This window comes from Carassius gibelio, chromosome A17 (genome assembly GCF_023724105.1).
Source record: "Carassius gibelio isolate Cgi1373 ecotype wild population from Czech Republic chromosome A17, carGib1.2-hapl.c, whole genome shotgun sequence".
NCBI classification, from domain to species: domain Eukaryota; kingdom Metazoa; phylum Chordata; class Actinopteri; order Cypriniformes; family Cyprinidae; genus Carassius; species Carassius gibelio.
Window position 1 is genome coordinate 25,580,395 of NC_068387.1, and position 105,915 is coordinate 25,686,309.

General features: G+C 32.3%; 3 protein-coding genes across 4 annotated transcripts in view; 1 reads left to right on the forward strand and 2 right to left on the reverse strand.

Annotated features, from left to right (window-relative positions):
* Positions 1–1,285, reverse strand: part of hao1 (hydroxyacid oxidase (glycolate oxidase) 1) — a 10,976-nt gene extending 9,691 nt beyond the window's left edge. The window contains exon 1 of one of the 2 annotated variants that reach the window (XR_008147440.1): positions 1,098–1,285. Coding sequence is in view for 1 of the 2 variants with exons in the window: in XM_052529874.1 (XP_052385834.1) it covers positions 1,098–1,234 (137 nt within the window). In the remaining variant the exon portion in view is untranslated. The remainder of the gene's footprint in view (positions 1–1,097) is intronic. The other variant, XM_052529874.1, reaches the window with a different exon arrangement.
* A 5,094-nt stretch (positions 1,286–6,379) lies between these two features.
* On the reverse strand, positions 6,380–13,257 carry tmx4 (thioredoxin-related transmembrane protein 4). Its single transcript, XM_052529876.1, has 8 exons — positions 13,068–13,257; positions 12,485–12,600; positions 11,205–11,250; positions 10,913–11,041; positions 10,753–10,798; positions 9,950–10,051; positions 9,431–9,491; positions 6,380–8,249 (listed from the first exon to the last, which is right to left on the reverse strand). The coding sequence occupies exons 1-8, from the start codon at positions 13,247–13,249 to the stop codon at positions 8,008–8,010; spliced, it is 924 nt and encodes a 307-aa protein (XP_052385836.1). The 5' UTR covers positions 13,250–13,257; the 3' UTR covers positions 6,380–8,007.
* A 5,384-nt stretch (positions 13,258–18,641) lies between these two features.
* Positions 18,642–85,307, forward strand: LOC128031818 (1-phosphatidylinositol 4,5-bisphosphate phosphodiesterase beta-1). Its single transcript, XM_052620279.1, has 32 exons — positions 18,642–19,000; positions 22,601–22,678; positions 29,795–29,863; positions 45,448–45,588; positions 45,694–45,773; positions 47,489–47,542; positions 47,620–47,695; positions 49,233–49,333; positions 50,449–50,615; positions 56,224–56,370; positions 59,207–59,364; positions 60,601–60,683; positions 61,842–61,926; positions 62,014–62,194; positions 64,533–64,609; positions 65,589–65,685; positions 65,764–65,848; positions 68,342–68,466; positions 68,583–68,737; positions 69,337–69,501; positions 69,575–69,674; positions 71,559–71,663; positions 72,671–72,786; positions 72,955–73,090; positions 73,185–73,238; positions 79,147–79,366; positions 79,452–79,632; positions 80,759–80,835; positions 80,922–81,011; positions 82,156–82,213; positions 82,294–82,380; positions 84,459–85,307. Exons 1-32 carry the CDS (start codon positions 18,902–18,904, stop codon positions 84,660–84,662), a joined length of 3,651 nt encoding a protein of 1,216 aa, XP_052476239.1. The 5' UTR covers positions 18,642–18,901; the 3' UTR covers positions 84,663–85,307.
* The last annotated feature ends 20,608 nt before the right edge of the window (positions 85,308–105,915 follow it).

Here is a 105,915-nt window from a genome sequence, read left to right on the forward strand (position 1 = left end):
TCATGACTGAGCACATCACAACCATGACTATATTTTTATTTATCTAATGATTTTGACATTTTATGTCAATTGTAACCTGTATCTCATTCTTATATCTATTATTTCATATTTGACTTAGTATGCCATAATTTTGACTTTTTGTGTCATAATTTGAACCACGTCTTCATTTCTCTCTCTCTTTTTTTTTGTCATAAGTATTACTTAGTATGTCATGATTTAGTTTTTTTTTTTGTTTTTTTTTTTTAGAAATTTGCCTTGAATTAAACCCTGTGAGATTTTGAATGTGATAATTAGCCCCTGTAAGAGATATTTGTTGCTATCAGGTAATAGTTGGCTCTTTTGCTCATACTTTTGTCTTGTCATTATGTTTTTCATTTAGCAGACACTTTCATTCCTGATCAAATTGTCTTACGCCTGGACAAACGTGTGCTTACGTGTTCAACGGAATCAGATCATCTTTGAACCTTTAACTCTTGGGTTAGAAGGCCAGATTTTTAACTACACTAAGACACACCACTCATTTTAGATGGTTAGAAACGTCATAGACCTCTTGGTATATATATATATATATATATATATATATATATATATATATATATATATATATATATATATATATATATATATATATATATATATATAAATTAGCAGTTTGATAGCACGTAATGTCAGATGCATGATTTGTAATTGAACTGTAATATAATTATCTTCGGTAGTATCCGAAGTAAAAAATAAAATAAAAAATGTCTAGAAGGAAACTGTACTTAGTTATAATGAAAATACTCTCTTTGCAAAACATCTTAATGTTTTAAAAATGTACTTTATTTTTTAATGCAAAATATAATTTCCTTTTTTTTTTTTGGAGGTAAGCTACACTAACATTTGTTATAGGATTTACTTTTGTAAAGGATTTTCAAGTAAATTTCACAAATACTAATAATAAAGCTGAAAATACACATTGCATTAAATGTGCAGTGGTCAACCCGACAGGTTTTTGTAAAGATTCACACTTACAGTATATGCCTTTCTTCATGTCTTCTCTGTAATGAAAGTTTTCAAATCAGAAGACGTTTATATGATGACGAACGGTCACATACCTGGCAAACGCTGCTACATTATCACGCAGAGTTTGCTGCTCGTCTGCTCCTGAGAAATAATAATCAAACACTGCCTTTGGTAAAAGTCTTTGAGCTTGACGCTCATAGTCACTGACACACACCAACGAGTCTGACATGTTTCCACTGATGAGACTCAGAGCTCTTCAGCCAGCTGGATTTCACCAGGATCAGAGACACACTGATCAATTATTAACTCTCTCAAGTTAACTTTCTGCATGCTTTCAACTAATGTTTATCCAGCATCGGACCCTTTGCCCCGTCACAGCTATAGGGGCTTCTGTCATTGATATGTGAACAGCCAACACAGAACTGAGTAAAAATCAATGCTGTCTGTACATAATGGTCAAGTAAGAGATTTAAATTAAAATGAACAATTTAATATGACAGGAACAATGTGTCATTGGGTAAAAATCAAAATAATTTTTTAGCATAAAGCAAATTATTAATTTATAATATTATAATGACATTATTTTCTTGATAATTTCATTATGGACATGCATCGGGATGTTTTACTTTTGAATTTGTTTGTATGTTTTGTTTGTATGAATTATTCACAAAGGTAATAATCATGCATCCAAATGTTTGTTTGTAAAAAAAGAAAGAAGAAGAAAAAAAAAAGGAATTTCTATCATGATGCAAATCTTGATGTAATTAATTTGACCAATTATTATATAATTTATTATTATTGTTAATACATATTTTAGATATTTTTATTTATTTATATATATTTTTTAAATTGAATTAATTAGGTTTAGGATTATGTAATGGGACTGATGAGTCTTGAGACGTGTGGATCCATGTGCAAGCTTTTATTACACAGTTATCGCTAGGGGAGGGATACGTGCAGAACAATCCTCGGCTGTGTGTGAAAGGACGTCCAATGCTTATAAACCGTGTTGGATAATTGTGCTATGTGTGTGTAATTAGTGGCAGCTGTGTGTGATTGTTATCAGGTGATTGTGATTGGTGGAATGAAGCATGGGAAATGTAGTCCAGGGTGTACTGAGAGTCTGTGTTGTGGATGATGATATATATATATTAGGTATATACAAACAGGGTAAATAATGTTTTGATGTTTTGATTTAAAAGATACTTAACTCTAAACATCAACGGAACTCTAACAAATAACAGTTTTTACAATAGTGCTCTCATTATAAATTTACCCTATATGACAGTAGATATTAATGTTCTGCATTTCTGTTTTGAGCTGCGCGCGCTGAAGATGACCAGTAGAGTGACGCATTTGATAGCATGTTTTTAATCAATAGGATTAAACTCATAATTTCATGTACAATACTCTTCGTTATTTATACAACATAACGTTAATATTAAGACTCATAGGCTATCTGCAAAAAATATATATATATATATATACATTTAAAGTGTCATAACTTTTTGTCACAGTTATGGCTTTTTACATCATAGAGTAGTTTCAACTTTTGTATTAGTTTTGTATTCGTTTCAATCATCATAATTATGACTTATAAACTTTTATATCATAATTATGATTAGTATGTCAATTTCAACTTTTTTGTCATAATTATGTATTCATGTTATAATGTCAACTTTTGTCTAATTTTTATCTCATTTTCATAGTCATGACTGAGCACATCACCACCATGACTATATTTTTATTTATCTAATAATTTTGACATTTTATGTCAATTGTAACCTGTATCTCATTCTTATATCTATCAAAAAAAAGCCTGAATGCAAATGAATGTGTCTGCGTGGCTCTGAATGAACTCATTTTGTGGACGCGTTCTTCACGAAACAATGTGCAGAAACACGGCAGCTAAACTCTACAAATTCACAGCGTTTTATTATAATGGTCTTCTCATCATAATAGTATTTATATAACAGTCCCAGTCATAGCTATTAATATTCTGCATTGTAGTTTGACTTGCTCTTGCTGCGCGCTGAAGCAACGCTAACTCACGACCAATTGATAAGTATTTTACGAGGTGGCTTATTCATACAAATTTGTACAACGATTTGTCTACGATATTTCTAAACCCCAGTGACGGTTAGGTTTATGGGCAGGGTTAGGTGTAGGTCATTCGTACAAATTCATACGAATTGTGCAACTCGTAAAATGCATACGATTTGGCAAAAATCGTATGAATTTGTACGAGTGTGGTCGTGAAAAATTTACGAATTCCCGTGACATCATGTTGGCTGAACCAAACACATTTCATATCAGATAAATAATATATCCACGATATATATACACCGGCTGAAATGTTTTGAAATCACTTGTACCCTACCTGTTCGAAAAAAATCCAGTCTCTGCCCGTGTCAGTTCGAGTCTTGGTATAAATCCCTGCCGCCAAGATGCTCTTCTGTCGGTCATGGATTATGGAAAGTGAAATATTAATCTATAGGGGTGGTAGCACTTAAAGTTTTTTATTTGAAGCTTCTTTATTTTCAGATTCTTATTCCCGGCTTTATCATAATAGGCTGCCTATTAACTTATTGGGAGAAAACCACAAGTTCTATGTGAATTCAGACTTTTGAGCGCTCACATATAGTCAGAATGGCATAATAATAACAGCCCGTGGATATTCGACTGTAGATTTATATATATATATATAGGAGTGGTATATGTTGCAGCCATACTTCTGACAGGTTTGAGATTCTCCCTTCTGCGAGTGTAAATCGTGGCAGTTTTTCTCCTTCAGCGTGTGTAGGATGTTGAGATGTGCGTCTCTTCTCAGCCTCCTCTGCAGCTTTACGTAACAGCATTACAGTGCTTCACAACAGCTGCTTACACCTCGACTTCAAGACTTACTACCAAACTTCATATCACTTTCACTGCACCTTCTCCTCAATGTAAAGATCCAAATGGCTTTTTTTTTAAGAAAATTAATACAATACAACATGCAATACTGTAGTCATTTTTTTATGTAGAAAGCAAAGATAAAGAAAGGATGGGAGTGTTTACTGTGTAAATACATAAGCCCCTGGAGGAAGGATTAAGGCAGATAAGTAAAATAAAAACAATGAAAAAAAGACAGTAGTTTTTGATTCATTTTGCTTATAGGATCAGTGGACTGGAGTGTAACATCTTTTTCCACTTAATCTATTAAAGGGATAGTTCACCCAAAAATCATAATTATGTCATTAATAACTCACCCCCATGTCGTTCCAAACATGTAAGGCCTCCTTTTATCTTCAGAACACAGTTTAAAATATTTTAGATTTAGTCGGAGAGCTCTCAGTCCCTCCATTGAAGCTGTGTGTACGGTCTACTGTCCATGTCCAGAAAGGTAAGAAAAACATCATCAAAGTAGTCCATGTGACATCAGAGGGTCAGTTAGAATTTGTTGAAGCATCGAAAATACATTTTGGTCCAGAAATAGCAAAAGTGACGACTTTATTCAGCATTGTCTTCTCTTCCGGGTCTGTGTGAGAGAGAGTTCAAATCACAGCAGTCTGGATATCCGGTTCGCAAACGAATCATTCAGTTCACCAAATCGAACTTAATCGTTTTAAAAGGTTTGCATCTCTAATACGCATTAATCCACAAATGACTTAAGCTGTTCACTTTTTTAATGTGGCTGACACTCCCTCTGAGTTCAAACAAACCAATATCCCGGAGTAATTCATTTACTCAAACAGTACACTGACTGAACTGCTGTGAACTGAAGATGAACACCGAGCCGAGCCAGATAACGAACAAAAGATTGCCTCTTTCACTATTTGTCGGACCGATGTTTTCTCGGATGCGCAAGTGTATGCAGAGTTTCTATTGGCTATAACAAGTGTTTGCAGCGCTGAGCAATGCAGTGCTGAAATTTGCATGCTCACGTTTCCTCTCATTATAACACATGAATTGTAGACATTGTAAAATATTAATTATGCATATATTCATTGTGTCAGAGATTTGTGTGATTGCGATGAATTGAGTGATTTCTTTAAAAAGGAGTAATCAGTAATGAGATTACATTTTCAGATTAACTTGCCCAACACTGCACTGAAATCCTTGAAAAATCCCCACAACAATAACACACAGTTTGACAACCAGTCTTGTTACAGTTTATATTTTTAATATCTAATAAACTAGTTTCTTGCATTTAAACACGCCTTTTGGAACAAACATTATTATCACAAAGTATCAATCATCCAGTTGTTTTTATGGAAAATAATAAATACTGCATTGGTAAACAATGCTACAGTTATTCTGTTGGATGTGCATTACTGTTCAAAAGTAATTTCTGTTTACCAAGCCAGCACTGATTTGATCCAAAATACAGTAAAACCGTAATATTATTACAATTTAAAATAATAATACAATCGTAAACAATTTTCAGCATCAGTCTTCAGTGTCACAAGATCTTCAGAAATCATTCAAATATGCTGATTTGGTGCTCAAGAAACATTTCTGGTTATTATCAATGTTGAAAACACTTGTGTACATTTTTTTTTTCTTTTCAGTATTCTGTGATTAATAGCAAGTTCAAAAGAACAACATTCATCTGAAATAGATACCATTTGTAACATTATACACTACCGTAAAAAAAAGTTTGGGGTAAGTATTTCTTTTTTGGGTGGAAATAAATATTTTTTATTCAGAAAGGATGTATTAAATTGATCAAAAGGGAAAGTGAATAAATGTAAAATGTTACAAAAGATTATTTTTTTTCAGGTAAATGCTGTTCTTTTTAACTTTCTACTCAATCCTGAAAACAATTTGTATAGCTGTTTTCAACATTGGTTTATGTCTTCACCTACTGGTTCCTCACCTGGAGAGCTGTTATCGATAAATGAATTGATTTTTGAGAATCTCCTAGACATGCCTGGACAAGACTTGATTCAATTCGAGCAATGCATAAGACAGATTTATACAATCACCTGCACGGAAATCGGCAGATTAAACCTATTCCTTGATTCAAGTGCAAAGTGATTATAAGGATTTGATTGTGCTTTATTGTACACTTTATGACTCGTTTTCTTTCTTTATTTATTTTTGTATATATTTACATAAATATATTTATGTACTTATTGCTGAAATGCAGATTTTTTTTTTTTTTTTTTTTTTTGAGAAAACAGCTCTTTAAAAAATATGTTTTATCATTAAAGAGGCAGATAGCTAAAGTGTAATAAAACGAACACTTAAAAGCATATTTTGGATGTTTTCTTTCCACTATTCTGAAAAATGTCAAAACAGCCAAAAATCTCAAAAATTACCAGTGCATGAAAAAATAATTTTGCTTGTTGTGCTTTTAAATGCTGACACGACAAACTAAAATCCAAAATGCTTCATATCAAACTGTTTAATGAACACAAACCCAACAGTTGTGAACAGCTTACACAATTTTAACAATATAACAATCTCTCACACAATACAATGACAATAGATGTTCAGCATATGATAAAGGACACAGAAACATTGAACAGATGTGCTGGTGTGTTTCCGTGCTGGTAAATCACTAACATTTATTTGCTACACAGAATTTAAACAGTCTGTCCAGAGTATAAAAATGAAAGGCAAATTTTAAAGACTGCACCGATTTTAATACCAAAGACGTTGTCAAAGTTAATCTTGCAATTTATGAATTAAATTTGCAATTACAGGGAATACATAACAAATCTACACTGTACAAAACAACATCTTCATATCATTGAGAAATATTTATCCTGAGACCTGGTAGGCAAAACATCTGTCTGATAATACGCTGTGTTTATGGAACTATGATTATGGACAGTTTGTGCAATTCAATACTATATGCATCGTGTGTGTGAAAGCTATAGTGCAAAAAATACTCCTTTCCTTCTGGAAACGGTCAGGACTGAGTTGTGGCGCAAGAATGTGAAACATGAACAAACGAGGAAGCGTTTATCAATACAGCAAATTAAGGAATTGTGGTAAAACAACCGTGTAATGCATGCATCTCATTAAACCTGTTAAGAGCATGGCTTTTATATTTCACACCAAAATAATAAGAAGTTTTAATAGGTTTTGCATTGCAACATTTTCATGACAATTAAGCACATTTCTTAAAAATTGTAATATTGTAACACACCAGTACCTTTTTTTTTTTTGAGTTCTGCAATTTTCGGTTCTTTATATTACTCGAACACAATATTTGTGTACTGCATTACAGTATAAAAAAAGTCAAGTCAAAAATAACAATTACACAATTAATAAAAAAGTGAAGAAAAAAAGATACATATTTTAATATTTAAATGCATTAATCACACCACTGTGTAGAGTTTGCAATAATTATGATTTTTGAAAGAAGACTCTTCTGCTCACCAAGCCAGTATTTATTTGATTAAAGATACACTAAAAGTAGTAATATTGTGAAAAATTATTAATATTTAAAATCGCTTATTTTCTATATGAATATATTTTAAAAGTAATGTATTCCTGTGATGCAAAGCTGAATTTTCAGCATCATTACTCCAGTCTTCAGTGTCACATGTACAGTATATGCACCATGTGATGCTGTATGTGCTTAATCAGCATCAACAATGTCAAAATGTAAAAAAAAAAAAAGAATAACCACTATTAATTATACATTAATAGGTTGCACTTTTCTTCTGATTTTAAAGTGAAATAAGAGCCTTTTTTAGATATTCATCCTAATACACTGTAAACATGGTATTTTTGCAACCTCAGCATTAAATTATTCTATTTATGCACATTCATATTTTTGGCATTTATAGAAAATATGAAACTGTCAATGTGTGGTATCTTTCAGCAAATAATTTAAGCAACTATTCTTAAAAACGAAACCGCAGGTAAAACGCGAGGAAAGCACTGAATGGGCAAACCACGTTCTGCATGTATGAAATCAGCAGAAATCATCTGATAGCTGGCGTTGCTTTGCATATCGTACAGATATGGCAGATTCCTCTTGTTTTGGTGGCAACTGCAGTGACTTTATGTTCCATCGGTAGTGTTCTTCTCCAGTGGTTTGCGTTTCCTCACTGAACTCTCTGCTGCCCCCTCTGGCGGAGGCTGGTCACTGCCAGCGGTGGCTCCATCGCTCATCGCTCCTTCCTCTTCGGTCGACTCGTCACCAGACACTCGCTCGCTCTCATTGTCCAGGTCAGATGCGTGTTTCTCCTCCGTCAGGATGTCCTCCACCTCTTCCTCTGAGACTTCCTCCTTCACAATCACAACTGCGCAGACAGAGATTTAAATGATTCATTTTATTAGGGAAGGTTCAATAACATCTCAAAGGTGTATCGACCAAGTAAAGTTGACCTGGGTAGAGTTATTAAACTACTCAAGTAAACTGTTATTAAAAAGTGAAACTGAAAATGAATCTGAAATAAAATGAAATATAGAAAAAAAATCAACACTTCAAATTTTTATTTAATTACCGTCATGTTCTAAACCACGCTCAAAATAAAAAGTTTAAAAATGTAGACAAACAAAATAACAAACTTTAAAAAAAAAATCTAATGGAAAATGGAAATATAACATTAAAAATAATTTTTAATATTAATAAACTATTATAGTATCTCAAAATAACACTGAAACTGGGCATTAAATATTCACAATATATTTGGAATGATTTCACTTAAGTTTTAAAATATAAACAACAAAATATTTTTAAATAATATTTATTTTTAAACAATAAAAACTATGCGTTTGAATGATGCATCTCTGAAAAATGATTTCTTGGTTTCCAGTATAAATATCTAAACATTATTAAATCTAGAAACATTAACTTGAGAATCAAAAGGACCAAGTCTTGAATTAAGTGAGTTTGAGTTTTTTTTTTTTTTTTCTTACACCATTGACAGATATTTTGTTCCTGTTTTAAACTTAAACTCATTACATTTTCATGTTTTTCAGAAAACAAGACTTCATATCTTATGTCATTTTACCTAATACCTAACTAAAAGTATCGTGATTTTTAAAAAATGTAGCTATTTATACTGGAAAATGGTAAAAGTACAGAAAATCTGTGTACTATATAAAATGAACAAATAGTAACATTTTATAATTAGATATAATTTGTTAACATTGTCAGCATGTTTTTTTCAAATCACTTATAAAACTTATTAATTGCAACATTTATATTTAATTAAAATCAAAAGTTAACAGTAACTGATCTGAGCTGACATGAACTAATGAAGAACAGTTATAATTTAATTAACAAAAGTATTGTCAATAAATACATGTTTTAACTAATGTTAATTGATGTGAACTTATCGTAGATTCATACCACAAATGGTGTGCAATATGCACTTTTTAAAACCGCATTATGCTACAATGAGATATTAAAAAGTCAAATTAAACCATTTAAACATAATTAGTGCAGGGTAAATGATAAGTGTGATTCGAATCTCACCTGTTTTTTCTCTGCGCTTGGGTCTGGACGGCCAAATGCAGTCAGCGATCAAAACCAGCATCTAATTGAGATATATTTACCATTAGACCGAATAATAATCCCAAACCCGTCAGCTGAAGTTCACTTTTGAAAGTTTGATCCACTACATGCGAGAGCCACCCACTGTATCCTCAAAAAGAGCCGCAGAATCGGCCAGTGTTACACAACTCACCGTTGTATAATGCAGGAACTTCTTTTTCAACATTTATTATGTAATTCCTTTTGGTGCAAGCCATCATGTATCAGTACAGTATGTGCGATCTGCTTCATAGAGCTCTCACATCAGATGAAGTCAAGTGCACTTTGTTGCTTCCCTTTTGGTAAATGTTCTTTTTAGATCTGTAGCACGGATGCTCCGTCCGCAGGAATATTAATGCATGAGGTACTTTCATGCAAAGACTAAAGCATTTAACTTTAGGTTTGAAGCATGAATAATACATAAACCCATCTAAACTCTGAAAATGTGGTTTTTAAACTCACCAGGCCGAGCATCAGTCCCATAAAGAGCGTAATGATGGCAAAAATCACATAAGAGCCCCAGGAAGGGATACCGAGAGTATTCGTCAGGTACGTGTGGATTTGCTGTGTTGAATGGACAGAACAGAGAAGTATTTAAAACAAATGGCAAGATTAAATTCAGACTTGACAGGTTTCTTCATTTGGTGAACGAATGCATGAATTACCCAAAAGAACGAAAGAGCATCAGTAACACATTACATTAGAAAATAGAAGAGTTATAAATGCTTTTGCAGTATTTTTCTTTATCAACTTATGTTGTTAGCTAATGTTGACAAACAGAACGCAATTTTAAAGTGTTATCAAATTGCTCTATGAATAAAGTGTATAGCTTTAGACATGGTAATTATAGAAAAGTTGACCCAAAAATTAAAATTTATCACATCAAAATCCAGCCACATATCTGTTTAGAGCGGTTTAAACGCAGTGCAGATTTCTCTCCCGATTCAACCAGATGATTTTTCACTGGAGGAAACGTTATTATGGACTTAAGCAATGGTTTGAAGTTAAAAAGATCTTCACGATGGATTTGTTGAGCTTTTGTCTTGTCCAGATGTTAACTGATTGACTGGAGTGCTGTGGATTATTGTGATGTTTTTATCAGCTGTTTGGACTCCCATTCTGACGGCACCCATTCACTGCAGAGCAAGTGATGCAATGCTACATTTCTCCAAATCCAAATCTCCAAATTTTCATTTTTGAGTCATCTATACTTTTTTTTATTTAAGACAATAATACTACAGAACAAATTGCTAAATATTTCTTACTCTGATCCACACGGAGAGACGAAAGAGATTAGCCATTCCTGACATTCTGTAAATGAATAAATGCAATTATATATCAAATGTATTCAATTCGAACAACTCATTTTATGCGAGGCAAACACATCAGCACTTTTTTTTTCCAGACAGAAAAGGTTGTATTTACAGAAGAGAGGATGGAGACCTCCATCCTGGCACCGGCTCAACCATTTCCCACTTCTTCTGCACAACATACGCCTGGATATCCTCAATAGTCCGTGATGAAACATATTTGCGGAAATTGCCATCTTTAGCACTGTGGATGAGATGTGTTTTTTTTTTTTTTTTTTTTTTTTTTGGTTTTATACTTTAAATGTGTGGCATTTTTAATAAATAAAAAAATAACCTAAAATAAAAATGTTAGTCCATTTTTGTTATAACACCTGAGGGAATATAAATTCAGTCATCTGAGGACTTACTGAAATATAGTCGGCAGTGTTGTAACCAGAAACCTCCCACTCAGACCTGCAGAACAAAAGAAGAGAGGATGGATATATTGATGCAGAAATGCAGATAGAAGAGCGAGCACATCCTATACTGGCCAAAGAAATCCCTTCGGCATGGGAAGGCGGTGAATGGTCTATAGCAGCACAGTAATAAGAGTAAAGCATGACAGCTTTCTGACAGTAAGAGGCGTTTTCTCGCCACCTGAGACTTCCACAGAAACGTACAGGAGAGACGTCATTCAAACCTCGCTGCAGGTGGAAGCACAAAACAACAGACTCCATTTCCACTGCATCATTAGCCGCTTAAATGCAATCTTTGCTTGCATTTGAAATGCAATTAGTGTTCAAAGGGAATCATCTAAACGGCTCTGGATACAATGGCTTTCATCTGCTTGTGATGTCACTCGCTGATAATAACTGCAGTAAGAATTCAAATTAGCGATCTGTTAAAGTGGGCTCCTTTAAAGTCCCACTGTAGTTCATTTGAGCCACATGACTAAACTTAAAGGGACTCTGTGTGCAAACAATCCAGCAGTGTTCAATGTAAATGCCAGATGCACTGCTGTAGATCAGGCCAGACGCAAACAAGGCCTTCACACTGATGATCGTATCATACGCATAGATTTCTTTTTAACGGCTTTGAATGTGGCTCATCCTGTTTTATGTAACTGTTGCACAATGTCAAGATGTTTTCGCACTGATGTCAGACTAATTGTACCCATCAAGTTCCAAATAAAATAAAAAATAAAAATCCAAAATTTTCCAAGTATTTAAATATAAAACTGTATTCCAAATAATCCAAGTATTTTATTCACTTTATAAAACAAGATCTATGTATTAACATTGTTATTTAAAATGTAATATACAAACCAATAAAAAAAATAACTATATTGTAATATTTTGTGGTATGAAAAATATTAATGATGATACTTATTAAGAACATATATACACATTTTCACACACACATATATATACACACATACATTAAATGCAATAAGTAATTGTAGTTTAAGTAGTAATAATAACAACAATAACATTTTTGTATTATATTTTAATTATATTTTATTAAGAATGTGTGTGTGTGTGTGTGTATACTGTACATATACACACACACACCTACAAATATATATATATATATAGAGAGAGAGAGAGAGAGAGAGAGAGAGGTGGAGAGATATACCTTTAAAGACATTAAATGATTCACATTTTAATTTCAAAACAGCATCATATACAGGAAGAAGCAATGGTCAAACCTGGTTGTTGTGTAACGTCAACCCTGCCCACTGATATTCCCAGACTTTCGCTTTGTCTTCCAAGGCTCTCCCAGTCTGTTTGTAAATGTTGGCAGGCCGGACACCACGGAGCATAACTGATAAAACACATGAAACAGATCGATTCATTTACATGCGAGCATAAATGCTGCATATCGTACTGTATGTGAATGTGGGTGTAACCCTAATGATGTGATCATGTCCACTGTAGGCCACTATTTACACAATAACATACACAATATATGTGCATATAGATTATTATTGCATACCATGACGATCTGATAAGATTTGCATGCATTTATATATACTATTGCAGCAAAAAAGAGATTTATAATCACTTCCGGTGAGAACTCGGCACACCCGTCACTGCACAACATTCTTTGTTATTGTTTTTATTTAGACACACTGTTACAGTATAAATTGCTACATTGTCGCAGCGCGCGGCTGATCAAAGCATCATCGAATCCCAGCGCTATTAATCTGACCATTCACATTTGAATCCTGCAGTGTATGGATCAGATCAGATCAGATCTAACACACACATCCACACACACACCGTACTCACAATTTGATCATCCATTCGCCGTGCAGAATGAGCGTCCAGTTCGCGTCGGCCACCGTCTGCACATTACTGGCGTCCGTCTGAGCGACGACTCGAGCCGCAAGCATCAGGAACACAGCACAGATCCAGCAGGAGCTTCTGCTGTGTTTCAGTGCCGCCATATTGCTGCTGCTGCAGGAGCACATGATTCAACACAAGCAGGAAATACAGCGGCGGCGCTTAAAGCTGAACTCGACAGATGTGAATACAGCACTTCTGCAGTTACACACACTGAATACTGCACACGTTATACTGGTAGCTTAATTTCATTTTACACACAATACATAAAAAAAGAAAATGCTTGTGTGTGTTAAACATTGTCAATAAATTTTGTAAATATATACAAAACATTATAATAATGAATATAATGAATGCAATATAATGAATAATGAACATTACTATATGTGTCTATTTTTATTTTATAACATATATTAAAATACATGTCGATGTTTGTTATATATATATGTATGTATGTATGTGTGTGTGTATATATATATATAATTTTTAATATTTAAAAAAAACTTGTTATTATTGCTATCACTGTGTGTATAGAAACAACAACAACAATAATATATATATATATATATATATATATATATATATATATATATATATATATATATATATATATATATATATATATATATATATATATATATACATGCATACACACATGCAGGAAATACAATAAGTAATTGTAGTATTAGTAGTAATTAACAAAAATGAATTTTAGTAATACATTTGTTGTGTCATATTTTAATTATATTTTATTAATTATGGTTGTGTGTTTGTGTGTATTTATATATATGAGCCGCACCAACAACGGAATGAGCACTTTAGCAATAATGACAACAAACTGTTAGAAAAAAAGGTTCATTGGGGTTCTATATAGAACCATATGGTTCTTTACTCAACTCCAAAGAACCTTTCATGCTAAAAAGGTTCTATAATGACAAGAAAGAACCCCTTTGGCACAAAGGGTTCATATCTTGAATTTTGTGATCATTCACATTTGAATACACCGAATAATGCAGTGAAAGAACACACTCAAAATGCACACGCGCACTAGTATGACTTCATCATGTAACTTTACATTAGCCTAGATGCATGCACTTTTTAGGTAGGCTACGATTTGTTTAGTTTTTGAATATACTTGATACTGTTAAAAGGCACATCATTAAAACAAAAAAAATACCAGTTCACATTTCACACCTAAACAAGCGTGGAAATCGTAATTATAACTGGCTGCTAAATTAGTTAAAAATGCCTATCCATATACAGCTATGATTCGCGAACCCCAAACTGACTCCAATGATTCGCGATCCCGCTATGAACTCCCGAACTGACTCAAATGATTCGCGAAACCGCTTCGAACTCCCGAACTGACTCAAATGATTCGCGATCCCGCTCCAACTCCCAAACTGGATTCAGATGACTCAAATGATTCGCGATCCCGCTACGAACTCCCGAACTGACTCAAATGATTCGCGAAACCGCTACGAACTCCCGAACTTACTCAAATGATTCGCGATCACGCTCCAACTCCCAAACTGGATTCAGATGACTCAAGTGATTCGCGATCCCGCTACGAACTCCCGAACTTATTCAAATGATTCGCGATCCCCAAATTGATTCAAATGATTCGCGATCCCGCTACGAACTCCCGAACTGATTCAAATGATTCGCGATCCCCAAATTGAATCAAATGATTCACGATCCCGCTCCGAACTCCCGAACTGATTCAAATGATTCGCGATCCCCAAATTGAATCAAATGATTCGCGATCCCGCTACGAACTCCAAAAATGACACAAATGATTCGCGAACCCGCTATGAACTCCCGAACTGACTCAAATGATTCGCGATCCCGCTACGAACTCCCGAAATGATTCAAATGATTCACGAACCCGCTCCGAACTCCCGAACTGACTCAAATGATTTGCGATCCCAATACACATAATGCTATAAAAGTGTGCACATTGAGAGAAATAAACAGCAGATGTTTATGTTAACAACTTCTTTAACTTGGGCAAACGCTGCTAATACATATACATTTGTTAATAAAGTAAATAAAATGAAAACATGAATGTTTTAATGCTACTGAATAAAAATAAACGATCCAATCGAAAGTCTCTGCTCATCATGACAGGACCTGGATCAGTGAGCTGCCTCTCGGCCCGATGACGTCACTTCCATGGAGGCATTGTTGCTCCCGTCCATTGACTCCGCCCCCACGTCAAAACAGTGCCACAAAGAGAGACGTGCAGAAAAGTGAAGCGCAAAGGAAAAATGGTATTGCAAGCTCAAACTAGACTGACGAGCAAAATAAAAGCAGCGTTGCAAATAAATTAATAGATATGACCATGGAAAATATATATTGCAAAATCATTGCTTTCGCGCTGTTTCATTTGTTTTGCAGTTCTTAATTTTTGTTTGCAAAAAGCAAATGTATTTTCCTCAATACTTTAAATAAAATGTTTTACATTTGTTTTTGTTTTTATTGTTTTTGTATATATTAAACAAGGTAAATCTTTCTGATTTATTAAAACAAAAAGTCACATACATGGATTTTTCTGGGCTAAGCCCCGGATCTCCACTCACCCTAGAACCACCCCTGGCAATAATAAACGGTTCAACAAATTTGGGTTGATGTTAATGTCTTTAGAAGACAACCAGACTCTCTGACCACACACTTAAAGTGGGGGCTTAATATGGTGACGTCCTGCCGATGGTCCGGATGATATCTGGAGGATAGGCTCGCAGTCGCTCCCAGCTGTCGACAGAACTCTGTACAAAACTTAGACACAAACTGGGGACCCCTGTCAGAAACCACATTCACCAGGTGGCCATGAATACGGAAAACTTACGTAGTTGACGAGTGCCTGAAAGACCACCGGGGAGTTTGAAAGATCAAACAGCATTACTAAATACTCAAAATGCCCCGTATGCTACCGAACTTGACCGGACAGCACAGACCACAGGGGAAACTCCCTGCACCATGACAGTATTTATGTATATATATATATATATATATATATATATATATATATATATATATATATATATATATATATATATATATATATATTTACAAATATTATTATTATTATTATTGTCAAAAAATGTATATAGAATATGTGTAAATATAAATATATTTAAAAACTTATAATTAAATGTATATTTAAATTAAAAAAACTAAAATAAATTCAATTCAATAAAAATAATAAAAAAATAAAATACATTTTATAATATAAAACACATATACAGCTTTATTATATTTTAATTGTTTTATTATAAATACAAATTATATATATATATATATATATTTATTTTTTTAAAAATTTTTTTAATATATGATATAGATACATTTTGATATTACATATTATTACAACTGTGTGTATATAGTCTTTAAAAAAAACAGTAGTCTCCGGAAGAAACCGTCTATTTTAGGGTTTGTTATCTAATCTGTCCCACACATTTTGAATTTAATTGTAGATTTTATGAAGGTTATTTCCATTATTTCTCATATATGTGTGCTCTGTTCAGGAACAGTCTTACATAACACATTACAGTATAACTCACAAAAACCTGCCAGCTTCATAAATAACACATAACAAGGATGAGCAGATCAGGTTTTGTCTTAATCGAAGATCATTTTGATATTTTGCTAAATAACACTTGATCACACTCTGACACTTACAGATCGATATATAACAGCCATATTAAAACAAAAATAATAATGGAAATAAAAATAGCTGTTTTTCTTTCTTGTGGGTTTCCCTGAAGTGGAACTGAAACTAAACGTGTGACTGTGCCTTATATAAACATTGATCTTATTGCTATCTCCCAATATTAGCATATTATAGTTCTAATTATCATCACTGGTCTGAATTAATATGGGTGAGGCCTAACTAAAAGATTCATGAACTAAACATAAATTACATTTCATTTTCTAGAAGCTAATTAGGCATGCACTATCGTTTTGCATTAGATAAATAAACTCATAGATTAGTTTGTACGAGATGAAAGATGAGGGGAAGATAATATATGAGATGCACGTTTGCATTCAGGGCTGAACTGTATAGGATTTAGATTCTCAGATGTGGGAGAGAAAAAGAAGACTCTGAAATGAGACATGCCAGTGCTGTCTTTGTCAGTCAATATTAGTGCATTAGTGTTTTAATGATCACCTTCTGCCTGAATTGGTCAATACTGGAAGCAGATTCTATCAGGGATTATTTTGTCCAGTTTGTTCAGTGTGCTTCTTTCTGCGCCGGTTACACAGTTTCAGCTTTCCTTCTGTGTATTTTAATGTTTCGATGTCTGTTTGCGCATAAAGCATGAATCATATTCTAGATTTGAGCTGTATTATGATTACATTACAAAATTAAAATGTTGTCAATAACAAATAGATATGTTATTGCTCTAGATTTCAATCACAGTAATGGCAATGATATTGTCCGCGTAATTTATTTAAACAAATACTACCATGATGTATACATTCTTATTTTTAAAAGTTTATTTCAAGTTTTTTAAATTTTGCAAAAAAACAAACAAACCCTGAATGCTAATAAATATGTTTTTTTTTTTCATTCTTTATAAATGTATTTATAAAATATATTTTCTTGTAATTTCCTTCTGCAGCATATTGTTATTGTTCATTTAAAATGTCACTTGTAATTTATTTTATTTGTAATTTAACAAAGTTTTTTGCTGTTCCCCCCACATTTTAGTCACATAACAATAAGTTAATAAAAGGTAACAGACACTTAATTGTCATGAGAAATTGTCACAGTGCAAAAATAAAAAATGTAATGACAATAAAAATAGTCTTTTTTTGCTGTCTTTAAGTATTTGTAAAATATATTATTATTATTGTTATTATCAATATTGTACCAAAAGAGAAAAACAGTTAAATGTCATGAAAAAAAAAAATCTCAATGTCAATAAAAATAGGCTTTTCCTTCTTTATTTATATATGTATTAATTATATTTGTATTATTATTATTTACGACTGTATTGTGCATTTAAACTGAGTAATTTGTAATTTTATTTATTTGTCATTTATAATATTTTTTTAACATTTTAATTAACATGCATTATAATAGGTTACTAAAAGGGAAAATTCCTTATTGTCATGAAAAATTGCCACAATGCAAAAATGATTAATTATGTGTGTGTGTGTGTGTGTGTGTGTGTGTATAATATATATATATATATAAACGTAAAAAAATAATGATCGTTTTTCATTTAATTTCCTTCTGCAACATAATTGAGCTTTTAAACCTTGATTTACTTGTAATTATTGTAAAAGATGAAATGATGATGCTGATTTCTAAAGATGGCAAAAATCCCCACGAGTGTCCTGCATGCATTCTCTTTGCAGAGGTGTTATGAAATGTTTAATTGTGCCGGTTGCTCCTGCAGGGGAGGGATGCGATGCGCACTAGGAGGCGCTGAATCTCAGTGCGCACATGAGTCAATGTGCGGAGGACTCTCTCTCTCTCTCTCTCTCTCTCTCTCCATCATTTATGATCGCTCTTTCTCTCTGCAGCTCATTTGCTCCGCGTCTTCGATCACTTCTTTCGTTCTCAATCACAGATCGTTCAGTCCAATCAGACAGCATGCGTTTAACGCGTCCGCGCGCCAAGCGCTTCTAAATGACCATCCGTGCGCGTAAAGCGTTTCCATTCACAACAACTGTTCCGCGCTCCGCTTTTGCTTCTTCCCGGAGAAGAAAAAGAGAGACTCTTGTTTTTTTTTTCCCCCGCTGCTTTGGCTGTAAATGTTGAAGCTTGAATGGCTGGAGCTCAACCTGGCGTTCATGCGCTTCAGCTCAAGCGGCTGCGCGTGTCCGAGAGTCTGAAGCGAGGCAGCAGATTTATGAAATGGGATGAGGTAAGTCACCAGCATCAGTCTGTGTGTGTGTGTGTTTGACGTCTTCAAGTCAGAGAATGAGTGCATATGATGCCTCTGCGGTGAATGCGGTTTGTTGCATTGTTTGTTCGCCCAACATCGAACCAGCAAACGGCGCAGACCCTCTCAATCAGCTCCCCATTGATCTTTCCTGAGGTTAGATAAGGTTTGATAGAGGAAGGCGAGTTCTCAAGTCCATCACAGACGAGTGTCAGAGTCTGCAGAGCCTCAAGAGAATGACATCAGGCTACTTTGTGTGCAGTAATGTCTCACTTCATCAACCTGTCACTAGAAACCTGACTGCACTAATGCAACAAGCTCTCCTGAGATTCCTCACTACACTATGGGTCGAAACCTTTAAAAACACGCGTGCAGTGGTGTGTCGCATTATATAGCGCGTGCTGCATGAGCATTGATGGAGTGCTGAGGATCTCACACACATTCACCTGTTGGATGAGAGAGTTTTCTGCAAGAAAAACTCACTGAAGCTACAGATGGAGCAATGTAAAGATAAGATTCTATAACATAAGTGTCTAATATTTTCTGTATTTCAAAGCATATACATTTTTTTTATTCGTTTCTGCTATTGCAGATGCTTTATTTTGTTTATACTAAATCTTAGAACTGCTTCGAATGAATCATTTGAGAATTGCTGGACATTAAATGCATAAAAAAAAAAAATATATTGCATGCATGAAATCCAATTGTAGGAGACTCCCAAAACTAAATAGGAAGGATTTTGATGCGGTTTTGTAAATGATCCAAGTAAAGCATTAGTTGTTGTTTGTAAAATCAGTACTTTTGTCTGTTTTGCAATGCTCTAAGGTGAAGTATAAAAGCCATTCTTGGTAATTTTTAATCATTAATTTTAGAAACTGATGCTATTCTGTCCCAAAAAGCTACCAGAGATTTTAAGAAGTGAGGCGTTTCATTGAATATTTATCATATTCTCTGTAATAATACATTTAGTGGTTGAACAATGTTTTATAATGTCCAATTCTTGTTCTTTATACTTTTAGTTTACACAAATCTTGAATAATTGGTTACATCATTAATAAAAAAATCAACTGTAATTCAACTAATAAGAGATTTTGAGATTCTGTTCTAGTAAAACATTTGTTGATGTTGGTAGCAACAGTACTTTGGCCTGTTATGTAATGCTCTAAAAATAATAAAGAATGGCTTTTATATTTAGATTTATTCATACAGGCTACATTCATGTCCAAAAAATAAAATAAAAATAATAATAATAAAAAGCTGTACATTAAAGTCTTATATAATTAAAAAAAAAATAATTATTTGAAACTTTTCTTTTTCCATAAAAAATTATAAAAAAGCTTGTTCATTATTTTAGTGTAACTAAGTCTGATACCCCTTTTTTTTACATTTAAAAAACAAATAAAATAAAAAAATAAAATAAATAAATTCTAGCATTTTGTTTAATTTAAACACTTTTTTAATGCACATTATCCAGAATAAAACATTTGTTGATGTTATTAATATCAGTACTTTTGTCTATTATGTAAAGCTCTAAAGCTAAATACATTAATTTTAGAAACTTCTTATGAATTCTGATTAAAACATGTTTTAGGTAGTACACTTAAGTCAAATTCCATTTCCAGAATTATTTCCTCATTTAAAACATTGTTTATCACACATTTTAGATACCATTTATCTAGCATGCTCTACTTTTTTTTCTAATTTAAACACATTTTCGTTATAAATTAACAACATCCTAAGAACAATTCACACAATTAACATGGATTTTAAAATGTACTGCAGTTGAACAAAACCTGATGATCATGTTCTCCAGAATGATTTGAGATGTTATAAGGAAGAAGAAACCAGTGTCTGTGCCTCTGATTGAATGATATGTCCAAGAATCTGAAATATTGTTTTAAGTTTTAACATTTTAAAGTTTAAAAGGAGACAGAACCCCGTCTTTTCAATGTGTTCGTGCTCTTTAAAGAGCTGTTATCTCTAAGTAAATGCAGTAGGTGTGAGTATTCTGGAGGAGTCTGCCTGCCATCAGCACAATAATGCCGTGCAGCTTTACATGAGCTTATGCTGAAAATGTTGACGTTTAAAAGCTTTTCTCTGCAAATAAAATGGGAAATGTTGGCCTGTTGCTATGGCAACTTTCATGCTTTAAATTCCTCGTCTTTCTTGTCTGCCTTACATTAGCGAAGACACAAGTTGGATGTGCAGTTAGAATGTGGGCAGACCCACGTAAGAGCCGAAATAACACAATCAATTACAGATCTCAGACCTCAGCAGATCCCTAGTCTTTTCAAATGTTCTGTGACTTAAATTTAGTGACTTCCACCGGTGGGAAATTATTACCAGCCAGCGTGAATCACACAGATATAGAACGCTTATGCAACGTCTGAGTCAAACCTCAAATTTCGGTTCGTCCCGAGACCGTATCGAGAAACATGTTTTCAAGTGGATTGCCACAGAAATCCCAAGTGTTTTTCTTGTGCGAGGCAAGATTAGTCTTTACCTCCCTCTGAAACATGACGTGGGCTTACAGAAGACTTTGATTCTGCTGTGCTTTTTATTCTGAGCGCTTAAAATAACTGCTACAGTTAACTGTGCAGACCATATGATATCAAAATCAGACCTTTAGCCACTGTTATTTTAGTATTTACTATTAGCTTTGGTTAATGTTTAGAATTTTATTTTTAGTTATTTTGTGGTGTTTTTGTCATTTGTATAAATTTGTTTTATATATATATTTGTTTATTTTAGTTTTTTTTATTTATTTAGTCATTTTAGTACTTCAACCTAAACTACATTAAAATGAAATATATATATATATGTGATTTTTATTGCAATTAAGGTTGTTCTAAATAATAATAATAATAATAATAATAATAATAATAATAATTATTATTATTATTATTATTATTATTATTAATATTATTAATGAATTTTATGGATTATATTCTGCCATATATTATATTAAAATTTGACTTTTTTATTTTATTCCATCTGTTTGCTCTAAGCCACTGTTATTTAAGTATATACTATTAGCTTAATATTTTGAATTGGTTTTATTTCTTTGTTATTTTAAGTAACTTTGTTGTGAGTTTTTGCCATTTTATTATTCCATATACAATAAATAAAATAAAACTTGATGAAAATGAGAAATATTTTATTTAATATATTTATTTTATATTTTATTTTATTTCTCTTAACATTTTGATTTATTTGTTTGTTTGTTTAATGATTTTAGTTAATTATAATTATAATAAACCTGCTCTATATGCTAGTGTAAAAGGAAACTTTCAGCTGATATATGCATTTAAAATGCATTGTGGTACAGACCAAACATAATGACATCTTGGATTTAGATATTGTCCAAAATTGTTATCTAACAACAGCAAGTGTTTCCCATTTATTTACTTTAGTACTTCAAATTAAACTAAATGGATATAAAAAAAAAATATTGCCTTTGCAACAAGTAGAAATAAAACAAGTTTTACTGTAAAGCATATTGTGAATATGTTGTCCATAGCCATTTTTATATTATTTCTGCTGTGTGTTTATACTTAAATATATCATTTTATTTCTGCTCAGGATTCTTCTACAGTGACTCCAGTGACGTTACGAGTCGATCCTCAGGGATACTTCCTGTACTGGACGGATCAGAATAAGGTACAATTCTCAAACCAGAATGCAGTTTTATTGAAGCTTGTGATTATTTGGTTTTTGTTTTTTCACAAGTGCTTCTTAGATTTGTGTGCAATTTTTGCTGAACCTTTCAATTCAAGTTTCAATTCAAGTTTATTTGTATAGCGCTTTTTACGATAAAAATCATTGCAAAGCAACTAAAACTGAACCATGCATGGTAGTGTTATTGTAGTATTATCAACATACCACCTTAGTATTCATTAGTGTTTAGTTTTTATTTTTATATACCGATATTAGGGAGCAAAAAAATGTATTGCTACCGATATATCGGCCAATATTCTTTATATGTAGCCTATTTTATAGTACAGTATAGTTAAAAGTTTGGACACACCTCCCATTCATGTGTCTAAACTTTTAACTGGTACTATATATAGAATACAGTATATAGCTTACATAAACAGAATATATATATATATATATACATAACCATTTTTAAACATTGATAACACAAATGTGGTGTTCAACACTTATAATAATGTTCCAAACATAGGCCTATGCAGTGGAGGCAGGGTATTTAACAATTTAACAATACACTTTATTATTCAAAATGAGTCTGACATCAGTGCACTTAACAGTAAACTTTACTTCACTTATTATAAATAACTTAGCAGAAATATATAAAAATTTATATAACTTGAATTAAGAAATTAAACAAGGTAACTGTGTAGGGCAAGCAAGCATCAGGGGCAGGTTTATGCAGGAAGCACAGCTTTTCCAAATGTAAACATCTAAAATTAATAAACAATAATAATTAATAAAAATAAAAATAAATCACAAACTCTGTGTTGTGTATTTTATGGTAATCAAGTGAACATGCAGTACATTCGTATTATTATTATATTTTTTTTTTGCAGTTTAATAGCCTATTCACAAACCAAATATGCTGACAAAGTGTCTGCGCTACAACAGATGCAACAAATCGACCACTGAAAATAATTTAAACTTCGTGTCAGCACGTCATAAATAGAACAAGGCATCAGTTTACTGCACCTAAGTGTGGTGTGGTGCGACAAAATACAATAGACCGATGTGATAAGCATGAGTTCTGGGCCTCTACACCAGCTAAACACCAGCATTGACTGAGTGTCCGCGATCGTCTCCGGTGGCTGTAACACAGCCTTTAATGCGCCGCAGACGGCTGTCTCTAACATCGCTGAATCTACTGTTAAAAATGAGCCATCCATTCATCATATCGTCATGCAAAACTAAGAATTAAAATCATTGTAATGTGGCGATCAAATAGGTGCGGGTGGGTGGCGGGCAGATAATTTGAAGCAGCGTACTCGTTTAAAGTTTGAGCTCATCTGCACATTTGTACAACAGTGACCTGGGTCACCAATAAAAAACAATGGAGCGCACTCTGCTGGACAAACTAAGTAATTACACCATTCAGATGCATTTAATCTGCGTTATATGTTTTGTTAAAGAAAATTCATATCGGCGGCATATCTGCGGCACATTCGCCGATACCGATATATCGGCTAAATGATATATCGGTTGAGCTCTTGTTTTTTCATATGTCTCTGTAAAATTGTATATATTTTATTTGATTTAAGTCATATAAATTAACATTAAATAAAATGTTTATTTATATATTTATTTTATTTTATTTTTGTTAGAAAGTTTTAGTTATTTTGTTGTGTTTTTGTTGTTTTTATTGTCTATTTAGGTTTTATTTTTTATTTTTATTTCTTTATTTAGTATTTAAACGAAATAAACATTAGAAATTTTGTAATTGCAACTAATTGCAAATAAATATTTCTCTAATACATTTTTAATATTCCATTTTATTTAATTTAACATTTCATTTATTTCAATTAACCTACCTTTTTTAACGTAGTTTTAGTTTTTGTTAACGGTAACAACACTGGTCTTTGGGTTTTCTTAAGGGCTAGACCAACCTGCCAATGACATAGAAATTATTTTAACATTAAATATCACACACGTCACACTTAAGCTTCAGCATCCTGATCACTAAAACAATACATTATAAATATACATCTCATCAGAATGAAACAGTTTGTTTTATCTTGTGTGGTGTCACTTTCCAAAGTCTGTCCGGAGGGAATGAGGTTGAGTCTTTATGTCCAGATGGAGCACCGACAGCCAAATGCTCACATCGCCTCAGAGCCTGGCTCAGAGAAATGTCCCCCTTTAAATGAGTGATTTTCATCCAAGTATAGATGATTTTTCATTTTAAGTGTTCCAGAGTCTGTCCTTCACTTTTTTGCATTTCCATTAACAATTTTAACATAAAAATAAAGCCATACTGTTCAGTGTTGATCTTAACTGAGGTACCTGGAGCTGCTGAGCTGATAAACACCATCTAATAGATGGTGCTCAATAGTAATTGTGTTGAAATGATCTGATGGAGTTAAGTGTGGGTGAAGAGAACAGGATGTCACGTTGTATTAAAAGCATACAGCATTGCAGAACAGGATGCCAGACAATGACATGAATCACAAGAATCACAAGCACGTTTGGTAAGATAACATCAGTTCATTCTGCCGTTCTGTGTCAGAAAGCACAGTCGTTCCTTATTATTTAAAATTTAGGCCACTGAGCTGATAAAACCAGAAAATTAAGTGCTCACTTGCCGTGAAAATGAATTGGAGTAAAAGAATGTTGAAAAATACTTTGCACTTGTTCATTTCATTTTATATTAATTCACCTCTTTTGATGAACCTAAAATGTCTTTTATATATTTTCAGACATAATTATATGCATGTTACTGGTCTTAAATATTGTTTAAATTTTTTTATTAAAATTTTTTTTCAAGGGCTAAACTGGGCGAGGAAAAACAAATATTACTTGTAAATTTCATAAATATTTGCAAAGGTATGGCAAGTTACATACTGAATTAAACGTAAATAAAATTTTGAAGTTGAAGTTTTGAGCAGTGTTATTTTAGTATCATTGAGATAATGTTAAGTATTTTAATCTGTTTTTATTTTGAATATTTTCCGTTAGGGTTAGGGTCATTTCCTATTTTAGGTAATGTTTTAATAATTTTGTTGTGTTTCTTTTCTATGAGAAATGTTGCCTTGCAACTATCAGATCAATATTAACATTTTATTTTATTGAACAATTATTTTAATGGTTTAAGATCTGTGTGTCTATCTATCTGTCTGTCTGTCTACTGTATCTAATCTTCTAATGTAATGTTTTTTTATTTGTTTAATTAATTAATTAATTTATTTGTTTGTTTGTCTAAGACAATTATTGATTTTTCAAATTTAGTTGTTATTTTCAAATGTATTTATTTTTCTTATTCATTTAGACATTCATTTGACTTTTATTCAAGTTTAGAGGTACAGGTTGTAGGACCTGCCACTAGAGGGCGCACCGTCAAAACAATAACAATCGCGTGGTTTGATGACGCTAAGAAGGAGCGTGGAATGATGGGATTTGTTGTTTTCTACCCAACTGCTGACGGCCATCAATCAGACGATTTGAAAAAGATTACCACTTGTGTACATTCAAACACAATAATTGGGCATACATAGCAAACGCGAGTTCAACGATTTGCGCGAGTAGATTACATACAAAGTCAAACATGCAAATATCTTAGAAATTGTACCTTTAAATGTGACCTGGACATGAGTGTGAACTCAGCAGGAAGTGAGGTCATATGAGTTGAATGTGGATTTGGCAGCATATAACACCCTCTGCTCTCCTCTTGCCCTTTTATATAAGAGAATCCATTATGATTCAGTCGAGTGCAAGTGTATTGCAGCAAACTTTAGCATGTCATTACTCATGTCAGTTTGTGAAAGCAGCAGTGAGTAACATCAGAATAGTATTTGTCTGAGTGACTCAGTCTTCAGATTCTAGATGGTATTGAACGAAATATTGCTAATTGTGAAAAGCTCACAGGACACTTGAAATACATAGATATTGATATTGGCTGAAACAAAAATATTTCCAAATCACATTTTACCTCAAAATATAATGGAAAAAAATTATATATATAAAATACTTTGCACTTGTTCATTTCATTTTATATTAATTCACCTCTTTTGATGAACCTAAAATGTCTTTTATATATTTTCAGACATAATTATATATGAAATCAAACTGCCCCTGTCCACTTTCTTAATGCATGTTACTGGTCTTAAATATTTTTAAAAACTTTTTATTTTTATTCTTTTCAAGAGCTAAACTGGGCGAGTAAAAACAAATATTGCTAGTAAATTTCAGAAATATTTGCGAAGTTATGGCAATACAGTTTTAACAAAGATGAATAAAACAAACACTACCATGCATTTTTTTTTTTACTTTACTTTTTGTATTTTTTCACATTATATATTGATGTGCCCATTTTAGCCCATTTTAAGACCACCAGTATTTTATTTCATGATGATATATATATATATTTTTTTTCATATATATATGAAAAGTTTGGATGTAAAATGTGCTTAATTGTCACACAATTGAAAATAATATCATCATGAAGTAAAATACTGGTGGTCTTAAAATGGGCTAAAATGGGCACATCAATATATAATGTGAAAAAATACAAGAAGTAAAGTAAAAAAAAAAATGCATGGTAGTGTTCGTTTTATTCATCTTTGTTAAAACTGTATTAGTTTTGTGTATGTGTGTGTGTGTGTGTGTGTGTGTGTGTGCAATCTAGTATAATAATATAATAAATATAATATAATACAATTTTAATGGCCCTTAGATGGGACTTTTTTTATATATATATATAAAATATAGTTTATTATCTTTTCTTGGTTTCACCCGGTTTATATATATATATATATATATATATATATATATATATATATATATATATATATATATATATATATATATATATATATATATATACAGTATAACAATCTACATGCCAGTCAATGAAAGCAATGAAAGTAAACCTGACAGTTTTTCATGTCCATAATATAATTCCAGAACGGACGCCTCTGGCCAGTAGTAGTATAATAGCATATTGTATTGTTATGCAAACCAAGCATGCATTTGAATCAATACATGAGTTTCTATATTTAGCAGCACTGCAGGCCAGATTGTCACCACTGAGAGTCGAGCAAATCATGACAGTCACTTACAACCGGCTCCATTATTGAATATAGTAGCAGGTTTGTGAGATTTCAGTGGATGGAGAGTCAACAGAGTGTGGTTTGCTCTGCTGAACTTACAGATATTTGATCATGTAATCTCAATGGATTTTCAGCGCGTGCAGAAGCAGGAGTCTGAGCTCGCTGGCGACGTCTTCTGCAAGCTGATTTCAAGGGTGCCTGGTGCCTGTCTTCAATTTGCTTTAGCCCAACTCCCCATCATAGACCACCTCCATCCTCTGTTGCCATGGTGCTGGTAAAGCTCCCGCCACCATACGCGGATTTTCATAGATGAACCAGCTGAGTGAGAGATGCTTTCATTATTCAGATAGCCTTGGCACACACTTGAAATTATCATAAATATTAGATTAGTCATAAAACGGGGAAACTATATTGAAAAAACAGCAACTGCATTGCATTGCATCATAATTGCATGCATGCAGGGACCTTCCATGTGTTCGGAAAATGCACAAATTTACATTTGCAATTTTTCGTCAATGTCATTTCTGCATGTTTTTATTTCACAGTTAGTAAATGTGAGATGAGTTGAGAATGACCTCGTGGCCAAGTGAATATTAGAGGAGACGTGTTTCTCGTCCTGTGTTAGTGTTTTAGTGTCAAAGCCCAAAAATGACATCCTGGGTGTCTTTGTATATTCTCCTGCAGTCTGCTGTCCTCCTGTGTTCACTGAAGTGTGTCACGCACACAGAAACGTGTCTGTGATGGCTGGGGATTGCAACCCATCAATTTACAAAAGGACTGTAGTGTTGGGTCTGAAACCACCTTGTAGAGTCCGTGATGAGTCCTAGTCCTTAGCCAGTTGAGTCATGTTACACATGATGTGGATTTATCTGTATGAAAAATTATTGAGTCCAAAATTTCCGTGTTCATGTCAAGTTCCAAGTTTATTCATCATTGCAGTCTGAGTCTAACCACCCAAACTCTTAAGGCCAATAATTTACAATAATGCACAGTAACACAGAGATATAAGATACAGTATATAATATCTTTGTGTGTGTATTGGTATAGATATTTAAACACATTTAATTCTTCAAGTTATGCCAATAGGTGGCAAGAAGGGACAGTCAATTCAATTTGTTTAAAACACGGATTCATTCAGGAGTCAGTGAATCATTCATTCAACCGATTCATTCAAACATACTGATTAATTCAGGAAAAAAAGAAAAGAAAGAGCTGTTCTTATGAGTGAGTCATTGAATTGTTCACTCAAATGACTCGCTGGATCATCCCGAAACAAAACACCATACAGGTGTATTCTCTGTCTACTAACTATTGTCATTGATGGAACACAAAACAGACTTTAACTGGTGATAGTGTGGTTAAAATGTAAGTTAATAGATATTAACTTCTTGTTTATGGAAGTGATTGCGGAAGTGTTGCAAGCGCGCTGTTTGTGAGACTCATATTCGTAAACGACAGCACTCTTGCTCACGTGATATTGCTTAAATATGGCTTGGCTTATAGTTAAACAATGCAGTTATGTATCCATTAGTTACTATGAGCTTATAAATCAGCACGTTCAGGTTTTACCGTCATACAAATTACGTTCTATTTTTACCTTCCAATCATTGCTGTGTTGCATAAATGAGAATAAGGAGCCAATGCATCTTTGTTTTGTTCCAGTTCAGTTGTAGCTCGGTCATGCCAGCAGAATGCCGTCAGCTTTGGTTTCTGCTGCAGCTGTCAGAAATCATATCCATCAGCATGTCCATTACACACTGCAGACGCAAATAACGCGGCGCTCTGGCCCTGCATCATTTCCTTACCAGTGTATCTAACGAGAGTCTTTCGTTGAGTCTTTGATCTAAACCTGCGCGCGTGAGTTAGTCACTACGTTTCATGTCTGTTTAATTATTTATTCTTGATTTTTCCATGTCAACTTTTATGTCTTTTGTGCTATTTAACCTTATATTGATTCAGTTCAACAGCATTAAATTGTTCTTGTGAGCTGTGGCCTAAAACATGCCCCTCCCTCTTTCAGGAAACAGATCTTTTGGACATCACCTACATCAAAGATGCAAGAACGGGGAAATGCACCAAAACGCCAAAGGTAAGACTGGTGTATTCAGTGCATCCTGCTATTATCACCCAAATCTGCTAGCCAATGCTAGTTCCAACATGCTAATTTATAATAAGAAAAGGAAAGTTCACCCACAACGTATCCACCTTGTTTTTAACATGAAGAACGGGCATGGCATTTATGAAACATTTTTAGAAGAAGGCCTACCAAAGATTATGCTACTTAATATTTCAAACTTGTATTATCGTATCATTTTAATGTATTGTCATAATTATAAACAATGGTTTTTACCGTTTTTCTTCTAGCATTTGGATAACGTTTTGCAAGGTGCTATCAAACTTTATAAACATATGTTCTTTCAGTATCATTAACAGAAAGTTTGTTCAACATTAAAATCATTATTTATATATTGTTCATGGAATGTTTTTTTGAAACGTTTTAGTTGAACGTTTGGCTAACATTTTTTAAATGTTACTTCTTGTTTCGGAATGTTCAGAGAACATTCAAAGTAGTGTTTCCATAATGTGTGCAACATCTTAATGGAATATTCCCTTAACATTCGCATAACCAAGAATTTTTGTATTTTATTTATTTATTTTTTTACATTTTGAATGTTAGTGATCTTAATGGGAACGTTAGCAAAACATTCTTAGAACATGTTTTTGTTAGCTGGGACACATTCGTGTACCTTAGTCTTTTTGTCCTTCAGAAATCAAATACTTTAATGTTTTGGTTCATCTGCAGAGTTGGTAGGTTGAAGTCATTTTTGAGATGCCTGTGGACTAAATGAATGAGAAAATACTGGAAAAGATGGACGTCACCATTGGAGATGGTCTCCTCCATTTGCTCGCATCAGTTTATAATCACGTCCTTGTGTAAAGGAGGTTTAGCCATTACTACGGCAGCGTGCTCTGTTTCCCAGGCCCTATATAGGTTAATAGCTCTTGTGGGTGATAAGCATCTCTCTTTGAGGGTAATGGTCTGTGCAATCTGGTGTGGAATGGCCACAGGCAGACAGACATCTGCACCCACGCTATATCTGGACCGCGCCAGGCTAAATATGGAGCCCGTGGGCTGCGGGTCTCCCAGGTGAACTCTTTCCTGACACTCACGGGTGTTATTTGTGTCTGTGAAATGAGAGAACGAAACGCACAAATTTAGTGAAGAGTCGTGTCATGTTACACCACAGCGGATGTCAACAGTGCGTCTGTTGAGCTTATGCTGTGGATTCATTGATTTCAGTGTGGTTGGTGCATCAGAAGGACGTGGAGGAAAAAGCCAGGGGTCTAGATGTGGTTTCCAGTTTCATTGGCTTGAATTTTATATTAATAGATACTGATTTCATCCCAAAATTATACACAAAAACGTATAATATAGTGTAATTTTTATTATAAACTTGCTAAATATAATTATATATAATTATATATATTGCATTATTATTTTTTTTTATAAAAAAAAGCTTTTTTTTCGTGGGATCTTTGTGACTTAGAATTTAACATTACGTTTTTTATGCATAATTATATATATATATACATATATATATATATATATATATATATATATATATATATATATATATATATATATATATATATATATATAAATAATGTATGCAATTTAATAAAACATTTAAAATTAATTATTATATGTTATTAACTTTATTTCATGTTTTTAAATAGTGTTTGTTGGACCATTGGAATGTTTGACATTTTAACATTCGCTTCCAAGCACTTTACCTGTTGTTTGCTGTATCTGGTTACTCTGATGAAGAGTTTATATGAGTTATAACTCGTTCGTTTCTTTACATCTTCTTGTACTGCGGTGGTCTGAGTGAATACTGCAGTCTCTCTCTCTGTTCTTGCACTGTGATATAAAGCATCTCCTCGGAGCGAGTGTGTCATGATTGAGAGGGATTCTGGGAAACGCGGTGTGCTGGTGTCAAAGGCAGCTGAATAAATCTTGTAGCAGCGCGTTTATATGAGGGCATCCACGAGCCACAACAAACCGTCCATCCACCCGAGGATGTAGAGGTCGAAGCCGTTTCCACAGACTGAGAATGAGGCGCTGTACGAGTGTGAGAGATGATCGATTGAACCACTCAGCACACGTGAAGCTGCTGGAGAAATGCTGTTCAAAAATAAACTCTCATCGGTGGCTTTTTTGGATAAATATTTGGTTGTTTTTGGTAGGGCTTAGTGATATTGAATTTTGAGTTTAAATTGCGTTTTTGAGTTTATATTAAATGTACTTGAATGATCCAATATTGTGAATCACCATGATCATGATTCATATAGGCCTTTTTTATGCATATATGGTGGTGATTTCAGAAAAATATGTACTTTAAATATCAGATATTTATAAGTGCTTTTATATTTACAAGTATAGAATTACCACTTGGGATTACTTTACACTTATTTATATATGCAATGATACATGTTTATGTTTGTAATAATATTAGATTTTGACTTATTAATTTAGTTATTATTTTATAATTTTTTATTTATTTTTTAATATTACATTTTGGTAAAATATAATACATAATTATTACATATTATTATTATTATTATTATTATTATTATTATTATTATTATTACAAATTAAATAAAGATTGTTAGTAAATGTATATATATATATATATATATATATATATATATATATATATATATATATATATATATATATATATATATATATATATATATAAATATATTTTATGTACAAGTGTTTATTTATAACAAGTTATTAAGTAAAATTTGGTAGTATAGACTTAGGGTTATTGAATTTCTAATAGATGTGAAATTTTATTATTAATAATAATAATAATAATTATAATAATAATTATAGTGGGATTGAATGAATTATAATAGATTTATAACTATATTATGTAAGTAAATGTATATATTTAAATACATTTACTTGGATTTATCACAGGTAAAAAATTAAATTAAATTAAATTGTTTCTTGCATTGACAAATCATCATATAATAATGATTTCTGAAGATCATGTGACACTGAAGACTGTAATAAATTATATTTGAAAATATATATTTACATAGAAAACAGTTATTTTTAATTGTAATATTTCCAACCCAATCTCACGGCAATTCGTACATATTTTACAAGGTGGCTTATTCGTACGAATTCGTACGGCCACACTCGTACAATTTCATACGATTTTTGCCAAATCGTACGTATTTTACGAGTTGCACAATTCGTATGAATTTGTACGAATGACCTACACCTAACCCTTCCCCTAAACCTAACCGTTAGACGAATCGTATAAAATCGTACAAGTGAGGTCGTACAAATTCGTACGAATAAGCCACCTCGTAAAATACGTATAAATTGGTCGTGAGATAGCGTTGAATATTTCACAACATTACTGTTTTTATTGCGTCTTTAATCAAGTAAATGCAACCTTGGAGGACAGTAGAGACTCTTTTATCTATCTGTTTTCTTTTCTTTACTTTTATGGCAAATCATCAAACTCTACTCTAATTTTCTCTTTTGTTCGTCCCAGAGTAGCAGGTTACTTCCAATTGCAAGCTGTTTAGCTAACTTTTTTATTAAGAAAGAAATGTGAGTGTTTTTAATCACTAGTGTGCTGAGACCATCAACAATATCCTGCTGCTTTTGTTTGCAATTGTTTTTTTTTATGTGAGCCATTAAAGATGTTTTTGTTAATTGAAAAGAAGAAAGATGCCATTGATTTGCTGTGCGCTTGTAAAACAGACAGAAGAGAGCGGAGGAACTGCTCATCTTTCAGGAGTTTTTCCCTTGTTTGCCAGATCTTGGCTTCTCGTTAAATCACTCGTTAGAGAACAGTAGCATACTGTTAATTACTCCATTGAAAAATGGAGAAGATAAAGAGACGGTTATGTTATAAATGTATATGATTCATATTAAAACCAATCACAATGTCTGCAGTAGTGGGTCATCGGTTGAAAAGCAGCCAGAGCTTTGCTAATGGCGCTAAACTATTCTTAAATAGTTCAATTAAAAATAAATATTCTGTAATTTATTTATACGTCGCAATATAGTTGTATAAATTATTATTATTATTATTATTATTATTATTATTATTATTGTTATTATTATTATTATTATTATTATTATTATCATTATTATTATTATTATTACTATTATTATTAATTATTAGTATTATACATTTTAATAAATGTATATACATGTATTATTATTTGTATTATTATTATTATTATTAAATATAATTATTAATATTGCAAATTAAAAGTATTTTATTAAATGTAAATATTAATCAAACATTTAATGATAAACATAAAATGATTAAATGTTAAGATGTATATTTATAAATATAGACTTAAAATTTAGGATTATTGAAATTGTGTAATATACTGATGCTTATTATTAGTATTATTATTGTTAAATACTTTACTAAATTTAAAGACATTTATTATTGTTATTATTTGCAAATTCAAAATAATATGTAAGTAAATGTATATATTAAAAATATGTCTAGTGTTAAATTATAAAAAAAAATACTGTATAATATTTACACAGACTTATTGCTTAGGATTATTATTATTATTATTATTATTATTAATAAATCAAACGTCTCTCAATATATATTTAAACATTTTATATTATATTTATGTTTCATATTAATTATAGTAATATAGAAATTATTTGTAGTTCAAAGTAAGTGTTTCTATATAAAATTAATAAATATTATGTGTAATTATTATATAGACTTCTGACTCAGAATCATAATTTTCTAATAGTACTCATATTTATTTATATTATGATTATTATTAATTATAATAAAGTATTGTCATTTGATATAAATGTATAATAATAATTATTATTATTATTGCCAATGTTATTATAAATTCAATATTAAGTCATACATCTGTGTTTAGAAATGGTATACATTTGGTTGAGGCCAGCTGGAGTTATTTAGTGATTTGAGTTGATTTTGCGTCCTTCACTGATTTCTTCGCTGCATTGGATTGTCAGTGGATGCATTTGCTCTTACCTGAGTCTTTTCCATGCAACTGCATATATTTTGAGTTAGACTTAAGATCGCGGCCCTTTTTTTCTTTGAGCATTGAGCCGTTGAAGCGTGCAGCAGACAGAATTAGAGTCCTTCTGCCGCAGCTTCCACCCACTCGGAAGTATGACTGTTGCTCATTCGTGGGGTCAGTGAGTTGAACTTTCATGCACAAGTCATCCAGGAGCGAGATGTTTTCTGAAGCTGAGAATCAAACATGAGCGATGGAAGAATAATATCTGTTTTTAAGTACTTGTTGGTTCGGTACTGAAGTGTAAGACGTGATTGTTTATACTGTGTAGATTCTTATTAGTTTGTAAAGGCACATCAATCAGAGCATTATAGGCCGATAGCCTTAAAGCTTAACGCTGACAGCAAACGAGAGAGTATTGTAAAATGTAATGTAAAAATCTAGTTTTTGATGTTGTTTTTCCGCACTGTTGCAGTATGTGGTCATAGCTCTGTTTTCAGGAGTTTCCCTGTTTAATTACAAGGTGTCAGAATCACTCAATTATGGAAGTTCTAAGCGGCCATGCATTATATATTTTTTTCTTTTTGTTTTCTCATTATAACGACTTAATTTTCTCATTATCTCGACATAACAAAGGTCGTTTTCTCGTTATAACGACTTAATTTTCTCATTATCTCGACATAATCAAGTTCGTTTTCTCATTATAATGACTTAATTCTTTCATTTTCTCGACATAACAAAGGTCGTTTTCTCGTTATAACGACTTAATTTTCTCATTATCTCGACATAACGAAGTTCGTTTTCTCATTACAATGACTTAATTTTTTCGTTTTCTCGACATAACGAAGTTCATTTTCTCGTTATAACGACTTAGTTTTCTCTAAGAAGTTACAAAACTGCGCCAGCAGGTGGCACTATAGACCTGAATATAACTGATGGGGTGTTGTATACTATCCACTTTACTGTACGCGGACCTTCTTTGTGATCGCTACAATTTGTGCAGTCTTGTTCATCACTGACATTGAATTAATTCATAAATGTTAAATGCTTGAATCAATATGAATATTTTGTGTATTAAGTTCCTGCTAGATGCATGAGTTTCACCAACGCGTTCTGTGTCATAAAATAACTGCTTATCAAAACCAAGGTTGACGTCACTGTATTCTGTTTATCTACAGTAGGACGGGATTTAACGATGTAGGCTGATGTGCTTCTTTTCCTTATTACTAATCTTTATTGTTAACCATATTGATGAGAAATGTGATGTATATGTAAAATCCATAGGCTAATTTAATTCAGTTTTTTTCTATAATGTTGTAATCGTTGTTTTTCTACACACACACACACACTACACGTACACATGAACGCTCTTTTCAAACAGAAGCTTGTTACACACATGATATCTGCCACATCATATAATGACTACTACAAATTATGAATAATTTTATTTCAAATAAAGGGAAAATGAAAAGTGAGTTTAATCCAAGTAGCTCTAATGGCGCGGTGTTGCCATTTAAACATGTTAATTACAAAAACAAAACGTTCGTTGTACTGTCTCTGGAAAAATCAACAGTGATTGATCAGCCTTTATTTATGTTCAGTATTGTAGACGTTATTACCTAGGCGAAGCTAAATTTGCTGAAATATAGGCTACAGTAAGAGCACCTGCATGGTTGTCCATCAGATTCGTTACTATAGCAACAGTAAAACTGTCATGTCGTTATAACGAGAAAACAAACTTTCGTTATGTCATGATAACGAGAAAAATAAGTCGTTATAGCGAGAAAACGAACTTCGTTATGTCGAGATAACGAGAAAAATAAGTCGTTATAACGAGAAAACTAACTTCGTTATGTCGAGATAACGAGAAAATTAAGTCGTTATAACGAGAAAACAAAAAGGAAAAAAATTATAATGCATGACTACTTAAAACTTCCGTACTCAATAAAGGTTTTCTACAAAACAATACTTGCCTGCTGGTTTAATACTGTATGACACCTGATTATTTCTTACTTGTGTTACTGCAACTTTAGTTTAAGCAACATTTATTCATTGAGCATTTGCTATTGTCCGAAGTCAAGTATGAATGAGGTTTTCATTTTATTAACTCAGCATTTTTCCAAAGCAAAATAAATAACCAGTATTAGCATTACCTCATCACGACAGCAGTACGTGTCTGAACTCCAGATCTAACACATCTCGCTTGTTTTAATTGCTTATTAGTGACATGAAAAGGCTTCGCTCGGCGCCAGGCTGACTCTCATTGTCCTTCAGGTCGTTCTCTCGTCTTTGGTGGTTGAAAGCGATCCAGTGAGCTCAAAGCAAGGGATTCTGGTCAGAGCAGATGCGCCGTGGCCCTTCACTTTGATATGACATGGTTCGGTTAGATTCGGCTCCCAAAAGCAGCGGGGTCTTGATGCATGTTACCATAGAAACTCTGGTGGGAAGGCTCCCTGTGTGTGACTGGAGCCAAAGGCACTGGAGCTAATGAGGTTGTGAGAAAGGGCATCCAACATGGCGAGGAGCCTCGCGGAGGACAAGGTGACAACAATGACAACAGCGGCTCTCCAGCGTGCCCGCGGCCCAGAGACGCTGACTCATCTGATCTAAAACCTCCTCCTCAACAGCTCTGCCATCGTCAGAGTGAATATGCATTTCACTGCATTCTTTCCAAGCCCAAAGAGAGAAAGTGTTGGTGATTATCACAGATGTAGGTGGACCGACGACGCTCTTGTTGAGAAACCTTGTTTGCTAGAGAAAGCCTCGGTGAATTGGACAAACACACCTAGTTTGGGATTTCTGGTTGCACCATTTTTTTTTGATAAATATAGTAATTGTAAAAAAAAAAATGTTTTGCATGAGTGTGTAAAAAGCACCAGGTTTGCAGTTCTTCAGTGTCAGGCTGCGTATTTTGTCAAAAAAAAATATAAAATTTAAGTTTTAATTTAGCCAAAAAATGAAACCAAATATACAGTTTATTTAATTATCAGTTAATGACATTTATTTAATAATCAACACTCAAATACAAACTGAGTTGCATATAAACATTTAAATTGCACATGCAAGTTTATTTAATAATCGATGTATTAATCACATTTATTAAAAAATCAATGCAGTTGTGTTTCCACTAAAAGTTTGTTGTTGAAATATGAACATTTCAATGGTGACTTTAATAAAAACAAGCTTTCATGACATATTCATTCAAACATACATTAAATAAATAATGCAACAACCTAAGTTCTCAAATAAGTAATTAAGTTACTAATAAGTTACTCATAATATATATATATATATATATATATATATATATATATATATATATATATATATATATATATATATATATATATATATATATATATACTGTGTGTATATATATATATATATATATATATATATATATACTGTGTGTATGTATATATATATATATATATATATATATATATATATATATATATATATATATATATGTTTTATATATTACTATATATTATTAGAGAAAATAGAAAGCAGCTGGCAAATCTAGGAGGTGTTGGGATGATGTCAGTGTTTTTTGTGATTATGCTGCAGAAAGCAATGGTTTTTCAGTCAGGAATATAGTTTATTACAGGCAGAGCTGGATTCCTGAAGACAGAGAGAGAAACGAACAGAGGTCTCCGTGCACAGGAGAGCTGTAATATATGCAGGTGTGCAGATAAATCTAAATCCAATTTATTTTCCTCTCAGCAGGACCTTTCATTTTTCCGGCATCCTGCAGAGGAAACAAAACTAGATTTGCATGAAACATGCACATGTGAGAGAATTCCAGACTTCACATGAGGATACAGTCTCTCTCTCTCTGTGTGTGTTTGTGTGTGTGTGTATATATAGTACAATATTTGTATAGTACAAAATTATTTTTTACAGCAAATTTATTGTTTTATTTCATATTTTTATTAAATGAAAATCATGATAAAACTCATTATTAATATTTTAGTCATGTTGAATGGATCAAAAACATTGTGAATATATTACATATAAAAAAAATAAAAACTATTATTATTATTTAGAATCCAACTGTATTTCCACGTGACAATATGTTTTATCATACTGTACCATTTTTTACAATAAATTTCACATTTTATTATATTGTTATTGATTTATATATAGTATTGAAGTATTTTAACAAAATATTTATATTTATTTTTCTATATATTTATTATATTAAAATTTATTGATGAACCTAATAAAATTCATTATTATTATTATTATTATTATTATTATTATTATTATTATTATTATTATTATTATTATTATTATTTTCTAGCTATTATACAAATCAAAATCAGTGTAAATTAAATTTCAATTGGAAATATATATATATATATATATTTACCTTTTTAAATTCACTTTATGCTCATAGAATGCGATTCTTGATATTTTGAGGAAAATTAAGAAATTTAGATGTAAAAATTTGTATTGTAAATTTAAAGTTGTCCTATAAAATTCAAAAGTACATATAGTTTCTTTTAAGGTATATTTTAAAAGTACAATAGTATTAAATTTTTTTTACAAAATAATTGTATTTTTATTTAATAATAATAAAGAATAAGAATAAAACTCTAAAAAAATAATAATTATTATTAATATTTTCTACTAATAATGAATGGCTCAAAAACAGTAAATGAAAACTTAAGTGGAATGATTATATATATATATATATATATAATATGTATGTATGTATGTATGTATATATTCTAGTCATTCTAGAATGGTTAATTCTTTCTAAATAGATCTATTCAAATGATAATTTTTCAAATCCCAGCATTTCTGCAAAAAAAAAAAAAAAAAACACCCTTGCATTGTGATGCTGAATTTTTACGTTAAAAAGCATCATTAAAATGTACTGTAAAAGATAATACATGCATTATGTTTAGTGCACATGTGATGAATGAATGAAAATAATCATGCAGTAAGCATAGGCTATTTCCAGGCTTGGTCTTTTTTTAGTGCGGATCTCACACCCATCTGTCCGGCTGACACAGAACTCCCCTTTTAAAGAGTCAATTTAATATTCAATAACTGCATGTATTATTCATGTGCTATTCAGAGCTGGTGTCTGCAGTACACACAGTGGCTTTCACTTATGAACCTGTGTCGTCTGTCATGCTGTCGGAGGAAAGCACTTTAAATAAAAGTCTAACAGTATTCTGGCTGCAGGGGCCCCGGGGCCAAACCAGTCATGAGTTATGAGGAATACGAGAAGATCCTGCTGCAAACAGAGCTGGAACGAGTCTCTTCACTGCAGAACATCACTGGAACATGCACAGACAATATTAGAATAAATTTGTTTTATTGTTACAAATATTTTTATTTCTTTAACCTTTTTTTAATGATTAAACTTTTAAAATAGAGGAAATATCAATATTGTAATTTTGCAGTTATAATTTAAATAAAAAACAAGTTTATATAATTAGTATACTTTATTTTACAGTGATATTTAAAATAGTAATGTGTCGTATTTTTTATTTTTATTTTTTTTATTTTATATTTCTGTAATATTTTATTAAATATATTTGTGTTTAATATATTTATTCTATTTTATATAATGTATTTATTATTAATAATAATAATAATAATAGCCAAATGTATATATTTATATATATTATTTTTCTTATAGTTTTTATTTTACAGTAACATATTGCATTAATAATATCTCTTATTGAGTTGTAGTTTTTATTTATTTATTAGTATTTTAATTTTGTGCATTGTTTATTTTAGACATTAACAAAATTAATATGATATAATAATAATAATAATAATAATAATAATAATAATAATAATAATAATAATAGTTGAATTGATGATATTATATTATTTGTTTTTATTTTACAGATCAATATTAGATTATTAATATATATTTTGTTTTTATTAATATTTCATTGTTTTTTTAATTAGTATAAATGAATCATAATTTCTCTGTGATCTTCTGGTCTGTAGATCCTTCGGTGAACATCTATGGGATTTTTTCTCGTCTGTTTTATGATCTAACAGCTGAAAATCGTGCATTAATGAGCACTTATTGACTTGAACAACACCACTAACAGAAATATACAAGCACGTTCTTGATGTTCAGCATTTAAATGTGTTTACAGAAATATATGGTGTGTTTAATAATGTTTTTAATCTTTTTATAGTGTCATTGGCGTCTTCCTCAGAGCAGCTGTTCAGCTGAATCATGATGATTTAAGATCCAATTTAATCACCAAGATTTACATAATTTACAAATGCAGATTCTGTAGGAGAGTAAGTGCATGCAAATTAAGCTTATATTTCACCCCAAAATTTAAATGAGCTGAAAATGTGTTCACCCTCAGGCCATCAAGGACATACAGCAGATTTAGATTTTTCAATTTTTGGAGAAAATGCATCACTGTCTGACCCCTGGATGCTCAGCAATGAATGGGTGCCGTCAGAATGAGAGTCTTGATAAATAGCTGATAAAAACATCACAAATAATCCACAGCACTCAAATCCATCAGTTATTGTCTTGAGAAGTGACGTTTCTATACTACTTGTGGATTATTGTGATGTTTTTTTATCAGCTGTTTGGACTCTCATTCTGACGGCACCCATCCACTGAAGAGCATCCATTGATGAGACACTGATGCAATGCTACATTTCTCCAAATCTGATGAAGAAACAAACTCATCTACATCTCGGATGACCTGAGGTTGAGTAAATGTTCAGCGATTTTTTTGGGTGAACTATTCCTACACCTAATTCTGATTATATTTAAAAAAAAAAATTGTCTTCATACTCAAAGATGTCCAATAAAATATTACATTACAGAAGTAAAAGTGGTTGCAAATGGCATCGTAATTACAGTATTTATGCTTTCGGGGGAAATAAAAGGAAACGGATTCATCGATGTATTCTGGGTGTGATGGTCTATTCAGTGTTTACACATCTTTCTGATTGAATGAAATATTAAAGAGCATCATTTAGCAATGGATCTAAATGCTAGTTTGATCAATCATCTGGTGCCTCAAGTAGCATGAAGACAAGTGAAGCCATTGAAACGCCACTGAAATGAGCGAAGGCTTCCGGATCTCTGATGCATGTAGACTCTGTAATCTCCTGCTTTTCCTCTGGGAGTGTTGTTTCTTGAGTGACATCCGGAACTGATAAAACATTCGACTGTTCCTGATGAAAAACCACCGGGTGTTTTTCTTTTCCCATTTGTTGTTAGAGACGTGTTCATGTGCACTCGTCCTCATGCAAACATCCAGAAGTGTTCAGTGATTTCACGCTTGATTATTTTTGTTCAATTTGTCGGAAATTGGGATTTATACGTCTTCTGAAAGCTGAATAAATCATCTCTCCATTGATGTATGGTTTGTTAGGAGGACAATATCTGGCTGAGATACAACTAAGAATTTAAAAAGCAATTAGCAATGCATATATTATGAATCGAAATTTACGTTTAGATATATTTACGGTAGAAAATGTACAAGCTATCTTCATGGAACATGATCTTTACTTAATATCCTAATGATTTTTGCCATACAATAAAAATATATAGCATATATTAGTATATTTTTGGTATATTTAAAAAAGAGACCATTGTAAAATCTCAGTCAGGAAGTTATTTCAGTAAAAGCAAAATGAATTAAATGAATTAATTAATGTTTTTTTAATATATATCTATATCTATTATATTTGTTTGTTTGATGGTTTATTTAGTTTTTTTTTTTTTAGATTTACTTACATATTTATTTGAATATTAATTTCATTTTTCTAATCGTTTTATATTATAAAAAAAGTTTATGAAATGAACTTATAAAGTTTTAATGTAAAATCTTGGTCTTGAAGCAATTTCAATAAAAGCTAAAATTATGAAGAATGAATAGCAAATTGAATTTGCTTACACACACACACACACACACACACACACACACACACTCACACACACTCACACACACACTCACGCACACACTCACTCACACACACGCACTCACACACGCACACACACACACGCACGCACTCACACACACACACACGCACGGATGCACACACGCCCGCACACTCACTCACACACACGCCCGCACGCACACTCACTCACACACACACACTCACACACATGCACACTCACACACACACACGCACTCACACACACGCACGCACGCCCTCACTCACACACAAACACACACTCACACACACACATACTCACTCACACACACACACTCACAAGCACTCACACACACGCACGCACACACTCACACACACACACACGCACGGATGCACACACGCCCGCACACACACTCACTCACACACACATGCACACTCACTCACACACACACACGCACGGATGCACACACGCCCGCACGCACACTCACTCACACACACATGCACACTCACTCACACACACACACGCACTCACACACACGCACGCACGCACTCACACACACACACTCATACGCACACTCACACGCACGCACTCACACACACACACTCACACGCACACTGTTACGACCCTATTTAGGGACCAACATAAGAAAGCCATTCTAAAGGCAACAAACACCACAGTGGCCAGGGCAAAAGTTTAAGTTTTAATCCACAGGTAAAATTAATAACCAAAAATAGGAAAACAGCAAAAGTGTATAACAAACGAATCCTAAATAAGGACTGGTGAGCTAACTCATCTAAACTACCACTAACTCAAGAGTCAAGGAAACTTCCTATCTCCCGAGGAAGAAATCAAACAGCAAAAGTCTTCCGGGTCAGCTCACTTACTCATGCTTTCTATGTACACTGTGGTAACTAAACAGTCAGTCTCTCACCAGCCTTAAACAAAAAAGAATGCGAAACAAGACTAAACACAAAACAGAGTTCCCAGGGCAAGTCTCCATTGAAGTGCCAGCAGCTCTTAAATAGGTAGAGGCTTCAGGTGTTTGTAATGGTCTCCGCCCACATCCAATTAGCAGCTGCACTCAGGAAAGGAAAGAGAGAAAGAGCAGGGGCTCGTAACACACACTCACTCACACACTCACTCACACACACACACACACACACACACACACACACACACACACACACACATATATCTTGTTATATTTTTTTAAGTTTGTTAAAAATGTCGATGTGCTCTTTGCTCGCTCGTTGTCAATCATCCAGCTGTTTTTCAGGCTTGATTATATTTGTTAAAGCACTGGTTCTGCTGTGTCGAGGATGGCTCTCACAGATCAGCGCTTGATTGGAGTGTCGCTGCGTTGGCTTTAATTAGCCGCCGACGGCTGAGAGACAAACACACACCTGTTGCACAGCTGCATGAGCTTCCGAGAGAAACACTTGTGGAACGAATAAAAGATCTGCTCCAAAACCAGAGAGGCTTCCTCCCGATGAACACTTTCAGCTACAGACGCAAAAGCTCTTTTGGCTGAAAATCAGCTCCACATTGCAGCTCATTCTGGCCAACAAACACCCACTCAGACAGGAACAGAGCATCTGACCGACATCCAGGTCTACAAGAAACAATTAGCATGGGCATATGCATTTCATATTTCATCTTTGATTATTTGTGTATGTAAAAAATAAAAATAAAAAGTATCCAATGTAAAAACTGGGTGTTGACGTAATTTCAATAAAAGCAAAATTGAGGTAGAATTTATTAAATTTTTTTATTTACTTTACAGGGAAACAACTGAAAAATTTATAGAATTGCATGCTTCATTCATGCATTTATACACACATAATTGCAATATATTTTTCTATCTATTTATAAGTTTATTTTCGTTTTTTACATTCTAAAGTCATTTTAATAATAATAATTATATATATATATTTTTTTTTCTGTATATCCATCTATCCATGTATATTTATTTATATGAATACATTTCATTTTTCGCATTTTTTTAAGTGAGTCATGTAATATTAATAAAAGTAACATTTAATGAATTAATTACTGTGTTTGTTTATTTTAGATGAAATCAACAGAGTTAAAATTTCAGCACAAATTAGCTAAAATTGTATGTTATTTATTTAATACATTACATTTCAAATTGAAATGCTGGTCCTGAAGTAATTTCAATAAGTGCAAAAAATATGTTTCTTTTGTATGACATAAAAACGTTATGTCCGGTGTGGGTATTAGATTACCATATTTTCCGGACTATAAATTGCACTTTTTTTCATAGTTTGGCTAATCCTGCGACTTATAGTCAGGTGCGACTTATTTATCAAAATTAATTTGACATGAACCAAGAGAAATAAACCAAAAGAAAACATTACCGTCTCCAGCCGCCAGAGGGCGCTCTATGCTGCTCAGTTCTCCTGTAGTCTACACTCATAGAGCGCCCTCTGGCGGCTGGAGACGGTAATGCTTTCTCTTGGTTCTTGGTTGTAAATAAATGAGACCTATATATGATTTTTTCCTCGTCATGACGTATTTTTGGACTGATGCGACTTATACTCAGGTGTCCGAAAAATACTGTAGATGCATTAGATGTTGTTTCTCCATCAGCAGCAGCAGGTGTTTCTCGCCGGAAGACATCGTAGCAGTCTTAAAGAGGCTTTACAGGCTTATTCTGCCATTTTTTATGGCGGCGCGGCTTCATTATTGTGCTTTTCCCTCAGGAAGCTAAGCTGCGGGAGCTGCTGGATGTGGGGAATCTGGTGGGACGGATAGAGAACCGGATGCTGACGGTGGTGACGGGACACGACATGGTCAACATCCAGTACCTCAACTTCATGGCCTTCCAAGAAGACGTGGCCAAGGTGTTTTACTGCCTCTGAACATTTCAGCATGATATCTCTTGTGCAGCATGAATCCTGACCTGAATTGTTTTAATAAAAATGCCTTTTTTTGTGTTTGTGCTAAAGGAGTGGGCAGATGAGCTCTTCAGTCTGGCGTCGAACCTGCTCGCTCAAAACATGGACCGAGAGTCCTCTCTGGAGAAAGCGTGAGTACCTGATGACGAATATATCTGCCTGTTTCCATCATCACATTTTTTTATTTTAGTTTAAGAGTCATTGTCAGGAAGCAGAACCAGATTTTAAAAGAATGTAACACTTCACTGAAAGTCTTGTGTAATGTATAATGCATTGCAGGGGATTCATAATGCACTGTATTTTATAATGCGTTTTATAATAATTATAACCAAAGTTAAAATGCATTATATGAAGGTTTGTTTGTCATGTGTTTTAATGCATTGGATTTAATAAAGGTGTAACGGTAACACTTTAGAATAAGGTTCCATTAGTTAATGTTAGTTAATGTATTAATTAACATGAACTAAGCAAGAACAATCCTTCTACAGCATTTATAAGTCTTAGTTCATGTTAATTTCAACATTTACTAATGCATTATTTAAATCAAAAGTTGTGCTTGTTAACATTAGTTAATGCACTGTGAATTACCATGAACTAACAATGAATAACTGTATTTTCATTAACTAACATTAAGAAAGATGAATAAATACAGCAATAAATGTATTATTCATTGTTTGTTCATGTTAATTAATACATTAACTAACATTAACTAATGGAACCTTATTCTAAAGTGTTACCGGTGTAACAATTAAAAAATATATATTACAATGTATTATAACTGATCATACAATGCATTACAAGGCATACATTAAAACTACATCTATAATGCATTATATATAAAAGCTTTAATTAAAGGATTACAGAATTAGCTTGTATCAATTAATTAATATTATTCATAAATTATTATAATTAATATTCTTTAATTCATTCATTGGTACTTTAATTTTTTATATTTATTTATTGATTGATTTATTAGTTTTTTTTTTTTTTTTTTTTGTGAACTAACACTTTAAAGCAGGCCATTTAATTTTAATTGGAAAATAATTGGTGTTAATTTTAATAAAATACAAATTTAGATTTTGTTTGTGTGATTGTCTGTTTATAATCTTTTATATGTTTTTATCTTTTATCTGTGCATTTTAAACAAATTTTCTGAAATAATTATGAATATTGAAATATTAATCAATCAGTAAATTAACATATAAGTATTATTATTTTTTTATTTAGTTTTGATTTATTTGTTTGTTTTTGGATGATGAGTAACATTTGTGTTCAGTGTAAAATCTGTGTCCCCAAGTAACTTTGAATTGTATTTAGTTAGTTAGTATATACTTTTTAAAATCTAATTATATATTTTTTATATTAATATCAAATTATTTTTCATGTTTGTTATCTTTTAATTAATTTATTTATTTATTCATTCATTGTTTGAATCCAATCATCTGTTTTTTTTTTTTTTTAATTTGATCAATTTTTTCATTATTTTATTTTATTTAGGTTTTTCCAATTGTAATCCATATTTATTTATCTATTTATGCATTTATTTTTATATGTGTACTTTTTGTTTATTTTATACTGATTTTTAGTTTTTAATCTGTTTATTCGTCCAAATTTTCACTTTGTGTGTATTTCTTATCTATTTATTTTAAATAAAAATTTCATATATTTTTTTTTTTTATCAATTTATGTCTATATCTATTTATCCATTTATTTAATGATTTGTGTACTGGTGATGAATAGGAATAAATATAGTGTGTACATATCTATATTGATATATCTGTATCTATAACACAATCAGTAAGTGTTTCCTGAGAATGACTGATGTAGTTTGTTTTTTTATCACCAGCTTCACGAGACTCAAGCTGCAGACGAATCAAGACGGTCGAATCCCAGTGAAAAAGTAAGACGTCCTCCGTCTCATGATGAAGCAGAACGTGATCAGATCTGAATCGTCCTCGTGTTTCTGTCTCTCTGCAGCTTCTTCCGCTTGTTCTCGACGGACCGGAAGCGTGTGGAGACGGCGCTGGAGAGCTGCAATCTTCCGGCCGGACGGGTGAGCATATGTTCGGCTAATCGCTCCAGAATCCCGCTGGCAGACAGGAACACCTCATGTTTCCACAGGAAGTCAATTTGTGGGCTTTACCCAAATCGTGTGCTGTCGGCACGCCGCTTGATAAACGACATCTCACGTTTATACTTCCAGAATCGAAGGGAGTCTGTTTGTTTGCCTCATCGTATTGTAAAGGTTGAACATTGAACACATCTCAAAATCAATAACGTTAAAAGACCTCAGGAGGAAATAAAAAAGTGCTTAACTAATCAGAAATATGGTATTATTCTCACATTTATTTATTAATTTTTCATTTATTTATTCTTTCAATTTTCTATTATTTATCTTTTATTTATGTGTTTGTTTTTCTGTTACTTTTTGAAAATAATTTACGCATATATTTATTTATTCATTGTTTTTCATCTATTTATTTGTTTTTATTTGTATCTATTTTTTTTATTTGTCTATTATTTATTATTATATTTTTTAATTTATTTATTCATTCATACATTGTTTGTAACTATTCATCTGTTTTTTATTTGTTTATTTTATCAATTTTGTTTATTATTTTATTTTATTTCGTTTTTTTTCCCATTTTAATCCATATTTATTTATCTATTTTTTTTTACCTGTATCTATTTATTAGTTTTTTTATTTGTCTATTATTTATTTATTTATTATTATATTTTTAATTAATTAATGTATTTATTTATTCATACATTATTTGTATCTATTCATCTGTTTTTTATTTGTTTATTTTATCAATTTTGTTTTAATATTTTATTTTATTTTACTTGTATCTATTTATTCATTTTTTATTTGTCTATTATTTATTTATTATTATATTTTTAATTAATTGATTAATTTATTTATTCATACATTGTATCTATTCATCAGTTTTTTAATTTTTTTTTTATTTATCATTTTGTTTTATTATTTTGTTTTATTTAGTTTTTCCTATTTTAATCCTTATTTATTTATCTATTTATTTATTTTTACGTGTACTTTTTTGTTTATTTTATACAGATTTTTAGTTTTTAATCTGTTCATTTATTTGTCCAATTTTTCACTCTATTTATTTATTTATACTTCTTTGTTTTAGCTGTTTATCTGTTTTTTTTTACTCCCAGGATCAAGGGGAGTCTATTTGTTTGCTTAATCATTTTACAGCAAATCTAAAGGTTGAACGTTGAACACCGGGAGATTTTCTAAATCCATGATGTTAAAATGGTTACAGTATGTGTACTTACAGTGTACTTACCCAAGGAAATAGAGGGTAGTGTAAGGAAACTATAATTACATTTACATTACATTTGTTCATTTAGCAGACGCTTTTATCCATGAGGACAGTGGAAGCAATCAAAGAGAGCCATGATATATAAGTGCTATACTAACTTACTGCATGGGGTAAGGTTAGATTTAGGGGTAGGTTCAGGGATTATTACCAAATTGTTGTATTTATGATAGGTAAATAGTCAAATAAAAGGTAAAATAAAATGTTACACGTAATGTGATGGTCTGTTCTTGTTCGTCTCTGCAGAACGACTCCATTCCTCTGGAGGATTTGACACCTGATGTTTACAAATCGTTCATCAACAACCTCTGCCCACGATCTGAGATTAACCAAATATTTGCTGATCTGTAAGTCTTTATAAAGCCATTTTCAGCTGATGCTGTTGCTAAGAATGCCTTCAATAAGAGAACATTTTATACTTTATGCATTTAATTATGCAATATTTTTATCTATTTATGTGTTTTTAAGATTTATTTGTTTTTTATTTATTTCGTTATTTTTCTATTTTTTAAATGGATTCATCTGTTATAATTTTAATTATTTTAGTATATTTTTTGAATCAGGTTTTATTTATTTAAACAATTACATATTTGTCTGTTTTCATTCATGTATTTATTTGTCTAATTGAAAAAAATACATTAATTTATTTATATTTTATTTATTTATACATTTATTTATATTTTATTTATTTATACATTTATTTATCGGTTTATTATTTTTAATTTATTTATACATTGTTTTTATTGTTTATATGTTTTTTTTTTATCTATTAATTTATTTGACAAATTTAATGTGAAAGTTTATTTCATCCATTTGTTACATTTACATTTTTTTATTTAGCTTTTTTTTCAGTTTTTTTATTTCTATTTATTATTTTAATTCGGAATATTTTAATGTTAATTGTAATGTTATTTATTTATAAATAGGTTTCTTAATTCAGTTTTTATATATTTATTTATGTCAAAAAAAAATTTTGTTGATATTTATTTGTTTATCTTTTGTTTACGTATACTTTTATGTTAATTTTAGAGTTTTATATATTTTTTATTGTTTGTATGCATTTATTTAATTTTATTATATTATCCATAATTTGTTTTCTACTTTTTTATTATTCATTTTAATGTATGCATGTTTGTGTATATATGTATATATGTGTGTGTGTGTGTGTGTGTGTGTGTGTGTGTGTTTATAACTACTTATATATAGTAGTTAATGATGCCTTGAAGTCATATTGGAATGATATTTATGAGACGAGTGCACATGAGCGCATTGAAGTATTGTAATTAGTTGGGGGCGTAACAGTTTAAAAAATCCTGATGAAAGATAATTGTATTGATCATAACAGAGGAAAAAAGAAAGTCATTGTGTAATTAGCATGCTGGGATGCTAGCTGCTCATCTCTGTGTTATGATTATCGCTGTAAACCGTATGCTCTTTCCTGTATCTCTGTTCCTCTCTCCAGCGGCGTGAAGAGCAGAAACTATCTGACGGTGGATCAGATGACAGACTTCATCAACAACAAGCAGCGAGACCCGCGTCTGAACGAGATCCTGTACCCGCCGCTCAAGCCCGAACAAACCCAGCTGCTCATGGAGAAATATGAGCCCAACCCAGCCATGATTCAGAAAGGTCTGTGCCAGATAAACGCCTGAAATTGATCAAAGCAGGCATTTTTCACTCGCTATCGCTCTCAAGCACGTATGCTGTCATTTTCTTCCACTGAGCACAACAGAAGCTCTTTCCCTGCTTTATAGTTCGGCCGAATGATTAAGAGTGTTAAGTAATTAATAGGAAACAAAATGGAATATATTATTGTTGTCATGATACTTTCACAATAAAAATACATTAAGTAGTTAATCTAGAATTATATTCATCTTAACAATCAGAATAGCTGAAAAATTTGGCCCAAATCATATTTTATGTATCAGTATGTGTATAAAATAACAGCACTACTAACAATAATATTAATAAAAATATAAAAACATTAAATTATTAAATTATTATAAACTACATTATTATTATTATAATTATAATAATAATAATAATAATAATAATAATAATTATTATTATTATTATTATTATTATTATTATGATGATGATTATTATTATTATTATTATAATACTATTCCACAATAAAATAAAACAATAAAATAAAAGATTTATAATAATTATTATTATTATTATTATTATTATTATTATTAATATTATATAAATGTTATTAGTAAGTATAATAATAATAATAATAATAATAATAATAATAATAATTATTATTATTATTATTATTATTATTATTATACTTACTAATAACATTTATATAATAATAATAATAATAATAATAATAATAATAATAATAATAATAATTATTATTATTATTATTATTATTATTATTATTATTATTATTATACTTATAACATTTATATAATATTAATAAAACAGGAATAAATACTAATTATTATTATTATTGTTATTAAAAATATTATATTATTATTGTTATAATACTAAAAATCAAACATTTAAGAAATTATAATATTATTAATAATAATTTTTATAATTAACAATACAACTGTAAAATTCTGGTGCTAATTATTATGCCTTAATTTCTTCATTTCCAAGCATTAATCCATCAAGCTTTTATTTTGGTTGAAAACTGCATGAAGCCCTTAACATTCTCCATTTTTGGATTACAACGCTGCAATATTGATTTTATTGAGTTCATAGTGAATAAAATAACACCATTACAGTATTTCAAATAGCTCACTCACAATATTGCAAATCTTCTAAAGTCATGTGACGCTTTGTGTGAAAAACAGACCCAAATTTAGTCATAATGAATGAAAAATCTATCCCTTTGCTACAGCTTTCAAATACAGCATGACCGAAGACCGCGAGTGTTTGTCCATCAATCGCTGATAGACAGCTCCATGTAAATGTTAATTGCTGATAATTACGTGGGAGGGTTTTGCCTTGCATTCCCATGAGGTGTTGCATTTATATAAGAGCAGAAGACATCAGGTCTTTGTAATCGAGCACCGTCTGGTCCTGTCACCATGCTAATATCAAATCTAATCCCTCATTAGTTTTTTCCGCTTATTGATTGACAGCCACATTAAAACACTGATGGATTTGTGTATGTTGATGTTCTCGGTTGCTTTAAACGGCAAAAACCACGGAATATAACCAGGAAAGATCTTGTTATAAATCCCATCTCTATTAAATGCCTGTTGCCATCGATATACTAATATCAAAATAAAAAACCTTACAGAAACATCAGTCACATTTTGAATTTTTGGCATGAAAGATTAATAATTAGGTCTGAAACATTGTTGCATTGTTCCTACGGCTCAGTGGTAGAGCATTGTGCTAGCAGCGTAAGGTTGTGGGTTCAATTCCCAGGGAACTAACATACTGGTAAAAAAATTAAAAATATGGCCTGAATGCACTGTAAGTCGCTTTGGCTAAAACTGTCTGATAAATGTAAATGTCGTCTTGTTTACGTCCTTCGAAGGAGGTTTGCTGTCTGTCAGCGAATCAGCACACAGTATCATGAATATTAATTAGATTGTGACTTTCGGCATAACAGATTTTTTTAAGTATGCATTGTATTTTTATGTGTTTTATAGGCTACATTTATACATAGTTATAACATTTTTATATTATTAGTATTTATTTGTTATTTTATTATATACTTTATATTAGTATGTAAGTATCTTTTAGGAAATTTATATTAATTATTACAATTATATGAATTATATGTATATTAATTTACTAAAAGATACTTACATACTAATATAAAGTATATAATAAAATAAAAAAATAAATGTTTTTTGTTTGAAAAGAAACGGACAAAGCACCGAGCCCTGTGGGGCCCCCGTACTGCAGACCACCATATCAGACACACAGTTCTGTGGCCTCACATAATGTGGTCTATCCGTGATTGTATACTCATATACAGGGCCGTTGCTAGTGGTGTGAAAGGTGGTGACGATTATAGGGGCCCACGGCTGAGGGGGGCCCCCTGGTGATTTTGGCCGACTGCCTCAGACCAACATAAGAAGACGCTCTTGCGCGTCGTCATGAAAGATTATCAATTGCACGAGTTTTAAGTCTTGAAAATGTAAACATTTAAAACAGTACATTCAAACATAAGACGCAGAACAACTCAACAGAGTTTGCACGCCGAGTTCGTTGCGCACACGGAGAGCTAGGCAAACACCAGACCGAGCTCTTCTGCGCTTCATCCCGTGCCTGAACGAACAAATATTCCTTACCAGTTTAAACATACAAACACAAAAATACACTGTTAAAAAGACACATACATAAAAAAAAACTTGTCATTGTGTGTATCCTCTCAAAAATGGTCGGTTATGTCTTAAGTAAAAGTAAACAGTTGAGAAAGAAATCAGATCTGTATCATATTGGATGTATTATCTCTTAAATTGACAGCACCTAATTTACTAGCTGCTGTCAGTGTCCTTAATGTCAATCCAATAAATGAAATGGGAGAAAATCATTTACTTCTCTTTACGGAATTACTTTGAAGTTTTAACAAGAATTCATCTTAAATAATCTTTAATTTATACAGTGAAGACTATGCAATGCTATTTACATTTGATTAGTCCGTTTCTGTACCTGGACACCTACAACCTTGAAAAAACGTTGTGCTACGGCCCTGCTCATATACTAATTCATTCTAGACCGAAACGTATACATTTTTATTGTTTAATGCAATTAAATATTGATTATTTAACTATTTTGTCACGGATGCTGTGCTATAAGGAGGTACATGATGCAGGAGTAGGCAAATAACAGTCTTTTAATTATAATCCACAAAGCAAACAAGGACTCGAGCTGGGGTAGCACAACATGAAGATCAAAATAATAGCCGACAAAGGACCAGTGGAAAAAAAAAACAGAACTTGAGTACTAGAAACTTAATTGGGAGAACTGAAACAGGTGTGGAGCTAATTAATCAAAAACCATGGAAACGAACAAGGCAGGGGAAAGGAAACAGAAAATTAAACCAAAACAGATCATACATGTGACACATTTTTGTGCAATATATGTTTTATGCTTATACATTTTAAATCAAAAGAATACTAACCTTTTTTATTTAGGGTTAGGGTTAGGGTTAGGTATAGTAGTATACTATGCCCTAAACTGAGAAATATAGATATAAATAGCTTAATTTGATTAAAGATTAATTAAACAAACATTCTTGTGCAGTATGTACTTTTATACAATGCAAATCTACCGCATAAGGATCCATTTCCGTTAGGATGTGGCCTTAGAAGGCAGACAGCGAGGAAGTGCACTTGTGTGAGTCTGAGTTTTTCTTATTCTGTGGAAAGAAAACAAAACGTCCATAACATTCTGCATCGTTTCATTACCATAGCAACAATAACTCACGAGATGCGGTCCGACACTGCGGTGGAGCCGGTGTATTTATATCTCTCAGAGCACAAGGCTCCACGGGCAAACCGGAGATCAGGTCACTGGATGATAATAAGCGGGCGGCCGTTAGTGATTGACAGGTGATTGATCAGGCACATTGAGTCCAGAGGGGCCAGCAATGGACATAGATGAGGATGATCATGGGGCTCTTTAGCTGGCGGTTCTAGCATGACACCTTGCTGTCACGCAGATTAGCGACTCTGTTTTCTCAGTCCGATCTCAGAGACAGGCAGAGGACAGGCGAACACCCACACGAGACCCAGCAGACACACGAGATGCTGATATTTGTATGGTATTGATCATAGGTCTGGAAGAACAACAGGGTTGTAAATGCGGGAATGGTTTGCGTTAGCAGGATTATATTGTGCATTGTCCGATTCTCAATAAACGCTGGTGACGAGGTGCTTATTTTTTGTATTTTAAATGGTGGTCTTTTTTTTAACCTTCCAAAGCCGGACATATAAAATAATAATGATGACAAAAAAAAAAAAAAAAAAATGTAATGGAAGAGTCTAATGAAACTTTGGGTAAAATATAAAAATACATCTTAGAAAACGGTATTACTGTTTTTTGTTGAGCATATTTCATACATTTTTTTTTTGCATGTCAAATATAATACCATGCATCTTGTTGTTTGAACCCAGCTTTTGGTCAAATATGGACTAACCCAACTATTGGGTAACAATTTTACATTACATTTTTTACCCATAAGTTGGGTTAGTCCATATTTGACCCAAAGTTGGGTTGCACCAACCCAACATGTTTTAAAACTGTTTATACTTTAAGGCAGTTACATGAAACGGTTGATTGGTTGGTCTGACTAGTTGCAAAACCCTCTGGAATCTTCAAATTAGACCTGTCTGAACTGGCCTGAAAACCAGCAGGATGCAGGACCGTGACAGCAAATGCAATCCTGTTCTTTCCTTCTCTGTTTAACTCGACAGGACAATTGCTGAATTTCAGCAGTGTGTGGTAATTGTAGTCTTTAAAATCCATTTGACTCCCCTTTCGCGACAGCAAGGTGCTTTGTGTTATTTCGGTGTGTGCAAATCAGAGGCTGTTTGCTCTGGAGATCCCCATTGCATTTGCTCTGACACACGTCATCCAGCCTTCGCCGTACCGTCCTGCAACCAGAAAGAGGGCCACGGTTAATTACCTCCGGAGCTCTGCAAAGAACAAGTTTAATTAATGTAAACTGCTGGTGAGAATGAGTCACGGGGGACGCTCGTCCCCGAGTGGCTTCCCTTCAGCCACGAGTGCTGTTTAGGGAGCGCTGATCTCCAGCTTGAGTTTAATTTGAAGTCTGTTTGCAATCGCAGTGCTAATTTACTCGACGTGGTGAGTTGTTACTTTAGGTGCAAAAGAGAGAAAAAGAGTGAGAATATTCAGAGGTGAGCGTGCATATTAATGCTTTTATTTTTTTCGCAAGAACACATTGATTTGATCGAAAGTGGCCCTTAAGACATTTATAATGTTTTTTTTTTTTTTTTTTTTTTTTTTTTTTTATAAATTATGTTCTTTTGAACTTTCTGTTCATTAAAGTATCCTGAAAAAGAAAATGCATGAAATTGTAATGGTCTGAAATGTAATGATGCGGAAAATTCTGATTTGATCACATAAATAAATGAAGTTTGAACAGATATTCACATAGAAAACAGCTATTTTGAATAGTAATAAGATAGGAGGTAGCTGGGTTGTGAATGCAGTTTTGCAGTTTAAAAGTCCTGAAATGTCTTCTCTACTGAAATGTGCTGCATGCACCTTCTTTGTCTTAATTGTGTAACAGGGCAGATCTCAGTGGAGGGCTTCGCCAGGTATCTGATCAGTGAGGAGAACAGCGTCATTCCTCCAGAAAAACTGGACCTGAGTGAAGACATGACCTTCCCTCTTTCTCAGTACTTCATCAACTCCTCCCACAACACTTACCTCACAGGTACCACAACACACACACACACACATACACACACACACACACACACAAACATACACTTGTCTGAATGCACATTTCATTACATAGTGTATCATGATAATGCATTTTTATAGCATCTTATAGCGGCTTAAATTGCTTCACAGAGTTTATATACTTTTATAAAGAAGACAACCACAACAATATAAAACAACATAAATGACAACAAAAGAGCAAATAAATATATATAAACCTGTTGTAATATATTTATATATATATATATATATATATATATATATATATATATAATGTTTTATTATGTTTTCCCTTTCATTAGCTGCAGTTTTGATAATTTTATTGATGTTTTAGTCAATTCTATTCTTAATTATTTTTTTACAATTGTTTATTTTTATTCATTTTTATTTCAGGATTAGTCATTTTAGTACAGCAAGTTAATCTAAAAGAAAATTTGAAACTGTATCTCTGTAATTAACTAATAAAATACTTTTTTTATATTATTATTATTAATAATATTGTATAATTTTTTATACCAGTGTTCTTTAGTATCATTATTATGATATACACATATATTATATATATATATATATATATATATATATATATATATATATATATATATATATATATATATATATATATATATATATATATATATATATATATTCTCTGTTTTCAGGTTAATAAGCTAAAGTTATAGTTATTTTTATTTGTTTTTATTTCGTTTTTATTAGACTTTTAAAATGTGTTTTTATTAATAATAGTAATTTTACCAGATCAAGTTAATCTAAATTTTAAATGTTATTCTTAAGTCATAAATTATATCGTTTTTTTTTTTTTTTTTTTTTTTTTTTGTGAAATATCACTTAAATATCCCTTTACATTTCTCAAGATGCATAATGTTGCAAAGTCCCAAAGTAGACTAAATGCCTAAAACTGAAATGATCTACAAAAAAAAAAGCTCAAATGAAGGTTGTATTATTATCAGTTTGCATAAAACTGCTGAAAAAAAGAAGGATGCATCATAAGAGGAATCTGTGTTGCTTTACGAGCATTATAGTAATAATAATTCCACATCTGACGATGCATTAGTGCATTTACATTTGTGTTCTTCTCAAAATCTACTTACAACAAAGTGCATTACATCATCTAAGAGCAATTATCAAGAGAGGGAGCTGAGAACACACCGCAGAAACCAAGAAGAAATGAATTATGATGCAATTATGGTCAGTGTACTGCTAATGTACCAATCTAAGACAAAGTGCATAGCTGCAGAAGTTTATACTTAACCGCTTCATGCTACAATTGGTGTTCTTAAAGGAACGGCACGTCCTTAAATAAAACTTCTGTCTCAATTTTTCAGCTTCATGTCCTTCCAAGCCGATATGTTTTTTTTTTTTTTTTTCTAAAACACATAAGGAGAATTCTGTCAAGCTCAATAAAGGGCAAAAACATAAAAGTATCATAAAGCAGTCAATACTATCAAAGCTTGGAATACTAGTAGTTTTTTTTTCTGGGAATTCCTCAGAATTCAGTTTAAATCTCACAATTGTAAAAAAAAAATTCTCTAAATTCTGTTTTATATCTAGAGTATTTTACTTTTTCTCAGAATTCATAGTTTACGTCTTGCAATTCTGACTTTTACGACTTTTTTCTCTAAATTCTGACTTTTATTCTCACATTTTATCTCGTGTTTATATAGCACTTTTCAGACTTTTTTCTCAGAATTGTGAATTTATAAAGTCAGAATTGTGAGATAAAAAGTCTCAATTATATTTTTTATATTATTACCGTATTTTATTATTTTTCTTATTCTTTTATATCGTACTGTTATTATATCATATATTTTTTGTTAAGTTAACATCTCATAATTCCTAAATGTATCTTTTTTTTTTTTTTGATTCTATAGTCAGTTTACATTTTGGAATTTTGACTTTTTTGGAATTCTAAATTTACTTCTCACAATGCTGAATTTTGAGTTTAAATCTCACAATTCTATATTCATTTTTCTTTTTTTTATTCTGTGTTTTCACCTTGCAATATTTTTATTTATTTATTATATTTTTATATATTATATTAAAATAATTACATTTATGGGCAAATGAAATAGATTGCCTAAAATGACAATTATTTACATTTTTGATAATTATTTCTTGATAAATAAATGAATAAATAAATGAGGAAACAAATTAACAAATTACATAGATCACCCATACGTGACAGTTAATTTATTTGTTTATATTTTTTAATGATATATAAAAAATACTTACTCATTTATATTTATGCACAAATGAAGTAACTACTTAAATTGACAATTTTATATTTTTTTATCTATATATATATATATATATATATATATATATATATATATATATATATATAAAAAATCTTATAATTCATAATAAATAATATATTTTTTAATAATTAAATAATAAATAATTTTTTATAGTTTATATTGCACAGAGTTTTCGTCTCAGAATTACATATAATTTAAATTAGCAATTCTGAGTTTATATAATTGAAATTGTGAGATTGAGATTAGATTAGATTACATTTTATTGTCATTGCACATGCAAGGTTAAAGGCAACAAAATGCAGTTAGCATCTAACCAGAAGTGCAATAAGCAGTAAGTACAGAATATGCAATGTCTACAATATGTTACAAATGTACAATAAATATACAGATAAGGCAGTGTACATTTTTTATCCCGTAGTGGAAGCAAGCTTTTATAACACACAGCTTCTTTATTTGCTTGAGTGCACATCAGTTTGCGCGTGCATTATGTGAGCGTTCACTGAGAGTGTGCGTGTGTGTGTGTGTGTGTGTGTGTGTGTGTGTTGTCAGCGGGTCAGCTGGCGGGGAGCTCCTCTGTAGAGATGTACCGTCAGACGCTGTTGTCTGGATGTCGCTGTGTGGAGCTGGACTGCTGGAAGGGACGCACGGCGGAGGAGGAACCCGTCATCACACACGGCTTCACCATGACCTCAGAGATCTCCTTCAAGGTGACCCACAGCACTCCACCACACCAGAGCTAGCTTTCATCAGCGCTCACAGTCAAGTAGTGCTTAACCCCGAGCTATTTACTGCTTTTGGAGACGTTTCCAGAAAAAAATCAGTCATTTTTTCACTGTCTGATACACAGTCGCAAACAAAACCAGAGCCCTGTGAGTGCTTGTTTAATTTGATCAAAGTCTATAAATTGTAAAATAAATATTCATCTGAATTCTTTATTTTATATTTTGTATTTCATTACGCTTTCAGCTTCCGTTAAAAGTTTAGTACATTTAATTTATGTCTATTCTGCAGAATTCCCCAAACATTTCCACCTGAACCAGTGAAGATTTTATTATATTTTACTTTATTCTGTATGTTGTTCTTTGTTTTATATTAATGAAATGTATTATATTTTATTATGCTTCCAGCTTCCAATAAGAGTTCCAATTAGCGCAATGTAATTATTAATATATATATATATATATATATATATATATATATATATATATTAAATATTGTATAAAAACAATATATATATATATATATATATATATATATATATAAACATAAAATTAAATTAAATTCTGCAATATATATACTGTATGTATATATATATATATATATATATATATATATATATATATATATATATATTTATTTATTTATTTATTTATTTATTTATTTTATTTTATTTTTTTAATTCAATATTTAATTGCAGCTTCTAATAAGAGTTTAGTACATTTAAGGCTGCATTTATCTGATCACAAATACTTTCAAAACAGTAATATTTAAAAAAATTAGTACTGTTTAAAAAGCTGTTTTCTATGTGAGTATCTTTTAAAGTATAATTTATTTCTGTGATGCTCCGCTGTATTTTCAGCATCATTCCTCCAGTCTTCAGTGTCACATGATCTTCAGAAATCATTATAATATGCTGGTTTACTGCTCAATTATTAATAATAAATTAAAATTAAAATCAATATTTTTCTTGTTTAGCCACTTTTGACCGGTAGTGAATAGTCTAATTTATATAATAAATGAAAACCTAATTAATGCACATTGTATTCATTATCAAGTGTAATAAATAACACAATAATTTAAAAAAAAAGCTGTGAATTTAGTATTATAAATGCATAAAAAAATAAAATAAACTATATAAATAGAGCTATTACATTTTGACATATTGAAATATTTCATGATAGAAAAATGATTTAAATTCAGCTGAATCTGTGGTTATTTTCCAGGAGGTGATCGAAGCCATCGCAGACTGTGCGTTTAAGACGTCTCCGTTCCCCATCATCCTCTCCTTCGAGAATCACGTGGACTCGTAAGTGTCGGCTCCTCACAGTGATGGCAACGAGGAGTGGTTAGAAGCGTCTCTGAGATGCATCATTTGTTTTCACTCATCATCGTCTTCTTGTGAGATGTCAGACGCGCTAAGCACTAGCACTAGCGCTAGCATCATCAGAGATGACATGAGATGAGCATGCACTTCAGTAACATCACAGAACGAGATGCATGTGAACGTCGTAAGGGGATAATTTTCAAATCATTTTAATAGTTATTTGATTTCAGCTTCCAGAGTTTAAGACATTTTATTCATTACCATATTGCATATTTACAAAAAATCCCCTAAATTAGCGAATATTTAATTGTATGTCATTTAATTTTAGATTATTTTATTATATATTTTTGATTATATTCATGTTTATTTTTTTTTTATTATTATTTTAATAAAAATAATAATTATTATTATTATGCTTTCAGCTTTCAACAAGAGTTTAGTAGATTTTATAATAGATTCATCTATAGTTTTATTTTTTATTTCATTATTTTTTTTTATTTTTAGATTTTATTTCATCATGCAGAAAGCATCCAATAAACCTTTAGGAAATTTTATTTATTGCCATATTTACATCTTTTCTGCAGAATTCTACAAAACTTCCCCATTAATCAGAAAATCTAATTAAATTAATTTTTTATTTTATTTTTTTTTTTATTTTTTGCTTTATTTCATTTATTTATTTTTTATTATGCTTTCAGCTTCTAATAAGTTTTCAATACATTATGTTTATTACCATATATAAATACACTATGCGGAATTCTACAAAATCTACCAGCAAATAAATCAGCAAAGATTAATTTTATTTTATTATTATTTTTTATTAATTAATTTATTTATTTATTTATTTATTTTTATTTTATTTTATTATATAAAAAAATTATTATAATTTTTTTAAATTGTATTTTATTTTATTTTATTTTATTATGGTTTCAGCTTCCAGTATGATTTTACTACATTTTATCTATTGCTATATTTAAATCTGTTCTGCTGAATTCTACAAAAATCTCCCTCTAAATCAGTGATTTAATAAAAGGTCTGCAGATGTAATTTTTGTCTGATGCAAATGTTTCATGCATTAATGTTGTTCTGCGTTGTAAGTGCAATGATGGCAGCTCTAATTCAGTTTCTTTTGCATCACAGCCCCAAACAGCAAGCCAAAATGGCAGAATATTGCCGATCCATCTTCGGGGACGCTCTTTTGACTGAGACTCTGGAGAAATATCCTGTAAGTATATCTCTCCCACATGCATTGGTGCTCTTTTAGCGACCGCGTGCGTCCAGTTCTCTCATGACAGATTCTGCTGTGTTTCAGCTCGAGTCCGGCGTTCCTCTGCCAAGTCCTCAAGAGCTCATTGGAAAGATCCTCATCAAGAACAAGAAATCTCACCCCAAACCCTCGGATGGCAGCACGAAGAAGAAGCTGTCCGAGCAGGCGTCCAACAGCGACTCGTCCAGTGTCTTTGAGCCGTCTTCACCCATCGCTGGACCCGCAGGTATTATAACAGAGCTCACATTTCCCTCTGAGAGCTGCATGATTGAGTCAGCCTCTGCTAAATTAAATCATATTTAAATCAGTTCATTTAAGTGTCTCTTATTTTAAATATTGATTAAAATATTTTATTTTATTTTATTTTATTTAAAAATATACAAAACATAGTGCTGCCATTGTTAGCATTTATTAATTGTAAATAAAATATAATACATTTCATTTTTTAGAAATTAGTAATTGTAAATATGCAATATAATACATTAAAATATTTTTGTAATAAAATATAAATGCGTATTAATTTGTTGGAAAGTTGTGAATATACAAGTTATGACACGTTGAAAATTAAATTAGTAAATTATAAATACACAATATAATTTAATAAAATAAAAACTGTAAATTGTATAATATAATATAATTACTAGACTTTATAAAGCATAATATATTATAAAATAATAATAAAATATTTTATTGTCAATATACAGTAAATGAAAAAACAATAATTTAAGTTAGTATTAGTAAAAAAATAAATATACTATAATTATAAAATATAATATTATATAATATAACAATATAATTCAAGTGTAATTTGAAAATTGTGAAATAAATATGATTTAAATTGTTATGCATTTATCAATTGTAAATATACAATATATGATCAATTAAAAATAAAATTGCAAATTTGCTAAATTTTAAATGTACAATATTATATAGTAAATTAAAATTACATTTCTAATTTGTAAATAAACAATATAGTATGTAATAAATGTATCTATATTATATAATAAATTAAAATATCTTATTTATTAAATAAATATCTTAAATGAAGATTACACTTCTAAATGGTAAATCTGCAATATACAGTATTAAAACTAATTTCCAATAAATAAATCCCAGTATAAATTTCCAATATATAAACTTGTGAGCCAAGTTAGTTTGGTTAAACTCACTCTCTTCTAGTTATTTTCTAGACATGCAACTTAAATGCATTGGGAGTAAAAATACAGACAAAATTGTAACTTTGATCCAAGTGCACTTTTTATTTTGTCATTGATATCTGACATTTGTCGAAAGCAGCAGTGGTTTCCAGAGTGCATTGAAATCTTTCAGAAGTGCTGTAATGGGGATTGTGCTCATGTCTATCTTTAGCAAGTCGAAAGAAAGCGCGATTGCAGAGCAGAAGCAGACGGCATGAACTCAGTCCGCCGGTCTGTACGTGTTTGTCACAGCATGCTGACATTTGAGCCTGTGTTTGTGTGGGACGTGTGATGGATGCGAGGGCTCGCTCTCAAAGATTGAGTCCAGACTGCACTGACGCAGAAAGCAGATGTTGAACAGCTGGATCCACCTGTAACACCACAGAGACTTTCTCATGATTCATGACTGCTGTGAAGAGAAGAGCGCACTTCTCAGGAAATCAGTGCAGATACTTCCTGAATCAAATAGATTTCATTTATTCTTTATCTGATGACTCTATTAATAGATAAATAAATAAATAAAATGTAATTTATTATAAATAATATATATAAAAAAATATATATTTGTGTATATTTTTGATAATTATTTCATGGTAAATAAATGAATAAATAAATGAGGAAACAAATGAACAAATGAAATAGATCACCCATACGTGACAGTTAATTTATTTGTTTATATTTTTTAATGATATATGAAAAAATACTTACTAATTTATATATATATATATATAATGATAGATAATGTATTCACAAATAATTTATTGGTATGTGCAAATGAAATAAATCCACCAACAAATACCAATTATGTAATTTATTGATTTTTTTTCAAGATAAATAAATATTTTATTAAACAATTTATGTTTATTAATATAATTAAATGGAGCATCCATTAATGCCAATTATCTTATTTATTTATTGATACTTGTTCAATTATAGATGAATAAAATATATAGCCTGCCCTATATATATATATATATATATATATATATATATATATATATATATATATATATATATATATATATATATATATGCAAAAATCCATTAAGGACATTTATTATTACATTTACATTTATATTTATGTATTTATGTATCCATGTATACATATATATATAGTCACAAATATGAAACAGACCAACCATGAGTGACATTTTTTTTTCATAATTTTTATAATTTGTTTAGAGATACATAAATAATGGAATAAATACTTTACATGTATGCAGAAATGAAATGGATCACCCCTTACATAAATGAGTGTTTTTGATTGTTAGGTGTGTGTTGTTGTGAGGTTTGAGATTGAATCATATCTTGAGAAACTCCACACTTGATTTGACTGAAGTCTGATCTGATGCTGTTGTTGTGCTTCAGCGCCTGCAGAGGTGGAGGCTGAGGATGATGAAGATGAAGATGATGATGATGATGACTGTAAGAAGTCCATGGACGAGGTCAGTAAGAGTTTACGCTTTTATATTATAGTATTGATTCATATTTTGAATGAGCTTTGATTTGTATATATTCAGTTTTCATTTAACTTGAAACTTTGTTAGGTGCTTTAGTGTTTTCCCTCCGTATAGCTTGAATTTAATTTATTTTATTTTAGTTCATTTGAGTACTTTTAGTACTTAAACCTGTTTTATTTCAGGTAAATGCCAAAGCAACATTTCTAATAATTTTTTTTTTAAATGTTATAGCTTTAATCTATTTTAAATTCAGTTTTAGTTTTAGTAATTATAGTGCTTCAACATAAACTTATTTATTTCAGTTATTTACAAAGGTAACATTTCTGTTATTTTGTTTTATTGTTTATATTATTATTTTTTACATTTTATGTTTCTATATAGCTTTAATTTATTTCTATTTCAGGTTTATTAATTTTAGTACTTCAACTTAAACTTGTTTCAATTTATAATTTCTTTTTTTTTAGCTTTAATTTATTTTTATATCAGATTTAGCAATTTTAATATTTCATCATTACCTTTTTATTTCAGTTAATTACTAGTGCAACATTTAAAAAAATGTAATGTAAATCATTTTTTTTATTCAATTTATTATTTATATATAGCTTTAATTTATTTTTATTTCAGTTTTAGTTTTTTAGTAATTTTAGCACTTTCTTATTAAACTTATAATTATTTTTTTTTTAAATTAAAATATGTATATATAGTTTTATTTCTATTTTAACTTTAGTCATTTTACTTTCTAATTTTTTAGGTTTCAGTTTTTCATCTAAAATTTATATTTATTAGTTTCTGAAACAGATGAATTGCTCATGTTCAGGTTATCAGCAGAAGCTGTTTTAACTCTTGTGTAATTTGTTTCAGTATAGCACAAAATAAGGCTTAAAAAGGTTTCTCAACAAAAGATGAGAGCAGGAGCTTGAGAAATCAGATCTTCAGAAGTCGATCTCTCTGTGATGTTTTCCAGGGAACAGCGGGATGTGAAGCCTTTGCCACTGAAGAAATGTCCACGCTGGTCAACTACATCCAGCCGACCAAGTTCCACTCGTTTGAGATTTCCAAGAGTAAGTGTGACTGCATACAGCTGGTGAAGTCTGGGCTGGTGTGAAGATCTCATTAAAGCTAGATTTGTCTGCTCTCAGAAAGCAAACGCAGTTATCAGATGTCGTCGTTCGTGGAGACCAAAGCGCTGGAGCATCTCACCAAGACACCGGTGGACTTCGTCGAGCATCCTTCAAAACAGCCCAAATATCTGACCAGACACTGACCAGGACAACAGCATCTATTATTATTATTGAGAAATCAGAAAGTGGTGCATCTGGTCTATTTCTAAGTCTTTATTGATTTATATATATATATATATATTAGGGGTGTAACGATACGCGTATTCGTATTGAACCGTTCGGTACGACGCTTTCGGTTCGGTACGCGGTACGCATTATGTATACCGAACGGTTCGTTGGAGTAATTAATTATATTTGAAAAAAAAAAAAAAAGAGAGAGAGAGAAATATAATGATATGCGTTCAACAAGGTAGCCCAATAACCCAAACAACGTAACAGGCAACGCCCCTGACACTCCCGAAGAAGAAAAAAACACCATCTTATATGTTTATGTTAGGCTACTCAGCAGGCGCTCGCTCACTCAGTACGCGCTGAAGGCTCGTTGCAAAATAGCCAATGCGTTTAACAGACTAGAAATGAGAAGATCCTCCAATAACCAACAGGTCTGGTGTTTGGGTGCACTTTGGATTCCCTTTAAGCTATAATGGTGATGGCAAGAGAGTGGTGGATAAAAAAAACAACGGTATGTCGCATCTGCAACATGACAGGGTACACCAGCGGGAATAAAAAAAAAAAAAAAAAAAACACCAGCGGGAATATCTGGGATATATGCGTCAGTACTATCTGGGAAAAGACGAAAAAAAGGAGAAACATGCACGCAGCAAACTATCCCTGCAGCATTTAGAAACTATAGCTTACAGGGAATCCAACCCAAACACCAGACCTGTTGGTTATTTTAGGATCTTATATTTCTGGTCTGTTAAAGGCATTCGACATTTTGCAACGAGCCTTCAGCGCGTGCTGAGTGAGCGAGTGCCTTAGGGGCCGTTCACATATCGTGCCTAAAAACGCATGGAAAACGCTAAGCGCGTCTTTCTCCTCCTTTCCAAAGCGCTCGGGCAGAAGCGCTCATGAGGCGTCTGTCTTTGCTAAGCAACAATGACGTGCTCTCTCCATGAGACGCGGAAATTTCAGCGAAGGATAAATGGATTTGCAGCTCTAAAAATCGCTTGCAGTAGCTCTGCTACTAAATTTATTTCAAAATTGCAATCCATATACAACTATGATCAGCTGATCCTTCATCTTGGCTGAGCTCTCAACGTTGTTACGGGAAAGGATGAAGCTGATTGGTTAGTTCTTGTCACATGACCCGCGGTGCGCTTGCGGCATTCTGAAAAGTTGAGATGTTTTTACATTTTGCTGTATCTAAAACGTATCGAACCGAACCGAACCGAACCGTGACATCAGTGTATCGTATCGAACCGAACCGTGAATTTTGTGAACCGTTACACCCCTAATATATATATATATATATATATATATATATATAGTTGTTGTTTTTTATATGATGATGATGTACAATATATATATATATATATATATATATATATATATATATATATATATATATATATATATATATATATATATCTTTGATGCCCAGGTTGTTGTTTTTTTTGGTCCTAGAAAAAATCATATATAAAATGATAAAATGTATCATTTAAATGTAGGTCTTTATTTTGGTTTATTTTGGTTTAGGTGTAAATTTTGATTCCAAAATAGTTTTTTTGTCGAAGAAAAATACTATAAACATGATATAATGAATCATTTAAATTTATATGTTCAGTTAAGATGCCCAAATTTGATTTTGATTCCCATTATTTCAGTTAATTATCAGTGCAACGTTTATAATTTCTATTTTTCTTTTTGTTTTTTATTTATTTAAAATTGAAATATAGCTTTAATTTATTATTATAGTTTTAGTTTTAGTAATTTTAGCACTTAATTTTCTGATTAAACTTATAGAATTTATAATTAAAATGTAAATGTTACATTTTGATGCCCAAATTTTATTTAGTTCAAATAAAAAAACACTGCCCAAATAATACAATTTTTCATTTAATTATTTCATTTTGATGGCTAAATATTTTTTTTTCTTATTACTGAAAAAATATATAAAATATATAAAAAGTTTATCCATTTAATTTATGTTCAATTTTGATGCCCAAATTAGTTTTTGTTGCAGAAAACACCATAAAATTATATTATTATATTTGAAATGTTTATGTTCAATTAGTTGACCATCTTTACAGAAAATATGATTATTCTTATTTGATATTTTTATTATTATTTCTAGTTAATTGTGGATTTTTTTTTTTTACATTTAATTTAATTACATTTTATTTTAACACTAGGATAATAATTGATTAATTTTATTATTATTATTATTATTTTTTTTTTTTTGGAAAAGTATATTAAAATAATTCTAAAATAAAGAAAAAAACTTTCTTTATGAAAAATATAATCCCCTTACTGTTTTGTCAGGTGATGTTCTGGTGATGATCACACATGCATGTTCTGGTTGTGACGGAGGTGTATTATTTGTTGATGTATCTGTGTAATTGGTTACGACGCTCCCTTAACCGTGTGCATGTAGATACAACAAGTTTCAGCTGAGCAGGATTTATCCCAAAGGAACGCGTGTGGATTCCTCCAACTACATGCCACAGGTCTTCTGGAACGCCGGCTGTCAGCTCGTGGCACTCAACTTTCAGACCATCGGTGAGAGACCGTGAGCAATGAAGACGCTTCGGGACAGGCTTATGAAAATATGACTTAACTGTAATATGAAATCTTCAATGTAATCTGATTTAATAGCTGTTGTTTTTTACTCTCAGATCTGTCCATGCAGCTGAACCTCGGCATGTACGAGTACAACGGGAAGAGCGGCTACAGACTCAAACCAGAGTTCATGAGACGACCGGACAAGAACTTCGACCCCTTCACAGAAAGCACCGTGGACGGCATCGTAGCCAACACCTTATCAGTGAAGGTTAGGGGTGTTACAGCTCGATCTCTTCAAAACCATATATGTGTGTCCCTTGAGCACAAAAAGCAGTCTGAAGACTCTGGGGGATATTTGTAGCAATAGACAAAAATACATTGCATGGGTCAAAATTATCGATTTTTCTTCTATGCCAAAAATCATTAGGATATGAATTAAAGATCATGTTCCATGAAGATATTATGTACATTTTCTACTGTACTGTTTTAATTTTTGATTAGTAATATGCATTGCTAAGAATTCATTCGGACAAATTTAAGGATGATTTTCTCAATATTTTGATTTTTTTTTGTTGTATCTCAGCCAAATATTGTCCGATCCTAACAAACAATAATCAACGGAAAGATTATTTATTCAGTTTTCAGATGATGTATAAATATCTATTTAAAAAAAAATTACACTTAAGACACTTACACTTAAGTTTTGTGGTCCAGGGTCCCAAATTAGATTTTACACTGTAAAAATGGTTTAATTTAGCTATTACTTAAAGAATATACTTCCCTTCTTTTTGTTAGTAACAAGCTGTAGTATAATTCTGATCGGTTGTGTATAGTGTCAGGCGTATTTATATTTCGTTATCTCTTCAGATCATATCAGGACAGTTTCTGACTGATAAGAAGGTGGGTGTTTATGTGGAGATTGACATGTTTGGACTCCCCGTTGACACCAGACGAAAAGCTTTCAAAACAAAGACGTCCCAGAGCAACGCCATCAACCCTGTGTGGGACGACGAGCCCATCGTCTTTAAAAAGGTACGGCTGTTTTCAGTGTCCTGTCAGACTTTCGGAGAGCTTGAGATCAATAACGGTGTTGTTTCTGGGTCAGGTGGTGTTGCCCACGCTGGCGTCTCTCAGGATAGCTGTGTATGAAGAGGGCGGGAAGTTCATCGGCCATCGCATCCTCCCCGTCTCTTCCATCCGTCCGGGTCAGAATCAGAAACTCTCAATTCAGTCTGTTTTCAGAAACGATGATGATGTCATCACAGTATTTGCATACTGAAACACGATTGGTCTTTTCTTTCTTTCATTCATTACATACATTTCATACATTAAAGGCTCCATGCCTTTAAACAGCAAAGATAGTGTTGCAGTCTTAACAGTCACTGCATTTCATTTCTACAGAATAAACCAGGGCTGAATTTAATTTAATTTAATTTAATTTAATTTAATTTAATTTAATTTAATTTAATTTAATTTAATTTAATTTAATTTTTATTTTTATTTTTATTTTAAATTTAATTTTAATTAAGTTGAATGGAATTGAATAGAATTGAATTGAATCGAATCGAATTGAATGGAAGTGAGTTGAATTTAATTGAATGTGATTTAATCGAATCAAATCGAATCTAATTGAACCAAATGGAATCAATTTTTGATCGAATCAAATCGAATTGAATTGAATGGAACTGAATTTAATTAAGTTGAATGGAATTGAATGTGATTGAATCAAATCGAATCAAATCGAATTGATTTGAGTTGAATGGAATGGAATGGAATGGAATGGAATGGAATCGAATCGAATGGAATGAAATGGAATTTAATTGAATTGTTAAACATTTTTGACTTTGAAGTAGAACACAGTATTCAAAACCTTCTCCACAACGGTTAAAATATGACAAAGCTGCTTGTTTTCAAACTTTAGTTATTACAAGAATATGGGAGTAATGAATTATAATTCAGATATAGTTTTACTTTTTATTGTTTTGTATTGTAATGAGTGATATAAAAAATTATTATTTTTTTTATTTATTTAATGTATTTTTTTGTTTTCATTTAATTTAGTGTTATTTTAGATAGTTTTAATATTTGAATAATAATAATACATTTGACAGCATGAAGATTTTTATTTTAGTGTGTTGTGATATGGGGTATGTAAAATATTATTTCAGTTTATGTTTTGATGTTATGTTTTTTTAGCATTTAATTTAGAGTTAGATTATTTCGATATTTCAGTAATTTATTCTTAATAATAATAAGGAATTTTAGCATTTAATGCAGAGGCAAATATGATTTCAGTTTATAATTGTGTGTGTTTTTTAAGATTACAGTTAGATTATTTGTATATATTAATAATAATTTATTAGTAATAGTAGTAGTATTAATAGTAACAACATTTTGCAATATGAAAAAAAAAACCTTATATATTTCTCATTTTCTTTTATTGCATTGTATTGTAAGGGGGAAATAAATTATCGTTTCATTTGAAATTTAAATGTTATGTTGTTATGTTCAATTTGTTGGCCATCTTTTACAGAAATATGATTATTTATATTTGAAATTTTAAATGTACATTCTAAATAAATAATATAATTTAAAGGAAATATACATATATATATATATTTTTTTTTTTTTCAGTGAGATGACAAGTCAAGATCTCTAATGTCATGTATTGTTTTTTTTTTTTGTTAATTTTGGATTTTTAATTTTATTTAATTTTATTTAATTTAATTGCTAGAGGCAAATATGATTTCATTTTTTTTAAGATTACAGTTACATTATTTTTTGATATTAATAATAATTTATTATTATTATTATTAGTAGTAGTATTAAAATTTTGCAATATTGTAAGGGGGGTAATACAATATAATCTCAGTTTAAATTTAAATGTCGTTTTTTTAGCATTTTATTTTAGAATAGAGTTTAAATTATTTTAGTTTATTAATAACAATTTATTATAATTTTTATTCTGCAACATAAAAATAACATTGCATTGTATTTCATTGTACTGCATTGTATTATTATAAGACGTTTTGTGACCTGAAATGCAGATTTTTATTTTATTGCAACATAATTTTGTCCTATTCTCGCAGGTTATCGTTACATCGGTTTGAGAAATGAAAAGAACCAAGCTCTAACTCTTCCTGCTATATTTGTGTATATCGAGGTGAAGGACTACGTTCCCGATACGTTCGCCGGTAAGAAACTCATTACTATCTGAAACGGCTTCATTTGTTCTTTCTGTGCCGCTGTCAAAAAGCACTTAAAGTACCATAGTATTACTGTGAAATAACCTCAGAGTGCCATGTCAATACCACGGTGACTATGAGTGAATCTCAGGCTACTTTGCATTATTTACATGTGACAAATACTTATTTTGGTGTGAATTATGACTTTTGTGAGGAACGTTTCCATCCGTGTCCCAGCGGCTCTCATTGGTCCTGAATCTATGAGACGAGGGACTCTGGGATGGATTGACGTCTCCAGTACCCAGAATGCACCTGTTGGTGTTGTGCTTTAGTTAAAAGGTGTTAGACCACAGAGGAAAGACAGCACTGACCTCCTCAGCAGCGTTTCACGCGTTTGTTTGGACTGAGAGGATTCCCAACACAATCACGTCTGGACTATAGGGACAAAAAAAATAAAAAAATAAAAATTAAAAAAGATATTTGTAATATGTTATTTAAATAATTATTTTGAAAGTTTTTGAATAGTTTTAAAGTTGCAAAATATTGTAGAAAAAATTATAATTGTTAACTAAAATGTTGATGTCACATATAAAATATAATATAATATTAAAAAATGTCTTTGACAATTATTATGGATGTTTTTAAAGTTGCAAAATATTGTGTGAAAGTTAAAATTTCTTACAAAAGAATTTTCATTTTTAGGTAAATTAAATGTCAATGATACATAAAATCAAATATTATATTTTTTTATATTTTGGGCTATTATTTTTGATGTTTTTAAACAGTTGCAAAAGTTGCAAAATATTGTAGAAGAAATGATTATTGTTAACTAAAATGCAGATGTCACATAATTTTTAAAAAAAAAACTATAAAAAAAAACAACATTATTTTGGACGTTTTTAAAGTTGCAAAATATTGTGAGAAAGTCAAATTAATTGGTAAGTAAATTAAAATGCAAATTTTATCTAAAATCAAATAGAATATATTTTTGAATTTGTTGTTTCTGTGCTGATCAGATGTCATCGAAGCGCTGTCCAACCCCATCAGATACGTCAACCTGATGGAGCAGAGATCCAAACAGCTGGCGGCGCTCACTTTAGAGGAAGGAGAAGAAGAGAAAGACACCAGAGAGGTAGAGATAGTAGATCAGATTGCACTGGCACTAATTACTCCATCTGAACTCTAATCACATTCCTCACTACTAATGAATTCATCTGCTTATGAAAGAAGTGACTGTAATGAAGCAGCCTGAGTTTGAACAGCACTGGAGGATTTGATGATGACGTTCCTTGTTCTTCAGGCGGATCCATGTGTTGAAAACCCTTCGGAGGTTAAAAGCGAACCCAAACCCGTCCCGGTTGAGAACGGATTGAGTCACACACCCAGCACCGCTCCCAAACCTGCGTCCCACATCAACACACAGCCGCAGTCCACAGGTCAGAGCTTCACAAGACAGGAGAGAAACAATGAGGAGTTTTATTGTATATGCATGAATGGTAACTGATGAGATCTTATCCCGTTATGATTCAGGCTCGACCAAACCAGCGGCAAAGACTGAGGATCTGATCCATAGCGTCCTCACCGGTCAGTGATCGACTGTTAAACAGAGCCAATGGCTTTTTATTTACTCCAGACTTTGAGTTTTCAATCAGTGATATTGGATTTTGAAATAACTTGCCATGGTTTGTTTATTCTGTTATTTTATATTATATTATAATAATATATCATTAAATACAATTTATATTATTATTAGTAGTAGTAGTAGTAGTAGTAGTATTTAATGATACACATTTAGACAAATAATAATGAATGAACAAACCATGACAACAAAGTTATTTCAAATATAATAATAATAATAATAATAATAATAATAATATCCAATTAAAATCATAATAATAAAATACATTAAAATAAAAAAGAAATAATACATTTTCTATAAATATATACAGACAAAAAAGAGGCTAAAACAAACCATGGCAGGTTATTTAACAAATTATTATATTATATTATATTATATTTGCATATATATAATATTATTTTGTTTTATATTAAACGGTTATATACAAAGTTAATTGTTAGTTTGTTGTTGTTTTAAAATGAATTATAATAATATAAAATATTTTGATATGAATAAAATAATATATATATAAATATATTAAAATATACAATAATACAACAGTATAATTACTTTGTGTTTCTGTACTATGGCAGGTTAATTAAAAATATAAAATATTATATTATACTTTATTTATATATATATATAATTGTTGATAAAATATTGTTTATGTTATTATATTAAGTGTGTATATATATATATATATATATATATATATATTTATTAAATGAATATATGTTTCTGTAAACGTATACAAAAAACATCTGACAGGTTATTTTAAATAAAATGTAAATATATTAACATACAAAATAATACAGAAATGTAATAAATTTGTTTTTCTGTACACATATACAGGAAAAAAATAATAAATGCAAAAAATAATAATAATAATGTTACGGCCAGCACTCAGGCCGCAACAAAACGGAGACCAGACGCGTCACGGCATATTAAACATTTATTTAAATGCCAGAAAACAAACATTAACATAATCCAAATAACGGAAAGTCTCAGGGTCGGGCAAAACACTCAGCACGGCGTGCAGCGACAAACTCCATCACGGAGACAAAACGCCCAACTGCCTTCACGAGAAGTCTTCCACATATTTCACTCCACAATCCAACAAGTGTCAGGTGTGTAGCCACGCCCCCTCCAGACGGCACCTAAAACACAAACACACATACACTCACATACACACACACACGGCTAGGCGGAGACGTCACACCCCCCCCTTAAAAAAAAACCCAATTCCATAACAAAAAAAATACAGCAAAACATAAATCCAAACACAAGACATTGAAAATATCAAGATCACAATAATAAAGAACTTCTGACCCACTAACCCTTTACCTCATCTACCCAACATCTTCATCGCCAGCAATCCGGATCCTGGAAGCAATTTAAGGTGATAAAGAATATAGTAGGAAGCAAAAGAAAAGTAGGCAGCATCCTCATCAACAATTATAAATCCGCATCAAACGTACGGGACAACGCATCAGCCATGACGTTATCAACCCCTCTGATGTGTTGAATGTTTAAATTGTATGGTTGTAGAAATAAAACCCACCGCATCAAACGCTGACTCGGACTTTGCAATGAATGCAGAAATGTCAAAGGATTATGATCAGAGTATACCAGCACCAGTATACCAGGAGTAGTAATTATATAATCCTGTTCCGAAACTCTCCGTACTACGGTATAAGGACCAGAAAATTTAGCACAAAATGGAGATCTGGGGTAAGGCAGCAACATTAATACTTGATCGCCCGGACTAAAAACAGGACATTCCGTATGGCGATCAAACAGTCTTTTCATTTTAATTTGAGCCTTCCCAAGACGTTTCTGCGCTTTCTGTCCTGCAAGAAACAAATGCCTCCGGAACCCACTAACATAGTCTGACATTTTTTTAGGTGGTTCCTCACCCTTCAACTCATCTTGTAAAACTGTAAGTGGTCCCCGCACCGTGTGACCAAACACTAATTCGTTTGGACTAAAACCCAAACTCTCCTGTGTTACCTCCCTAGCAGCGAGCATTAGCCAAGGCAGCCCATCCTCCCAATCCCGATTTAGTTCAACACAATATGCGCGCAACAGCGACTTCAGAGACTGGTGGAAACGCTCCAATGCCCCTTGACTCTGAGGATGTCGTGCACTTGACTGGTTATGCTTCACCCCAAGCTGCCTCAAGACCTCCGCAAACATTCCAGACATAAAATTGGTCCCTCGATCGCTCTGAACAATCCTGGGTATTCCAAAAATAGAAATGAAATGCGTCAAAGCTTTAACGACAGCTTTAGTGGTGATCTTACGCAAGGGATATGCCGCGGGATATCGAGTTGTTTGGCACATAACTGTAAGCAAATACGAGTTACCCGATTTAGACGGAGGCAACGGTCCCACACAGTCAATCATTATGTGTTCGAAAGGTTGACTTGTTACCGATATCGGACACAACGGCACAGGTTTTAAAACCTGATTGGGTTTACCAACCATCTGGCAAGTGTGGCAAGTTTTAATAAATGTTGCTACATCCTTTTTAAGAAGAGGCCAATAATATTGCAACAAAATACGGTGATAAGTCTTTTTCACGCCCAAATGGCCTGCAACATCCCCATGGGCAGCCCTTAATACCACCTCCTTAAACTGATCCGGCACCACTACCTGAATTATTGCCTTACTGCCTAAATCCTCACTTTGATGACTCCATTTCCTCAACAGCAACTCCTCCTGAACAAAGTAGCCGGTTGCCACGCTCTCCACCTCCTCAGGGCACACTGCAACAGCAAACAAAGGTTTTAAAACGGTATCATTCTGCTGTGCAGCTACCAACTCACTACGAGTAATAGGAGAAATCCCGGCTAACCCAGGCACCTCAACTTTTTGCACCTCTACACGATCAGGTAAGCTACGACTCATTGAACGGGTTACGGCACAGGACACAAACTCCTCAGGGAAATCACATCTCAATTCATCAGTTTGTCCTTTCAATGGAGTACACGAAACTACCGGTGGAGGAACAACATCTCTCCACACTCGCCCCCCTGCCAAGTTGTTTCCCAAAATCACAGAAACGCCTTTAACAGGTAACGACGGACGCACTCCAACAGTTACCTCTCCCTCCACCAAGTCAGATTTTAAATAAACTCTGTGCAAAGGAACAGACAACGTCTGCAGCCCTATCCCCCTGATCAATACATTTTTCTCCGCACTTGAGGCAGCAGAAAAAGGTAGAATCGACTCTAAAATAAATGATTCCGATGACCCAGTATCCCTCAAGATCTTAATTGGTACCTTGTCAATACCATCAGTTAATGACACAAAACCGTCTGTAATGAATGGAGCATAATTCAAATGAGGATCAACCTTTAGAGCTTTTGATTCAATTACAAAATCAGAGAACACCGGCTGTTTTTTAGACGTAGATACAGTGTCTACCAATAATGTGGGAACAAAATTGGTCTTTTTACCTCGTGACCTCAGTTTGCCTGCCAACACTGGACACTCATTTTTCCAGTGTCCATTGTTAAAGCAATAATGGCAAACATTATCATCAGTTTTCCCCCGCACAGAATTAACAGACCTCTGAGCAGGAGGCACAACATCAAATTTCCGTGAGCGTTGCTGAGACAAATTATCTCTATAACTAACACTACCACCTGCATGTGCATTAGCAAACCCACTCCTATGAGTTAAAGTGAATTCATCCGCTAATACAGCGGCTTCAGCAACCGTGCCGGGCTTATTTTCATTGATATAAGTAGCAATGTTATCAGTGACAATATTTCTAAACTGCTCCAACAAAATCAAATCTCGCAACTCCTCAAAAGTACTCACATTTGATGCAGCGCACCACCGATCAAAATTTGCAGTCAGCTCTCTCCCCACTTCAACATGAGTCTGACGTTCTCCTCTTCGCCAACTCCTAAAACGCTGACGGTACGCTTCTGGAACCAACTCATACACCCTCAGAATAGTAGACTTAACCTTGTCATAGTCTTTTCGATCTTCCACCGTAAGCGCCATATAGGCCTCTTGTGCTCTACCGGTAATTACACTTTGAAGCATCACTACTCGATCAGCAATAGGCCAGTTACGTTCCTCCGCAATACTCTCAAACAACGAGAAAAAAACATTGGGATCACGTTCATTAAACTTAGGAAGCAATTTTAAATTCCCTACCACATCAAATGAACGCGATACTCTTTCCTGTGATGGTACACCTTCAAATGACATTTTACCTTCACCGATTAATTTTAACCGCTGCACTTGCAACTCAAAATCTCGCGACAGCTTCTCAGATTCCAGCTGTTGCGAATGTTTGAGCTGCAATAAGTCCATTTCGCGTTTTTTAAGCAAATCGTCCATTTTCAACCTTTCCAATTCAAGTTCACGTTCCTTAACTACATTAGCCATCTCTCGACTATGCATTTGCTGCATCTTAAGGATCTCTTTTTTCTGTTCAAAAGATAAACCTGAAAAAAGGTCCACCGATTCCTTGGACTCCTCAATAACCTCTTCATTCGCAAAGGACAAAATTTCTCCCTCACTCAACTTTACCTTCAAAACGGTTTTTAACTCATTCTTTTTTAACCGTTTATCCACATCTCCAATACCATAATGTTCCACAAGTTCCCACAATTGTCCTTTAGAAAGCCCATTTAACAAAGCCTCCGACGGAGATTTAATAAAGCTTTCGATGGATGCCATATTTCTAATCCAAAAGTTACTAATTCACAAATTCATAGGTAAATAAAATTTTGCATTTTTTTTTTCTTCTAAAGTGATCAAAAACGGATGAACATTCATTCACGCATTCCCCTTCCTAAGTACCACCAACCCCTATATTTCTAAACCTAATCTTCATGCAACTCCCCAGAGCCGAGCGCCTTTAAACACTAAAATACCGCTGGTAGTAAACTAAGCAATTCTGCCCAATTCTCAAACCACGGCAGTGTACTCAGCCCAGGAGTCTGCACAAAAATAACAAACTAAAATAACAAACCAACACTAAACGTCGCTAAAGCCTAACAGGGGAATGAATGAAATCATCCTGTCATCTATCACCCACATCAAACACTTGACTTACCCATGAACAATGTGAACAAACTGTTTCGTTGCCTTCTCACGTCCGTCTCCCGCAAAATTTCCCAAAATTATTCAAACGAAAATCATAAGAAACTACAAGTGACTAACGCATTGGTTTGGACGAGCCCCCATCTGTTACGGCCAGCACTCAGGCCGTAACAAAACGGAGACCAGACGCGTCACGGCATATTAAACATTTATTTAAATGCCAGAAAACAAACATTAACATAATCCAAATAACGGAAAGTCTCAGGGTCGGGCAGAACACTCAGCACGGCGTGCAGCGACAAACTCCATCACGGAGACAAAACGCCCAACTGCCTTCACGAGAAGTCTTCCACATATTTCACTCCACAATCCAACAAGTGTCAGGTGTGTAGCCACGCCCCCTCCAGACGGCACCTAAAACACAAACACACATACACGCACACACACACACACACGGCTAGGCGGAGACGTCACAAATAAATACAGAAACAAATAAAAACGTAAATAACCCAGTCAAGTGTCCAATGAAAAATGAAGTCTCTACCTTGAGAGAAGCTACATTTTGCTTATTTTATGTTATAAAAAAAAAACAATAAAAAAAAAACCACACAAGCAGCCGCAGGTGAGATTTTATTATGTAGCCGTTGAGTTTCAATCATTTTGCATGCGCTATAAATTAAGACATTTCTGATGTACAGCTTCAGAAAATCCATCGACATGATCTTCAGAAAAGCTTCACAAAATATGGAGGGCGTGATATTAAAAAAGCTGATTTTACAGTCGTTGAAGTCTCTGTTTCTGCTTCAGAGATGGAGGCACAAACCGTGGAGGAGCTGAAACAGCAGAAGGGCTTCGTCCGAGAGCAGAGACGACATTATAAAGAGATGAAGGACCTGGTGAAGAAACACCACAAGAAGACCACCGAGATGATCAAGGAGCACACGGCCAAATACAACGAGATCCAGCACGATTTCCTGCGCAAACGAGCCGTCCTGCTGAAGTCTGCCAAACGAGACGGTAAGAAGAGGTAGGTAGAGTCCGGTCCAGTCACTGTTTCTGAAGTGAGAAACATCGGGAGAATGAACATCTCGGGGACTGGTGTGTCTCGGCAGGTGTTTGTCGTCCAGTCCTGAACACGGACCCTCATTCTTCGAGCAGGAACTGGTCAGTCTGGATCAGGACAGCGGACAGAAACTGTCCGAACTCAAAGAACAGCAGCAGCAGCAGCTGCTCAGTCTGCGTCAGGAGCAGTATTACAGCGAGAAATATCTGAAGAAAGAGCACATCAAACAGGTCAGATCAGAGACGGGACATGCTGCTAAATACAGTGTGTGTGTGTGTGATATTACAAATATACAGAAAATAATCAAACCATGGCAATGATAATTGGTTTTATATCACACGTACAATAAATAATTATAAAAAAATATATAAAAGTCATTAGAACGAGTAAACGACTTTCGTTATGTCGAGATAACGAGAAAATTAAGTCGCTATAACGAGAAAATTACTTTCGTAATGTCGAGATAACGAGAAAATTAAGTCGTTATAACGAGAAAACTACTTTCGTTATGTCGAGATAACGAGAAAATTAAGTCGCTATAATGAGAAAATGACTTTCGTTATATCGAGATAACGAGAAAATTAAGTCGTTATAACGAGAAAACGACTTTCGTTATGTCGAGATAACGAGAAAATTAAGTTGCTATAACGAGAAAAAGACTTTCGTTATGTCTAGATAACGAGAAAATTAAGTCGTTATAACGAGAAAACAACTTTCGTTATGTCGAGATAACGAGGAAATTAAGTCGTTATAACGAGAAAACAACTTTCGTTATATCACGATAACGAGGAAATTAAGTTGTTATAATGAGAAAACGACTTTCGTCATGTTGAGATAATGAGAAAGTTAAGTCGCTATAACGAGAAAACAACTTTCATTATGTCGAGATAACGAGAAAATTAAGTCGCTGTAACGAGAAAATTACTTTCGTTATGTCGAGATAACGAGAAAATTAAGACGTTATAACGAGAAAACAACTTTCGTTATGTCGAGATAACGAGAAAATTAAGTGCCTATAATGAGAAAACGACTTTCGTTATGTCGAGATAATGAGAAAATTATGTCGTTATAACGAGAAAATGACTTTCGTTATGTCGAGCTAACGAGAAAATTAAGTCGCTATAACGAGAAAATTACTTTCGTTATGTTGAGATAACAAGAAAATTTTATCGTTATAACGAGAAAACAAGAAGGAAAAAAAAGAATAATGCATGGCCGCTTAGAACTTTCGTAAGAAGCTGTATTTTGCTAATTATATGTTTGAAATCAGATCTAAATAATCTCTGATATCCAGCTTTAGAAACCTTTTAGTGTTTGGTTTCACTGCGAGCTGTTCTCTCTGTGCTGTGTCTGCAGGTGATCGAGAAGCTGACGGTCATCGCTGAGGAGACTCAGAGCAACCAAACCAAGAAAATCAAGGAGCTGTGTGAGAAGTGAGTCCGTCACGAATATCACGGGCTTCTTTAATAATTCATAAGGTCATGTCGAGTCACCCTCGCTGTCCCGTCTGTGTTTACAGAGAAAAGAAAGAGCTGAAGAAGAAGATGGACAAGAAGAGACAAGAGAAGATGAGTGAAGCCAAATCCAAGGAGAAACACCTGACAGAAGAGTAAGACTTCATCTGCTCATCAAACAGACACTTGTTGTGTGTCTAAACTTAGGTTTTGGTTTTAGACGAGTGAAATAAAACATCTTTAACAATATTTACAGTAAGTTTTTTAGGTTTCATTCAATTTTAGGTTTCATTCAGATTATCTCATAATGGGAATTTGAAGCATATTTGGTCTATAAATAATATTAAAATACTTTGTTCAACTACGTTTTATAATTATATTAATTGGTAATGCAAATAATATTAATATTAATATATTTAAAAAAATAAAAAATATTACGTTATACATTATTAATATATTACATGTAACAGTAAATTAACAAATGAAAATGCATGTAACAATAAATTAACAAAAGAAAATTTATATCATATATTTTAATCAAATTTTAAATACTAATCTAAAACCACACACATTTGCATATATATAATATACTATAATATTATTTTATTTTATTTGAAATGACCTGTCATTTTTTAATTTGTTCTATTATTTTCTGTATATGTGTACAAAAATATTAATTAATTATATATTATTGTTATTTTCTCTATACTTCATATGTATTATAATAAAAACATGAACAAATATGTGTATTATCTATTAATATAAATTAATCATATAAAATAGTCATTGTTCTAATAACTAATAATCTTCTATATATACATATTTATATATAGATAGATAGATAGATAGATAGATAGATAGATAGATAGATAGCTAATTCAAATAATAATAAATAATATGTAATTAATATATTATATGTAACAATAATTAACATTATCTAAGAATGTTAATATAGTTTTTTTCTCTATAATGTGTGTAATTTTACAAAAACATTAATACAATACACACTATTTATATTATATAATATATTAATTTAAGATAATCAGACTAACGTGAGAGAGAGAGAGAGAGAGAGAGAGAGAGAAATAGATAGAGCGAGAGAGGGAGATATATATATATATATATATATAGAGAGAGAGAGAGAGAGAGAGAGAGAGAGATTAATCTTTTCAGGTTATTTTTTATGAATGTTCTGGGAGGCAATTAAAGAAAGGGAATGTTCTGGATTTTGACTGACTCTTTATAAAACTGTCCTCCAGATGGCAGTGAAACACTGTTAACGCTGTGTCTGTGTTTCAGGGAGAAGCTGGAGATCAACAGGTCGTATGTGAACGAGGTGGTGCACCACATCAAGAGGGTGAGAGACTTTCTCATCATCAAAAATCAGAGCAAATATGACTCTTCAGCCTTCACAGCGTCTGTCTTTTCTCTCACTAGCTGGAAGACGCTCAGACTAAGAGACAGGAGAAGCTTGTAGAAACCCACAAGAGCGTCCTGCAGCAGATATTAGATGAGAAACCCAAAGTAAGTTTGACTACAATAACAAACTATCAGCACAGGCCGGATCTCTATCTGTCAGCACAGCTGGAGCACAGCGGGTGATTATGATCACTGTTATTGTTATATGAGCACAACTCATCTAGTAAAGCCAGGCGGGATGCTTTCTAGGAAGTTTGACAGATGAGATTCGGAGGTTGTTGCATCATGACACTGTAGATCAATACATTTTATAAAACCATCATCACTGAGCCAGCATGCTTTGTAACTTTAACCCTTTAAAACCTGACATACTGTACACTCTCAGAAAAAAAAAAGGTACAAAAGCTGTCCCTGGGGCGGTATCTTTTTAAAAAGTACACCTTTTAATATGTCTTAATATATGTCTTTAATAGGCACTAATATGTACACTTTAGATACTAATATGTACCTTTAAGATACCAATATGGACTCTTTAGGTAAAGATGTGCCTTTTGAAAAGGTACCGCTCCAGTGACAGCTTTTGTACCTTTTTTTTCTGAACGATGGCAGACTGTTCATTCAGGACTGACCCTTAAAATATTAAACACTTAACACTTTACATATTTCATAAGCTGTCAGGAGTATTTAAATATCTCAGCTCCTGCTCTCCTGGAGAACTTCTCTCGGGTCATATAACACATTTTTAGAGTCGATCTTAAATACAGAAACAGAGGAAATGTGTTTTCAGCGTTCAGCAGTACAGCTCTAATTCCCAATCACATGTGAAAACTGTCTTGGATGCTGTTTTCTGATTGGTTTATGAGCTGAATCATGTTGCATGAAGTCAAGACTCCCTTCCTGTAAGCCCTGAGCTTTGTAAATGATGTGCCTTTGTGTTTCTTACTCAGATTCAGTGTTTTATGTGAATAGCAGGAATGATGGTGAAATCTCTACATTAATGTGTTTTGTTGTCATTCGTGAGCACTTTTGCAATGATGATGTTTGCAGGTGACTTATTATTGTTATTTTTGTTCTTTCAAATTTGAAGTCCTCTAGTAATGTACATCTAGGATTTTATTTTTATTTTTTGATTTTCCCCTTTCTCCATCTCTATCACTTTTTTCATTGACATTTCCAACTTTTATTACACACACACACACACACACACACACACACACATAAAATTTATTTTATATTTATAATAAATGTAAGATTATTATTGAATGACATTTAAATTTATTATTATTTGTTTTTTAGGACCATTTTCCTCTCGCTAACTCTTACAATTCTTAAAAATATTGTTATTTGCTTTTAACATATATTTTTATAACTTTTTTTTTTTTTTTTTTATTCTTCTTGAAATACTCTAATAATGTTAGGCCTTTTTTACATCCGGTTTATTTTACATTTATAATTTACATTACATTTTATTATTTATTTATTATTTATTTAATTAAATTTAAACTAATCTTTTTTTTTTTCAGGACTATTTTCCACCCTCTAACATTTATTAAAAATATTGTTATTTGCTTTTTACATATAGTTTAACAACTTTTATTATTTATTTGTTTTTTTGTTTTTTTTCTTCTTCTTGAAGTACTCTGATAATTCAATTATTTGTCTTTTTTTTCACCTGATTTATTTTACAAGTATAATACATTTATTATTTAAGTATTATTTAATTAAATAAATAAATAAATAAATAAATTCAGGACCATTTACCATCCTCTCAGTCACTAAAGTTAAACAGTTTTATTTATTTTATGTTTAGTTTATCTTTCACTGAAGTCCTCCAATAATGTTTTTTTTTTTTGTTTTTTGTTTTTTGCCAAAAACGGATAATTTTTTTCACCCTCTGTGGGACTCTATTTACTTTTTTCAGAGACTTTTCTCCATTTTATTATTTGTGCATGTCTTATTGTTAGTTAACCTCCTAATTACCTGACTGTGACTGGACAGATGAAGTTTCACTGATGTGTAAATGTGGCCATTAAAGATTGAAACGAAACATTTTTTGCAGTTGAGTTTCAATAAATGCTCATTTTGGACCAAAATATGAAATATTTAGATTTTGAACGTTGCACTAAAGGTAATTTTTGATTCCCTGTAGACTTGACCTGTAATGTTATGACCTGTGTTTGCAGCTCCAGAGCGACCTGGATCAGGAATACCAGGACAAATTCCGGCGGCTTCCTCTGGAGATCCAGGAGTTTGTGCAGGAAAGCACCAAGAGAAAGACTGAGGACGGAGAGCCGGAGGTTCTTCGCTCTTCTTCCTCCACGCTGGAGAAACTCATGACGAAGGGAGCACAGTCTGAAGACGACACAGAGGAGGAGAAGAAAGACTGATGTCAGAAACCTCCAAACACTCTCATGTCCTTCATCAACATATTAGAGATTAGTAAGACTTGTGTTGACTCCAGCAGACGAAGAGAGTTTGTGCTTCAGAAACACGGCTTCATGTCGCTGGGAGTTATACATTTGTTTTAAGTTGTTGTTTTTTACTTGACTGGATGCACACTAAGATTTAAATCTGAATTATTTCTAGTGTACTGTTGATGTGCTTCTCATAATAATGAGTAAAAACGAGTTTTAATGGAAGAGAACGCACTGCATGGAGAAACTGTAGCCGTCAGTCGTCTTTATCAGATGAATCTCACAAAAATCTTCTGGTCAGTTAAACCCAAACAACAATCTGGGTCATATTTCACTCCAAAAATACGATTGCTTAGAGAAAAAGCAGACTGCTTTTAAGACCATTGAGCTTTTTGCATTTTTAAATCGTAAACCCTAAAAAAAAAGCTAAATATATTTTTAAGCTAAATAGAAATTCCTTTTTTCTTTTGAAATTATTATTATTTTATTTTTTTTGCACCAATAGTGGACAAAAGATTTTTTTCCAGACCATTTTTCACCCTCTCTCTGAAATTTGTATTTACACATTTATTATTTATTTATGTTTAATTATTATGCACACATTGACCTCTTATAATGTTAGCCGATTATATATATATATATATATATATATATATATATATATATATATATATATATATATATATATATATATATATATATATATTGATTTTGGGAATTTAAGTCCTATTTTTTTTTTATATATATATTTTTTTGTTTTTTTTTGTTTTTGTTTTTTTAATAGACTTTGAGAATTTACGTATGTTTCATTTTTATTTACATGAAATTTTCGAATAATGTTAGCCAATTATTATTTTTTTTTTTAAATCTGGTTCACATTTCACGTATAAAATATAATAATAATAATTTAAAAAAAAAAACATTTTAAGTGTAATTAACTATATTTCACCCTTACTTGTTTTTTAATTTTTTTAAGCAAATTTTCAAATTCAAATATTTTTTTTTGGGTTGAATTCTCACCAGGTTTGTGAGATTCAGTCTTCCGGACGTGAGAGTTTCTGAAAGGTTGCTGGTTTATTTGCACTGAAACGGATGATGACTCTCTGATTCATCTTCTTGCTGCTGTTGGTTTGGTTTGATTGCGAGTGCTTGACTTGTGCTGTGGAAACGACAGGTGATTTTCCACCTGTCCTGATGTACTTTAGAAAGAGACTCTGTCCCACACTGACCTGGAGCAGCTTCAGGGATGCATGCTTACAGTCAGCGGGCCGCTTGTACTTCTACACATCTGTAAATGTCAGCAACATAGCTCGTGTTGTACTGTGATGAACTATTATCAACTTGTGACGGTGTGTTTCAACTTATAAGCGTTATTTATTTCCAAACCCATAACAGACACCGTTAGGTTGTTCTAAAAAAATATATAATAATAACTGCATATGTTTTATTGCAACTGACCATTACAGTTCCTCCCAGTTTCTTTTTAGGAGGTTTTATGAAACTGTTTGAATTCTTTCTTTTGTTACTACAGTTTAGCATCAGTAGGTCACTGTAATGACTGAGTGAATCTCATGAAAACACGTCCAGCTCACAATTCACCCCAAAAACTGTTTTCCCTCAAATTCCAGGCATACTGTAATAGTGTTTATAACAGAATCAATTAAAAGGCCGTGCAACATCATGATCCATATCTCATTTATTATTATTTACATTACAGTAATAGCAATTTGTCTTTATTTTCTTTATGCAAAATGGAATTTCTTATTTATTTCTGGTTTGGGGGAAATATGACCTGAACATGTCGTTGTTGGATTTTGTGTGTGGAATTTTGTTTCCATCATGAAATAAAAAAGGTCCTTGCAATTGTTGTCTCACAATTCTGAAAACCTTTGTGTAATTCTGAAAACATCTGCAAGAATTGCAAGATATAAACTCAAAACTGTGATATATGCCGTATTTTCCGGACTATAAGTCACACTTTTTTTCATAGTTTGGCTGGTCCTGCGACTTACAGTCAGGTGCGACTTATTTATCAAAATTAATTTGACATGAACCGAGAGAAAACATTACCGTCTCCAGCCTCCAGAGGGCGCTCTATGCTGCTCAGTTCTCCTGTAGTCTACACTGAAGACATAGAGCGCCCTCTCGTGGCTGGAGACGGTAATTTTTTCTCTTGGTTCTTGGTTCTAAATAAATGCGACTTATATATGTTTTTTCCTCGTCATGACGTATTTTTGGACTCATCCGACTTATACTCAGGTGCGACTTATAGTCCGAAAAATACGGTAAACAGAATTGTGAAAAAGTCATAACAGTGAGTTATAAAATTAAAATCTCACTTTTTTTCTTGCAATTCCGAGTTTATTTTACATAATTCCGAGTTTGCATCTTGCAATTCATTTTTTTTACACTTAATAAAAATATGTTTTAATTGCAACTTTGCAACTAATTGCAGTTCTCCTTTCTTTTTCTCAGAATTGCGAGTTTTTACATTATCTCAGAATTTAGAATTTTTATCTCAGAATTGTTTATGTATATATATATATATATATATATCCCATGGCGGAAACAGCCTTCCATATAAATGAGATTCACCTCAGTCATTAATAAATATAGTAATGCAGATGAAGGAAAATAAATGAATTAATAAAAAACTGAAAAAAAGAATGGATATGCACTTTGTATTTCCCGAGGTATTATCATCATTATGCAATCTTTCTACATAAGTCAGAAAGCATGTAATATCTCCTTTTTAAAACTTTAATTCGTTCAGTTTTGGAGGGATGCTTTTAAGGATTTTTATGCCGAGTGGAATTTGATTGTTAATTATTTTCTACTTCATGCCATAATTAGTGATTTCATCCAGCACTTTGATTAGCTGTTATTTCTACTTGCTAGATTTTAATTTACCGATTTTTACTTTTTTATTTTTTTTAATCTACTCTTGTTGAATTAGTTCTGTATTTAAAGTTACACCAAGTAAGAAATTTGACATCAAACTTCTGTATATTTGCAAGGTTATCTGTATCTGATCTAGGTGAGCTACTAAAAAAAGTGCCAAAATATGTTTCTTTTAACTTTCTTTTCAATGCATGAGACAGATTGGCCTAGAAAATATCGGTTAAAATATCGGTTAAAATATCGGTTAAAATATCGGTTTAGTCCGTTTATTGACTAAACTATTTGCTTTATAATTTGCTTTAAAAAGAGTCTTGGATTAGCTGCGGAGAGTTAATCATTTGCTCTTAATTTCCTCATAATTACTAGTTGACATGTAAAATTAATCCTGTAAGTATTGTATTGAATTTTTACAACACGATTCTGTGCCATCGTCTCCTTTCGACCAAAATCTTTTTGCAATGTAAGATTACTTGAACTAGTTTTCTGACTCTGATTATTTTGGATGGTTTTGAAGTGAAGTCCTGTGCCTTTGAATGTTGAATTTGTGTTAGATGTGGAATGTAAAAAGTGTTGATGATTAGAGCTCATTTTTTTGTATAAACCATAAGCGCACTTTTAAGATATTTATACTATACAGAATTAGATAGATACCACGTGTCAGAATCTGTATGCTACTGAATGCCACTTTATTATTTTCAACTTCTGTTTCTGCTGACTAAAAAATAGATAAAAAATAAAAACAAACAAACCAGATTTGACATTTAAAGACATTTAGGACTTTCTGTTATTAGTATCACACATATCAAGATGATCTTTGGAAGACAAATATTGTTGAATGTAAGTGAATGTGCTCGTGTTGTGCATTGGTTTTAATAAAATTGTTCTTGTGAAATTTGGGCTTTGAACAATATTAATCATTTACTCTTTTCTTTTTTTTACTTTAACAGTGAAATAAAAAGCTTTTAGAAGGATTTCACAGGCTGTCATGCTTTGATTAGGCCTATATATAACCCTTGACAGATTAATACTTAATAAATCGAGTATATGACACTTTTATGACATTTCTAACTTCTAATTCAATTATTTAAATGTTCTATTAAGATTGACTTCGCCTATTATTTTCCCTATGAAGTATTTTAATATATTCCTCAATCCTATCAAAACACATCAGACGGATATGTACTGAAATGTAATTGTTTTATGACATTGAAGAGAATTGCTGTTTTTGTCTCTTGAGGAAGATTCATTTACTTGTCTGGCAATGTCAGATTTTTAATGTTCATCCAATCTCATTTTGTGTCTTTTCTTTCTGTTTTAAAGATCCAAAAAGAACATAGGAAAATATAACTTAATTAATTTGTTTGCTGCTAGCTAAATTTCACATACATTAACATAAAATTTGGTCCTAAACCTCTTTTCTTTATTCAGAGTTGATCTAGACTAGAGGAGTACATGGAAACTATCTAAACTGTGTTCATCCTAAAGCAGACAAAACTGCATTTCTGAATTTATCCACCATCAGACACAAATTAACGATGCTAGCAAACTAGCAACTAGCAAACTAGTAAAACCGGGATTTGTATTTGTGTATTATTTCTTCTTTATTTGTTCGTTGTTCTGTTTTTATAACTGTACTGCCTTAATGGTTTGTTGTTTTAATAAAAAAAAAAAAAAGATTCGCGAACCCGATGTCCCGATCTGTATCAAATGATTCGCGATCCGATTCGAGTGTGAATCATTTCGCGACGCAATGGTTAACTGATTCGGAGTTTCGAAAACCTCCGTTTCTCCCCCACTACGTGCTTTTTTCCAAAGTCGAAAATGAACGGTTCTTTCGGTGTGTTTTTTGCCAGTGAATCCAGTTTAAGGTTGAATCAATTGGAGCCGTTCCAGTGTAAATGACTCACTCAGAAGGCTCGGTTTGGTTTTCCCGCCTTCAGCCATGTTTACACCGTCAGAACCAGTGCTTTAAGTGGCCCAAAAGAGGTGCCGGTACTCTATTATAGCCAACAACAACAAAAAAAAAAAAAAAATAAAAAAAAAAATAAAAAAGAAAATATATATATATATATATATATATATATATATATATATATATATATATATATATATATTCTGTTTTTTTGTTTTGTTTTGATGATTCCCCTCATCTGCTGAGGTAACAACAACTATATTGAAGGGCTTTTATATACAGCAGTCAACAGGCAACCTTAATAATAAATCCTTTTATTAGTTTGTGGATTTGCTTGAGCTAAAAAGAACTACTGAACATGAATAAAATGTGCAAAAGGATTTTGAAAAAATACCCTAAAGAGCTACTGGATTACTGCATTCAAACTCCCGAACTGACTCAAATGATTCGCTAATCCGCTCTGAACTCCCGAACTCACTCAAATGATTCGCGAACCCGCTACGAACTCCCGAACTGATTCAAATGATTCGCGTTCCCCAAACTGACTCAAATGATTCGCGAACCCACTTTGAACTCCCGAACTGACTCAAATGATCCGCGAAGCCGCTCCGAACTCCCGAATTGATTCAAATGATTTGCGATCCCCAAACTGACTCAATGATTCGAGAACCCGCTCCGAACTCCCGAACTGACTCAAATGATTCGCGATCTCGCTCCGAACTCCCAAACTGACTCAAATAATTCGCGAACTCGCTCCGAACTCCCGAGCTGATTCAAATGATTTGCGATCCCCAGACTGACTCAAATAATTTGTGAACCCGCTCCGAACTCCCAAACTGACTCAAATGATTCGCGAACCCGCTACATACTCCCGAACTGACTCAAATGATTCGCGAACCCGCTCCGATTTCTCGAAATGATTCAAATGATCCGCGAAGCTGCTCCGAACTCCCGAGCTGACTCAAATGATTCGCGATCACGCTCCGAACTAGGAAGAATTAGGAAGCGTGCATTGTGAAGGGCGCTCTGAAAAGCGGCAGTGAAGGCAAAGGATTAAAACCTCTATTAAAACAGATGTCCAAAATGAATGTACCAGTACGCTAAAAGCACGTTCTGGGCACAAGGAGAGGTGGTGGTATGCTCAAGAGCTATATTTGGAAGTGGTGGTACTGAGTACCAGTGCTTACCGGCCCACTTAAGCACTGGTCAGAACTAAAACTAGTTTACCTTCATGACATTAACTGAAATAAGTTTATGATGTTTACAAATAAAACATACATTTTCCATCACATAGATAACAACACAAGTTACACAAATGAACAACCATTCAGGTGAGGTACTAGTTTATTGCTAACTAGTAAAACACTCCATTAAAATGACGAGCTGCAGGTCAAAACACATGTTAAATGGAAACATTGTGGATTATGATCGAGTTTGATCTGTATTTGTCACACTGTGGTGGTGCTGTAAAGCAGACGGAGGCCTGCAGGTGTCGCTGTTTAATCATCTCAAATGATTTAATGTTCAGGAAACAGCGGGTAAATCAACTCACAAACTAAACTTTTATCCAGTAAAATGAATTAAAGTATAACAATGAGGCAGCATCTGGCAAGTATCCTCTCGTGTGGTTATATTAATGCGGATAATTGAGGGGAAATTAACTCAATCAACAAATATCGTAGTTAACAAATTTGATAAATGTACAGCATTTGATGTTTACATAAAACACTCTTGTCTAGAGCCTTCAGAAGTGACTCTAGTCTGAATGTGTGAATGTAGTTTTAAACAAATAGATACTAAATACACATATTGAGCTCAGAAAGATTTCAATGGACCTCCCATAGAGGACTGGGATGATTAAAACACTGAGCTTTATCTCAGATTCACACACTCATTCTGCACTTGTGTTGAACTAGCAACTTTGGGACCTTTTGCATTGGTCTCGAGTCTTGACCCTGTGTTTTGTTTAAAACATGTGTAAAACATTTCTGGGAAGAATGAGTGTTTGCATTAGGAGAGCATTAGAAGTGGCATCCTTTATGTGATGGGATCTCAAAAATAGTGCACTTATAAAATGCTAAGAGAGCAAAACATGTTTAAATGGCAATATGTTTACAGCACATCGTCCACTCGTTCATTCTTGCAACCCTTCAGTTTCAGTCATTTTATGGGTTCATTCCCAGTGCTTCGTTTTTAAGGGTTAGTTGACCTAGAAACGAACTGTCTGTCATTATTTACCCACATATCTTTACTTATTTGCTCCAAAAAGAACAAAAAAGCATCATGAAAACATCATAAAAGTAGTCCAAATGTAACTTAACCATGCGAATGAATAGAGCTCTGATGGGGCATTGCATCTGCAACTGAAAAATGCATGTCACAAATGTTTCACAGATGAAAATTACATGCAAAACAAATATTTTGCCTAAATGCGTTGAATTGCATGTAATATTTCCATCTTTTCAGATTACACAGTTTCAGCATAAAAAACGAATGAACTTTATTATGCGCGTATTTGTTAGTCATACATAAGTAAAACCAGTCAGATTTAATCTTTAAAAAAATATCCACAATTTACAGTATTAACTTTTTAAATCATATTTTCAAAATGCATTTTGCTCTTTAGAGTCAGCATAAATATGTTTAATGTGAAAATAATTACATTTATTCAGTTAAAAAAGTGTAAACATGGTTATAGTATGCCAGAAACATTCTCTTAGATAAAATGTATGATGTATGTTTGGATTAATTGATTTTAAATGCATAAAACCAGGTTATTGTGAATTTGAAATGCATACGGTTTATTAGTGCTTTTACAGAAATGTGTCCTGATTCATTTATGTTTGCATCACAGTAAGTGGATTGGTTTATGTTAAAACTATGAAACACGAATGCATTGAAATATTAAATGCAATTAAAATGTAGGCCTATATTCATGTTTACATTAATGCACTTCTAATGAAAATCTATCAGGCGAAGCATTGCATATGATTTCAATGCACTTATATTAATTTACCAGAAAAATACATTTTATTAAAGCTTTAAAAAGGATATTTTGAGGTGTGATCTGTTTTTAACCTAATAATGCAAATGGGTCTTTTTGTTTTATTGTTGGATGCTTGTTTTAATTTATTTTCTGCAGTTGGATGCGGCTGTCATTTTTGACCAGTGTGAATGGAAAAATACCTTTCAGCATTTGCTTTAATGAACCCTAATCTTGAGATTTTGTAGATCACATTACTAGATCACATATTGATATACACTGATTAATATTCATACATTGTTCAAAAAGCACTTAAGTTGCACTTAAAAGCAGAAGATGCTTTTTCCCCAAAATATTAAAATATCTAAATATATACAGCACTGTGCAAAATTCAAAAAGTGTTTTTGTTGCTTAAATACTAGTGGCCTAAGACTTTTGCACAGTACTGTATATAAGCACCTGTTTCATATTCATGTCTTTTAACAGAACAATGAAGTTGAAGAACTGAACTTTTATTGTTTGTTTAAATAAAGAGTATAGTTAAAATAATTATGAGTGGAAATATTAAGCCTTATTTAATACAACGTGTGAATTCAGCAAGAAACTCTGTACGTGCAATGTTGCTAATTTTATAAATAGTTGTAAATAGTGGATTTTATCTATTATATTGATTATGATGTCAAATTAACCCTATTTTTCTTAATGCATGTTCCTAAATTGTGCTTCCATCTCCATAAATAGATTGTTTTCTTAGAAAACATGGCACATTATGTAATTAAAATGGCTTTTTTCCCCCAAACAGCTTCTCATCAATGAACTACAGTAGTTAACTGTCATATTTGGTGCTTTGCATGAATGAACATTGTTTTGCACAACACTTCACAGTGTTCTGATCTTGAATATTAAAACATTTATCTAACTAGACTCAATGAGAAACAAAATGAGCTGAGTAACCTCCAGTCAACATGAAACATGAATGGATTAACATCACAGATGAATCATTCACAGTAAAACCAGAAACATTAATTAAAGGAATATTTCACCCTAAAAATGAAAAGTCGCTGAACATTTACTCAACCTCGGGTCATCTGAGATGTAGATGAGTTTGTTCTTCATCAGATTTGGAGAAATGTAGCATTGCATCAGTGTCTCAGCGATGGATGCTCTGCAGTGAATGGGTGCCGTCAGAATGAGAGTCCAAACAGCTGAATAAAAACATCACAATAATCCACAGCACCCCAGTCCATCAGTTACAGCTTGAGAAATGAAAAGTTGTGTATTTGTTAGAATAGAAAAAAAAAAATCCAGACCACTGGAGGAAGCGTTATTGATTATTTCAGTTAAAAGTGTCTTAATGCTGGCTGTGTTTCATCTTTTGTCTTCTCCAGATGTTCACTGATGGACTGGAGTGCTGTGGATTATTGTGACGTTTTTATCAGACTCTCATTCTGACGGCACCCATTCACTGCAGAGCATCCATTGATGAGACACTGATGCAATGCTACATTTTTTCAAAATCTGATGAAGAAACAATCTGGCATAGTTTGAGGTTGAGTAATTTTCAGCAAATTTTCATTTTGGGTGAACTATTCCATTAATTGATAACAAGTTGTCTGCTGTGTAGTTAACTCCAGCAAATGAAGTGACAGAGGTTTTAGAACAGTATACTCGAATGAATTTGCATAACATATCAGCAGTGTGTTTGCCTCGAACGCTCCTGTGGGTTATGACGCGAATAAAAGAATGTCTTCAAAGCACTCACACATTAAAGACATCTAGTCTGAAACTTCTGCTTTAAAACTGTTCTATTCCAGCTGATTATTAGCAGGAAGGAGATGAAATTACAATTCACATGAACGCTGCGAGTACAATGGAAACAGAATGGAGACGTGTGATAGATGCTGTATATTAGAAAGTGTTTGAGAAACATCGCAGCACAGACGATAAGTGAGTAAGGAAAACACAAAAACTTTCATCTTAGAGAGGAGGCGGGGTTGACCCCGTTGCTATGTATGACACAATCTTTTGAAGACTGTGATTGGTTGGTTCTACAAGAAGGAAAAAAAGAGTGATTTTAAGTATATTCTAATTCTCACTTTGAATTTACATGCGTAATTTTTCCTATTTGACCGTTCTCTCACACACACACAAACACACACACACATACACACACACACACACACACATTATAAGTGTGTATATAAATCCTTTTTTTATTTACCATGCTTTTAATTTCCTATAAGGTATTTGATTGGCTTAGAATGATAAAAATTGTTCCACTCTTTCCAGTTACAGTGACTGCTGTCCTATTTAAGTGATGGTTTGAATGTTGGTTTAATCTATCAAACATGGAATCAAACCAAGAAGGGCGAGAAAGCCAAACTGGACAGAGGAACAGTGTTTACTGTTAGCCCAGTTAGTGGATGAACACAAGGCCATTCTTAAAGGAAAATTCGGGCCGGGTGTCACAGCAAGGGACAAGAAGCAGACATGGGAGCGTGTAGCACAAACTATTAACGGTTCATTCCCTCTGCTTGTACACACCTATAAACCTGCTATATTCATAAATGCAGTTTTTTGAGCTGCAAGGTGGGAATGTCCAGTGAAACGAAATAAACTGCGACGCAATAAGATGTTCTGAAAGTGCTGTGTTATCACTCTTCTTACAGAAGGTTGTGACAGACCCAAATCATCACTATTGCATTGTTGCATTTTCCCAGTTGCCAAATATCGTAATGTAGTGATTACTTTAATTTTATATTAAATTATAAATTATTATATAATCTATACCGTCTTATTAACTCACTCTCATCCATTGTCTGCAACATATTTCTTCTGCCTCTTCGTCTTTCTGCCATTTTCTCCTCTGCTAAAGAAACTCTTAAGCCTCTTTAAAGTCCTCGTCTGTGCTCCTAACAAGTTTGACCTTAAGACCTCTTTTAAGGGTTAAGATGCTTTCTGAATGACTTTTTTCTTTACTAGGATTTTTTCTTTAATTTTAAGAGTAAACGCCCACATTTCTAAGATTTTTTTTAGAATTTTGTCACTAGGAGCTACTTTGGGCATTAAGATTCTTTATGAATACGGGCCCTGGACTCTGCAATTGATTTTTAGAGACATGTTTGGATTTTTATTTTTTCAATGAATATATGGATTATAATGCATAATTTTCTTTGGCAGTCACAGATGTTTTCAAAACACAGTAAATAATAGAGACTCAGCTATAAAGCTAGAAATAAACTCTATTAGGGTTCTTAGGAAACTAAAACCCAGAAAACCATTAAATAAAATAAATGTTAAATGAAATTATATATATATATATATATATATATATATATATATATATATATATATATATATATATATATATATATATATATATATATATATATATATATATATATATATATATTGTGTGTGTGTGTGTGTGTGTGTGTGTGTGTGTGTGTGTGTGTGTCATTTAACATGATAACTATAAGAAAAAAAGAAAGAATACAAACTATATAGGCATAGTTAATATATAAATAACAAATATAATAAAAGAAAATACAAATAAATTACTAAAATGTTAACTATAATGAAAATGGATTTTTTTTAAATGTAAATGAATAAAATGATTTAATAGTACTTCAATGAAACTAAAATATGTATGCATGCAAACAAAGACACAAAGGTGTTTTTTGCATTGCATTGCATTGCATTGCATTGCACTGAATTGCATTGCAAGCTAAATTCTGACTGTTTTTGATGTTTTGATGTTTATAGTTTGCTAAAATAATAAGTGCACCTTATGGGGAAAATTAAAATGAAATGCCCCCTTTAAATCCTGAGACAAGCTCCTGTGAATAAATGCATCAGATGCATTTATCTATGATAAACTGACCATTTCATGGCGCTGCAATTTTAAATGGAGAACTTTAAGAAACACACATTCCTTATTCATTCTAAAACAAAAGAGCAAATATATCAATGCATGGCCTGTTGCCTTTACCTAAACCAATTTTTATACACAACTATTGACAAATACTTGGTGGAGTGTGAAAGTTTTGTCTCTCTTTCAATTCATGAGTTTATTAAATAAGTCGCACGGGATGTTGAACTGGAATCTGAATGACAGGAAATCAGAACATAATTACACCATTAATTTAGACTAATTTTGTGTTTATATGTACTCAGTAGTGCCAAAACAAGTAACAGCTATCTACATTTTACTGTAAAAATGTCACCACATTGTTTTTAGATTTATAGACTCGAAATATATATATATATATATATATATATATATATATATATATATATATATATATATATATATATATATATATATATATATATATATATATATATATATATATATATATATATATATATATGTACTGTATAAAGACTCTTTCTCTCTCTAAAGACATTGGTGGAATGACACTACTGATATAAACTTCTTGTATTTTATATTGAAGTTGAAGTTTGAAGTTTAATTCATTTTCTGAATAATTGCAGAAAGTACATTGGAAGATAAAGTTTGTAAGAGGAAAAAAAAATATATATATAAGCAGATATTCAAAACATATTCATTAATACAATACCAATAAATAATTTAAAATATACATATGCACACATATACGTGTACATCTTTCCATACATATACACAAAATATATCAAATCCATTTGATTTAAATGCATACAGTAAAAATTCAAATTAATAAAACGTACAAGTGCAATTGCAAAAAGGAAATTATATGTCCAGTGATAAAGGTAAAATGGTTAGAAAGTATGGTGAATAATATGAAGGTTAATAAATAAGTGATTGTAAAAAAAGTGTGCATTAAATGCACTGAACTCAGAAGCTCAAAACTCACTAGAACCGCCCTCACGGGTTCTCACGCTTGTGCAGCTGTGGCCTAATGGTTAGAGAGCCGGACGTGTTACCAGAAGGTCGCTGGTTCGAGTTTCGGTGCTGGTGGGAGGGAGTGAATGAACAGCTCTCTCTTCCACCATCAATACCCATGACCCATGAAGTTCCCTTGAGCAAGGCACTGTCTTTTCCTTATAATTAGCTGACGTTAAATATGAGATCGGGCATAGAAGAGCTAATACAGATCATAAAAAAAAAAAAAAAATGCTTTTGACTGTATGATTTCTGCAGTTAATATTAAAGCAGAGCTGTATCTGGCAGTGAAGCTGCTGTTCTGAGTGTCAGAAAGAGTCCGAATGTGTTCCTTCTGCCTCTGTTTCATTAAATCCCAGCAGACACCGAGGCTTTGGAAGAAATCGCAGGTTGTCAGTAGTTTCAGTTTAGTGTCTAATGAACCCTGAACCTCAGAAACCATCCAGGACCTTGATCCGCGGCCGCTCAAGGCTGTCCGGCACACTACCACCAGCCCTAAACACAATAAAGAAAGAAAGAAGTACAGCCAGAGAGAAAAAATAATAATAATAATTTCACCTTTATTCACCACTGTCATTGCTATATGACTTTCCTTCTTCTTTAGTACACAACAAATGTGTTAAAGATGAATGCAAAAAGAATCAAATGTTTAAATATACTTTTCTATTAATATTTATGATGAATAATAACAAATCGCTGCGTTATTGTTTCATTATTTTGTTTATATGACATAATTATGATAAACTCCACATAGTGTCTCACCTCATTATTTTGACTTAATTTACCTCATTTTCAGGACAAACGCCTCTCTGTAACCATAAAGCTAAGCACCACAAGCAAGAGGTATAAAATCACTTCATTTTTACATATTCCTTTACAATACATTAATGCCAATTGCTGGTTTTGTCGTGATAGCTGTTTATCAGAAGTAGCACAGTTTGTTGTTCACAGAAGGTTTTGCACAGATTGTATCCATTAAAAGTGAACTGTTTCTCCCTTTTAATCATCCAGAAGACTATTTATTTTGCTCTCATAACTCATATGCATGATTATATAGTGAGTTGACAGGTTTAGGACGCGACCTGCTGGTTGAGAAGCACTGTTCGTGTTCGTGAATACACTGTTATGTCCTGACTTGCACTTAACGAAAGACCTCCCGCTCTTTAATTAAAGGTAATGGTGTTGTCTGTGACTCTAATGGAGGATGATGGATATGATGCCCTGCAGTTTGATGAACTGTGCGTCGTATATCATTTCTGGTGATGATGTCGCACGCCTGGGGTCACTTTTCTTGATGATAAACACACAAGGACACGTTTTCATAGATAAAACATGAGATTTGGCTGTTTTAAGTCCAAAGAGTAGATCCTTGGAACTTCTTTCTCCTCCCAGCAAGTCACAATTTTTCGATCCTCGATGAAAATTGCCGGGCGAACACAAACCGACCCCTGCTGACAGTGAAAATGACTGTGCTCGGAGAAGCCGGGGTACATCCCACCCCTGCTGGATTCCAGAACAAGCTCTCTAGCCGTTTCCGGCCAAAACTGGTCCTGATACATAATAGACAACGCCAGGGCTGGAGGAGAGGAAAGATTCAGTGACCGGAGAAAATGTGCTGGGAAAAAACAGTAATAAGTTTCTGCACTTGCAACATTTCACTAGCCTTAACCTCGAGGAGACGACACAAACCGCATGTAGAAGTGGAGAGATGGGAAAATATGTCTTATAAACAAGCAAATGAAAGAGAGAACATCATTTAGACTATATTCAAGTAGCATAACTACTTGTTTACCCTCATTGTTGTGAGACATCACGGATGAAAACAGATCCATTTTGCAGTAAATCGCTGGGAAATTGCAGGAGTGCAGTGTTAGATCATATAGTTCTCACCGCCGTCATCTCCCAGAAAAGTATAACAGGTTTATAGATTATGATATTTACTGGAGCTCATGTGGGGAGATGGCTGGACTGTGCTTGTTTCAACTGGAAAAGTAATTTAATATTTTGCACCAAAATTTAGATCATAGAAAAAAAAGCACAAAAGGCCAATACCCTTTGTGATTTTTTTTTTCCGTTTATATAGAGGCCATAAGAATAAAGAGCACAATGCACTTTTTATTATACATAGAGATTACACATCTGATCTTATTCATAGATATTTTACTGTACTACTTCTAAAAAAGTTAACTACTATTCTTCTAATACATGTCTAAAACTGAAGTCCATAAAAAAGATATATATATATAAATGGCAAGATTTATACTTCATTAATATAAAAAAATATATACATATAAATATAAAAACAAGTCAAAATAAACAAACAAAAATATATTTAATGCATATAGAGATATACTTTTCAAATATAAAACCCCCAAGTCCTAAATTATTAAAATGTATAAACACAAATTTACTAAATATATTTTAAAAAAAAATTTAGATACCAGGGCCCGTATTCATAAAGAATCTTAATGCCAAAAGTAGCTCCTAGTGACAAAATTCAAAGAAAATTCTTAGAAATGTGGGCGTTTACTCTTAAAATTAAAGAAAAAATCCTAGTAAAGAAAAAAGTAATTCAGAAAGCATCTTAACCCTTAAAAGAGGTGTTAAGGTCAAACTTGTTAGGAGCACAGAAGAGGACTTTTAAGAGGCTTAAGAGTTTCTTTAGCAGAGGAGAAAATGGCAGAAAGACGAAGAGGCAGAAGAAATGTGTTGCAGACAATGGATGAGAGTGAGTTAATAAGACGCTATAGATTTAATAATAATTTATAATTTAATACATCAATTAAAGTAATCACTAGATTATGATATTTGGCAACTGGGAAAATGCAACAATGCAATAGTGATGATTTGGGTCTGTCACCACCTTCTGTAAGCAGAGTGATCACACAAACAATTACAGCACTTTCAGAACATCTTATTGTGTCACAGTTCATTTCCTTTCACTGGACATTCACACCTTGCAGGCTCAAAAAACTGCATTTATGAATATAGCAGGCTTATAGGTGTGTACAAGCAGAGGGAATGAACCGTTAATAGTTTGTGCTATACGCTCCCATGTCTGCTTCTTGTCCCTTGCTGCGACACCCAGCCCGAATTTTCCTTTAAGAATGGCCTTGTGTTCATCCACTAACTGGGCTCACAGTAAACACTGTTCCTCTGACCAGTTTGGCTTTCTCGCCCTTCTTGGTTTTGATTCCATGTTTGATACAGTACATTAAAACCAACATTCAAACCGCCACTTAAATAGGACAGCAATCACTGTAACTGGAAAGAGTGGAACAATTTTTATCATTCTAAGACAATCAAATACCTTAAAGGAAATTAAATAGATGGTAAAAAAAAAAAAGGATTTAGATACACACATATAATGTGTGTGTGTGTGTGTGTGAGTGTGTGTGTGTGTAAGAGAGAACGGTCAAATAGGAAAAATCACGCATGTAAATTCAAAGTGAGAATTAGAATAGACCTCAAACTTAAAATCACTCTTTTTTTCCTTCTTGTAGAACCAACCAATCACAGTCTTCAAAAGATTGTGTCATACATAGCAACGGGGTCAACCCCGCCTCCTCACTAAGATGAAAGTGTTTGTCTTTTCCTTACTCAGAGTTGCTCTCAGATCTGTCCTGAATCGCTCTTAAGCTAAGACTCCTACGTAAAAGTTTTTAAGCGAAATTAAGAGTTTTCTGAGAGGATTCTTAGAATCTTTATGAATACGGGCCCAGATCCTTATAAATATTACAAAGTATATTATTAACAAATATTAAAAGCCCCCTCACACTTATAAAAACACAAATGCTTCATAAATAATACTCCTATTCTCAAAAAAAAAAAATTATAATACTGAGAAACTGCTCTAGTAAAGGTTGTGGATGGATGGATTTTAGATCTATTACTTTCTGATGACTCAGGCACTTTATCAATTATTTTATTACTTGACCTCAGCTCAGCTTTTGATACAGTTTGTCATAATATTTTACTCTTTGGCCTCGCAGAGGTTGGGTTCTCAGGTTCTGCATTATCCTGGTTCTCCTCATATCTCACAGATACTACTACTTCATCTCACTGCACAATTCCAAATCTCCCACTTTCTTGCTCGAACAGGGTGTTCCCCAGGGCTCAGTTCTCGGACCGTTATTATTTATCTTCTACATTCAGCTTCCTGGCCAAATAATTCATACCACTGTTATGCTGATGAAATCCAGATATATACTGCTTGTCAACCAGATTTTACCCAGTCGATGGCATCCTTATCTTCATGTGTCAGTTAGTTAAAAGATTGGCTACATTCTAATTGTCTTAGTCTGAACTTGAGTAAAACGGAAATATTAATAATTGGTCCCCCATCTCTAATAAAAAAAAAAAATAATAATAAATTGATGTTTCTGGCTTGACCTATTTCTATCCATTGGCTACTGTTAGAAACTTAGGTATCATTCTAGACCCATCACTGACCTTGGATGACCACATTCACTTCCCCGGCACTCAGAACAGTCACCTCTTTCAGTGAATTCAAATCAAAGCTTAAAACGTAGGTGTTTAATCAACACTATCACTTATTAACATTGTGTATTTGTCCATTTTGTTTTCTATTTCTATGTCTTAACTGCATAATCTGTGTTATATGCAACTGCATTATTTGAAACTGAATTGGGCAAATGTCCAATGAAATAGTTTCTTTGTAATCAATATTTGTACATTGGTGTCCTAGAGCTTGGGAAAGACGCTATGTAAATTAAACATATGATTTATTATTATTTTTATTATTTTTACTTTTATTATTATTATTATTATTATTATTATTATGTTAGTTTTTTCTTCATAATTTTGTAATGGCTTTCCCAAACATGGCCTTGTTATGAGTTGAAAAGCTTATAATTAATTAATTATAAAATTGTGAATAAAATCAACAATAAATAAAATCAACACTTCATATATATGTATATCTATGTTTTTACATACATGTCATGTGACCAGTAATGACATCAGAGTACTGTAAAAATGCAAATGTGTTCTTAAATGATTGAAACATTATTTCAGATCTAATTTTATTCTCCTGAGGTGGATGAACTATAAGTTCAGATGTTTCAGCCTCTCCTTCCTCTAACATTTTCGGAAAAAGAAAAACTGCTTTTTTGTTTTGAGTTTCAATTCCTTTTTTATCTACTCTGTACGTGGAAAGTGCCAGCTGTCGTCAATAGGATTTGTATTCCTTAAAAAGTGGTTTCCGCTGAGTGCTTTTCACTTTTGCTGTTCTTAAGGTGAAATTGCTTTCCTGGCATGTCCTGCCCACCTTCTTCACCCACCTGCAATAGCAAATGTTTCTTTTCCCTGTGCAATTACTTCACCCACACCCACTTATATTAATACATGCATGTGTTTTTGATACTAACGAATGCCGTTTTGATGCTGATTTCTTGATTAGACAGTGCATAAATCAGAATCTGCACCAAATTGTATTTTGAATGTGGATTTCACAGTGTAAGCTCAATTCACTCTGTCAGTATTTCTAAACATGCATATGTTATTTTTATAATTATAATAATTATTATTTATTTATTATTTTTATTGGTGATACTGAGCTCTAATAAATAATGACAGAAATACTTTTTTTTCTTTCTTTTTTTTGAATTATTGAAAGAGACTTGATTTGATATATGAGTGTTGCATGGAAACATGGGGGAAGATGACCGCAAGCTTGCATTTCACTGCATTAAAATAAAAATGTATTAAGACACTTCAACTAAATTGTTGCTTTGGCAACTAACAGAAATAAAAATACAATATATGTATAAAATGCATAAAAAAATCTATTTAAAACTTAAATTGTTAAGTAATAAATTACTAAAACTAAAAATGTATAAATAAATAAAAGGAAACTCAAATTTTGTATCACAATTCAGACTTTATTTCTCACAATTCTTCAACCGTAGAATAAAATAATAATAATAATAATAATAATAATAATAATAATAATAATAATATATATATATATATAGAGAGAGAGAGAGAGATAGATAGATAGATAGATAGATAGATAGATAGATAGATAGATAGATAGATAGAGAGAGAGAGAGAGCAAGTTCTCACAATTGTCAATTTTTATTTATTAATTTATTTCAGAATTTTGAGTTTTTATCTTTCAATTCTTCCTATATATGTCACAGGTCTGCAATTTTGAGTTAATATCTTTACATTTTGAGTTTACCATTGGATAAAAATAGTTAATTTCTACTTTTTAAAAATATTTTTTTTAGCTTAAAAAGTAAAAGGTAGAGATAAAAAGTTGCAATTAATAGAAAATAATAATAATAATAATAATAATAATAATAATAATAATCCTGTGGCAGGAGCAAGCTTCCATAATATAACTGTTAAAATGTAAACTATGATTATTAATAATAATAATAATAATAAATATAATAATAAATATAAATATAAATATAAATATAAATGTGAAAAACATAGACACAGTAGAATTAGCATTTTTGATGGACTTAAAAAAAAAATTAAAATATGATTTCATAGTGCATGAGGAGATTTTGGTCTAATTAGTGGAGTGCAAGGGGGGAACGTAACGGGAGTAATTAGGCTTTGATGCTAAATTGTCTATGCAGCTTCCCCTGAAAATGTGAAGTTTGTTCCCAAGAGTGACCCTCAACCTGATACGTGTGGAATAACAACAAAACGGCCTCAAATGTGTCTCCCGCCTCCTTATCTACAGTAAGTGTTTTGTCATCAGAACAAGGGTGATGTGGCTTTTATTCCCCATCCAGTGACCTCCTTCTGTTTCTCTGCCCTCGTTGTGTTTCGGAAGCTCTTCTGCCAAGGTGCTTGTGTGAAATGAATGTTTATCAGTAAGACTGTTTAAGCGATTTCTACAGGAGATGAACTGTTGGATTCGAGCTTGACCCGATGCCTGGACGCTCTTTACCTCCCTGTATGTGTGATCGCAGTAGGAAACCGAAAACAAGACACTGAAAACCTTCATGCAGTGCACACAGCAGCCATCAAGACTTGATAAAGCAATGCCCCCTGCTCAGGGTAATGGGCTCTCTTTATCCTCTTGTTGTTTGTTGAAAATTCTATTATATATCTTTATTTAATTTCTGAACTGTTTCTCTACAGATCAGACCAAAAAGTTGTCCGTTCCAGAATTACTAGCAAGAAATCATAACTGAACGCTGCACAAATTAATCTTGAGTTAGAAGAGCTTAAAGATGCTCCAATAATTTGAGCACTGAAGCTGTGCTGTTAATTTCCTTTTTATTGGCACTCTGTAGTGTTTAATTACTCATCTCTAGTAATGGGGCTGAACCTGAGGCTGCTGACTATAACAGTACAGTGCAAACAATAATTAAGTCAATGGCACATTATTTTGGCCAGTGGACATTAAAATTGAAAGGGAAGTCTCTTAAATATGTCTTCTGGCATGCAGTGAGTCTGGTTCTCAATGCATTGCACAATTGCATGCAAGAAATCAATACTATTATTAAGAGAAAGGAGAAATGCTATGGCTTTATAAGAGAGTTAATGTTTAGGTTGATTACTACACAAAGATTAATGAATATACACTCAAGATATATGTTACATGACTACAGTTTTGGATTTGTTTCATGTGCTCACAAGTGTCTTTCTTTCTTTCTTTATTAAGTTTTTAATTATATGCATAGCTTATATATCTAATATACTGCCATCGTGTTGGTCATTAAATGCATGCAGGCACATTACAATGCATAGATTTATAAAAAAAAAATGTATGAATGTTTTATTTGCAATAGCCAAAATTAATGGTAATATTAAGTTATTTATATATGTAATTATGAAAAGACTGCTCTATATATATGGCAGGGCTATTTTAGTGTCACTGACTGTTTTTATTAGTTTACGAATTATTTTTTATATTTGGTTTTCAATTTAATTTTAGTTAATGATTTTGTAATTTGTTTGTGTGTTTTGTGTCAAATGTGTCATTTTTCTTAGTTTTTGTATCTCTATACATTTTTATTATTATACATTTTTAGTTTATTTTAGTACATCAATAAACAAATAGAAACGTTGCTTGGCATAGCTAAAATAAGCTAAAGTGTTTATGAAGTGTTAAATTGTTTTGTTGTACTACTTTCAGTTAACTATCCCTGCTCTATGGTGTGTGTAATGTTGCTGATATTGAAATATGTAAAACCATATTTATTTATTTAGTTATTTTGCTTCATATTTCAAACAAAAGCCAATGCACACAAGTGCATTTTATGTGCTTCGAAGATATTTTGACATGAAAATCACTTTCGCGAAATGATTAATTTAAATTTGAATTTCAAACTTACCAAACCAAATCTTTCGCTACTCCAATCAAGTTTAAATGAGATGCTGTTAAAACTATACACAGTAAAAGAAATGGACACAGCGACCCCATTGGAACTCAATTGAGACAAGTGAAGCCCATTTTTAGCGTTTTTTAGCACAGTTTCTGACGCGCAGACTCAAACGAAGCTTGACGACGTCAGCAACCTGTCTGACAGATATAAATCTTCAAGTAGCTGTGCGT

Excerpts from the sequence above, each read along its gene's own strand:
- tmx4 (XM_052529876.1), bottom strand. The coding sequence starts at position 13,249 with ATGTGCTCCTGCAGCAGCAGCAATATGGCGGCACTGAAACACAGCAGA. Across the intron at positions 9,492-9,949 it reads TGGGACTGATGCTCGGCCTG|ATGCTGGTTTTGATCGCTGA; the intron begins GTGAGTTTAAAA and ends TATCTCAATTAG. Across the intron at positions 8,250-9,430 it reads CAAGCGCAGAGAAAAAACAG|TTGTGATTGTGAAGGAGGAA; the intron begins GTGAGATTCGAA and ends CTGTCTGCGCAG.
- LOC128031818 (XM_052620279.1), top strand. The coding sequence starts at position 18,902 with ATGGCTGGAGCTCAACCTGGCGTTCATGCGCTTCAGCTCAAGCGGCTG. Across the intron at positions 47,696-49,232 it reads GCAATCTTCCGGCCGGACGG|AACGACTCCATTCCTCTGGA; the intron begins GTGAGCATATGT and ends TCGTCTCTGCAG. Across the intron at positions 69,675-71,558 it reads CGTCTCTTCCATCCGTCCGG|GTTATCGTTACATCGGTTTG; the intron begins GTCAGAATCAGA and ends CTATTCTCGCAG.